The sequence below is a fragment of the Scyliorhinus torazame genome, chromosome 16, assembly GCF_047496885.1.
Source record: "Scyliorhinus torazame isolate Kashiwa2021f chromosome 16, sScyTor2.1, whole genome shotgun sequence".
NCBI lineage: Eukaryota > Metazoa > Chordata > Chondrichthyes > Carcharhiniformes > Scyliorhinidae > Scyliorhinus > Scyliorhinus torazame.
The window spans coordinates 5,646,411-5,790,589 of NC_092722.1; the positions used below are offsets into that span (position 1 = coordinate 5,646,411).

Genomic DNA, 144,179 nt, shown 5'->3' on the forward strand with positions numbered 1-144,179 from the left:
TTACATAAAGTTAAAAAGAGATTAACAAATAAAATGGATTAAAAATTGTCACAATGAGGCTTACATTAACATTGAAAACAAGTTACTGTGAAAAGCTCCTAGTCGCCACACTCTGGCACCTGTTCAGGTACACAGAGGGAGAATTAAAAATGTCCAATTCACCTAACATGCACGACTTTTGGGACTTGTGGGAGGAAACCGGAGCACCCGGAGGAAACCCACGCACACACGGGGAGAACGTGCAGACACCGCACAGACAGTGACCCAAGCCGGGAATCGAACCTGGGACCCTGACGCTGTGATGCCACAATGTGCTACTGTGCCACCATAAAAAAAACCCTGATATTTAAACTAACCCCTTATAACTCATCGCCCTAACCCTCGAAGATGTCCAGGTCTTTAAAGAATGAAATGAATTGCTGCTATCATTTTTTTAAAATATGTTTATTTGAGGTATTTACAGAATCATGGTTTCACCCCCACAACCCAAAGATGCGCATTTTAGGTGGATTGGCCACACTAAATTGCCCCTTAATTGGAAAAGAATAATTGGGTGCTCCAAATTTATTTTTTAAAAATAAAATACAAACAGAATCAGAACAACAACAAAACTCAATAAACAACCAACACCCACTCCTCTGACGCCGCCCCCTCCACACATCCCACCTTCCCCATTTTACCCCCCTCCCCCCCACCTCCCCCCTTGCTGACCTCTCAATCCTCCAGAAATAAATCAATACATGGCTTCCACCTCCAGCGCTTAAACCATCCGCCGACTCCCCCAAGGCGAACTTGACCTTCTCCAGTCTCAGGAATACTGCCAGGTCGCTCACCCACACTCCCACTTTCAGCAGCTCCAAGTCCCGCCACCCCAGCAAAATCCATCTCTGGGCTATCAGGGAGGCAAAGGCCAAAACATCGGCCTCTCTCGCCACCTCAATCTTGGACATCTCCAGAACATGTGGATGTGATTCGCAAGCTCCCAACCCAGGCACCGCCCACAACTACCCTCAAAGAACCTACTCATCCTCGCCACCGTCATATGTGCCCTATGCACCACCTTAAACTGGGTAAGGCTTAATCTCGCACACAGCGAGGACACGGTCACCCTCCGCAAGGCCTCTGCCCATGTCTTGGCCCCACTTCCCGTCCCAGTTCTTCCTCCCATTTACGCTTAATGTCCCCAACAGGGCTCCCTCCCAATCCATCAGCTCCTTATAGATATCTGACAGCTTCCCCTCCCCTATTTCATCCCTCGATCGCACCTTGTCCTGCAACCCCAGGGGCGGCAGCCCAGGCAAGGATGGCAACTCCCTCCTTACAAAGTACCAAACCTGCAGGTACCTAAGCTATTCCCCCCTGGGGAACTCATACACTTCCGCCAGGTCCACCAACTTCGCAAATTTGCCCCTACAAACAGATCGACAAAGCGCTCAATCCCCGCTTGCTGCCACCCCTGAAAACACGCATCCAGCCCCCCCCTGGCGCAAACCTATGGTTGTCACAGATCGGTGCCCACACCGAGGCACCCTCCAGCCCCAAATGCTGCCTCCACTGCCTCCACACCGTGAGTGCTAGGGGCTGGTTTAGCACAGTGGGCTAACAACTGGCTTGTAATGTGGAACAAGGCCAGCAGTGCAAGTTCAATTCCCGTATCTGCCTCCCCAAACAGCCGCCGGAATGTGGCAACTAGGGGCTTTTCGCAGTAACTTCATTGAAGCCGACTTGTGACAATAAGCGATTATTTATTTTATTTATTTACCTGGCTGGCAGGAACGGTAGAGGTGGCGACTGCAAAGTGCTTAAACACATACCCCTGCACAATGTTGCCTCTATCCATCCCCACACCGACCCCTCCCCATGACCCATTTCCTAACCATAGTGATATTCGCTACCCAATAGTAATTCATATTTGGCAGCGCCAACACCCCCGCGCAGCAACCCCCCCCCCCCCCACCCTGCTCCAAGAAAACCCTCCCGTGGGGTCTTTCCTGTCCACACAAATCCAGAGATCGGTGCACCGACCTTCTTAAAAAACGACTTGGAAATGAACATTGGGAGATTCTGAAACACAAACAGAAACCTTGGCAGCACTGTTATTTTCACTGTCTGCACCCGCCCCGCCAGCGACAATGGCTGCATATCCCACCTCTAAAAATCCGCCTTCATCCCCACCACCAGCTGAGCCAGGTTCTGCTTGTGTAACTGCGCCCAACCCCGGGCTACCTGGATACCCTAGTATCTAAAACACCCCCAACCCTCTAAACGGCAACTCCCCTAGCCTCCTTTCCTGTCCTCTAATCCTAATCGGGAACACGTCGCTTTTTCCCATATTCAACTTGTATCCTGAGAACCGGCCAAACTCCCCCAGGATCCCCATGATGCCTCCAATACTATCCACCGGGTCCGGAAAATACAACAGGTCATCCGCATCCACTGAGACACCAACCCCCGCTCAATCCCTCTCCAGTGCCTCGGGACCCTAAGCGCAATTGCCAGCGGCTCTATCGCGAAGAGCAACAGGGAGAGCGGGCACTCTGCCTCATCCCACAATTCAGCCCGAAGTACCCTGAACTCGCTCGGTTTGCCCGCACACTCGTGGCCGACACCTTATACAGCAGCCGAACCCAGTCCACAAACCCCTGCCTGAACCCGAGCCGCCCCAGCACCTCTAAAAATATGCCCACTCCACCCGATCAAATGCCTTCTCTGCATCCATCGCCACCGCTGAAATCAGCCATGATTGAATGGTGGAGTGGACTCGATGGGCCGAATGGCCTTACTTCCACTCCTATGTCTTATGGTCTTATGGTCTTACCTCTACCTCCTGCCCCTCTGAAAGCATCATGATTACATAACGCAGCCTCCTCACATTCGCCGTCAACTGCCTCCCCTTCACAAAACCCGTTTGATCTTCGCCTATCACCCCCGGGACACAGTCCTCGATTCGCAAGGTAAACCTCTGCCAATAACTTGGCATCTACATGTGACCCGCACTGCTCCAGATCTTTATCCTTCTTTAATATCAGGAAGCCTGCGACAGTGTAGGGGTGTGTACCCCCTCTCTCTTGCCTCATTATACACCCTCACCAGCAGTGGTCCCAGGTTCGCCCCAAACCTTTTATAAAACTCAACCAGGAACCCGTCTGGCCTCGGGGCCTTCCCTACCTGCATCGTCTCCATACTCTCCATCACCTCCCTCAACCCAATTGGGGCCACCAATCCCAGAACCAAAGTAGAGCCACTCCTCTACTTTGGGAAACTCCAGCTCATCTGGGATCCACTTCCCCCCTGATCGGGGGCTCCAACTCGTATAACCTGTGGCAGGTGTGGGTGTGCTGAAAATCTCAAAATGATCTCAGCTTCACAGCTATGTCATCAAGGGTGCTTCCCATTCACCCTGCCCACACAGGCTGCATTCACGGCCCAAGTTAAAATCAGGCTCAATGCCTTCTCGTTCCTTGATGCTACCTGTAAAAGTTCTAAGGTAGAAGACTACCACTCTGATTCCATTTTTTAAAGAGTTTTAATGGCTACTCTCCATGGCACAACCTCACATGTAAATCTCCAGGAATGCACTATAAGTCGGCAATCAAATTGGGCAGTTGGTAATATTCAAAGGCTGTTCAATAAATTATCTTTGCAAAGCATCTCTCTGATGCAATGTATCTATCGGGTGTAACTTCTTGCTGACAATTCTGTTGAAACCGCGGTGCTGATTTCAGTTGCTTTCCAGGTGTCATTTGCTGTTCCTATTCCTGAATTATTTGCAGTGAATCAGCTTTCTTTGATTCAAACAATTTAGGCGTAGGTGCTCTCTCTAAGAAAGAAAAATACAGAAATTTGGTAAATCATTGAATGGTTATTCATAATTTTAATGAAAATATATTCTAAATTACATGAGGAGTTTAAGATCAAAAATCAACCAATTAATCTCCAGCAGTTTGTTGGAAGTAAAGGTCACCATAGTCCCAGGTGACCATAGGCTGCTTTCCCCTTTGAGGGGGAGAGCTGACCGGTGGTGATTTAACCAGAGGGTCACCACACCTCAAGCGAGGAGCAAGGTTGAGAAGGCGGGGATCCTGCACCGGGGGGTGCACTGAATAACCTCAGCTGGTACGGGGTTTGAACCCGCACTGCTGGTCTCGCTCCGCATCACAAACCAACTGTCCAGCCAACTGAACTAAACTGGTCCCTATTCAATCATACTTAGTGATTAACAACTAGTAAAACTTTCACTATCTCAGTGAGACCAGCTGGTTTACTCCGGGTCAGAGTCAATGGTGTGTCAGAGGAAGGCACCAACACACCTCTTGAGTTGCCACACATCCTGATGCAGAAATCTCATCTCTTTGCATGAAAATTGCTCCAGTTCAGTGCAATTTCCAGGCTCTTGTGTCTCATAAGTTAGACAGTTCTTTCTATTTCCTCGCTAGGTTTGCTGAACTAGCCAAGGATCGGAATTCCTCAAATGTAAAAACAGAGGGTGGGATTCTCCACTCCCGTGCCGAAGTGGCCGCGCCGTCGTGAACGCCGTCGAGGTTCACGACGGCGCGAAACGGCCCCGATCCCGACCGATTCAGGCCCCGACAATGGGCCAGGATCGGGGCCGCGTCATCTACACGCGCCAGGCCTTGTCGCCGCGTAAAGGCGGCGCCGCATTGATGACGCGGCCGGCGCCGCATAACTGGCGTCACCCGCGCATGCGCGGGTTGCCGTCCTCTCTGAGTCCGCCCCGCAAGAAGATGGCGGACGGATCTTGCGGGGCCGCGGAAGGAAGGAGGTCCTCCTTCAGAGAGGACGGCCCGACGATTGGTGGGCACCGATCGCGGGTCATGCCACATTTAAGGTACCCCCGGTGCAGGATCCCCCCCCCCCTCGCAGGCCGCCCCCCCAGCGTTCCCGCGCTGTTCCCGACGGCAGCGACCAGGTGTGGACGGCGCCGGGGGGAACCCACCGTTTTGGCCTGGCCGCTCGGCCCATCCGGGCCTGAGAATCGCGGGGGTGCCGGAGAATCGCCATTTTGGGTGTCTCCGGCGATTCTCCGGCCTGCGACCCGCGAAACTCGACCGGGCCCTTCCCGCCGCTTGGGAGAATCGCGGGAGGGCGCCGGACCGGCGTCCCCGGAAATTTTGGCGGCCCAGGCGATTCTCCCAACCAGCGCGGGAGTGGAGAATCTCGCCCAGAGTGTTGGAAAAACTCAGCAGATCTTGTGGCATCTATGGAGTGAGAAACAAAATTAACATTTTGCATCAAATATGACTTAGAGCACGACTTGTGTTTTAGTGTGAATTCTCCGGCCAGGTTTCTCTGATCCCGCGCCGGGTCGGAGAATTGCCGGGGGGGGAAGGGGGCTGGCGAATCCCGCCCCGCCTCTCCGACGCTGTGCTGCAGATTCTCTGGCGACCGGAGAATCGCTGGCAATCGCACCGGCGCAGACACCGTGCCGCCGGTCAGGGACCGTTGAAAGCGCAACCCCCCCCCCCCCTGCCGATTCTCCACACTCGACAGGCCGAGTGCCCGCCAGCGCCGTTTGCGTATGGTCCTATCTGGTGGGACCTCGAGGTTCTGGCTGCGTGGGCCGTCCTGGTGGGGGGGCAGGGGGGAGCCAACTCCGGGGGGGGGGGGCCTCCACGGTGGCCAGGCCTGCGATCGGGGGCAACCGATTGGCGGGCGGGCTCATTCCGGGGGGCTGGGGGGGCCTGTATGCCTCCACGCCGGGCCTCTGGAGGGCTCCGCCATATTGCCCAGGGGCCGTCGTGGAGACGGCCGTGGCGCGCATGTGCGGACCCGCGCCGCCCGTGGTGGGCCAGCTTTCGGCGCCGGAGCAGCGTACAGCACTCTGGCGCCATTGTAGCCCTCGAGGAAGGGGTGAATGCCTGGGCCTGGAGGCACATTGACGCCGGTGTCGCTCGCACCGATTTTGAGCAATTCTGAAACATGTCACACATCAACTTATAGTATTGATGTGGAGATGCCGGCGTTGGACTGGGGTGAGCACAGTAAGAAGTCTTACAGCACCAGGTTAAAGTCCAACAGGTTTGTTTCGAATCACTAGCTTTCGGAGCACTGCTCCTTCCTCAGGTGAATGAAGTGCTGGGTTCCACAAACACATATATAAAAAGTCAATGATGCAAGACAATACTTTGAATGTGAGTCTTTGCAGGTAATTAAGTCTTTACAGGTCCAGACGGAGCAACTGGAGAGAGGGGTAATCACAGGTTAAAGAGGTGTGAATTGTTTCAAGCCAGGACAGTTGGTGGGATTTCGCAAGCCCAGGCTAGATGGTGTGGTGGGGGGGGGGGGGGGATGAATGTAATGCGACATGAATCCCAGGTCCCGGTTGAGGCCGCACTCATGTGTGCGGAACTTGGCTATAAGTTTCTGCTCGGCGATTCTGCGTTGTCGCGCGTCCTGAAGGCCGCCTTGGAGAACGCTTACCCGGAGATCAGAGGCTGAATGCCCTTGACTGCTGAAGTGTTCCCCGACTGGAAGGGAACATTCCTGCCTGGTGATTGTTGCGCGATGTCCGTTCATTCGTTGTCGCAGGGTCTGCATGGTCTCGCCAATGTACCACGCTTCGGGACATCCTTTCCTGCAGCGTATGAGGTAGACAACGTTGGCTGAGTCGCACGAGTATGTACCGCGTACATGGCATTGCAATCTCTGCAAGACGCGCCAAATCATCGACATGGGTACTACCATCACACGTGAGAACACCACCCACCAGGTACGCGGTACATACTCGTACGACTCGGCCAACATTTCCCTAATTTCTCAGAGGTGATTCCTCAACCGATAGACCATGAGTCCCTTCACAGCATGACCACTGTGGCTTTGAGAAAGGAGGTATGTGTGTCACACAGAGCCAGACGGTCCGGGAATTAGAAAGGAAGGTTGGTTCCCTGACAGGGTGATGTGGGAAAGTTGGTCATGGTCAAGCACTTCCTCGCACACATTGCCTCCTGGTCTTGTTCACTTCTTTCTCCTAAATCCCTGGCTGCAGTGCCTTCTGTAATTCTCACCTTCCCGGGGAGCTGTGGATCTGTGGGGAGTAAGTACAAAATTGGACAATGGTAAAAGATGTTCATTTACCAAAACATAATAGGTTACCTTCACATTTAATGCACAATATGATAAATGATAAAGTCTCGCAAGTGCTGAGTAAGGAACCTTGCCCACTCAAATTCCCTTCTCCTACCCTACGCCCACAGAAAGGATTTTAAACCTACTGTTCAGGGAGGAGGTGGGCTGGATTCTCCGTCGGTGGCATCCTCCGCTTTACCAGCAGCGCACTCATGCCCGCGGATTTCCCGGCGGCTTGGGGGTGCCCACAATGGGAAACCTCATTGGCCGGCTGCCGGGACAGAGGATCCCGCTACCGGCAGTGACTCTTTGTGAGGGGAGAAGGTAAGTGGATGCGACACCACCTTACTGCACCAAAACAACTCCAACCTCTGCACAGACTACACTCACCCCATTGTTAACCCTTGCAGCTGCAAGACCCAGTGTGGGGGGAAAGCACCATTTTAGCCACGTGCGGGAAAGAGAGAGACCAAAATTCATCACTTTGGAAAGTCTGCCTTCCACAGCAACTGACTTAAGGATTTACTTGCATTTGAATTGAACAAATACTTAGTAAACCAAACACCCTTCTGTTAGAATTCAATGTACTGGGAGTGAATTAATCCTTTAGCCCCTTTTTCCGAACTCTGAATTAATCAATGTGATGATCTTTTATGGTGACTGTGGTTATGTTTAATTCAGTATAAGTGAATTTTTACAAATAAATTTAGAGTACCCAATTATTGTTTTTTTCAATTAAGGGGCAATTTAGCTTGGCCAATCCACCTACCCTGCACATCTTTGGGTTGTGGGGGCGAAACCCACGCAAACACGGGGAGAATGTGCAAACTCCACACGGACAGTGACCCAGGGCCGGGATCGAAATGGGTCCTTGGCGCCGTGAAGCAGCAGTGCTAACCACTGCACCACCGTGTTGCCGTCGATTCTAGATTTTGGTAATAAAATTTAAATTCCCACCATCTGCCATGGTGGGATTTTAACCCATGTTCCCAGAGCAGATTGCTGAACCCTTTCAAGCTTTTATTTTATTTTAGAGTGCCCAGTTAATTTTTTCCGAATAAGGGGCAATTTAGCGTGGCCAATCCACCTACCTTGCACACGCAGACACGGGGAGAATGTGCAAACTCCACACGGACAGTGACCCGGAGCCGGGATTGAACCTGGGACCTCGGCGCCGTGAGGCAGCAATGCTAACCACCGTGCCACTGTGCCGCCAATTCAGTATGAGTGAATAACTGAGATTTGACACAGACTAATGCTTGAACAGTAATATTAAAGAGCAGCAACATTACCATACAGAATTCTGGTCTCCACATAATCTCTTCCTGGTGCAGGTCAAACTGGCACATACAAAGAACAAAGAACAATACAGCTCAGGAACAGGCCCTTCGGCCCCCCAAGCCTGTGCCGACCATGGTACCTTCCTAAACTAAAACCGTCTGCACTTACAGAGTTCGTATCCTTCCATTCCCACCCGATTCATATATTTGTCTAGATGCCCCTTAAATGCCGCTATCGTACCTGCTCCCCCCACCTGCCCAGGCAGTGCGTTCCATGGGCGAAATTCTCCGGTATCGGCGCGATGTCCGCCGACCAGCGCCAAAAACAGCGCAAATCAGTCCGGCATCGCGCCGTCCCAAAGGTGCGGAATCCTCCGCCCCTTGACCGGCCGAGTCCTAACCTTGAGGGGCTAGGCCCGCGCCGGACTGATTTCCGCCCCGCCAGCTGGCGGAAGTGCCCCGCCAGCTGGCGCGGAAATGACAGTGCCGGGCGGCGCATGCGCGGGTGCGTTAGCGGCCGCTCACGGCATCCCCGCGCATGCGCTGTGGAGGGAGTCTCTTCCACCTCTGCCATGGTGGAGACCGTGGCGAAGGCGGAGGGAAAAGAGTGCCCCCACGGCACAGGCCCGCCCACGGATCGGTGGGCCCCGATCGCGGGCCAGGCCACCGTGGGGGCCCCCCTGGGGCCAGGTCGCCCGCACCCCCCCCAGGACCCCGGAGCCCGCCCGCGCCGCCTTGTCCCGCCGGTAAGGTAGGTGATTTAATCCACGCCAGCGGGACAGGCATTCTAGCAGCGGGACTTCGGCCCATCCGGGCCGGAGAATCGCGGGGGGGGGGGGGGCCGCCAACCGGCGCGGCGCGATTCCCGCCCCCGCCGAATCTCCGGTGCTGGAGAATTCGGCAACTGGCGGGGGCGGGATTCACGCCAGCCCCCGGTGATTCTCCGACCCGGTGTGGGGTCGGAGAATCTCGCCCCATATATTTACCACCCTCTGTGGAAAAAAAACTTGCCTTGCACATCAGTTCTAAACTTTTCCTCAAGCACTTTAAACCTATGGCCCTAGTACTTGACTCTCCTACCCTAGGAAAGAGCATCCGACTATCCACTCTGTCCATGCCACTCATAATTTTGTTGACCTCCATCAGGTTGGCTCTTAACCTCTGTAGTTCCAGTGAGAACAGACCGAGTTTATCTAACCTCTCCTCAGCTAATGCTCTCCATACCAGGCAACATCCTAGTAAACCGCTTCTGTACCCTCCCCAAAGCATCCACATCGTTCTGGTAGTGTGGCGACCAGAATTGTGCGCAGTATTCCAAATGAGGCCGAACTAAGGTCCTGTACAACTGCAACATGACGTCAATTTTTATATTCAACGCCCTGACCGATGAAGGCCAGCATGCCGTATGCCTTCTTGACCACCTTATCCACATGCGTTGCCACTTTCACTGGCCCCTCTGCCAGCCTAATCCTCCTGTAAGGCACCTCCATTTGGAAATAGGTCCTGAGCCTCCTCTGGCTGGATACGCCTCTCCCTCCATTGAATGTGCAATCAGTCCCCAGGAATCCTTTCTATTCTCTCTTATAGAAAAGCCTATTGTGGTTTAACCTAATCATTGTCCAGCTATCATTTGAACAGACCAATTACAAAAGCTGTCTCAAGTCATCGTGTCTCGAACCAAGGGGTAACACGGTAGCACAAGTGGATAGAACTGTGGCTTCACAGCGCCAGAGTCCCAGGTTCGATTCCTTGCTGGGTCACTGTCTGTGCGGAGTCTGCACGTTCTCTCCGTGTCTGCGTGGGTTTCCTCCGGGTGCTCCGGTTTCCTCCCACAGTCCAAAGACTTGCAGGTTAGGTGGATTGGCCATGATAAATAGATAAAGTGACGAAAAAGGTTAGGAGGGGTTATTGGGTTACGGGGATAGGGTGGAAGTGAGGGCTTAAGTGGGTCGGTGCAGACTCGATGGGCCGAATGGCCTCCGTCTGCACTTATGTTCTATGTTCTAAGTCTCTGAAGACCTTTGGCCTCCCCACAGTTTGATACCTATCAGCTTGCACAGTACGAAGTCTCACAACACCAGGTTAAAGTCCAACAGGTTTGTTTGGAATCACTCGCTTTCGGAGCTTTCAGGTGAGTCTGAGGAAGGAGCTGTGCTCCGAAAGCTAGTGATTCCAAACAAACCTGTTGGACTTTAACCTGGTGTTGTAAGACTTCTTACTGTGCCCACCCCAGTCCAAAGCCGGTATCTCCACAATATGGCTACCATCAGCTTGCAGATATTCCAGGGATAGGATCTGGCTAAATGGCAGCCTTGGTGTTTTTTGGTCTAACTCTAACTTTTTGAGTCTCTTAGACATCAATGTTCTTTTTTTTAAAATATGTTTATTCAAAATTCTTCAATACATTTTTACAAAACACTCCAGAAAGGAAAGAAAATATACAAAAGAGAAATAAAAAGGGCATTACGCCAACACACAAAGCAACTTAATCCTCTAACCATTAAACTATCTAACAAACTAAGAACAAAAATGGGGTAAACGCCCATTACATAAACCAACACACAAAACCTCCCCCCCCCACCCCCCTGGGTTGCTGCTGCCATTGATCTCCACCTAACTGTTATAACCTGCCTGCTTACCATTGGCTGGGGACTAATGACAATCCCACAATCCTGTGGCAGTATGAGCTTCCCCAATGAGGGGGGTGGAGAAATCATTTGCAGATTCCCTGTATAAATAAAGCTGGCCAGTTTGGAACAAGCAGGAAGGAGTAAGCAGCAAGCGAAATTGCTGCTGTTATATATATATATATATATATATATATATATATATATATATATATAGATATGTTATTGTAAATAAATATTATTTCTTTGTACCCTTGAAACTCGTGCTGGATTCTTCGTGGCCCTCACAAAACTGGCGACGAAGGTTAAAGTGAATAGCTGACTACACTGCTGAAGCCACCTCCCTGGATTTTTGTTGGATACAGGTTGGAAGTTGTTTTCTATTATACCATGCCTCTGTACGGACGTTTGGATGTTTTTGATGCTGCGCTGGAAAGCTGGATCCAGTATGCACAACGGATGCGTTTCTATTTCCGGGCAAACAATATCACCGAAAACAAGCGCCAGGTGGTCATATCGCTCACCGCCTGCGGCCTGCATACGTTTGGGGTGATTAGGAGCCTTACGTATCCAGCTGCGCCGGACACCAAAACGTTTGATGAACTTGTGAATTTAGTGGGGCAGCATTTTAACCCAACCCCGTCCATGATAGTCCAACATTACCGGTTTAATACCGGTGAGAGGACCCCAGGAGAATCCCTTGCCGACTTTCTATCCAGGCTACGCATGATTGCAGAGTACTGTGACTATGGTGAGACCTTGTCAGAAATGTTACGCGACCGTTTGGTTTGCGGTATTAACAATGCGGCCACCCAGAGAAAGTTGTTAGCTGAGACAACATTGACTTTTCAACAGGCCATTCAAATAGTATTGTCCCAAGAGAGCACAGAACGAGGAGTGCAGGAGCTACAGGGAATGGAAGTGCATGCCTTGGGGTGCAACCCCTTCCGTCCGAAAACATCCCCCCGCACTCCTGAGGTACCTTGGGCGAGGCGATGTCCGGATCGACGCCAGTGGCCGTCGGACATTCCTCCCCGAAGGGAGCCTTCTCCAGAACCAATGGATGAGGAGCCATATCCGTGTCAGACTTGTAGGCGCCGACCCCGTCGCGGACGCCGGTCCTGGGGGCGCCAGAGACGCCGCCGTTCTGACCGAAACTGGGGCCAGCCCAGGGGCCGTACCTTCCATGTGGATGAACCTGCAGCGACTACTCCTGAGGACGTGGAGATGGAGGACGACTGCCTGCAGCTGCATTGTGTGGCAGCTCCCCGTGTTTCCCCCCCATTAAGGTGACAGTACGGGTCAATGGTCACCCGCTTGAGATGGAGTTGGACACTGGCGCAGCGGTCTCCGTGATCGCCCAGAGGACATTCGACCGCATCAAGCAGGGTATACAGACCCTTACATTAACCGACTCACAGGCCAGGTTGGCCACCTACACGGGGGAACCATTGGACATTGCAGGAACTACGATGACCCCTGTTGTTTATGGACGCCAGGAGGGGCGTTTCCCACTTATCGTGGTGCGCGGCCATGGGCCCAGCCTGTTGGGTCGGGACTGGTTGCGCCATTTGCGGTTGCAGTGGCAGCACATCCTCCAAACAGTTTCTGAAGGGTTGACTGAGGTGCTAGGACGATACCCAGATGTATTCCAGCCCGGTTTGGGGAAAATTAAAGGGGACGTAGCCCGTATCCAAGCCGAACCAGGAGCCACGCCGCGCTATTTCCGGGCACGCCCGGTGCCTTATGCCTTGCTCGATAAGGTAGAAGGGGAGCTCACTCGTTTGGAAACTTTGGGTATTATCAGGCCCATCCGTTTCGCTGACTGGGCAGCACCAATTGTACCTGTATTGAAGCCAAATGCCACAGTTCGCTTGTGCGGTGACTATAAACCTACAGTGAATACGGCTTCCCAACTCGACCGATATCCAATGCCTCGCATAGAGGATCTCTACACGAAGCTTGCAGATGGACTCTCGTTCACAAAATTAGATATGAGTCACGCCTACCTACAGTTGGAGCTGGACCCTGCCTCCCGACCATATGTAACGATTAATACACACCAGGGCCTGTATGAATATACACGTTTGCCCTTTGGGAGTATCCTCTGCCTGTGCTATTTTTCAACACGTTATGGAGGGCATTTTGAGAGGTTTGCCGCGTGTCGCTGTCTACTTAGATGACGTTTTGATCACAGGGACGTCGGAGCAGGAACATTTGGAAAATCTGGAGGCTGTCCTTAGATGCTTTTCGGAGGCTGGAGTCCGTTTACGTCGCACAAAGTGCGTCTTTCAGGCAAAGGAAGTAGTCTACCTGGGATTTTGGATGGACCATGAAGGTTTGCACCCCGTCACAGAGAAGGTGCGCGCAATTCAACAGGCCCCCGCCCCGACTGACACTTCGCATCTTCGTTCTTTTCTCGGCCTCGTAAACTATTACGGGAAGTTCCTCCCCAATCTGGCAACTACGCTGGCCCCGTTGCACCTTCTGCTAAAGAAAAATCACACCTGGGTTTGGGGTCAGCCGCAAGAAACCTCTTTCCGGCGGGTAAAACAACAATTGTCGTCGTCTGGGTTACTAACCCACTATGATCCTGGAAAGCTTTTGCTCGTCACATGTGATGCATCCCCGTATGGTATTGGGGCCGTCCTGTCCACAAGATGGAGAACGGGGCCGAGCGGCCGATAGCTTTCGCCTCTCGCCCATTGACTGCAGCGGAAAAAAAGTATGAGCAGATCGAGAAGGAGGGCCTGGCGGTGGTCTTTGCGGTGAAACGTTTCCACCAGTACGTGTGTGGCCGCCACTTCACTATCGTGACTGATCATAAGCCTCTGCTGGGACTTTTCAGCGAGGGTAAGCCAATACCACCCATTGCTTCCGCACGGATCCAGCGCTGGGCTTTGTTGCTCGCTGCCTACGTGTATTATCTGGAGCATTAAAAAGGGACCCAGATAGCGAATGCCGATGCACTGAGCCGATTGCCTTTATCGACCGGCCCCATGTCGACCCCCACGACCGGTGAGGTGGTTGCAACCCTAAATTTTATGGACACCTTGCCTGTCACGGCATCACAGATCCGTGAGTGGACCCAGATGGAGCCAGTCCTGTCAAAGGTTCGGCACATAGTCCTGTATGGTGGGCAGCATAGACAGCTCCCAGGCGAGTTGCGGGCATTTTCCTCCAAGCTGTCAGAATTCAGCGTGGAAGACGGCATCCTCTTGTGGGGGACGCATGTGATTGTCCCGGAAAAAGGACAGGAGCTGATACTAAGAGACTTGCACAATGGGCATCCGGGTGTGACCAAAATGAAAATGTTGGCCTGGAGTTATGTTTGGTGGCCAGGCCTCGACGCCGACATTGAGAAGGTGGCCCAAAACTGCTCCATTTGTCAGGAGCATCAGAAGCTTCCGCCGGCCGCGCCCCTACATCCCTGGGAATGGCCAGGGCGGCCTTGGGCACGCTTGCATGCGGATTTCGCCGGCCCTTTTCAAGGATACATGTTCCTTTTATTAATCGACGCCCAGTCTAAATGGCTAGAGGTGCATAAGATGCTAGGCACAACGTCCTGCGCAACAATTGAGAAGATGCGTTTGTCTTTTAGTACGCATGGCCTCCCCGAGGTGGTGGTCACAGATAATGGCACTCCATTCACCAGTGAGGAGTTTGCGAGATTCATGAAGATGAACGGCATACGCCATATCCGCACTGCCCCTTACCACCCGGCTTCAAATGGGTTGGCGGAGCGCGCAGTGCAGACATTCAAACGAGGCCTAAAGGAGCAGCCTTCCGGGTCAATGGACACGAGACTGGCTCGCTTTTTGTTTTCGTATAGGACCAACCCCCAACCCCCCATGCGGTGACTGGGGTAGCTCCCGCAGAACTCCTAATGGGCCGGAGACTTCACACCCGCCATAGTATGGTTTTCCCGGACATTGGCGCAAAAGTACGCCGCACACAAGAACGGCAGGAACATGGTTTTTCTCGGCATCGGCCGATTCGGCAGTTTGCGCCCGGTGACCCAGTGGTCGTTCGGAATTTTGCTGGTGGTGCCCAATGGGTTCCTGGTGTAATCTTTCGCCAAACGGGTCCTATATCTTACCAGGTGCAAGCTCAGGGTCGTCTCCAGTGCAAACATGTAGACCACGTTCGGTCCAGAAGACTATCCCTTCCAAAGATTCCCCGCCCCCGGAGCTCATTTCTACAGCCACAGAGACCAGAAACAATGGAAAGTAGTCCTCACAATCTTCCTCTGGTGCCTCACTCAAAGCCTGTGCAGATCGTTACAGAACCGCGTGGAGACAGAGATGCTGAGATGACAGAGGCAGCCGACTCTGACTCCGAGATGGAGACACAGGACGCATCAGGAGGGAATCCTCGGGCCCACGGGCCGTGGATGTACAACCGTTACGCCGTTCATCACGGAAGCGCCGGTCTCCTTCTCGTTACACGTCGCCCGATCCAGCGCCTCGTGCAAATGGTGTCCGGCCTGCGGCAAAACGAGTCCGACGCCCTCCTTCGCCAGGGTCTTCGGTGGATTCCTTGGACTTTGTGGGGGAGGGATGTTATAACCTGCCTGCTTACTATTGGCTGGGAACTAATGACAATCCCACAATCCTGTGGGAGTATGAGCTTCCCCAATGAGGGGAGCGGAGAAATCATTAGCAGACTCCCTGTATAAATAAAGCTGGCCAGTTTGGAACCAGCAGGAAGGAGTAAGCGAGGTTGCTGCAGCTGTTGTGTATATATATGTTATTTTAAATAAATGTTATTTCTTTGTATCCTTCAAACTCGTGCTGGATTCTTCGTGGCCCTCACAAAACTAACGCTCCGCGAGAAAGTCTAGGAACGGTTGCCACCGCCTGGAGAACCCCTGTTCAGACCCTCTCAAGGCAAACTTTATCTTCTCCAACCTGAGAAACCCCGCCATGTCACTGATCCAAGCCTCCACGCTTGGGGGCTTCGCGTTCCTCCACATTAGCAAGATCCTTCTCTGGGCTACCAAAGAGACAAAGGCCAGAACTCCGGCCTCTTTCGGCTCCTGCACTCCCGGCTCGTCTGATACCCTGAATATTGCTATCCCCCAATTCGGTTTTACCCGAATATCCAAGACTCTGGACACAGCCCTTGCGAAGCCCCTCCAAAACCCCTCAAACGCCGGACACGCCCAGAACATATGAGCGTGGTTTGCTGGGCTCCCCGAACACCTCACACACCTGTCCTCTACCCTAAAAAACTTACCCATCCTCGCCACTGTCATATGCGCCCGGTGCACCACTTTAAACTGGATCAGGCTGAGCCTGGCGCAAGACGAGGAGGAATTGACCCTGCCCAGGGCGTCAGCCCACAGGCCCTCATCCAGCTTCTCACCCAGCTCCTCCTCCCACTTGCCCTTCAGCTCCTCCACCGAGGCTTCCTCCACCTCCTGCAGCTCCTGGTAAATCGACGAGACCTTACCCTCTCCGACCCACACACCCAAAATCACCCTGTCCTGTATCCTCCGGGCAGGCAGCAGCAGGAATTCCCCTACCTGCCTCCTCACAAACGCCCTAACCTGCATATACCTGAAGGCATTTCCCGGGGGTAACTCAAACTTCTCCTCCAGCGCGCTCAGACTGGCAAAAGTCCCGTCAATGAATAGGTTCCCCCATCCTTTTAATTCCCGCCCGATGCCAACTTAGGAATCCGCCATCCATCCTGCCCGGTGCAAACCTATGGTTGTTCCGTATCGGGGACCAAACCGAGGCCCCCACCTCCCCCCCGTGCCGTCTCCTCTGCCCCCAGATCCTCAGTGTCGCCGCCACCACCGGGCTCGTGGTGTACCGCGTCGGTGGTAGCGGCAATGGTGCTGTCACCAGTGCCCCCAGGCTAGTACCCACACATGACGCCGCCTCCAGTCTTTTCCATGCCAGCCCCTCTCCCTCCATTACCCATTTCCGAATCATTGCTACATTAGCTGCCCAGTAGTAGCTACACAGATTTGGCAGCGCCAGCCCCCCCCCTCCCCCCCCCCCGACTACGCTCCAAGAACAGTCTCTTAACCCTCGGGGTGTTACTTGCCCATACAAACCCCATAATGCTCTTGCTCACTCGCTTGAAAAAGGCCTTAGGGATGAGAATAGGCAGGCACTGGAATACGAACAAGAACCTAGGGAGGACCGTCATCTTAACGGACTGCACCCTACCCGCCAGGGAGAGTGGCAACACGTCCCATCTCCTAAAGTCCTCCTCCATCTGGTCTACCAACCGCGCCAAGTTGGGCTTGTGCAGGACCCCCCAACTCCTGGCCACCTGGATACCCAAATACCGGAAAGACATCACTGTTCTTACAGAGCAAGTTATCTGCCTTGCTAGATTTCTGCTGATGTCTACCCTTTGTCCATTTGGCATTTACACTTTTCAGATCAATAACATAGTTGGTCAATGTAGGCCCAAACTATAATTTCCCACCCTGTCACTTGTCAACCATCCTTACCCAGGGCATAATCACAGCACGATAAATGCAACAATAAAACTTTTTTCAAAACAAAGTCACAGTACTTAATTTAGTGCTAGCTTAATTTAGTATAAGCCAATTAGCAAGAGAACCTAAAGTAGGGAGTTGCCCAGGATTCTTGCACTTCACCGACTCTCAAATAAAAGCAGATGTTCTAAACTCTAATTTGAGAATGCTGTCAGAATCCTGTCCTGGTCAGATCGGACTCATTTTTCTGACAGCCTCCACCAACATCGGTGATGCTGTTGGGTTTGTCCACCCTCCTCCACATGACCATGCTAATCTTGTAAGGAGCCTTTGACAATTAAAACCCCCCATCAGCTGTTCAATTCTCCTCTCCACTTCCTGAAAGATGGCTGACAGGTCCTTCGCTCCAAAAGTCCTTAACCCCAAAGACCTGCAATCTTTTATTGTTTACCTTGATGCATTTTCTGTGGAAAAAGCATATGTTCAAAAATGTTTAGTGCATTGTGAAAAGGGTTTCTTTGAAAGTATTTTAAATTACTCTTTGATTCATTGCATAGTTACAGGTCACTCACCTTAGTGCCATGAATTTTAAATGGGTTAGGCATCTACTTTCAGCTTTCTCTCATGCCGTGTGACTCTGAGAGTGCCACACGTTGCCAGGCAGGATGCCCAGGAGATCCCAGGCACAACACTGACACCCTCGCATCATTACCACTTTGACGTTCCAGCAATTAGCACATTGAAGATCAATGCAAAGTGAGCCGTCAGGTAAATTCTCCCTCAGTGTACACAAACAGGTGGCGGATTGTGGTGACTAGGGGCTTTTCCCAGTAACTTCATTGCAGTGTTAATGTAAGCCTACTTGTGACAATAAAGATTATTTTAAAAAGTACAATTAAGGCCACTTGCCACAAGATTCACCACTACAGTAATTTCCGGCCCGGTATGTTATTGGAAAAGAATTAAAACACTTTGTATGTTTTTCTAACTGGCTCTTTCTTGTTCGATTTTAACCATCAAAAGGAAGGACTGGTCAGGAATTTGTGGACGGGGCAGTGTCTGATGTTTCTATCCATTTGAGTTCAGGGACAGACGTCAGGCACCCAGATCCCATTTCCCAGCCAGCACCTAACCTCAATCAACTGCTTGCTAATCAGCATGGGAAACCATTGAGGTGCCAGTCCCATACTTACCTTTAGATTCTGGGATTACTTCTGATTTACTTTCCTCTAAATTCAAAGAACTAAGATTTCCAGAACTTAATTTCCTGATAGTTTGAATGTGATCTTCACTTGTTGGCTGAGTTCCTTTCTTACTGTCCAGGGCCTATAGAGAGAAATAAGTTGTAACAGTTACCACATAGACGGTGTTAACATAATAGAGGCCCATGGAATAGAAGGCTCTGTGTCATTTTGGATGAAAAACGAATGGCGTGCCTACCCTTGTGGAGACCTGGCCAGTACAAATGCTGGCCCATGTGGGTTTGGGTTCTTGGACATGTCCAGCCATTGGAATTTCATGGGCCCTTCTCAATATTTCCCTGTGGTACCTCGCCGCCATTTGGGGAGGGCACACAAAGCAAGGGATTACTCAATAAATGGGAGGTCGAGGAAGTGAAAGACTTTAGAGTGCATGTCTGCAGGTCCTTGAAGTGACAGGACAGGTGGACAAGGTGGTCAAGAAAGCATATGGAATTCTTGCCCTTTTTGAGAAAGGTACGGAGTACAAAAACAGGGCTGTAATAATGGGACTGTATAAAACTCTGGTTAGGCCGCAGCTGGGGTTATGTGTAAGGTTCACATTGCAGGAAAGACATAATTGCCCTAGAGAGTGTGCAGGGGAGATTTACAAGAATGTTGCTATGGCTTGAAAATTGCAGCTATGAGTAGAGATTGAATAGACGAGGGACATTTTCCTCAGAACGAGGGAGGCTAACGGGTGGCCTAATTGAGGCGTACAAAATTATGAGGAGTCTAGACAGAGTACACAGGAAAGACTTGTGTTCCCTAGTTGAGGGGTCAATAACCAGGGGGAATAGTTTTAAGGTGATTGGCAGAATGATTAGAAGGGACATGAGGGAAAACCTTTTTGTCCAGAGGGTGGTGAGCGTCTGGAATTCACTGCCCAAGTTGGTGGTTAAGGCTAAATCGCTCAACTCATTTAAAAGATACCCGGATCAGGGCAGCACAGTGGTTAGCACTGCTGCCTCATGGCGCCGATGGCTCAGGTTCGATCCCGGCTCTGGGTCACTGTCTGTGTGGAGTTTGCACATTCTCCCCGTGTTTACGTGGGTTTCGCCCCCTCAACCCAAAGATGTGCAGGGTAGGTGGATTGGCCCCACGCTAAATTGCCCCTTAATTGGAAAAAATGAATTGGGTGCTCTAAATTTATAACTAAAAAGATACCCCGATCTGCCTCTGAAGTGCTGTAACCTCTAAAGCTGTGGGGCAGGTGTTGGGAAGTGGGATTAAAATGAGTGGCTGTACATCCTCCCATCTTCGATCCTTTTAAGGTTTCTGGAGGGTGATTAGGGAAGATTTTCCCTTGGGCAAGGACTTGTGGACAAACTCATAATCATCAGCTAGGGGTGCATAGTTGCTGGCTCTTGAAACTTCCATTTCCTCTATGTGGGATTTTTTTCATAGTAATGGGAAGTGAGTTTTTGAACTGCTCAAGGATCACCTCTCTGAGGCCTGGTGTAGGTGGATTCTACCTGAGGTACTGGTACCCATCAGTCGAAGGCAGATTGCTAAACCCTTTCAAGCTTTTATTTTATTTTAGAGTGCCCAGTTAATTTTTTCCGAATAATGGGCAATTTAGCGTGGGGCCAATCCACCTACGGGCAGACACGAGGAGAATGTGCAAACTCCACACGGACAGTGACCCGGGGTTGGGATCGAACCTGGGACCTCGGCGCCGTGAGGCAGCAGTGCTAACCACTGTGCTGCCATGCTGCCCTTTTAAACTTGATGTAATTCTGTTTGGGCTATTATTGGAGAGTTTGGAATTTTTGGTGGGGCGTCTTCGGTACCAACTCAATGCCCCCAAAGATAGTGCTTTGGATTATCCCAAAGTTTGACAAATTTAATTTCATTTGCAACACACTTTAAATCTGTGCCCTCTCGTACTTCAGCCTTTTACAAACAGGAACAGTTTCTCCTTATCTACACTCTCCAGCCCCCTCATAATTTTGAACATTTCTATCAAATGTCCTTTTAGCCTTCTTCTCTCCAAGGAGAAGTCCCAACCTCTCCAATCTAAGAGGTTAGCTTTATTGTACTTAAATTGCATCAATGGCTCCGAAGTGGAGATGGTCGATAGCTTTAAGTTCCTGGGGGTCACCATCACCAACAGTCTGTCCTGGTCCACTCACATTGATGCAACAGTCAGGAAAGCCCAACAACGTCTCTACTTCCTACAGAAGCTAAAGAAATTTGGCATGTCTGCATCAGCTCTCACAAACTTCTACAGGGGCGAAATTCTCCGGTATCGGCGCGGTGTCTGCCGACCGGCACCAAAAACGGCGCAAATCAGACCGGCATCGCGTTGCCCCAAAGGTGCGGAATCCTCCGCATCTGGGGGGGCCGAGCCCTAACCTTGAGGGGCTAGGCCTGCGGCAGACTGATTTCCGCCCCGCCAGCTGGCGGAAAAGGCCTTTGGTGCCCCGCCAGCTGGCGCGGAAATGACATTGCCGGGCGGCGCATGCGCGGGAGCGTTAGCGGCCGCTCACGGCATCCCTGCGCATGCGCTGTGGAGGGAGTCTCTTCCGCCTCCGCCATGGTGGAGACCGTGGCGAAGGCAGAAGGAAAAGAGTGCCCCCACGGCACAGGCCCGCCCGCGGATCAGTGGGCCCGGATCGCGGGCCAGGCCACCGTGGGGGCACCTCCAGGGGCCAGATCGCCCCGCGCCACCCCCAGGACCCCGGAGCCCACACACGCCGCCTTGTTCCGCCGGTAAGAGAGGTGGTTTAATCCACGCCGGTGGGACAGGCATTCTAGCAGCGGGACTTCGGCCAATCCGGGCCGGAGAATCGCGCGGGGGGGGGGGGGCGCCAACCGGCGCGATGCGATTCTCGCCCCTGCCGAATCTCCGGTGCCAGAGAATTCGGCAACCGGCGGGGGGGGGGGGGGGGGGGGGGGGGGGGGGGGGGGGGGGCGGGATTCACGCCAGCCCCCGGCGATTCTCCAACCCGGCGGGGGGGGTCGGAGAATCTTGCCCCTGATGTGCGATAGGGAGCATCCTATCCGGCTGCATCACAGCTCAGTATGGCAACTGCTCGGCCCAAGATCGCAAGAAACTGCAGTGTGGTGAACTCAGCCCAACGCATCACACAAGCTTGCCACCCCCACATTGATTCTGTCTCCACCTCCCGCTGCCTCAGGAAGGCAGACAGCATTATCAGAGACCCCTCCCACCCAGGCATTGCCTTCTTCCAGACCCTTCCATCAGGCAGAAGGTACAGAAGTCTGAAGACCCGCACATCCCGACATAGGAACAGCTTCTTCCCCACAGCTACAAGACTCCTCAACGACTCCCCTTGGACTGGTCTGTTCCCTGTAAGAACACTATTCACGACGCCCTATGCTGCTCTTGCTCATGTATTTGCTTTGTTTGGCCCCTTGTTCTGCACTATAACCAATCACTGTTTGTCGATGTACCATTTGTCAATGTTCTCTGTTGATTATTCTTTTGCCTACTATGTACGTACTGTGTACGCTCCCTTGGCCGCGGAAAAATACTTTTCACTGTACTTCGGTACATGTGACAATAAATAAATAAAATCAAAATCAATTGATATGAATAAATAATAAAAGACGCTCCAACTTCCTCTCATACATAAACACACACAAAATTCACACTTGCACATAAATAGATTTCAGAGTGAAGAAGGATAAATTGATCAAATTAAAGCACAAACATGTAGAAGGGGTGCACAATCTGAGGGGTTCGGCGGGCCTCAGGTAGATTTGCTGGTTCCTTGGTGGTCCCGATGCTTCCAGTTGAAATGAAATGAAAATCGCTTATTATCACAAGTAGGCTTCAATGAAGTTACTGTGAAAAGCCCCTAGTCGCCACATTCCGGCGCCTGTTCAGGGAGGCTGTTACAGTTTAAAGATATACATCTTCTGAAGACAGTAAAACAGGGTAGATTTTCTCCAAGAAGTCTCTGTCTGCAGCGGGGTCCAAAGCTTGCAAGATGGGCTGGAGGGAGAGGGAGGAAGGAGGGGCCCCACTCGGGTCTTCCCTCACTAGTGTCTCAAGTGATTGTCCTCTTATTGCAGAGAAAATAGAAGCTTAAACACAGGACTCATATCCCCCCCTCCACCCTCCTTTCATGGGCATGACCCCCTTGAGGCCCCGAACCTTGGCCATGTTACCCTGGTAGATGGGCAACCTGGCACTTCCACCCTGACAGTGCTCCTGCAAGCTTGGCAGTGCCACTCTGGCACCTTGGCAGTGTCAGGGTTGTGGTGCTAAGCTGTCAGCCTGGCAGTGCCAAAGTGCCCGTGGGGGAGGGTCAGGGGGAATCCCAGAGGAGGCCCCTCCCAGCATCTACCGATCGTGTTGCTCTCTGATTGTGACAGGATGCAGCCGGTAGATCGCGCCCAAATTGTGAGCCTGTCACATGACAGTCACCCAGTGATTCATTCTCATGTATTCCCCCTTGCAATTTTAATCAGTCAATGTCTTGGAATCCCTTTCACAGCTAGGGTCTTATTGTTCAAATTATTGGGTTTAAGGCACTTATATTCTAGCTTGACGAGTTCATGTCTTGAGAGCCCCTCTTAGCTAGAATCATATTGTCCAGATGATTAGCTTTACTGGTTCATCACCAGTTGAATAACTCAGGTGACTGCCTTGATGTCTTGCAAATGGGAACAGGATATATGGTTCACTCGTATTCCCCAGGCCATTGTCCTTGATGGATCTTTGCAGACATCGACTCCATGCCAACGGATCAGAAGTGGAAGGTACAGTGATGGAAATTGGGGGTTGCTATCTTTGCTTGTGAGCTCAAATTATCTTTGAGTCTTGTTTTCTTTAAAGTCTCTTTTCAATTCAGGTTTCCAGCTGGTGGATTAAAAACCATTATAAAGCAGGTATTCATGATAGTTATATTATATATATTCACTAAAGCTTAGCATACCTTTTCTTGTTTTTCTGTTTCATCCTGGGTTTTTTCTGATAACGTGAACAAAAAAAGTACATAAATGAGTTAAGGTAATCTGGACCAATCAGATATATATACTTAAATCTGTAACATGAGTCTATTCTGTTTGCATACAGGGCAAAACATCCAGGGCTAAAAATTGGTCCACACTGTTACCCATGTGTTGGGGCTCAAGTCTGATGTCAAGTTTGCAGCCTGCTTGTCTGGAGTCGAGAGGAAGCAGCACACATATTTGGTGCTCTCACCTCATTTACCTGCATGTGGCACAATACTGAGTATCTGCCACACAGTTGGCTGCCTCTGTGATTGTCAGAGTGCTGAGCAGCATGTGCTGTGGTGCAGCCAGCCTCCTGTTCTTAAAGGCAGTCTGTCCTTCTTAAAGGGAAGTTGCAAGGAATTACAGGAGGACGCAGTTGAATCCTGTTGTTGCAATTGTACACAAGGAAAATAGAACACAATGCAAAAAGAGGGCTCCAGGGCCATGAATGCAATGCTTAAGGTTAAATGGTGGGCATGAATAGGGGGAGACTGAGACAGAGTCTGAACGATCACCAACGGGATTAGGGTAAGCGACAGGGAGGTCTGGACCTGAGCACTTGGCAGCAACTCCACAAATCTAAAAATCTCACACTGCTAGTTATGATCAGTAAATGCATGAGCGGCCCAGTGGTTAGCACTGCTGCCTCACAGCTCCAAGTTCAGGCCTCGGGTCACTGTCTGTGCGGAGTCTGCATGTTCTCCCCGTGTCTGTGTGGGTTTCTTCCGGGTGCTCCGGTTTCCTCCCACAGTCCAAGGATGTGCAGGTTGGGTGGACTGGCCATGCTAAATTGCCCTTTAGTGGCTAAAAGGTTAGGTTGGGTTATGGTGTTAGGGTGGGGCTTAAGTAAGACGCTCTTTCCAAGTGCCAACTAGATGGGACGAATTGCCTCCTTCTGCACTGTAAATTCTGTTTACATGCCACCCTTTCCAACTTCTCTACCAACCTCTTCATCCTGCTCAATGCTCCAAAACCCCATCGCTCACCCTCTGGCACGTGATACCCAGATACTGCACTTCACCCTCACACAACTACCAATGCTGCCAGCCTCATGCCCGCCTCTCACTGCCTCCACATGCCTCCAGCTATTTAGCTGTGGTTGCCAAATGTAGTACAATCATCTCTTTGGGCACGGTGGTGCAGTGGTTAGCACTGCTGCCTCACGGCGCCGATGACCCAGGTTCGATCCCTGCCCCAGGTCACTGTCCGTGTGGAGTTTGCACATTCTCCCAGTGTCTGTGTGGGTTTCACCTCCACAACCCAAAGATGCGCAGGGTAGGTGAATTGGCCACGCTAAATTGCCCCTTAATTGGAAAAAGAATTGGGTGCACTAAATATATTTTTAAAAATATATATTCTTCTCTCTCTCTTGCAGGTCAAGCACACAAAACAGAAAGTACAGCAGAGCCAGAGAGGGTCAAAGACACGAGCATTTCTTACAGGAGTAGATGGTTCTCTGCATTGTAGGGCGGGCTATTGCAGAGATCGTGGGATTCAATGTTGCTGAGAACACACAGTATGCTCTCGTCCTATGCTCCTTCTCAACTCCCAACTCACCCTCTTCCTCCTCTCTGGTATAATGAAGCTGCTGATGGTGTCACCATGGACCTCTTGTTTCCCCTCATCCAACATTGTCTTTCTGATTTGCTGAATAAGATCTGCTGCCTGCCCAGCACAGGAGGAAGAGAGAGAGAGAGAAAGAGGACAACTGCTCAGCACTGATGAAGAGGCCCTGTCACTTCACCCACTGCCACCAGGGCAGGTACTGGCACTGCATGTGTTTCTGAGGATAGTGAAGAGTTGGAATCTGCATGTGGTCAGCTTTCCAGAGGGGAAGACGACAGATATGTTCTGCTGCAAATTCTTCAAATAAGGATCTCGATGGGGCAGCATACAAAGTGGGCCTGTTCACCTGCTGGCCTTCCAGACAGCTGCCTGTTACTGAAGCAGGGAGGAGGTGTTGTGTTCTGCTTCTTCATGTAGCATCAGCTGCTTCCTTGATGTGCACTCTGACAAAGGAAGGTTCAGACTTGGAGATAGCTTTAACACATTTATTGAACAGTTAACAATTCTCCTACTTGAGTTCGACTCTCCTGCTAATCTTGCTATAGTAACTCAGTCTAACTAACCAGTCTGCTCTAAGTCACGTGGTGGGTGTGATGCTTCTGATCTGCCCCGTGCTTCTCACTGAGTGTCGCCTGTGGAAAGAGAGAGAGCATGTGTGCCCTGTCCTTTTATATGGGTTGCCCCCTTGTGGTAGTGTCACCTCTGGGTTTCTTGACTGCCCATTGGTCGTGTCCTATTCTATGTGTTCATTAGCTGTATGTCTGCATGTCATGATGTCTCTGGTGCTCCCTCTCGTGTTCACTTAGTCTGAGTGTATTTACATTAACCCCTTGTGTATTTACAGTGATGCATATCACCACAGGAGTCAGGCTCCATTCTGGCACTAAGTATATTGCAGAGACCACGCTCACTGCAGTCTCTGCTGCATCTGTCTTCCCTCAGACCCAGAACTAATGCCCCCACCCAGATGGTCTGTCACACGTGAGTTGCTAATGCCAAACAGAATGGCCCATCCGTCCCACTGACCACATGTCCATTCTCCTGCAGGGTCCTCATCCAACGGTGCCGGCCCATCCAGGAGGGGGGTTGTCCCCCGCGCCCCCCCCCCCCCATTTGAACACCTCAGAGGGGAGCTCTGCTTCATATTCACAGCAAAACTGTTATCCCCACCCTCCCCCCGCCACACACCTGGGTGGGTGACAGTAGTGGACAGGCTTCTGGGGCACATTGTGGTGAGTACTACGCACCTGCCGATGCACATCAGGTGGAGGCAGGAATGCCCGGGCGAGACAGCAGTGGGAGGTCTGCCTGATCCCAGGACCCACCTGGGTCCCAGCCTGATGCTGATGCCTGATCCCTGGACCCAGCTGGGAGATGCTGAGCCTCTGGACCAGGGTTACCCGGAGCTGATGGAGACGCTAGGCTGCGGCTGTGAGATTCAGAGGGGCATATCAGTGACGCTCCAGCATATCCATAGCCGATTGGAGGAGTCCCAGAGGCTATGGGTGCAGGAGATAATGCGGCTAATGTGTGACACCAAGGCCAACACTGCTGGGGTGGGGACCGCAGTGGAGAGCCTGGTGCACGGCATCAGCAGCATGAGTGAAGGTGTGCCGCAGTCGGTGATGGCCATGGCTGAGCATCTCGACAGAATGTCCCAGTCTCAGGTGGGCATTGCCAAGGCGCTCCAGAGCACGTCCCGGTCGCTGGTCCAGGTGTCCCATTCTCAGGTGGGCATAGCCCAGGCGCTGTGGAGCATGTCCCAGTTTCAGGTGAGCATTGTCGGGGCGCTCCAGAGCATGCCCCAGTCACTGAGGAGCGTCGCCGAGGGCATCGACACTGCTGCAGACATTGGGGAGCCGCCAGGGCCGACAAAGGGGCGGAGGGGCATCCCAGGCTCGATCCAGCTGCCCCTCTGGCCAAGGTGAACGCCAGGGCCCAATGGGCACTGGCCGGTGGAGGGGGCACTGTGTCAACCTGGAGCCACCCTATGGAATGGCGATGGTGGCCACCAGCTACCTCCTGAGACCGAGGATATGCTGTTGGCACGAGGGCAGGGGGCCCGCCGGTCCCAGGGCCCCGTGGGCCCCAGGGCCCTGCAGAGGACACCTGCCAGGGGCATCGAAGACCATGAGACGCGGTAGTGGGCAGGCCGCTTCCACCTCTCATAGCATAGATCATATCATAGAATTTACAGTGCTGAAGGAGGCCATTTGGCCCATCGAGTCTGCACCGGCTCTTGGAAAGAGCACCGTACCCAAGGTCAACACCTCCACCCTATCCCCATAACCCAGTAACCCCACCCAACACTAAGGGAAATTTTGGACACTAAGGGGCAATTTAGCATGACCAATCCACCTAACCTGCACATCTTTGGACTGTGGGAGGAAACCGGAGCACCCGGAGGAAACCCACGCAGGCACGGGGAGAACGTGCAGACTCCGCACAGACAGTGACCCAAGCCGGAATCGAACCTGGGACCCTGGAGATGTGAAGCAATTGTGCTAACCACTGTGCTACCGTGCCGCCCACTCTCATGTGCATCCTGGGGACACACCTAGGTGTCGCAGAGTGCAAGGAAGGCTAAGCAGGTCGTGGTTCACTGAGAGGGCACGGGGGAGGGGGGTTGGGGTAAGGGGTGGAGGATGCAATGAAGATAGGGGTAGTGGTAGGGGTTGGGAGGAGTGGGGAAGATGGAGGGGGGCAACATCGGGGGATTGGGGCAGTTTGGGACATACATTTATTAGAAAAAGTTGCACTCAAGAAATATTACGCCTCTGGCACTTTGTTCCGCAATGCGGGCCGAACAGCAATCCCCTGCCCCAGCTCCCCGGGCATACAGATCCTTTGGGTTTCCATTGGGTGCTCTAGTTTCCTCGCACAGTCCAAATATGTGCACGTTAAGTGGATTAACCATGCTAAATTGCCCCTTAGTGCTCAAGGTTGCGCAGGTTATGGGGATAGGGGGAATGGGCTTAGGTAGTGTGCTCTTTCAGAGGGTCGCCGCAGGCATGATGGGCTGAATGGCCTCCTTCTGCACTGTAGGAATTCTATGATTCTTGATTTGTTATGTTCTCGGTGTAACATAAGCGGCTTCCTTGTGGTGCACTTGACAAAGGAAGGTTCAGACGTGGAGATAACTTCAACACGTTTATTAAACTATTTACAATTCTATTACTCGCGTTCGACACTACTGCTAATCCTACTATAGCCACCCAGACTGACTAACCAGTTGCTGCAATCCACGTGGTGGGTGTAATATTGAATCAACCCTGTGTCTTAACTCACTGACTGTCTCCACTGGAAAGAGGCAGATCATGTGTGTGGTGTCCTTTATATATGGGTTGGTGTAATGCCCTCCTGTGGTCGTGTCACCTCCGTGTGTATCGTGAATGTCCATTGGTCGTGTCCTATCTACCTGATATATTGGTTGAGTGTGTGTGTGTGATGTCTTTGGTGCTTCCTCTAGTGTCTAGCTAGCCGACATGTATTTACATTGATGCACATCACCACATCCCCCTTTTTTATATGTTCATATTTTCTGTACACTTTAAGAAAATTGAACAAAGAACAGGTAGATAAGGTAAGGTATATACAAGTCATGGGAACAGTGATTAAACAATAAGTCCAAATCATTTGTGTGACTCAAAAACCATCAATCACCATGGTCAAATGTCTCTCTTGATTATGAACGCCATCAACGTCTCTGTGCCACAGGAACCAAGAAGTGGTCAAATCACTTCGCTGTCTGATTTGGAGTCCCTTTCTTTCTTCGATGTTTATGATGGTGCTGTTGGATGGCATCTTGTAGCTGATACGGTGTTGACGTTGAAGAGGTACCATCAACAGTTTCATTAGAGGCCATGGTTGTGCGATATGTTGAAGTTGGATAAGACTGTACATACTGGTTCTGGCCACGTGCTGTGCAGGAAGGGTGATCCTGCTGAGAACCGTTGAAGCTTGTCGAATTGGAAACAGAATTGCTGCTCGCATAAATACTTGGTGATGGTGTGAAACTGGAACCTTGCATCTGATAGGAATATGTCGTCTGGCCAGGCTGGGGTGCAGCAAATCCTGGGCTGTAACTAAGGCATCCAGTCTGTAGTGCAGATTGCGTTTCCTGTAGTCCTCTTTCGGTCTTGATTCCATTAGTGGGCAATCCGTAGTGCTGGCCTGTTTGAGAATGTGCTGCATAGACTGCTGGCTGCTGCATGCCTGAATAGTAGGTTGGTCCAGCATGAGCTGTCATTGGCTGCACTGCTGGTGTGGAAAAAATGTGTGGATATAGCTGTGGTGAATATTGGTGTATTCCTCTTGGACTGTAGCCGCTGCTTGTTATTACTGACCCAGTGTGATTGTCACATGATCCATCTCCTGTCGTGGCATCTGCTGTCACCCAGAGGGTGCCATCACTGAGGTTGTGGCACTCCCTGTCTGGAGTAAAGTCCGGCTTTTGGTTGCTCCCCATCTGGAGTCCGGTCTGTTTTAACTGAGTCAGTGTTGGTTTGTTGATGCTCCCCGTCCGGAGCCTTAGCAGATTCACTGGAGTCAGCAGAGATTTCTTGAAGCTGCACGTCTGGAGTCGGAACATGCAGGAATGCATTGACTTGTGGAGAGGTTCGAGCGAATGAGGGTGGAAGTATCGTGGTGGCACCGGAGTCACCAGTGGTCTCACAGTGATCGTCGAGTGCCTCTGTACACACTAGCTGAGGTCTGTCACTTTGCACATCTTGCTTGGGAAGTGGGATGCTGTCGTCACTCGTCTCACATACCATGGGTAAAGCCTCAGTAGATGCTTGTTGTTCACTTGGGTTGGGTAAATTGTCAGAGTCTTCATCTGATGGTGCAAACAATGTGGGTGGACTATCATTGTCTTGCTTCATTCTTGTCTTGTCCTTCATTTGGGCTTGGACTGTCATCGTCGCTTTGTTCTTCACTGTAGCATGATAGACCGTCATGGTCGTGCTGCTATGCACTGGAGCATGGTAGACTGTCATAGTCTTCTTGCTGTTTACTTGAGCATGGCAGACTTGCATCGTCTGCCGCTAGTTGGTCAGAGGAGGTTGCTAGACCCTCATGGTCTTGTTCCTGCAAGGACTGCGCGTCGGAGTCTTGCGTTGCTTCCATCGTGGAGGCTGTCCACAAGCTCGCTGTGGAGGCTTGTGACACTGGAGTCACTTCTTGTTCATGCAAGGACTGCGGTGTGGAGTCTTACGTGTCTTCTTTCGTAGAGTCGGGAACCCTGAGGGGTGCGTGGACCTCGCTCTGTGTGGCAGCAGGCCGCTCTCTGTGGGCTTGTACCGCTCTCTGTCTCTTGGTTTCAGGCTGCAGCATCATCCTGCACTCACGAGTCGGGATGTCATATCTGCTGGGCTGAAGATCCTCAAATCCGAAGAATTCACCTTTGGGGTCGTCAATGTGCAACACGTCTAGTTGCGGTTCGGATTTGGTACTGGGGTAGCCTCCCAAGGTGAAAGGTTCAGCTGAGTCATTGTCTTCTAGGACCATATCATCACTGTTTGTGTCGGAGCTGGCACTGGGCTCGCGAGGTCCAGAGAAAATGTAAAGGTCGGTATCGAAGTATTCAAGGTCGGAATCATCAGTTTGGGTGTAGGTAACTGCTTGTTGCAGGGTTCTTCGGAGGTTAATTTCATTTCCTGGTTCAATTTGAGGCATTGTGCTGTCATTCCAGGTGAAGGAAGGTAGTTTTACAGGTTTAAAAGATTTTTTCTTTGATTTGGGACGTTTCCCCTTTAAATGGGCGTTGTCCGGGGCCTCCGACATCATGACTCATGTGACGTACTGCGTAGGAAGCGATTGCGCATGCGCAGATCGCGGTTCCTTTACTTAGGGCCTTTTTCGCAATCGCGCATGCGCAAACGGACTTTCCCGTTCTGTGCGCTTCTTGCGCAACTGCGCAAGTGCAGTCCCTTTAGAAAGATGGCTGCCGATCAAAACTGTTCTCTGCTCCGGGATCTCGGTCTCGTGGTGAGTACTGGCGCTTCTTTTACCTTTTCTTGCTGGTTGGAGTGTGCTTTCCTCACAGTATATGCCGAATTTGTCCAGGACTGCCTGGAAGTCGCTCCTGTTTTGCCCTTTGGAGAACTTGAATTTTAAAAAGATTTCTTCTGCTCTGGCACCGGCGATGGTGAGGAGAAGCTCTGTCTTTTCAGCATCAGCCAGGTCTTCTAGTTCGGCTGCTATTGGAAGATTTCAAACATCTGCCGGAATACCCGTCAGCCCTCGCGGAGATCGCCGTGGCACTGGAGCTGCTGCGGAACCCGGATCTCGAACATCTTGCCTGGGTATTGTTGCTGGTTGTCACTGTACGTTGAGTTATGGCTATGTGGATTGAAACAGTTCAGTCCTGGTATCATGATTTGTTATGTTGTTGGTGTAACATAAGCGGCTTCCTTGTGGTGCACTTGACAAAGGAAGGTTCAGACGTGGAGATAACTTCAACACGTTTATTAAACTATTTACACTTCTATTACTCGGGTTCGACACTACTGCTAATCCTACTATAGCTACCCAGACTGACTAACCAGTTGCTGCAATCCAGGTGGTGGGAGTGATATTGAATCAGCCCTGTGTCTTAACTCACTGACTGTCTCCACTGGAAAGAGGCAGATCATGTGTGTGGTGTCCTTTACATATGGGTTGGTGTAATGCCCTCCTGTGGTCGTGTCACCTCCGTGTGTATCGGGAATGTCCATTGGTCGTGTCCTATCTACCTGATCTATTGGTTGAGTGTGTGTGTGTGATGTCTTTGGTGCTCCCTCTAGTGTCTAGCTAGCTTACATGTATTTACATTGATGCACATCACCACAATTCTATTTGTAGTGGCTTATATTGTAGTTGATCAGGAATTGTATAGTTTAACAAATAAATATTAACCAGCCTCATTTTGCACACAAGTCTAGAGATTCTTCAGGTAACCCAGGACCAAGCATGGGTAATTGTAAATCGAGATTCTGAGCAGTTAAATCAAGTGACTTTTTGTACAGATAACTCAACTGATTTACTCACCTGCATTGTCTGACCTGCCAGTCCTTCCACATCTCACCCAATTCTCATTCCAGAATATAATTACTGCAACGCAGAGTATTGCAAATACTACAAGTGGCAAAACAATAAACTCTGGGTAGATGCACTTTTTATTTTTTAAATTTGATCCTCCCACCATCGAAACCATACCTAATGCACGACAACTAGGGAAAAAGTGCAGAACAATTAATTAAGACAAATATTCATTGTTAATTTTCTAATTCTTATACTAATTAAATGATTGCCTATTGAAATATCACCGTAAACATAGTGGAGTATGACTTCAATCAAAGTTTTCAAACTTAGGGTCATGGACCCATGGGCCAAGACCGTCCAAAGGTCCTGCGACACATGACCGACCTAACAGCTAGGTGGCATGGGCCATCGCCCAGGGTACCACGGTCCAATGTGAGTGAGTGAGTGGCGGCCAGATACATGGGGCGGGATTCTCCGATCCGGGGGCTAAGTGTTGACGCCGTCAAAAACGGCGTCATCTGGCCCCTAGGATCAGCGATCCTGTGCCGCACAGGGGGCCAGCACGGCATTGGAGAGCCTCACGCTGCTCCAGCTGTCGAATTGGGCATCAGCACGGGCGGCGCGAGTTCGCGCACGCACGGCATAGCCGGCACAGGTCACGCAGGCGCATGGGTTGCCGTCTCTGCACCGGCCCCGATGCACCATGGCAGAGACCTACAGGGGCCCGGCACGGAGGAACATAGACCCCCACCGGAATAAGCCCGCCCGCCGATCGGTAGGATCCGGAGTCAGATCACCCCTCCCCCCACCAGGCCGCACCCCCCCCCCCCCCTCCGCAGCCAGAACGCTGAGGTCACGCTGGGTAGGACCACACGAGAACAAAGCCGGTGGAACTCTGCTGAACATTGCTGGGTACTCGGCCCATCGCGCGGGGAGAATCGCGGGGTGGGAGGGACGCGTTCAGCGGCCCCCGACTGGCCAATTGCCGGCGATTCTCCGGTCGCTGGAGAATCGGCGGACCACCATCAGAGCGGTGTTGCGTGATTTGCGTCCCCCCCCGCCAATTCTCTGACCTGGCACAGGGTGGGAGAATCCCGCCCATGGTCTGCTCCCCCCATGCTCCAGTGGTGTCCTGCAAAGATCTGTATTGGTATCGCAAATATTCATCTAATTTCTTAGCGATTTATATGATGGATTAAAAAGTCACGTATCCAAATTTGCCGATGACACAAAGAGAGGTGTTATTGTCGGCAGTGTAGAAACATACAGGGATATTAGAGGGTCAAAGGCTTATAATGGTGGAGTTCCCTATGCGACAGAGAATGCAGTGTCGGACAAAAAACGGGATCAACTCAATTCCCCTTTTTATCTGCAGAAAGCACTTAACTGCCTTTGAACTGGTCCAAGAGCTGTCAATCATAGCTAGATGTTTATAAACACTGCGGTGAGTTTCACAGCTGGCTACTTCAAATTCACTCAAGCATGAAGGGAAATGAGATTAAACATTCCAGACAGTGTGTGTGTAAGCTGTCAATCACAGCCAAGTAAAATCAATTTCACATTGATATGAATGAAAGCCTTTCAAATCAAAGATCTGAAGAGATTAAACCAAGTTGATGTGGGTTTCCCTGTCTATGAATTTACAGGTGGTACATTACCTACCTGAGTATTGCACAGGTGATATGTTTTATTGACTCTGTCTGGACTGCTCTCTAGCATCCAGGCAGGGGTCTCTGTAATGGGGGGGGGGTCCCAGGCAGGAGTCTGTAATGTTGGGGGGGGGGGTTCCCAGACAGGAGTCTCTGTAATGGGAGTTTTCCAGACAGGGGTCTCTGTAATGGGGGGCTCCCAGGCAGGGGTCTCTGTAATGGGGAGGGGGCTCCCAGGCAGGGTCTCTGTAATGGGGGGGGGGAGGGGGGGCTCCCAGGCAGGGGTCTCTGTAATGGGGGGGGCTCCCAGGCAGGAGTCTTTGTAATGGAGGGGGCTCCAAGACAGGGGTCTCTGTAATGGAGGGGGGGGGGGTGCTCCCAGGCAGGACTCTCTGTAATGGGGTGGGGGAGGGTTCCCAGGCAGGAGTCTCTGTAATGGGGGGGGGGGGGGCGGCAGGGGGGGGGGCGCCAGTCAGGGGGCTTTGTAATGGGGGGTTTCCAGACAGGGGTCTCTGTAATGGGGGTGGGGGGGAGGGCTCCCAGGCAGGGGTCTCTGTAATGGGAGGTTTCCTGACAGGGGTCTCTGTAATGGGGTGGGGCTCCCAGGCAGGGGTCTCTGTAATGGGGGGGAAGCTCCCAGGCAGGAGTCTCTGTAATGAGGGGGAGGGGTGCTCCCAGGCAGGGGTCTCTGTATTGGGGGGTTTCCAGACAGGGGTCTCTGTAATGGGGGGGGGGGCTCCCAGGCAGGGGTCTCTGTAATGAGGGGGGGCTCCCAGGCAGGGGTCTCTGTAATGGGGGGGGGGTGCTCCCAGGCAGGAGTCTTTGTAATGGAGGAGGCTCCAAGACAGGGGTCTCTGTAATGGGGGGGGGGGGGTGCTCCCAGGCAGGAGTATCTGTAATGGGGGGTTTCCAGACAGGGGTCTGTAATGGGGTGGGGGAGGGTTCCCAGACAGGAGTCTCTGTAATGGGGGGGGGGGGCTGCCAGCCAGGGGGCTCTGTAATGGGGGGGGGTGGGGGGGCTCCCAGGCAGGGGTCTCTGTAATGGGGGGTTTCCAGACAGGGGTCTCTGTAATGGGGGGGGGGGCTCCCAGGCAGGGGTCTCTGTAATGGGGGGGGGGGCTCCCAGGCAGGGGTCTCTGTTATGGGGGGGGCTCCCAGGCAGGGGTCTCTGTAATGGGGGGGGCTCCCAGACAGGAGTTTCGGTAATAGGGGGGGGCTCCCAGGCAGGGGTCTCTGTAATGGGGGGGAGGGGGGCTCCCAGGCAGGGGTCTCTGTAATGGGGGGAGGGGGGCTCCCAGACAGGGGTCATTGTAACGGGGGGGGGGGGGGGGGGCTCCCAGGCAGGGGTCTCTGTGATGAGGGGGGGGCTCCCAGGCAGGGGTCTCTGTAATGGGGGGGGGTGCTCCCAGGCAGGAGTCTTTGTAATGGAGGGGGCTCCAGGACAGGGGTCTCTGTAATGGGGGGGGGGGGGGGGGCTCCCAGGCAGGAGTCTCTGTAATGGGGGGTTTCCAGACAGGGGTCTGTAATGGGGTGGGGGAGGGTTCCCAGGCAGGAGTCTCTGTAATGGGGGGGGGGGGGGGGCTGCCAGGCAGGGGGCTCTGTAATGGGGGGGGGCTCCCAGGCAGGGGTCTCTGTAATGGGGGGTTTCCAGACAGGGGTCTCTGTAATGGGGGGGGGGGCTCCCAGGCAGGGGTCTCTGTAATGGGGGGGGCTCCCAGGCAGGGGTCTGTTATGGCGGGGGGCTCCCAGGCAGGGGTCTCTGTAATGGGGGGGGGGGGGCTCCCAGACAGGAGTTTCGGTAATGGGGGGGGCTCCCAGGCAGGGGTCTCTGTAATGGGGGGGAGGGGGGCTCCCAGGCAGGGCTCTCTGTAATGGGGGGAGAGGGGCTCCCAGGCAGGGGTCTCTGTAATGGGGGGGGGGGGGGGAGCTCCCAGACAGGGGTCTCTGAAATGGGGGTGGGGGGTTTCCAGGCAGGGGTCTCTGAAATGGGGGTTCCCAGGCAGGGGTCTCTCTTATGGGGGGGCCATACTCGATTATAGTATGTCTCTGGTGGGTCTCTCATATGGGGGTTTCTGGTGGGGTCTCTGTAATGGGTTGCCTGGTTGGGGGGGGGGTTAAGTCACCCTCATACTGTGGCGGACATCGTTATCGGGCCACTCGATTAATCTCTGGCACGAGAACATGGGGCTGCATTCTCCGATTTTGAGGCTATGTCCGGAGATCCGTGGCGTTTTAAGTGGGAAAAACCGGCGGCGCCCCAGCAGCTATCCACCGACCGGTGAGGGGCGAGCAGCCGAGCCACGTAAAATGCCCGGCCTCCACAAAATGAACAGCCGGAGAATTGCCGGGTGCGTGGCCACACATGCACATGGTGACGACCTGCAGCGGCTGCACCATACAACATGCGCTGTGCATGGACCCGACCTGCAAGATAGTGCCCCCCTAGATACCTCCTCGCCATCCCGTGGCCACCCCCACCAGTCCCCCAGCCCTCGCTGAAGCTTCCCCGGCCAGCGGTCGGGAACTCGGCCCATCGGGAGCCGAGCATCGGGGGGGGGCCTGTTTTGGAGGGGCGGAGCATGGGCAATCTGCGTAAAACAGGTTGTAAAAATGGATTCTCCGCCCGATCGCCGATTATGAAATCGCCGTCGGGAAACGGAGAATCCCGGCCACAGTCTCCCAAACGGAGAATCCCGGCCACAGTCTCCCAAATGGAGAATCCCGCCCACAGTCTCCCAAACGGAGAATCCCGGCCACAGTCTCCCAAACGGAGAATCCCGCCCACAGTCTCCCAAACGGAGATTCCCGCCCACAGTCTCCCAAACGGAGAATCCCGCCCACAGTCTCCCAAACGGAGAATCCCGCCCACAGTCTCCCAAACGGAAAATCCCGCCCACAGTCTCCCAAACGGAGATTCCCGCCCACAGTCTCCCAAACGGAGAATCCCGGCCACAGTCTCCCAAACGGAGAATCCCGGCCACAGTCTCCCAAACGGAGAATCCCGCCCACAGTCTCCCAAACGGAGAATCCCGGCCACAGTCTCCCAAACGGAGAATCCCGCCCACAGTCTCCCAAACGGAGATTCCCGCCCACAGTCTCCCAAACGGAGAATCCCGCCCACAGTCTCCCAAACGGAGAATCCCGGCCACAGTCTCCCAAACGGAGAATCCCGCCCACAGTCTCCCAAACGGAGAATCCCGCCCACAGTCTCCCAAACGGAGAATTCCGCCCACAGTCTCCCAAACGGAGAATCCCGCCCACAGTCTCCCAAATGGAGATTCCCGCCCACAGTCTCCCAAACGGAGAATCCCGCCCACAGTCTCCCAAACGGAGAATCCCGGCCACAGTCTCCCAAACGGAGAATTTCAGCCACCGTGTGCTGTTTTGGTCTCCTTATTTAAGAAAGATTTAAGTGCGTTGCAGTTGGTTCAAAGGAGGTTTACTAGATTGATAGCTGGAATGAGCAGGTTGTCTTCTGAGGTAAGGCTGGGCTTGTTTCCATTAATGTTTTGAAGAACGAGGGGTGATTTGATTGATGTGTATAAGATTCTGAACAATGTTGATAAAGTGGTCATGGAAAGGAAGTTTCCTCTTGTGGGTGAGTTCAGGACACAGTTTAAAATGAGGGGACACGATTATAGGACAGAACATAGAACATACAGTGCAGAAGGAGGCCACTCGGCCCATCGAGTCTGCACCGACCCACTTAAGCCCTCACTTCCACCCTATCCCCATAACCCAATAACCCCTCCTAACCTTTTTCGGTCACTAAGGGCAATTTAGCGCGGCCAATCCATGATAAGGGGTCCTCTCAGCAGGCTGTGTGATTTGGAACTCCCTGCCTCAGACAGCGGTGGAGGTGGGGGGGTCACTGAATATTTTTCAGGTGGAAGTAGATAGATTCTTGCTGGGCAAGGAGACCAGAGGTTATCAGGGGTAGATGGGAACGTGGAACCCAACACAAACACAGATCAGCCACGATCTTATTGAATGGCGGAGCAGGCCCAAGGGGCTGAATGGCCTCCTTCTGCCCCTATCTCGTATGTTGAAAGTTTTAGAGATGGTTAATGCTGTTGGTTCCAATGTCAAAGGCCTTCAGTTACATGGATAGCTTGGAGACGCTGAGCTGCTCTTACAGAAGAGAAGGTGGGAAGGAAATTTTATAAAAGGGGTCAGGATAAAGTAAAGGGAGAGAAATTGTTCCCATTGGCAGACAATTCAATTGGTCAAGAACCAGTGAAGGTCAATTTAAGGTGAATGGCAAAAGGACCAATGACAACATGAGGAAAACCTTTTTTTTTTACATAGTATGTGGCTAGGGTCTGGAAGACATTGCCTGATAGTGTGGTGCAGGCAGATTTAATCCTGCTTTCCAATAGGGAATTGGGTGAACGCATGAAGGGAACAAACTTTGCTGGGTCAGCAGGACAGGGTGGGGAAGTGGGACCATAGGCGCTGTCATCATTCTATCATCCCAAAATGCTCGCGGGACTAAATGGCCTACACTTATTCCAGTGTTTTGAAGTAAATATCGTATCACGTAACAGCATTATGAAAACACTCTTTACATGCAGCACATTTATATATAATGACTATTATATAATGTTAAATGGGTGGGGTAGGTGACTGTCATTACTAATCCATTTGAAAATAGATTCTTCAGTCAGAAATGTTTTAAGCGAGTGTCCTATTGCGTACCATAAGGATTGATAAAAAATAATGGTTTGTTTTTAGATTAAACTTATTTAAATTATTACACTGAACATCAAAGTATATCATTCTTTAGTGAAATTTCCAGATTCAAAAATGGCTCAATTGTTTATGAGCTTCATTTGTCTCTGAAATATTTTGATAGATTGGAAATGATATCGCTATGAGGACGGGTTCAATATTACAAAAGTGCGGGAGGGGAGAGAATAGGGTCATCATGTCTGTGCTGGCCATCAAACACCTATCTGTTCTAATCCCATTTCCCAGCGCTTTGTCCAGTCTTGTACGATATGGGCGGGATTCTCCGTTTCTGAGACTAAGTGTTGACACCAATGCAAAATTCTTGGACTTTCACGACAGCAAAACTGGCGCCGAAGCCGGATCGATTCAACAACTGTGGAGGTGCTCGCACCAACATCGCAACGGATTCCAATGGAAAACGGTGCGGGATTCGCCGGGTCCGTGATTGACACTCGGGAGGCTGACAAGCTGCAGCCGCACATACACATTACACTCCCCACACACACTCACCCCAGCCGCACACACACATTACACTCCCCACACACACTCATCCCAGCCGCACACACACACTACACTCTCCACACACACTCAACCCAGCCGCACACACACATTACACTCTCCACACACACTCATCCCAGCCGCACACACACACTACACTCCCCACACACACTCATCCCAGCCGCACACACACACTACACTCTCCACACACACTCAACCCAGCCGCACACACACATTACACTCTCCACACACACTCATCCCAGCCGCACACACACATTACACTCCCCACACACACTCATCCCAGCCGCACACACACACTACACTCTCCACACACACTCATCCCAGCCGCACACACACATTACACTCTCCACACACACTCATCCCAGCCGCACACACACATTACACTCCCCACACACACTCATCCCAGCCGCACACACACATTACACTCCCCACACACACTCATCCCAGCCGCACACACACACTACACTCTCCACACACACTCATCCCAGCCTCACACACACACTACACTCTCCACACACACTCACCCCAGCCGCACACACACATTACACTCTCCACACACACTCATCCCAGCCGCACACACACATTACACTCCCCACACACACTCATCCCAGCCGCACACACACACTACACTCTCCACACACACTCATCCCAGCCGCACACACACATTACACTCTCCACACACACTCATCCCAGCCGCACACACACATTACACTCCCCACACACACTCATCCCAGCCGCACACACACATTACACTCCCCACACACACTCATCCCAGCCGCACACACACACTACACTCTCCACACACACTCATCCCAGCCGCACACACACACTACACTCCCCACACACACTCATCCCAGCCGCACACACACACTACACTCCCCACACACACTCATCCCAGCCGCACACACACACTACACTCTCCACACACACTCATCCCAGCCGCACACACACATTACACTCTCCACACACACTCATCCCAGCCGCGCACACACACTACACTCTCCACACACACTCATCCCAGCCGCACACACACATTACACTCTCCACACACACTCATCCCAGCCGCACACACACATTACACTCTCCACACACACTCATCCCAGCCGCACACACATTACACTCTCCACACACACTCATCCCAGCCGCACACACACATTACACTCCCCACACACACTCATCCCAGCCGCACACACACATTGCACTCCCCACACACACTCATCCCAGCCGCACACACACATTACACTCCCCACACACACTCATCCCAGCCGCACACACACATTACACCCCCCACACACACTCATCCCAGCCACACACACACATTACGCTCCCCACACACACTCATCCCAGCCACACACACACATTACACTCCCCACACACACTCATCCCAGCCGCACACACACAATACACTCCCCACACACACTCATCCCAGCCGCACACACACATTACACTCCCCACACACACTCATCCCAGCCGCACACACAGATTACACTCCCCACACACACTCATCCCAGCCGCACACACACAATACACTCCCCACACACACTCATCCCAGCCGCACACACACATTGCACTCTCCACACATTCATCCCAGCCGCACACACACATTGCACTCCCCACTCACACTCATCCCAGCCGCACACACACACACTGAGCTGCTCTTACAGAAGAGAAGGTGGGAAGGAAATTTTATTATATAAAATTTTATTTTATAAAAAAATTTTATAAACTCCCCACACGCACTCATCCCAGCCGCACACACACTACACTCCCCACACACACTCATCCCAGCCGCACACACACATTACACTCCCCACACACACTCATCCCAGCCGCACACACACATTACACTCCCCACACACACTCATCCCAGCCGCACACACACATTGCATTCCCCACACACACTCATCCCAGCCGCACACACACATTACACTCCCCACACACACTCATCCCAGCCGCACACACACATTGCATTCCCCACACACACTCATCCCAGCCGCACACACACATTACACTCCCCACACACACTCATCCCAGCCGCACACACACATTACACTCCCCACACACACTCATCCCAGCCGCACACACACATTACACTCCCCACACACACTCATCCCAGCCGCACACACACATTACACTCCCCACACACACTCATCCCAGCCGCACACACACATTACACTCCCCACACACACTCACCCAGCCGCACACACACATTACACTCCCCACACACACTCATCCCAGCCGCACACACACATTACACTCCCCACACACACTCACCCAGCCGCACACACACATTACACTCCCCACACACACTCATCCCAGCCGCACACACACATTACACTCCCCACACACACTCATCCCAGCCGCACACACACATTGCATTCCCCACTCACACTCATCCCAGCCGCATACACACATATTACACTCCCCACACACACTCATCCCAGCCTCACACACACATTACACTCCCCACACACACTCATCCCAGCCGCACACACATTACACTCCCCACACACACTCATCCCAGCCGCACACACACATTGCACTCCCCACACACACTCATCCCAGCCTCACACACACATTACACTCCCCACACACACTCATCCCAGCCGCACACACACATTACACTCCCCACACACTCATCCCAGCCGCACACACACATTACACTCCCCACACACACTCATCCCAGCCGCACACACACATTGCACCCCCCACACACACTCATCCCAGCCGCACACACACATTACACTCCCCACACACACTCATCCCAGCCGCACACACACATTACACTCCCCACACACACTCATCCCAGCCGCACACACACATTACACTCCCCACACACACTCACCCAGCTGCACACACACATTACACTCCCCACACACACTCATCCCAGCCGCACACACACATTACACTCCCCACACACACTCATCCCAGCCGCACACACACACTACACTCTCCACACACACTCATCCCAGCCGCACACACACATTACACTCCCCACACACACTCATCCCAGCCTCACACACACATTACATTCCCCACACACACTCATCCCAGCCGAACACACACATTACACTCCCCACACACACTCACCCCAGCCGCACACACACATTACACTCCCCACTCACACTCATCCCAGCCACACACACACACTACACTCCCCACACACACTCACCCCAGCCGCACACACACATTACTCTCCCCACACACACTCATCCCAGCCGCACACACACATTGCACCCCCCACACACACTCCTCCCAGCCAACAAGATGGCGCTGGTGCGTGCCCGTACACCTGATGGGTTGGCTGAAGACACCTAGGGGGTGCCCTGGAGGGACACCTATACGAACCGTGGCCCTAAATTCACAGCGGGCTATCAGCGGTGTGCGCAGCTGCATGGCAGCCTTGCCGGCTGCAGCAATGTTGTTCCATGCCAGGCCACCCCGACCCCACAGCCCACCTCCTGGCCACCCCCCGCTACTCTCCCCATCCCTGGCCCCCCAGCCGGCGCCACTACTGTCAGCAAACTATGGCGATGTTGGAAACTTTTGTACCCCCTCTCTCTCCTTCAGCAGTCACAACGCCGGTTTCACGATTTTTAAAAACACAAGTGAACTGCACCATCGGCAACTCGGCCCATCGAAGGCGGAGAATCACGGAGGCCCCGGAGAATACCGGGTGGGGCCCGCTAATGACATGCAAACGGTGTTTACTGTACGTGTGTTCTGGACCGCATTGACGCTGCTGTCGAGGTGACGGAGAATTGCGATTTGGTGTCAAATCGGCGGCCACCGCGATTTTAGCGTCAGAACCTATTCTCCGCCCAATCGCGTTTCGCAATTTTGGCGGCAGCCAATGGAGAATCCAGCCAATCACAAGAGCTCATCTAAATGCTTCTTAAATGTTGTGAGGGTTCCCGCCTCCATCACCCTTTCAGGCAGTGAGTTCCAGATTCCCATCACCCTCTGGGTAAAAAGGTCTTTCCTCAAATACCCTCTGAATCCCCTGCCCCTTACCTTAAATCTAACACCCCTGGTGTTGACCGCTCTTATTAAGGGGGGGAAGTCTGTTCCTATCTACCCTCTCTTTGTCCTTCATAATTTTGTACATCTCAATCTGGTCCCCCCTCAGCTTTATCTGCTCGAAGGAAAACAACCCAGCCTAACCAGCCTCTCTTCATAGCTGAAACGCTCCAGCCCAGGGCAACACCCTGGTGAATCTCCTCTGCACCCCCTCCAGTGCAATCACATCCCTCCCTATAGTGTGGTGAGCAGACCTGCACCCAGTACTCGAGCTGTGGCCTCACCAGCGTTTTATACAGCTCCATCATCACCTCCCTGCTCTCATATTCCATACCTTGGCTAATAAAGGCACGAATCCCATGTGCCTTCTTAACCACCTTATCGACCTGTCCTGCTGCCTTCTATGGGCATGCACCCCAAGGTCCCTCTGCATACTTCCTAGCGTCCTATCGTTCATTGTATATTCCTTTGCCTTGTTAGTCCTCCCACAATGCATCACCTCACACTTTTCACAGTGAAATTGCATCTGACATTGTTCTGCCCATTTGACCGTCTATATTGTCCTGTAATCTAACGCTATCCTCCTCACTATTTACCACACCAAATCCAGGTAAATTCGCTTTTAAAACATTCATAAATCACAGTTAACTACACTGTAATGAATTAGCATAAATGTTATTCTGGATTATTTTTGGTAAACTCACTTAGTGATTGGTTTGCATTTGTTCATAGTTGTCGAATCTGAATAAGTTCCAGGAGGACACAACACACAGATATTATCTGATGTACCTGTTCCTGAAAGCAGATGTAGCAATATCACATACCTCGGAAAATAAATAACTTTAAATCTTTCAATAAATTTGCACAAGTGAGTGCAATATTACTTGGGAGTAATATTTGAAACTCATTTGTTTCTGCCGAGTTGAACTTAACTTAGATGATGAATACTCAATGTAATAACAAATAATTTATTGAGTAACTAATCAATTTGCTTGTGAGTTCTTTTCTTCAATACTTATACTGGTGTTTGAATTAGACAAGGTAGATTTAGATTAACAATGAAATATTATGCTTTAGACTCTGAGCTTGCTATACGTCTGTCCTCTAGCTACAACACACACGAAGCTGTACATGCAGCTGTATAGAACCTTAGTTAGGCCACACTTGGAGTATAGTGTTCAATTCTGGTCGCCACACTACCAGAAGGATGTGGAGGCTTTAGAGAGGGTGCAGAAGAGATTTACCAGAATGTTGCCTGGTATGGAGGGCATAAGCTATGAGGAGCGATTGAATAAACTCTGTTTGTTCTCACTGGAACGAAGGAGGTTGAGGGGCGACCTGATAGAGGTATACAAAATTATGAGGGGCATAGACAGAGTGGATAGTCAGAGGCTTTTCCCCAGGGTAGAGGGGTCAATTACTAGGGGGCATAGGTTTAAGGTGAGAGGGGCAAAGTTTAGAGTAGATGTACGAGGCAAGTTTTTTACGCAGAGGGTAGTGGGTGCCTGGAACTCACTACCGGAGGAGGTAGTGGAGGCAGGGACGATAGGGACATTTAAGGGGCATCTTGACAAATATATGAATAGGATGGGAATAGAAGGATACGGACCCAGGAAGTGTAGAAGATTGTAGTTTAGTCGGGCAGTATGGTCGGCACGGGCTTGGAGGGCCGAAGGGCCTGTTCCTGTGCTGTACATTTCTTTGTTCTTTGTTCTTTTGAAGAGAGTGGGAAAACAGATTGTCGTTGTTTACATACCCCGTGTAGTGTTGCCCTCTCGTAATCATCTGACTCTACTGACTACACATTAACCCTTCATGTATTTACATATACAGAGCTCACTACAGTGAGATGTGTGAATGGAGTTCAGCACTGTCAACATGGGGAGTGAATTTGGAGCCAGAATGTAATCTCTTTCTGGGGAGTTAATTTCCTCCTGGGATCATTAGCAGGCTATCAGTGATATTAACTTACAGGCCTCCTTTAAATGCCACAGGCTCATTTCCCACCCTAAGATCAAGCAGCCCTAGGCCACTTGTTGGTCTCCAGGTGGTGACGGGGAGTGTATTTTGAGAGGGCCATGGGAGGGATTTTGGGGGGGGGAGGGAGTCTGGATAAAAGAAGCTGCCAATTTCCTTGTATACTGAGTCCCCTGGTTTGCGGTTGCAAATTGTACTTGCAAGATGCATGTTATTTCCCCGCGCAGACCGGCCCCGCCCCCGCGCAGACCAGCCCCGCCCCCGCGCAGACCGGCCCCGCCCCCGCGCAGACCGGCCCCGCCCCCGCGCAGACCGGCCCCGCCCCCGCGCAGACCGGCCCCGCCCCCGCGCAGACCGGCCCCGCCCTCGCGCAGACCGGCCCCGCCCCCGCGCGGACCCCGCAGGAGAATGTGGCCCATAACAGGTGGGAGAGGGTCTAGACGGGCGGCGGAGTGCCTCACCCCCAATGAGGGACGGGTCCTGTAGCTTGCAGGGGTAACCAAAGACAGGCCAGTCACCGTCGCCGAGATTGGCCTGTGCTTTTGAGGTGAGGATCCACCGGCCCCCACCCAGATAACCTGTCACACGAGTGTTGTTCATGCCAGACAGAATGATCTGTGTCCCGTCCCCGTCCCCCAACCATGAGAACACCTCAGATGAGAGCTCCGAGGATGCCACCATAGAGGCGTCACAGCTGCCATCCCCACCCTCCACCAGCACAGAGACACACACCTGGATGGGCAAAGGTAGTGGGCAGGCTTCGGGGGCACAATCTGGTGAGCACCTCACAGTTGCTGATGCACATCAGGTGGAGGCAGGAACACCCAGGAGAGACAGCAGACGGAGATCTGCCGGATTCCAGGACCAGCTTCTGACACGTGTACCAGTCGGATGCTGAGCCTCTGGGCCAGGTTATCCTGGAGCTGATGCAGATACTAGGATGCAGCCATGAGATCCATAGGAGGCCGGCGGCGGAGGGGGTGGGGTTTGGTGCGGTGATAAGCACTGCTACCTCACGGCACTGAGGCCCCGGGTTCGATCCACGCTAAATTGCCCCATAGTCACCCTTGTTGAGGCAGAGCCTCCTGCTGTCCGACATCTCTTCAAACCCCCCCCCCCCCCCACCCGATACACACACCCACCCTCTGGTCGCAGGTGTGTCACCAGTGCTGCGGCCCAGCTCCAGGGTGTTTGGTTGTTTTCTGCTGCTCCTGACGTTGTGCAGCCTCCAGTGATCAGGCGATGTGTCCGGGTTACAAAGTCCTGTTGGGGTGCCAGGCAGTAACACCCGTTTGTGATGTGGCACGCCTACCCACAGGTAGACGCTTCGCAGCTGGGTCCTATCCGCATGTCGGACCCAAATTCGTTGTTTCCCACTTTTGGACTCTCCCACGATCCTTGAAATCCCACCAAAATAGCTAATCCTGTTTTCTTATATTTGCATTAATGTAGTGGATTTCAATGCCATGAACCTTCCAGTGTGTGAAATAGTGACCAACTTTCCCTGCAGCATAAAAGCAACTACACTTCAGAAATAATTCTTTGGCTGTAAAACACATTAGGATATTCAGAGGAATTGAAATCCACTACATTAATGCAAGTTGTTTCTGTCAAAATGGCCTTCTTCTATGCTTAAGATTCTATATCCACACCACAGATTTAATACAGTGACATTATTGGCTTACTGACCTTTCAAACATGCAGTCTAACATCATACCTGGCAATTTAATCCCTTCGCCTGCTGGACATTGTGTGTGACGTTTGCAATTCCAGCAGGTATCAAACCCTTTTTTACTGCAGAAATACCCGTCTCGGCAGCCACACACAGCGTTTTTATTAAACTGACATTTGTGAAATATAACGAATCCATCTATATCAGAAAAACATCAGTCTTAGTTCAATGTCTGAAAAAGTTTGCTCTCACGGAGCCGGCCCATTAGCACAAGTGGATAGGGTCCCAAGTTCGATTCCCCTGGGTCACTGTCTGTGCGGAGTCTGCACGTTCTCCCCATGTCTGCGTGGGTTTCCTCCGGGTGCTCCGGTTTCCTCCCACAGTCCAAAGATGTGCAGGTTAGGTGGATTGGCCATGCTAAATTGCCCTTAGTGACCAAAAAAGGTTAGGGGGGGTTATTGGGCTACGGGGATAGAGTGGAAGTGAGGGCTTAAGTGGGTCAGTGCAGACTCGATGGGCCGAATGGCCTCCTTCTGCACTGTATGTTCTATGTCTCACTCTATAGTTTTGGAAAATGACCACTTTAACTGGGTTGGAGGCAGCCAGTATCCAGCAAAAGTTAGTTCTTTTAGGTTAAGATTCACAAGTGATTAAATCACCAACACATGGATGGTGGAAATGGTACTTCTCTGTAGATCTGTTCAGTTCACATGTACGCTAAAGCACAAACTCAGAAAAGCTGACAAATATCTTCCAAAAAGTTGACACTCAAAAACAGGAATGGCAAGGTGGCGCAGTGGTTAGCACTGCTACCTCACACCGCCGAGGACCCGGGTACTCTAAATTTAAAAAACAAATCTAAAGTTAAAACCAGCTCTAGGACCAAGGCCATTGTTTCAGCGAAAGTTAGTAACAGCTAAATTATATTTATTTTTCTTATACTGGATCAGTATTTTGGAATTATGTTTGCTGATTGAGTATATTTTTCGAGAAAGGTGTATACCCAACACCTATGGCATACAAAATGCATGTGCTGTGTACATGTTGAGAGGTCGAGCTGTAATACCTGGCAGTCTGTGGAGAGAACTTTATTCCCCAACAACCTTACATGTGTGTCTGCAGTAAAAGGAAATGACTGCAGATGCTGGAATCTGAAACAGAAAATAAACTGAAAAGGTATTTTCTGTTTTTGTTTCTGTTCAGAGTTGTTGGAGTCTCTGTTATATATTGTTGTATTATCCGTAAACATCTAGGAATTAATGTGTAGGTGTTCCAGAAGGCCACATTTCACAACTACACTGGAGTCAAAAATGGCGTGTACAGAATCAGTTCAGTCTGGTTGCTTTTTTGAACCAGTCAGCATGGCAACATTACACATTAAGTTTACGAACTTAAAATTTGAACAACATCTGGGAGCCAATAGCCAACAAGAGTGCTCAAGATGGTGGCAGCAAGTGTCTGCCAGCAACCCTAAAGCTTTTTATATTAATTTAATGCTGATTTGGAAAATCGACTCACATTAGTGCCCAAAGAAAAACCAATCATGCAAAGACAAAAAAACGAAATGTTGACCGGCACAGCAATGATGCATAGCCACAGCTCATAAAGAATTTGAGCATCACATCACCTCTGACCCAGCGGTTAAACCAGTGATTCATCCCCGTTGTAAAGTACTGAAAGGTAAGATTGAAAGAGATGGAGGAATAGAAGGTGATTGCTAGAGTCTCCGAGCCTACAGATTGGGTAAACTTCATTGTGGTGAGAGAGATCCAGCAGAGGGCAGTAGAGCGGAGCTGCTGATTGGCTGTTGTGGGGAAAATTTGCATCAGTGCATTGCGGTCACCGTATCTTGAAGGTGGTTTGTGGAGGAGCTGTTGTCAAGTGACAGTTAAACCCGAAGCACTTCTTCAGTGTTTCCCTCCCTACCTCCTCCTCTAACCAAAAAAAAAAGACAATCACTGTAAGGATCCCAGCCGAGTAAAGATCAAGAGGGAGACTCAAGGGCAGGTAGAAGTAGAAAGAAGTTGAACCGTGACGTCACAGCCTGCAGGTAAGTGACTGGCTGGTGACTGGTAAGTCATTTTTCTTTTCCCTGAGGTGTTATCGTGCAGGGCACAGTGGTTGCTGAGTGAGTGCTTGCTGAGAAGGGGAGTAAATTTTTTTTAAACTTACTGTTGGGAGTTTCCAGCTGAATCTGGTCAGAGTGAGGACAGTGACTGCTGGTAAAAGAGCGCGAGGAGAGCGGCGGGGGACTCAGTGAAAGAGCGTGAGGAGAGCAGCGGAGACTCAGTGAAAGAGCGCGAGGAGAGCAGTAGGGACACAGGATAAAAGAGCGCGAGGAGAGCGGTGGGGACACAGCTGCCGGAGAAGCGGCCTTCAGATTTTCGGCGGGAGCAGTGGCCAGGGGTCTGTCGGGAAGGTAAGTTTATCCTCTTTAAAAACTTTAAAAACTTACCTTGAAGAGTGATATCACAGCAGTGACCTGATTGGCTGGTAAGGAAAGTGCTCCAATTAGCAGTAGCTGGGAGAAATGTAACTCTTCGTGTGTTGGTAAGTATTGTGATTGGTAAGTAAAATCTTTATTCCTTTCACTTATTCATTATTTGATATTATATTTGTGATCAGTTAAGGTAAAGTGTAAAAATGGCAGGACATCCCAGACCCGTGTTATGCTCCTCATGCTCAATGTGGGAGTTCAGGGACGCGGCCGATGCCCCTGACTCCTTCATGTGCGGGAAGTGTGTCCAGCTGCAGCTCCTGTTAGACCGCATGACGGCTCTGGAGCTGCGGATGGACTCACTTTGGAGCATCCGCAATGCTGAGGAGGTCGTAGATAGTACGTTCAGTGAGTTGGTCACACCGCAGATTAGGATTGGTGAGGGAGACAGGGAATGGGTGACCTAAAGGCAGAGAAAGAGCAGGAAGGCAGTGCAGGTGTCCCCTGCAGTCATCGCCCTCCAAAACAGGTATACCATTTTGGATACTGTTGGGGGAGTTGACTCACCAGGGGAAGGCAGTAGTAGCCAGGCTCATGGCACCGTGGCTGGCTCTGCTGCACAGAAGGGCGGGAAAAAGTACTGGCAGGGCTATAGTCATAGGGGATTCAATCGTAAGGGGAGTAGACAGGCGTTTCTGTGGTCTCGAATGGTATGTTGCCTCCCGGGTGCACGGGTCAGGGATGTCTCACATCGGCTGCAGGATATACTGAAGGGGGAGGGTGAACAGCCAGTTGTCATGGTGCATATAGGCACCAACGATCTAGGTAAAAAATGGGATGAGGTCCTACAATCAGAATTTAGGGAGTTAGGAGATAAGTTAAAAAGTAGGACCTCAAAGGTAGTAATCTCAGGATTGCTACCAGTGCCACGAGACAGTCAGAGTAGAAATTCAAGAATAGTCAGAATGAATACGTGGCTTGGGAGATGGTGCAGGAGGGAGGGGTTCAGATTTTTGAGACATTGGAACCGGTTCTGGGGGCGGTGGGACCATTACAAATCGGATGGTCTATACCTGGGCAGGACTGGAACCAATGTCCTAGGGGGTGCTTTTGCTAACACTGTTGGGGAGGTTTTAAACTGATGTGGCAGGGGGATGGGAACCAGATTAGAAAGTTAGAGGTCAGTAAAGAGGCAGCAACTAAAGCCAGTAAAGTACTAGATAATAAACTCAATGTGACTAAGGGGAAGAGTAGACAGGGAAGAGATGATGACCGCAAAGGGACAGGTGGTCTGAGGTGCATTTGTTTCAATGCGAGAAGTGTAGCAGGTAAGGCAGATGAACTTAGGGCTTGGATTAGTATCTGGGAATATGATGTTATTGGCATTACTGAGACTTGGTTGAGGGAAGGGCAAGACTGGCAACTAAATATCCCAGGGTATAGACGCTTCAGGAGGGATAGAGAGGGAGGTAAAAGGGGTGGAGGAGTTGCATTACTGGTCAGAGATGATATCACAGCTGTGATTAAAGAGGGCACGATGGAGGATTTGAGCACTGAGGCAATATGGGTAAAGCTAAGAAATAGGAAGGGTGCAGTAACATTGTTGGGACTTTACTACAGGCCTCCCAAAAGCGAGCGTGAAGTAGAGGTACAAATATGTAGACAGATTATCGAAAAATGTAGGAGCAATAGGGTGGTCGTGATGGGAGATTTTAACTTCCCCAACATTGAATGGGACTCATGTAGTGTTGGAGACGTAGATGGAGCAGAATTTGTAAGGAGCATCCAGGAGAGTTTTTTAGAGCAGTATGTAAATAGTCCAACTCGGGAAGGGGCCATACTGGACCTGGTATTGGGGAATGATCCCGGCCAGGTGGTTGAAGTTTCAGTCGGTGATTACTTTGGGAATAGCGATCACAATTCCGTAAGTTTTAGAATACTCATGGACAAAGACGAGAGTGGTCCTAAAGGAAGAGTGCTAAATTGGGGAAAGGCCAAGTATAACAAAATTCAGCAAGAGCTAGGGAATGTGGATTGGGAGCAGCTGTTTAAGGGTAAATCCACATTTGAAATGTGGGAGTCTTTTAAGGAAAGGTTGATTAGAGTGCAGGACAGACATGCCCCTGTGAAAATGAGGGATAGAAATGGCAAGATTAGGGAACCATGGATGACGGGTGGAATTGTGAGACTAGCTAAAATGAAAAAGGAAGCATACATAAGATCTAGGTGACTTAAAACTGATGAAGCTTTGGAGGAATATCGGGAAAGTAGGACAAATCTCAAACGCGCAATAAAGAGGGCTAAAAGGGGTCATGAAATATCTTTGGCTAACAGGGTTAAGGAAAATCCCAAAGCCTTTTATTCGTATATAAGGAGCAAGAGGGTAACTAGAGAAAGGATTGGCCCACTCAAAGTCAAAAGAGGGAATTTATGCGTGGAGTCAGAGGAAATGGGTGAGATTCTTAATGAGTACTTTGCATCGGTATTCACCAAGGAGAGGGACATGACGGATGTTGAGGCTAGGGATGGATGTTTAAATACTCTAGGTCAAGTCGACATAAGGAAGGGGGAAGTTTTGGGTATTCTAAAAGGCATTAAGGTGGACAAGTCCCCAGGTCTGGATGGGATCTATCGCAGGTTACTGAGGGAAACGAGGGACGAAATAGCTGGGGCATTAACAGATCTCTTTGCAGCATCCTTGAGCACAGGTGAGGTCCCGGAGGACTGGAGAATTGCTAATGTTGTCCCTTTGTTTAAGAAGGGTAGCAGGGATAATCCAGGGAATTATAGACCTGTGAGCTTGATGTCAGTGGTAGGCAAACTGTTGGAGAAGATACTGAGAGATAGGATCTATTCACATTTGGAAGAAAATAGACTTCTCAATGATAGGCAGCATGGTTTTGTGCAGGAAGGTCATGTCTTACAAACCTAATAGAATTCTTTGAGGAAGTGACAAAGTTAATTGATGAGGGAAGGGCTGTAGATGTCATATACATGGACTTCAGTAAGGCGTTTGATAAAGTTTCCCATGGCAGGTTGATGGAAAAAGTGAAGTTGTATGGGGTTCAGGGTGTACTAGCTAGATGGATAAAGAACTGGCTGGGCAACAGGAGACAGAGAGTAGTGTGGAAGGGAGTGTCTCAAAATGGAGAAAGGTGACTAGTGGTGTTCCACAGGAATCCATGCTCGGACCACTGTTGTTTGTGATATACATAAATGATCTGGACGAAGATATAGGTGGTCTGATTAGCAAGTTTGCAGATGATACTAAGATTGGTGGAGTTGCAGATAGCGAGGAGGACTGTCAGAGAATACAGGAAAATATGGATAGATTGGAGAGTTGGGCATAGAAATGGCAGATGGAGTGCAATCCAGGCAAATACGAGGTGATGCATTTTGGAAGATCTAATTCAAGAGCGGACTATACGGTCAATGGAAGAGTCCTGGGGAAAATTGATGTACAGAGAGATCTGGGAGTTCAGGTCCATTGTACCCTGAAGGTGGCAACGCAGGTCGATAGAGTGGTCAAGAAGGCATACAGCAAGCTTGCCTTCATTGGACGGGGTATTGAGTACAAGAGTCGGCAGGTCATGTTAGAGTTGTATCGGACTTTGGTTAGGCCACATTTGGAATACTGCGTGCAGTTCTGGTCGCCACATTACCAGAAGGATGTGGATGCTTTAGAGAGGGTGCAAAGGAGGTTCACCAGGATGTTGCCTGGTAGGAGGGTGCTAGCTATGAAGAAAGGTTGAGTAGATTAGGATTGTTTTCGTTGGAAAGACGGAGGTTGAGGGGGGACCTGATTGAGGTCTACAAAATTATGAGAGGTATGGACAGGGTGGATAGCAACAAGCTTTTTCCAAGAGTGGGGGTGTCAATTACAAGGGGTCACGATTTCAAGGTGAGAGGGGGAATGTTTAAGGGAGATGTGCGTGGAAAATCGCAGAGGGTGGTGAGTGTCTGGAACGCTTTGCCAGCGGAGGTGGTAGAGGCGGGCACGATAGCATCATTTAAGATGCATCTAGACAGATATATGAACGGGCGGGGAACAGAGGAAAGTAGATCCTTGGAAAATAGAAGACAGGTTTAGATAAAGGATCTGGATTGACGCAGGCTGGGAAGGCCGAAGGGCCTGTTCCTGTGCTGTAATTTTCTTTGTGAAAAAAAACCCAAATGGACAGCTAAGAATTTGCCTCAATTCCAAAGACCTTAGAGCCATTAAGAGGGATTACTATCCCATTCCAATCCCCTGGGAGACTCCCATATGTGCCTTTCTTTCTGGTTCCTGGAGACCCCCAGTACTGAACGGTGCTTGCCCGAGGTCTCGAAGGCGAAGGAGATAGATCCCACGGCTTGGTACCTCGCTCTAATATGCAGATTTGCTCAAAGGTGATCCCGCTCACAATGGGTGGGATTTACATCGCAACGTCTCGCAAGATCGCATTAGATCTCACAAGGCGTTGCGAGCCGGGTAGATCCTGGAGTGGGGTCTCCTGGCTTCTTTCAGCCACACTGTGCTGGGGAAAGCTGCCTTTTGGGCACAGTGTGGCCTGTAAAATCACGCCCATGGATTTAAGTGGGTTTAATTTAGTGAGTTTGCATAGGAAAGGGTAAAACTCTAGTTACATTCATGTTAAACAAAGGTGTTTGTATGTATGGGAGTTTTGGTTTTAGTTCAAATTGTATCTCCTGTGCTTAGAGAGGTTTACAGTATGGAAAGTAAATAAAAGCTTGGAGAAGGAAAGAGATGTTGCTCAGCAACCAGGGCACCTTTAGGGAAAATGGCCTTTTGAGTTTATTTTTTTTAACTGGAAGCCAGAGAAGTAAAAGCTTCACAGCTAAAGAGGGAATCTCTCTCTCAGCTCTGCTAGAAGAAAAGCCTTACCATGGAATAAGAGGGAAAAGAAGGCTAGTGCCCAAAACTTAAAGAACAGCTAGATAAGGAAACTAGAGAAATTAAGTTTTCAAGAAGTCTAAAGTCAAAGGGACAAAGAGGAATTGGAATTAGAACAGTGAACTGACAGAGCTGAGAAGGGGTTGGCTGGTGAGAAGTCTGAAATATAGTTGAAATAGTTCTAAGGTTTGTGTAACATTACAACAAATTGTGATCCGTTAGTGAAATAATTGTGGAGCAATCAGTGGGTGGATATCAGAGTTTGTGTAAAAGCATTCCCGTACCAGCCTCCCCGAACAGGCGCCGTAATGTGGCGACGAGGGGCTTTTCACAGTAACTTCATTTGAAGCCTACTTGTGACAATAAGCGATTTTCATTTCATTCAAGACAAAGGAATCCTGAAAGGAGAGTTGGAAAATCTGGAGATGGATTCTTGATGAAAACAGCTGATGTAAAACATTGTTAGAAAGAAGGTTTGAAAGCGTGTCTTTTTGAGAGTAGACTTTAGAAACAGCCATGTGACAATCATCTGGAGAAATTTTAGGAGATATCTATGAAAGATACATTGAATGGCATCTGCTATTCGGTTTCAGAGTGCGGTGTTATCCTTGAAATCTGTGTACATTTGAGAAGATAGGGGGAGCGAGGGAGTACTGTATTATCATCAAACTTTTCATGTTTAATAAATGGGTTTTTACTAATTGGTAGCTCCGTGACTCTGTTTCTTCACATTTTATTAAAAAAGTAAAATGTTAAAATCTTCTGAGCCAGGATTTCATTCTGGGACCTTCCCATCCAGTAGTAACACCAACTGGGATTGTAGCAGTACAATAGGGAAAACCAAGAGCATTCTCATCTCAAACTGAGACTAGGTATATCAACACAGAGAGCTTTTAACAGTCTTGTATGGTTATGAGAAGTTCCATTCGTATCTGTAAGGGAGAAAGTACAAAATGGAGAGTGCTTATCATCCACTGGAGCAGATCTAAAAGGAGAATCCGTGTAAAGCGCCAGCGAGATTACGGAGCTTACTCGTTTTTAAAAAGAGTTTTTATTGAAGTTTTTACACATTGTACACCATATAAGTAGTAAGGGTAACTGTGTCGATGACAATGTACATATCAATTTCTTTTGTGTCGGAATCGCCCTCCCCCACTGCCCCTTTCCGTTGTTGTTTCAGAGTCTTTTCCTGGGCCCTTCATTGCACAATAGTGAGTTATTCGCTATTTACACGTGGGCGGTGCCCCCCCCCCCTCTCCTTGTCCTGCTTCCCGTGGGGGGGTTCCCTTTCCTGTGTTCTTGTTCCAGGCTCTATGGTCTCTGTGTCAGATGTTTTCTGCCCCCACCCCCCCTTCCTTTCCCCGGTGGCGGTGCGCTGCGGCCCCCTCTCTCTTATACCTCCTGGCACTAGCTTTCCCGCCACTGTGGTGCACCCCCCTCCCCCGCCCAGGGTCGACCTGACCCCTTCCTACGCTCACTCTGCTGGTGTCCCTGCTGTCTCCTCCTCACCCTCTCCCGTGCTCTGCTGTCCTCGTCGCCTCGTTCCTATGAGCAGGATCCCCTGTTCATAAGCGAGGTGATGCAGTCCTGCGCAAAATTGTCCATCTCTTTCCTTCGCCTCCCGTGATTTCCTCACCGCTGCCCGTCCAGACCATTCTTACGGACTCTGCTGGGACAGTAAAATAACGATCTTTGCCCTGGCAAGTTACTCAGAGCCTGGCTGGGAATAACATCCCAAATCTGACCTTACTCTTGTACAGGGCCGCCTTTGCATGGCCTGCCCCAATGTCCTGGTACACTCTTATTTTATGTCTCTCGTGCCTTTGTCTGTCAAACCCAGCGAAGGATGCTCTCTCAGTCCTGACATTTGTGCAGCTTGGCTATTTTCACCCTCGGCTGCTCCCCGGCCCTGGGCTTTGATCAGGGAGACATGTTGATCGCTGACAGTTTGGGGAAGCTGCCCCTCCCAACCAGGTTGCCCAGCATTTTGGCCACGTATTCAGTTGGGTCCCTGCCTTCATACCCCTCCGGCAGGCCCACTACCCGAACATTCTGCCTCCTCCACCGGTTCTCCTGGACCTTGGCCTTCCCTTTCCGAGTTGTTGGTCTCCCTCTCTCAGGGGTGTCTGGGGACCCCTTGCCTCGTGTGTCCGCTGACCCGCTTGCTCACCGCTCCTGTCCATTGCTGCAATTTCTGATGTTCCTGCAGCCTCACCAGCTTTTGCTTCCTGGCATTTTGTTGTTCGGACTTTTGTTGAGGGTGAGGGGATGTTGTAGTCCGATTTTGCAGGTTAAACTTCACCAAAATTGTCTATTTTTCTGTCATATGGAGGAGAGCCACCTGATGTGTGGCTACTCAGCACAGCCCCGTCACCGGAAGTTCGGAAGTTACTCTTGAGGTTTCAGAGTTACAATTTCCCTTTGGGATACGTGCCAGGAAGAGAAATGATGCTTGCAGCTACCCTATCTCAGTTGACGCCACAGGAAAAACACAAGATAGAAGATCTAGATATAAAGATCTATCACACAGTGAATGTAATATCACTGAAACTGAGTCAAACTAGAGATGAGACAAACCAAGATAATGAGTTACAGATGCTTCCTCAGCAAGTGAACAAAGTTGGCCTGATAAGATACAGTAGACAGACACAATATGGCAGTATTGATCTATCAGAGATGGCATTGCACGAGAAAATGGTGATCTGCTTGAGGGACCCAGAATATTATCCCCAAAACAATGCAGGAGGATCTTCTTCAGAAGATACATGAAGGTCACACGGGAACGGAGAAGTAAGTACAGGCTCGGAGCTGAATTCGCTGTATAGAAAATGCAAAGACATTGAAAATATGTGTCTACATCATTGTATGTATGTCAGAAATATAGAAACAGACAACAGAAAGAGGACATGATAGTTACTAAAGTATCACCCAGACCATGGCATATTGTAGGAACCAACTTCTTTACACACAATCACGAATGGTATGTTATACTCACAGACCACTACCCTTTTATCACAAAGATGAAAGACTTGAGAGCTACAGCAATCATTTCAGCAGCTTGAGTTGTGTGTGCTGAGCAAGGGATTCTTGAAAGATTAATATGAGACAATGGCATCCAGTTCACATCCAAAGAAGTTATGGAATTTGCTAAATAGTATGGGTTCAACATCTTCACCTCCTTGCCACATTACCCTCGAGGACACGGGTTTATAGAAAGACACGTCCAGATAAAATGCTGAAAGACAAAGCTGTAGAGATGTGCATCAATGTAAATGCACGTAGGCTAGCTAGACACTAGAGGGAGCACCAAAGACATCACACACACACACTCAACCAATAGATCAGGTAGATAGGACACGACCAATGGACATTCACGATACACAAGGAGGTGACACGACCACAGGGGGGCATTACACCAACCCATATATAAAGGACACCACACACATGATCTGCCTCTTTCCAGTGGAGATAGTCAATGGGTACAGACACAGGGCTGATTCAATATTACACCCACCACGTGGATTGCAGCAACTGGTTAGTCAGTCTGGGTAGCTATAGTAGGATTAGCAGTAGTGTCGAACCCGACTAATAGAAGTGTAAATAGTTTAATACACGTGTTGAAGTTATCTCCACGTCTGAACCTTCCTTTGTCAAGTGCACCACAAGGAAGCCGCTTATGTTACACCTACAACATAACAAATCAAAAGGAAGATCCAAAGCTTGCTTTATTGTCACTCCGATCTACATCTCTCAAAGCTGACATTGAATCACCCGCAGAGCTGCCAAATGGAAGTAAAAACAAGAACACGCTGCCAAGCAAAATTCAACTTTTGAATCACCAGGAGGGATCCAGAATTGTATTCAACTACTGCCTGTAACATCATAGTCCGGCATATCCCCCACTCTACCATTACCATCATGCTGGGGAAATCAACCCTGCTTCAATGAAGTGCAGGAGTGCCTGCCAGGTGCAGCATCAGATATACCTAAGTGTGTCAATCTGGTGAAGCTACAACGCAGGACTACTTGCATGCCTAACAACGGAAGTCGGGAGGATGAACTCTGTAAGCAATCTCATAATCAATGGATCAGATCTAAGCCCTTCAGTCCTGCCAATCCAGTCATGAAAGATGGTGATCAATTAAACAAATTGTGGAGGAGGAGGCTCCACAATTATCCAGTATTATCTTTATGGGGGAGCCCAGCACATCGCTGCGAAGCATTTGCAACCATCTTCAGCCAGAAGTGCCAAGTAGATGATCCATCTTGGCTCTTCCTGAGGTCTCCAGCATCATAGATGTCAGTTTTCAGCAAATATCAATTCCCTCCACGTGCTATCAGGAAATGGCTGAAGACACTGGATACTGCAAAATCTATGGGCACAGACCACATACCGGCAATAGTTCTGAAAACGTGTGCTCCACATCTTGCTGTGTCTGGAAGAAGGAACTGAAGGCACTGTTGCTAAGATTGCAGATGATACAAAGATATGTAGAAGGACTTGGACAGGCTAGGAGAGTGGGCAAAGAAGTGGCAAAACAAGATGGAATACAATGTGGAAAAATGTGGGGTTATGCACTTTGGAAGGAGGAATTTAGGCATAGACTATTTTCTAAATGGGCAAATGCTTAGGAAATCAGAAGCACAAAGGGACTTGGGGGTCCTTGTTCATGATTCTTTTAAGGTTAATGTGCAGGTTCAGTCGGCAGTTAGGAAGGCAAATGCAATGTTGGCATTCATGTCGAGAGGGATAGAATACAAGTCCCGGGATGTACTTCTGATGCTGTATAAGGCTCTGGTCGGACCCCATTTTGAGTATTGTGAGCAGTTTTGGGCCCTATATCTAAGGAAGGATGTGCTGGCCTTGGAAAGGGTCCAGAGGAGGTTCACCAGAATGAGCACTTGAATGAAGAACTGTCGTATTAGGAACAGTTGAAGTCTCTGGATCTGTACTTGTTGGAGTTTAGAAGGATGAGGAGGTACCTTATAGAAACTTACAGGATATTGTGAGGCCGGGATAGAGTGGACGTGGAGAGGATGTTTCCACTTGTCGGAAAAAATAGAACCAGAGGACACCATCTCAGACTAAAGGGATGATCCTTTAAAACAGAGATGAGGAGGAGTTTCTTCAGCCAGAGGGTGGTGAATCTGTGGAACTCTTTGCCGCAGAAGGCTGTGGAGGCCAAATCACTGAGTGTCTTTAAGACAGAGATAGACAGGTTCTTGATTAATAAGGGGATCAGGGGTTATGGGGAGAAGGCAGGAGAATGGAGTTGAGAAAAATATCAGCCATGATTGAATGGCAGAGCAGACTTGATGGGCCGAGTGGCCTAATGGTGTCTCCAGCCAAGCTGTTATAGTACAGGTACAACACTGGCATCTACCTGGCAATGTGGAAACTTGTCCAGGTGTGTCCTGTACACAAAAAGCAGAACCAATCCAACCCAGCCAATTACCACCCCATCAGTTTAGTCTTGATCATCAGGAACGTGTCACTGGGGTAGCACGGTTAGCACTGCTGCCTCAAGGCGCCGGGGTCCCAGGTTCGATCCCAGCTCTGGGTCACTATCTGTGTGGACTTTGCACATTCTCCCCGTGTTTGCGTGGGTTTCGCCCCCACAACCCAAAGGTGCGCAGGTTAGGTGGATTGGCCATGATAAATTGCCCTTAGTGTCCAAAAAGGTTGAGTGGGGTTACTGAGTTACGGGGAAAGGGTGGAGGTGTGGGCTTAAGTAGGGTGCTCTTTCCAAGGGCCGGTGCAGACTCGATGGGCCGAATGGCCTCCTCCTGCACTGTAAATTCTATGACCGAATGTGGCAAAAATAGACTCTATGGGAATCGGGAGCAAATACACCACTGGTTGGAGATTTATCTGGCACAATGGAAGCTGGTTGTGGTTGTTGGAAGTTAATCATAGTCCCAGGACATCACTGCAGGAGTTTATTAGGGTCCTGCCCTAGGCGCAACCATCTACTGCTGCTTTATCAATCACCTTCAGATCAGAAGTGTGGATGTTCTGACATTCAGTGGCATGACCATCACTGAATCGCTCACAATAGTTTATTTAAATCTTTTTATTCAAGGCATTTAACATATATGCACAAATATCAGACAAACAACCACAACCCTCCAACACCCTCTGACACCAACACCCCGTTACATCCCGTCTTCCCCATTGTAACCCCCAAAAACCCCTCTCCCACCTGCTGACCCCTCAATTCTCCATGAAGAAATCGATGAACTGTTTCCACCTCCTTGCCCAGCGGAGCGAAATTAACCTTCTCCAACCTCAGAAATTCTGCCAGGTCCCTCGCTTTCGGGAGCTCCATGTCCCACCACCCTAGCAAAATCCGTCTCTGGGCTATCAGGGAGACATAGGCCAAAACATCAGTTCTCTCAACCCTTGGACTCCTGGGTCTTCCGGCTCGCCAAATATCGCCAACTCGGACTCGGAACCACCTCCAAAACCAGCAGCTCGGACATCACAATCGGGAACCTCTGTCAGAACCCCCTCAGCCTTGGACACGGTCAGAACATGTGGACATGGTTTGGGCCCCCCCCCGCGCACATGTATCCTTCCATCTTCGTAAAGAACTTGCTCATCTCGGCGACCGTCATGTGGACCCTCAGGTTCAACCTCGCACACGATGAGGACGCAAGGCCTCCGCCCACGTCCCGGCCCCCACCTCCCCACCCAGCCCCTCCTCCCACTTGCGCTTAATATCCTCCACCAGGACTCCCTCCCACTCCATTATTCCTCATAAATATCCAACACCATCCCCTCCCTTATCTGATCCTCCGATAACGGCTTGTCCTGCAACACCGGAGGCTGCAGCCCTGGGAAGGACGGCACCTCTCTCCACACAAAATCCCGAACCTGCAGGTACCTAAAACCTTTCCCAATGGACAGCTCATACAATTCATCCAACTCCTCCAGCCTTGTGCATTTGTCCCCTATAAACAAATCCCTGAAATACTCCATCCCAACCTGCCGCCACCCCGAAACCCAACATCTTACATCTTATTTTTTAAAGATCCAATTGTCAATGTTTTAGCAATTGTATCATTTGATAATTACCTTGTTAAGCCAATTGGATTTGTAAGATAAGGTTATGAGCATTGGATGAAGAGTCTGAACAGAGAAAACTGCAGCTTGCCACTAACCAAGGAATTTAATGATTCAGTGGCAAAGGACCATGGGACAAACATAGAGGCATTTTTCTGCTGCATTTTATAGATATGGTGACCAGATTTGGCCTATCCATTGGTAAGGACAAACGGACTATTGTTGATATGGTTATGGATAAATGGATGGGAACAGGATTGGGGACATCAGCAAAATTCCTGACAGATAATGACAGGGAATTTTGCCAATGGGTAGTTTTGAGACATGTGTGAAAATTTGGACATCACACTGCGGCTGAGAGCCCATTCAGTAATGGTCTGTGCAAGAGAGACCACGCAGTGATAGATGACCTGTTACATGAAACTTTTTCCCCTTCAATTAAGGGACAATTTAGCATGGCCAATCCACCTACCCGGCATATCTTTGGGTTGTTTGGGGGGGGGGGGGGGCACACAGACACAGGGAGAACATGTTACATAAAACACTGGCTGATCAACCAGTTTGGAAATTACAAATGGTGTTGGCATGGGTATTGCTTGCAAAGTACTCTTTGCAAATGGTTTGGGGGGGGGGGGGGGGGTTACAGTCCATATCAATTGGTGCATAACAGGAATCCAAAGTTGCCTTCGCTCCTGTCAGATGATTCCCCTGTTCTAGAAGGGACTAGAATTAGCTCTACTTTTTCTCCTCATCTGAATGCATTGCATGCACGCAGAAAGGCTTTCAAAGGGCAGCACGGTGGCGCAGTGATTAGCACTGCTGCCTCACGGCGCCGAGGTCCCAGATTCGATCCTGGCCCTGGGTCACTGTCCGTGTGGAGTTTGCACATTCTCCCCGTGTCTGCGTGGGTTTCGCCCCCACAACCCAAAGATGTGCAGGCTAAGTGGATCGGCCATGCTAAATTGCCCCTTAATTGGAAAATATGAATTGGGTACTCTAAATTAAAAAAATAGAAAGGCTTTCAAAGCTAAGGTTTGGGGGAAAATTCAGTGAGCCTTAGGGCACCCATTAGGCCATCGGAAATGCAGTTTAGACTAAGAGATCTGGACGGAAAGAATAGAACCTGGCAAAGTGATAGGCAGTGAAGAAAAAGTAGCAATTGTACAACACAGGAATCAAACCGTTAAGGTTCATTCTTTTGAGGCTAATGGGCACTGACTGTACCTTCACAGATTCTGAACAAGACATAGAGCGTGAAGAGGCACCATGCGCTACACATGCTCATATTGGGCAATTCTGAAGAACTGACTATGGCAAATTGAAAAAAATGATTGATGATAAACAAAGTAACACTGAAGCACAGGATAACGTTATTTATTCAATAGAAGAAACAAAGGTAACATACGTGCCAGAAGGGGTCAATGTGTGTGGAGGGATGCTGCCATCATAGGGAAGGCCAGTGGTGAATATAAACATGGGTTAAATGTGCTGGATAAAGGTCAGGAGATAAGACCCGTGGATCGGCAAAATTATGCAAAAATATGGAAGGCCAGAAAGCAGTGTGAGTTCTGACAGTGAACCACAAAAAGATCTCTGACTTAGACGGGACTGTGAAAACATGCAGGAAAGATCATGCTGTAGCAGCCCAGGAAGAGAGAAGGGGGTGAGTAAAGGTGGTAGCTTGACCAGAAGGAGAACTGCAGAACAAGCAAGGAATGTCACCGGGAAATAGAAGGCCTCATCTTAGAGAAATTCTAGTCACTGCCAATAAGCTGATAATAGAAGCAAAACAAAGAGCTGGAAAGTTGGAAAGAATTTGGAAAGAATATACTGAAATACCAGAGAAGGGCCAGCTAACCTGATCACACAGGTAGATGTGCATGGGAAAAGGTGCGCTCTGATCGCACACACAAGGCTAAAGAGAGACTGGTAGCTCAGGGTTTTGAGGAAAGACTTTGGAATCAAGAGACCAAAGTGGACAACATTTTAGCAACATCCTCCTGGGAATGCAAATCAATAGATAGAAAAGCTGCATTTTTGCAGGGTGAGCAATTTTAAAGGGAAGTAATTTTGAAATTAGCTGAAGAAGCTGGCGGTATAGAAGACAAACTGGAAATTAAATGAGTGTTTTTACGGATTGAATGTTGCATCAGGAGTATGGTCGTTCTCCATAAGGTAGGTCCTGTTGAAAATGGGTTGCTTCCAGTTCAAAGCAGACTGCAATGTTCCATTGGTACCCCAAGGAGAAACTAGCAGGAATGTTTATCATGCAGGTGGATGATTTTTATGGGGAAGTTCTGGAGAATCTGAACAATGGGTGATTGGTAAAACCAAGAAGGAGTTCAAGGGTCAGAAGGAGTTCAAGCTTCAGGGACCTTTAAACACATAGATTTAAACAGCAAGCAAAATAAGTTAGCAGTGATATTGAATCAACAATCTTATCTAGAAAATGTCGCATCCCAATAAATCGGGTTAGGTCTTCATAAAAAGAGCAGCTAGCATCCAAGGAAGAAACCAATCAATTGAGAAAACTGATTGGACGGTTGAATTGGTTTTTCACACAGACTAGTTCTGATGCCTATTATGATGTGTTGGAGCTGAGTACCATGATAATATAGTAGAGGCAGTTCTAAGAGCAAGCAAAACATTAAAGAAGTTAAACTAGGAGAAATGCACACTCAAGTTCCCAGCCTTGGGTAAACCAGGTACTCTGAGTTTGGTCATGTTTAATGGTGCTTCATATGCCGATCTTCCGTATGGATATTAGAATACCGCAAGATTAATCATATTTTTGGGAAAGAATGATGTATTGCCCTTTTGGCTTGGGAAGCCAAAAAAGTTAGTGAAAAGCACCTTAGCTGTAGAAACCCTGGCATGGATTGAATCCTTAGATATGGAGGTTCACTTATCCAACATACTGATTAAATATTGCCCAAGGGGCAAAGTGAGAACGGTTTGTCCATAGAATGCTGAGTCGATCACCGATCCCTGTGGGACAGTGTGCCTCGGCGTGGCGGGAGGACCTGCTGGAGTTTTTGACCCTGGAAAAGGTGAAGTTCGTGCTGAGGGGGGAGCATGACGGGTTCTACATTTGTTGAGGCTTGTTCATCATGCATTTTTGGGAATTGGTTTTCATTGACTGCCGTGTGTGTGTGTGTGTGGGGGGGGGGGGGGTTGTTTTCGTTTGTAAAACTGTTGAAAATTTGTTGAATAAAAATACTTTCAAAAGAAAAAGATTTAAAGGCAAACCTTTAAGCAGTTGTCCTCAAATCACATATAAAAATTCAATAAAAAACAAATCAAAAAATAACTAGTACAAAGGAGATATTGATGAATAGTACAACTACAATTCCATTGGCAATACTAAGCACACAAGTGTGCAATACTTGAGATATGTGGAAATGATGACAAGGTTTGATGGGAGTGAAGTACATAGCTTCACAGTCACAGAAAATAACCAAAGCACATTGATATCTTGAATACAGGTTTGGCTCACCTGAGCATATTTTCTATGGCTCAGTAGTAATATTACTGTGTTTTACCTCCTTTGCATTCCAGACACTGATAACATGTTTTTAAAGTATGCACTTGATCGGTGAAGGTGCCTTCAAGACACCTCTCACATTTTGTTTGGGTTGTTGCTCCACAGTAGCCTGTCAGTAGAGTACCTGCAATAAAAATAATTAAAGTGCCACCATTTAAAACAGATACATTTCCCATTACAAGATTTGATCTGGTCTCAGATTCCCTCCCTTCTTCCAAATCATTTTGCTACGGAATTGAAAGTAATGGCTCATCTATGCCTTTTTCCATTTAAATGTGATCAGTTGGCACTAATCCACTCCAACAGGACCACAAGGTGAACTGCTGGGATATCGAGAGAAACATGATTACACCAACTCAACCTGAATAGAAACAAACCACAACTCAACAACAGCAAAAAACGTGTATTTATAGAGCCTCTTTAACATAATAAACTGCCCAAGATGTTTTTTAGAACATTCTTCTGCTATACTTGACACCAAACCAAATAAGGTGGTATTAGGGCAGCTGCCATGTTTCTATGACTGTGGTGAAAGAGTTAGGCTTTAAGGAGTGTCCGTGTGGTTTTGTGTCTGATAGGCCAATCCAGTGGGGTTCTGCAGGGCCCAGCACTAAGTCCCTTGCTCTTCGTGGGAGATATCAATGACTTTAGACCTGAATGTGGGAAGCATAATTAATAATTTTGCGTACAATGCAAAGATTTGCTGTGTGGTTGTCAGTGAGAAAAAAAGCTGCAGGAAGGAGTCAATGTACGGGTCAGGTGGGAAATAGAATTCAATCCATGGAAGTGGGGAATGCAAGGTAAAGCATTTGTTGGGGTGGGGACCAAGGCAAGAGAATTTGTAATAAATGGTAGAATTCAGAAAAGTGTGGAGCAGTAAAGGGATTTCAAAGAGCATGTTCTCAAATCTTGAAGGAACAGGACAAGTAGATAAGATGTCCAAGAAAGCATAAGATACTTTAGTTTATTTGCTAAGCCATAGACTATAAGATCAGGGCAGCACGGTAGCATGGTGGTTAGCACAATTGCTTCACAGCTCCAGGGTCCCAGGTTCGATTCCGGCTTGGGTCACTGTCTGTGCGAAGACTGCACGTTCTCCCCGTGTGTGCGTGGGTTTCCTCCGGGTGCTCCGGTTTCCTCCCACAGTCCAAAGATGTGCAGGTTAGGTGGATTGGCCATGCTAAATTGCCCTTAGTGTCCAAAATTGCCCTTAGTGTTGGATGGGGTTACTGGGTTACGGGGATAGGGTGGAGGTGTGGGCTTAGGTAGGGTGCTCTTTCCAAGAGCCGGTGCAGATGTGATGGGTCGAATGGCCTCCTTCTGCACTGTAAATTCTATGATTCTATGATTAGGGAGGTGACACGAACTGCAAGAAACCACCAATTAGGCTACAGCTGTATTGTATTCAGTCCTGGTCAAGGCATTGTGACAAGGTACAGAGTAGATTTACAAGGATGTTGCCAGGAATGGGGAACTTTAGCTATGAGGAAAGATTGGACAGGCTGGAGTTGTTTTATTTGGAACAGAGGAGGCTGAAGGTAGATTTAATTGAGGTGTATTAAATTATGAGGGGCCAACATAGAGTGAAAAGGAAGGGCCTATTTCCATTAGCACAGCGGTCAATAAACAGCGTGCTGAGATTTAAACATAGAAATTAGGAATGGTGGTCGGCCTGTCTGCCCTTTGAGTTTGCTCCAATATTCAATATGGACATGGCTGGCCCTCTATCTCAATGCCATAATCCAATGCTGGCCCATACCCCTTGACACCTTTAGCGTCTCAATCTTAAATAGTGTCTCATTTTTCAATATAGTCAGTGATTTGGCCTCCACGGCCTTCTGTGATCGGGAATGCCACAGGTTCACCACCCTCTCTGACTGACATTACTCCTCATCACAGTCCTAAAATGGCTTACCCTGTATCCTGAGGCTGTGGCCCCGTGTCCTAGACCCTCCAGACAGAGGAAACAACATTCCTGCATCCAGTCTGCCCCTTTTTATACTTTTGAATTCGATCCCCTCACATTCTTCTGAAGTAACTGATAGAACGATTAGAGGGGAGTTGAGGAAAAATGATTTCACCTGGGGGTCATGGAGATCTGGAACTCGCTGCCTGTAAGGGTGGTAGAGGCAGAAGCTCTCATCATATTCAAAAAATACTTTGACATGTATTTGAAAAGCCCCATAATGCACAGGGCTGCCAATTTAGCATTGAAACGTGGGATTAGGCAAATGGCCCTTTTCTGACCAGTACAGATACAATGGGCCAATTGGAGTCCTTTTGTGCTGTAAATGTTCCATGTTTCTTTAAAGGAAAAAAACAGGTTAGAGGCAGAGAGGTTTAGGGAGGGAATTCCAGAACTTGGGGCCCTGCCAGCTGACGGCACGGCCACCAAGGGTGGAACAACTAATGACAATAATAATCTTTATTGTCACAAGTAGGCTTACATTAACACCGCAATGAAGTTACTGAGAAAAACCCCTAGTCGCCACATTCTGACACCTGTTCGGGTACACAGAGGGAGAATTCAGAATGTCCAATTCACCCAACAAGCACGTCTTTCGGGACTTGTGGGAGGAAACCGGAGCACCCGGAGGAAACCCACGCAGACACGGGGAGAACGTGCAGACTCTGCACAGAGAGTGGCCCAAGCCAGGAATTGAACCTGGGACCCTGGAGCTCGGAAGCACCAGTGCTAACCACTGTGCTACCATGCCGCCCGATAAAGTCAGGATGCTCATGTGGAAAGAATTAAGAGGAGCATATGGGCCCGGATTCTCCCCTACCCGGTGGGGCGGGGGTCCTGGCGGGATGGAGTGGCGGGAACCACTCTGGCGTTGGGCCGCCCCAAAGGTGCGGATTTCCCCGCACCTTTAGGGGCCAAGCACTCACCTTGAGGGGCTAGGCCCCCGCCGGAGTGGTTGGCGCGCCGCCAGCTGGCGGGAAAGACCTTTGGTGCCACGCCAGCCGGGGCCGAAAGGACTCCGCCGGACGGCAGAAGTCCGCGCATGCACAGGAGCGTCAGCGGCTGCTGGCGTCATCCCCGTGCATGCGCAGGGGGGTCACTTCCGCATTGGCCATCGCAGAGGCTATGGCGGAGGCGGAAGGAAAAGAGTGCCCCCATGGCACAGGCCCGCCCGCGGATCGGTGGGCCCCGATCGCGGGCCAGGCCACCTTGGGGGCACGCCCCGGGGCCAGATCGGCCCACGCCACCCCGACGACCCCGGAGCCCACCAGATCCGCCAGTCCCGCTGGTAAGGGAGGTGGTTTGATTCACACCGGCGGAACTGGCATGGCAGCAGCGGGACTTTGGCCCATCGCGGGCCGGAGAATCGCCGGGAGGGGCCCGCCGACCGGCGCGATTCCCGCCCCCGCCGAATTTTCGGTGTCGGAGAATTTGGCGGTCGGCGGGGAGGGGGATTCACGCCGCCCCCCGGCGATTCTCCGACCCGGCGGGGGGGGTCGGAGAATCCCGCCCATGATCCTGAAGGGTTGTGCGCCCGTCGGAGATTAGAGGAAGGGAAATGGGTGGCCACGGAGGGATTTGAAAATGAGAATTTTAAAATTGGGACACTACTTCACCGGGAGCCAATGTAGGTCAGCGAGCACAGGGGTGATGGGCGAACAGGACTCCGTGCAAGTTGTAGAGAAGAATTTTGGATGACCTTAAATTTATGGTGGGTAAACTGTGGGAGGCTGGGCAGGGATGGAATCGTCAAGTCGAAAGGTGACAAACGCAGGTGGAATCGGGCTCATGTTACTATGTACCCAGCATTTTTCTAGTTTCAACAACCCAAAATTAGTGAGACATACAGATGAATTTCATTATAATTTAATCTAGGTGACAGCACAATCAGAAAAAGATTGTATTTAACTTGAAATCATATAAAGCAGCCTGTTAATTTGCAAGATGCCTCCCCATGGTCCTGCCACCCATCAGAGTGGGTCAGCTCCAGCTTTGGACCCTGGCGTTGGGGCTTCAGCTTTGTGAGATAGTGAGACGAAGGGCTAGATTTTCCAGGCCCGTTGGAAATGGGCTGTGGACATAGGAAGGAGCCCGACTTCTTCCTGCCACCTTACCGTCAGCAGCAGGAACCTCAGGAGACAGTCGCCCGCTGAGCATACAACTAGCCACTCAATGCCCCAATTAAAGGCCACCTCCTGTTCGCACAAGCATTTTCCCTCTGTCACAGGGATGCATTGCTGCCTGGGGAGGCAGTTTACCCATCCACAGGAGGTGCAAAAAGGAATTGCAGAATGATCGTCAACAGTTGCTGTCGGAGAAAATGGGGGAGAAATTGATGATCAACCTGTTGAACTCAGTGTTGAGCCTGAAAGATTGCAAAGTGCCCAGGTAAAAGATGAGGTGCTGTTGTTTGAGCTTACAATTAATTTTATTGTAGATAGACAGTGGATGTGGGCGTAGAAATAAAACTATAAATCTAAACTGATAAATGATTAATTCTACAAGACATCAATTGAATATTTGGGTTATTGAGCCTAAATAATAGCCATCAATGTTAGATTCCACACCCCCTTGTCTCAAATAAGCAAACATTGAAACTAAACGCAGGTCCCAAAAGCATCTTAAGACCCATTGCCTCAACAGAAGTCACAAAATTCAATAAGACAATAGGAAAGATTATAACGATAGAGACGGTTCAATGAGTGGTTAACACTCATTGAGTGTCATCCATCACCTAAACAAATCAGAAACTGATCAATGCACCACTCAAATCAATCAGAATCCCGTAAGCAGGACACATCTTACACCCAGGTTATAGTTTTGAAAGAGTTCTAGAGCTCCATATTTGAGATAACAGGCAAACTGGATTTGGGGACTGAACTGAAAATTGCTTTCCAGATAGGAACAGAAGACCCCAGAAGTTGAGAGACAGAGAGGCCCACATGTTGCCTTGCTCCCTGGGTTGAACAAGGAAGCAAGAACCATGTTAAGCCAGTGAAATTGCTGCTTAACTTTAAATATTACTTTTGTTTCTTAAGTATTTCCTGAGTTACATCACCAGATTCTATCCTGTTGCCTGAATGGTGAAGTTCTCAAACAAACACATCGAGTCGGTAGATTTGGAGATTAAATACCTCCAAGAACTTACAAATTGTCTGTTATTGTAATTCTGACTCCCACTGTGACCCCTCTGACCTCAGCCTCCTGTCGCCGTTTCAATAAAGCTCAACATTAGCTTGCGGAGCAGCACCAAAGTTCATCTTTTGACTCGGCACCTTATAGTCTACAGGACTCAACGCTGAGTTCAATGGTTTCAGATATTAACCTCTGCCCCCACTTTGTAAGACAGCAACTTTTGATAATGATTTTGTATTTCTATTCATACCTTTAGACTGACCTTGTGTTCCTTTACTTGACTCATTACCATCTCCGTTGGCCTTGCACCATCATTCATTTAGTCATTGTCTTGTCTTCCAGCCAACTACAGATCTTTCCTTTTGTTCTCCCCCCCTTTCCCCGACTCTCTTTCTGTTACATTTATTTTTTTATTTTTTTATTTAGAGTACCCAATTAATTTTTTTCCAATTAAGGGGCAATTTAGCGCGGCCAATCCACCTACCCTGCACATCTTTGGGTTGTGGGGGCGAAACCCACGCAAACACGGGGAGAATGTGCAAACTCCACACGGACAGTGACCCAGAGCCGGGATCGAACCTGGGACCTCGGCACCGTGAGGCAACAGGGCTAACCCACTACTCCACCCTTTCTGTTACATTTATAACCTTTGCGTGTTCTGAAGGTCATCAACTTTAAAAGTTAACTGTGTTCCCCCCCCCCCCCCCCCCCCCCGCCCCCCCCCCACCGATGCCACTTCACCGACTGACCATTCCCAGCATTTTCTCTTCTTCCTGATTTCCAGGATCCACAATATTGGTAGAAATTCCAATCTTTCTTGGATCACTTTACCAAATATTGCATGTTAATACGTACCAAGAATGGTAACCACAAGTACATGAGACACAAGGGATCAAAATGGCCAATCAAAAATCATTGGAAGTTTCCTTCATAGAATGTTAGTGTACAGTGAGCATAGCAGATTCTGAAGGTTTCAGGTTTAGTATAGAGCTGTTTGACCACAGCTGATGTGTGGTAAATCATTGACTATTTCAGCTGGTCATTGTTTATATGGGAGCCTGGGTTTATTGAGTTAGCAAGGTATTCTACTGACAGATGAGAATGTTCTCTCCTGGGGTCTGCGTAGGTGGATTTATCAATGGGTGTCACTGGATATAAGTCAGGAACAGTAACCGTTATTTGCAGTCCAGTTGGTTTGATTTGATTTGTGATTATGTGTGTTGTGTTAATATCTAAATGCCTCAATAAAATATTTTCAAAAAAAAAAGTAACAGTAACCTTAGCTGATTTTTGCTCTATTCAGCCCAGGTCATTGAAATGAATTCCAGGAGGTTGTTCAATTGTCTCAGTTGAGATCACACCACACTTGTTCATTATATTCATCTAATGGACATAGAGTCATACTGGATCATTAAATTTGAACCTAAAATTCTTATTGTAAAAATAAGTAGAATTTATAAAGCATCTTACAACAGGGAGTAAAACAAGTCATTGTCATGATGAGGGATAAGTTAAATATGAAGGTTAATTGTACGGTAGCACAGTGGTTAGCACTGTTGCTTCACAGCGCCAGGGTCCCAGGTTCGATTCCCAGCTTAGGTCACTGTCTGTGTGGAGTCTGGATGTTCTCCCCATGTCTGCGTGGGTTTCCTCCGGGTGCTCCGGTTTCCTCCCACAAGTCCCGAAAGACGTGCTTGTTAGGTGAATTGGACATTCTGAATTCTCCCTCAGTGTACCCGAACAGGCGCCGGAATGTGAGGACTAGGGGCTTTTCACAGTAACTTCATTGTCGTGTTAATGTAAGCCTACTTGTGACAATAAAGATTATTATTATCAATATACACAAGGTTGATAAGGGTTTGCAAAGTTTCAGGTTATCAACATGGCGGTTTGTAATTTGGAGCAGATTAAATATCTGAAAAACAATTTAACATTTTTAAAACCATCAACAACATCTATAAGATTCAATGCTCAACATGTCAATAGTTAGTTGATTTTTCTCTGAATCGACACTGTGGACCAGAAGGATGGCTCTGTGATATTTCACCTCAGATTCCACCTGTCCTTTTTCTGCAGTCTGACAATTCGACTGTTGGTGAAGCAGTAAGTATGCAAAAAAATAATTTTCCAAAGTATCACGTCCACAGATTGAAACAGGTGAATTACTGCACATTCAAAATTACTTCATTGGGTGATGAATACTATGGGACGTCCTGAGCTTGTTAATGGTGTTGCATAAATCCAATTCTTTCTTTCTTTTAAATCCAGCTACTTGAAAATAAAAGCACCAGGTTTGCCAGTTTTGCAGCTTTAAGACAGAATCACATACCATGCACCAGGCAACCGCCAGTGGTTTTCCTCTGAGCTTCCGAATGCTACAAAAAATATTACAGAGGTAATGATCAAAGACTGACTCGCTCACCTGCAGGGCACATGTCACAGCAGTTTCCTTGGAATAAAAATTGGGCCTGAAGGCAACAGTTCACCTCTGGTTGGTCGGAGATCAGCATGAAGCACATCTAATTTGAAATAAGAACCAAACTGTCATGAGATTGTTTTGTCAATCTTTTCCCAGCTATTCGGATTGCTTTTGTCTCTTTGCTACTATGCAATTCCACCAATTACCTTCTGATACCTTGAAACATAACCCGCGTGTGACTTTAACAGTGATCATTTGTATGGGGAAGTCAGCAGAGCTGATTCTATTTCTGTCCTCATCCAACGCCCATGTACATGAGATGTACATTTTCTTTAGGGGGAACTAGATAATAACCAAGAACGGAAAGACTGAACCATTTTCCTCTCCCACACCCAGGAGTACTAATAATAGCACCTCTAATGTCACCCCAACTGTGATCGGCATAAGGAAGGGATCAAACTTGTAAATTCTGATTGTCATGAACTTCAAAATATGCAATATCCATTTTACTACCTAAATGTTAGCTATTTTCTCATATATTATGTGTTATGAACAGAGTCGAAAGATTGAACCCCCTAATTCTTCAATCCTTATGTCCATAATCAGATACACTTTGTTTGTTACACCGGGAGTATTATATATGCACACATGGGAAAGGAGTTTCACTTCTATAAATATTAAAATCAAACAGAATAATTAATAGTTCACGTCAATATCAGAATAGTTAGAGGGGTTCTTTCACTGAGGACTTAGAATCAGGTGTGTCCAGGTAGCTGAAGACAGGACTTTGTGGCGATTTATTGGGATTAGGAGCTGTACAAGTTGAGAATGGCAGCCTTGATAGTACATGAAGCCAGTGGTCCAGGTTTGTTTTCCATGCTGATTTAGGGTTTCCAAGGAACCGGTTTTGAGGAAGTCTTAACTAAAGGATTATGGCTTGGTAAAGAAGTTAGAATTTATATAGCTAGTTTTCTGCAGTGTTTTTTACCTTTTGCATTCTGCAGCACTGTTTCTTCTGCTATTGGGCTTACCATTCAAAAGGCTTTCAAAAATGAAGGGCTTCTGGTCAGGTGACAACTGGCTATTTTGATACACAATATGATGTAATCTATAATCTGGTCATGTTAACAAAGTAGCTTCCACGTCCCATGGTCAAACCCATCAACATACAATGGAGGTAGACAGGGGTTTTTAGCACTTCCCCTGTGCAGTCAGACACAGTTGCTCCCCTCTGTTACCTGGCCATTCCAGAGAGCATGGGCACAATCTTGAGGCTGCTCTCATCGCCCATGGGATCAGTAGCAAGGGCAGAAATTCTCGCAAGGATCGGGAAACATGATTCCTCGTTGGCGATATCGCGTTTCCTGATTTCCCCGCCCCTCGCTGGCCGCATTACGATGTTCACACCCACAAAGGGTGTGAACTTCATTTAAATAAAGTTCACTTCATTTAAATCTCATTCACGGACCCCCTGTCACATGATGCCCCCTCGCAAGATCTTCAAACCTTGCCAAAGTGACCTTGCGTCGGCGAGGTTTACAGCAGGTTGGGCCTGACGTGAGGCTGTTGAGGGGATCCCTCGGAGGGCACAGAGTTGAGCATAGCAGGCAACATACCATGCCCCAATCCCCAATAGTGCCGCCCCACCTTCCCCAACTCTCGCAACCCCTCATCGCATCCTTACTCCCTTACCCCCAACCTCCCCTCCCCCTGTGCCTTCTCATTGATCCTTCACCTGCTTAGCCTTCCGTGCTCTACTGCTGCACCGAGTTATGTTCCCAGGATGCGCATCAGAGGCGGAGGCAGCCTGCTGCCTACTGCATCCCGTGGCCTTCGATGCCCCTGGTGGGCGTCCTCTGGGGCCCGGCCCATTCGCTGGTGACACACGCCTCGCCGTGCCACCCTGTTCCGGGAGCTGACTCTGAGACGCGCTGTTGGCAGGCTCGAGAATAAGAGGGAACAGATTTGAAGTAATTTGCAAAAGAAGCGAATGTGATGAGAGAAAAAATGTTTTCATACAATAAGTGTTTCCGGTCTGGGGTGAACTGCCTGGAGGTGTGATGGAGGCAGGTTCAATCGAGACATTCAAGAGGACTTTGGACGTTTATTTGAATGAAAACAATGTGCAAGAGTGTGGGGAAAGGCTGGAGAATGGTATGTAGGGAACTTGTCAACTCCTTTTCTGATCCTTGTTCCCTTTTATTGCCAGCCCTGCTGGCCGGTTTTAAAATCATAAACCTTTGGTGTTGAATTGAACCCCCACCTCCCCCGCTGCAAGCTGCTATGTGGTTCACAAGCGAGGATTCTGAGGAGTGTGTGAAAGTGGAGAATGCTACAGTGCAGACGATAGCGTTAATTGGACATAGGAGACCCAACATGGACACTGCGGTGGGAGCAGGTGTGAGGAATGAGGTAGATGAGCGATATACCGGTTTTGTGTCCCATTTCCCTTGACAGAAGTAGCCAAACCCATAACAATTTTAAGAGACGGTGGGGCATGCAGCCACTGTCACTGGCGGGCAGAGTGCAGGCAATTAAGATGATGGTCCTCCCGAGGTTCCTATTTGTATTCCAATGTCTCCCTATACTGATCACTAAGGCCTTCTTTAAAAAAATAGACAGGAGCATCACGAGCTTCGTGTGGGCAGGGAAAGTTCCGAGGGTAAGGAGGGGGTTCTTACAACGTAGCAAAGATAGAGGGGGACTGGCGCTGCCGAATTTGGGCGACTACTATTGGGCCGCCAATGTGGCGATGATCCGTAAATGGATGATAGAGGGAGAGGGAGCGGCGTGGAAAAGACTAGAGAGAAAGTCCTGTAAAGGGACGAGTCTAGAGGCGCTGGTGACGGCGCCACTACCGTTCTCACCAAAAAGATTTACCACGAACCCAGTGGTGGCGGCAACATTAAATATCTGGGGACAATGGAGGCGACAGAGAGGTGGGCTGGGAGCCCTGGTGGGGTCCCCAATTAGGAACGACCATAGGTTTGCCCCAGGGAGGATGGATGGAGGATTCCAGAGCTGGCACCAGTTGGGAATTAGGAGGGTGGGAGATTTATTTATAGATGGGACGTTTGCGAGCTTGGGAGCATTGGAGGAAAAGTATAAGCTGCCCCGGGGAAATTTCTTTAGGTATATGCAGGTGAGGGCATTCACAAGACAACAGGTGAGGGAATTTCCATTGCTCCCGACACAGGGGATCCAGGATAGAATGCTCTCGGGGGTGTGGGTCGGGGAGGGCAAGGTGTCAGAGATATACCGAGAGATGAGAGAAGAGGGGGAGGAGCTGGTGGGCGAACTGAAAGGAAAGTGGGAAGAAGAGCTCGGGGAGGAGATAGAGGAGGGTATGTGGGCTGATGCCCTAAGCAGGGTAAATTCCTCGTCCTCGTGTGCCAGGCTTAGCCTGATTCAATTTAAGGTGCTACATAGAGCACACATAACGGGAGCAAGGTTGAGCAGGTTTTTCGGAGTGGAGGACAAGTGTGGGAGGTGCGGCGGAAGCCCTGCAAACCACACACATATGTTTTCGTTGTGCCCGGCACTGGAGGGGTATTGGAAGGGAGTGACGGGAGTGATTTCGAAGGTGGTGAAGGTCCGGGTCAAACCAGGCTGGGGGTTAGCTTTATTTGGAGTTGCGGATGAGCCGGGAGTGCAGGAGGCGAAAGAGGCCGATGTCGTGGCCTTTGCGTCCCTAGTAGCCCGGCGCAGGATCCTACTCATGTGGAAGGAGGCGAAACCCCCCGGACTGGAGGCCTGGATAAACGATATGGCGGGGTTCATAAAACTGGAGCAGATTAAGTTTGCCCTGAGAGGATCGGCTCAAGGGTTCACCAGGCGGTGGCAATCATTCCTCGACTACCTAGCGGAACGTTAGAGGGAAGACAGATGACCAGCAGCAGCAACCCAAGGGGGGGGGGGGGGGAGGAGGGGAGGGAGGGGAAAGTTTCATTTTATGTTAATTGATTAGTTTACCATGTTGGTCAGTTACTCTTTTTTAGAGTGTGGTTATCATGTTACATATACTGTTAAATTTTCTTTATGTTTGAAGTATAAAGGGAAAAAATTGTGAACGAAAAATTTCAATAAAATATATTTTTAAAAAAAACAATTTTAAGAGACAATTTTAAGATCTACTTAAACTCTTGAGCTGGAGAAGCATTTGTTTTTTCCTCCAGAGAGATTAGCGAAAGCTGAGGTATTTGTGAATGGGATGGGTGGAAGTTTCCCAGTTCCATTGTATAAAGTACAGTTTGAGTGTGATTTCGTGTCACGTCCGGTAGTTTTTGGAATGGTTAAGGAATTCCCAGTGGAAGGAATAAACTTAGTTTTGGGGAACGGTTTAGCAGGAGTGAAGGTTGTAGCTTCTGTAGCCACCTGGGTTGGCCACTTCTCGACTTAAAATGGAGAACCGCAAAGACTGAAGGGAAATTCAGCCAACACAGGCAAAGGCTAGCAAGTACAGAAATCATGTATATTGAAACCTGTAAAAAACCAGACAGCACTAAAACCAGCAGCCATCTGCATAGTAATGAGCAATCCCAAGGCACAATTGCAACACTTAAGGTGAATAAAGCCAAGCCAGACTCCTCGGCGCCAGCAGGAGACAAGGCAAAGGAAGGCCAACAGACATTTAGGGACCTCCCAGCAATCAGGGAACAACTCCAGTATTGGAGAAATCAATCCAAATGATTGGAACACAGTCCAATCATTTGGAACCAGGTCTGCCCTGAAGGGCGGGAAGCCCCTGGGGACTATAAAGTAAAGCCCCCAAGTTCAAATCGTCCTTCTTTGGCAGGGTCACTCAGCAACTTGAATCAACCCGTGAGAGTGACCTGTCCAAGCTGCCGCATCAACCAAGTAAGTCTCCAGTCAACGCTCGCTACGAGATAGGCGCTCCTAGCTACCAGTCTATACCAGCTTTTGAATCCTGCAGACTCAGGACCTGAATGGAAGGCCATTTGTTCCTCTGACCTTGTGGGCCAATTCCGTGTAATAAATGTGTTTTGATTTGAATCTTACTAATTGGTGTGTTGAGTTATTGATCATGACTTGAACTTGAACCTCATGGCGGTATCATAAAGATACCTGGTGACTCTAGAGCAAAGGTTAAACAAACAGAGCAAATTACGAATTAAGAGCCAACCAAAAGTTAGCAAAACTTCGCCCATGATTCCAAAGTTTGAAGGCAGTCCTGCAATTAGCACCTGAAATGGCAGCTGATGGGCACGCGTAGGGCACGAATGGCCTGTTCCTGTGCTGTACTTTTCTTTGTTCCTGCGGGAGCTAGGAAAACTCATTGGGCAGTAGCTTGCTCAGAGAAAGAGGTGTTGACGGCTGTTGAGCATGTTTAAGTGACCAGGGTAGTGAAACAGGTCTTGAGCATTTTCAGACTGAAGGTGACCATAAGAATGAAGATTTGGAGTCTTGACTTTGGTTCTGATTGTGTGGTACTGGTAAACAGTTATTACAAGAATGTTTGAAAGGAGGAGGAGTAAGACAAAAGTTTTGGCTTTGACCTAGGCCCTGGTTACAAAGTAATGGTAAATAGTTGTTGCAAGAGTGATGGTAGGGAGGAAGAGTTATACGACAGCCTTGACTTTGACCTTGGGTCTGATTATGATCCGAGATAGACTGCTGTTCCTGTGTAGGCTCTTCACCAATTGAACTGGAACCATTGGCAAGTAATTCTTCCAAAGCTGGTAAAGGAGTTGGCAACCCGGAAGTAGGTGAATTGGACTTGTCTAAAAATAATTTGCGATAAACCCATTGCAATTCCCTTCAGGTGAAAAAAGTTCCCAAAGCGGGCTTGCTCTGAAGGAAAGAATATCTGACTGCACGACATCAGTTAGTCATGAGGACAGTAAGGTCTGTGAAATGATACCAGGCAAGCGGTTGGTTGCCCCATATCCGTTTGAAGACTTACAGCGCCTCTTCGAGGTAGCAGAGGTTGGTAGCCAGGAAGGTGAAGTAATTGGCCATCAATCCTTTTCAAGAGTTAAGGGGAAGGTGGATGGTGAATCCTGTAGTGGTTCTGCAACCACAAAGGCCAGGAAAATCCAAACTGCTCATAGAGTCAGTGATGTCCCATACTGATTCTGAAAGCGGAGATGCAGGCGGGGGTTACAAAACCCAGATGAGGAGGTTAAAGTTGCCAACCCAGGAATCGAGCCAGTTGAGTCAATCAATTCTGAGAGGACTGACCCCTCAGTGGCCTTGTGATGACCAAGAGAGAATGTAAGACTGGTGAGGTTGAAGAGAGTCTATTGGTCAACAGCGAACCCATTACTTCACTCAGCATTGAAAATCCCACTCGGAATATAGTTGTAGGAAATCCTCAAAATTTATGTAAAAGTTCATCGGACAATCAGGAGGGAATATTAGTGTTACATGAGGGACAGAACGAGTCAGGTATAGTGAAGGTACTGAAGGCTCGTAGACAAAGTTGTAGGAAAACGGCAGGGGCACTTTGTTACTACCTGTGGTGCGGACCTCCAAATCCGTGAAGCATCAAAGCCACCTCCGTCTTGACAAAAACCACAGAGACTGGCTCAGTTAGAGACTGAGGAGCGATGCATGTTGGACATTTTGCAGAAACACCGAAAACTGTTGTGCTCCACACAATGCTAAGAAGAGTCTGGGAAGCCGACGGCTCTGTTGGAGGGCGAAAAAGGAGACATTCTGCTCATCACTCCGGGTCCCTGATAACACCCTGCAGGGCTATGAATTTGTTTCACTTTTTTACAGGAATTTCAGGAGTAAAATTCCACCGTTTTGACACCGGTGTGGGGACATAGTCTCAATAATGGAGAATCCAGCCCCTGCTTTTTCATTAACAGAAAATATACTTTACAAACCCCAAATCTTTCTCTCGGTCTTCAGTTCTTGCCTGTGCCCACACGTGAAGCAAACCTGTCTTCAATTAATTCGAGACTGATCACAACCTGTTTAAATGAACTGAGGATTTAAGACTATTTGGGTATAAACAGCTTATAAATTATTTAAGTGTGGTTATTTCCCAGGTTCGATCCCGGCTCTGGGTCACTGTGGAGTTTGCACATTCCGTGTGGAGTTTGCACATTCTCCCCATGTTTGCGTGGGTTTCGCCCCCATAAGCCAAAGATGTGCAGGGTAGGTGGATTGGCCACGCTAAATTTCCCCTTAATTGGAAAAAAATGAATTGGGTACTCTAAATTTATTTTTTAAAAGTGTGGTTATTTTAAATGTATTCTTGCTTCTGTGTAATTTGTAAATAAATCTGAGCAGTTTAGCCTGGTTTTACTCATTGTTCCAATAACCAATTATTTCTACCTTTGCAATTGACTGGAGCACGTAATCTCCACTGCCCGTGATTAATCTCTAAACCTTGGAACACAAGGCAAGAACACAATAGCGAGTTCACAGCATTTACGGAAATTATCACGTAGCCAAGAACATGACAGTAAGTGCTGAGTAAAACCTGAACTATAACATGTTTAGAAACCCTTTAATTCAGAGCTCTGATAGAGAAAGCTGCTTACTTCATGCGTGAAGCAAGAATCTTACAACATCCTGTTTGCAATCCATTCAGGATGTTCACTCCTTTGTTTGCGAAAGTAACTGCTTTCAATTGTGGGATTAAAAATACATGGGGGAAAGCGCAGGGGGCGACGTATGAGTATGGGGAGAAGGCGAGTCGGATGCTGGCACACCAGCTCCGTAAGAGGATGGCAGCGAGGGAAATAGGTGGAGTCAAGGATGGAAGGGGAGCTACGGTGTGGAGTGCGGTGAAAGTAAATGAGGCATTCAAGGCCTTCTATGAGGAGCTGTACAGATCCCAGTACCCAGCGGGGGATGAGGGGATGAGACGATTCTTGGACCAACTGAGGTTCCTGAGGGTGGAGGAGCAGGAGGTGGCTGGTTTGGGGGCACCAATTGGGTTGGAGGAGCTGAACAAAGGTCTGGGGAGTATGCAGGCAGGGAAGGCCCCGGGACCAGACGGGTTCCCAGTTGAGTTCTATAGGAAGTACGTAGACCTGTTAGCCCCGTTGCTAGTGAGGTCTTTTAATGAGGCAAGGGAGGGAGGGACCCTGGCCCCGACAATGTCGGAGGCGACGATCTCTTTGATCCTGAAGCGGGACAAGGACCCACTGCAATGTGAGTCGTACAGGCCGATCTCGCGCCTCAACGTGGATGCTAAGTTGCTGGCAAAAGTGCTGGCTACGAGGATCGAGGACTGTGTCCCGGGGGTGATTCTCGAGGACCAGACGGGATTTGTAAAGGGTAGGCAGCTAAACACCAATGTGCGGCAGCTCCTAAACGTGATAATGATGCCATGGGTGGAGGGAGTGGTGGAGATAGTGGCGGCTATGGACGCGGAGAAGGCCTTTGACCGAGTAGAGTGGGAGTACCTCTGGGAAGTGCTGCGTAGGTTTGGGTTCGGGGGAGGGTTTATTAGTTTAGTTAAGCTCCTATACAGAGCCCCGGTGGCGAGTGTGGTTACGAATCGGCGGAGGTCGGAGTATTTTCGGCTGTATCGTCGGACGAGGCAGGGGTGCCCCCTGTCCCCTCTGTTGTTTGCATTAGCAATTGAACCCTTGGCCATGTCATTAAGGGAGTCTAGGAAATGGAGGGGGGTGGTCCGAGGGGGAGATGAGCATCGAGTGTCGCTTTATGCAGACGACCTGTTGCTGTATGTGGCAGATCCAGTGGCGGGGATGGTGGAGGTCATGCAGACTCTAAGGGAGTTTGGGGATTTTTCGGGCTATAAGCTTAATGTAGGGAAGAGTGAGCTCTTTGTAGTACAATTAGGAGACCAGGAAAGGGGGATAGACGATCTACCGCTGAGGAGGGCGGAAAGGAGCTTTCGGTACCTGGGGATCCAAATAGCTAGGAGTTGGGGGGCCCTACATAAACCGAATCTGACGAGGCTGGTGGAGCAGATGGAGGAGGACTTCAAACGATGGGACATGTTGCCGTTCTCGCTAGTGGGTAGAGTGCAGTCGGTCAAAATGGTGGTCCTCCCGAGGTTTCTTTTTGTGTTCCAGTACCTTCCAATTGTAATCACCAAGGCCTTTTTTAAGAGGGTAGGCAGGAGCATGATGGGTTTTGTGTGGTCGAATAAGACCCCGAGGGTAAGGAGAGGGTTTCTGGAGTGCAGTAGGGACCGAGGAGGGTTGGCGCTGCCGAATCTGGGTGGCTACTACTGGGCAGCAAATATGGCAATGATCCGTAAGTGGGTGATGGAGGGAGAGGGGGTGGCATGGAAGAGGTTGGAGATGGCGCCCTGCAAGGAAAGAAGCCTGGGGGCGCTGGTGACGGCACCACTGCCGCTCTCGCCGACAAGGTACACCACGAGTCCAGTGGTGGCGGCAACGCTAAAGATCTGGGGGCAGTGGAGACGACACAGGGGTGCAATGGGAGCCTCGGTGTGGTCCCCGATCAGAGACAACCATCGGTTTGTCCCGGGAAGGATGGACGGGGGGTTTCAGAGCTGGCATCGAGCAGGGATTAGAAGAATGGGAGACCTGTTCATTGACGGGACGTTTGCGAGCTTAGGGGCGCTGGAGGAGAAGTTTGGGCTACCCCCGGGAAATGCTTTCAGATACATGCAGGTGAGGGCGTTTGTGAGGCGACAGGTGAGGGAATTCCCGTTGCTCCCAGCACGGGAGATTCAAGACAGGGTGATCTCGGGTGTATGGGTCGGAGAGGGCAAGGTGTCGGCGATCTACCAGGAGATGAAAGAAGAGGGGGAGGGGTTGGTAGAGGAGCTGAAGGGTAAATGGGAGGAGGAGCTGGGGGAGGAGATTGAGGAGGGGCTATGGGCTGATGCCCTAAGTAGGGTTAATTCCTCTTCTTCGTGTGCCAGGCTTAGCCTGATACAATTTAAGGTGGTTCATAGAGCGCACATGACGGGGGTGAGGCTGAGTAAGTTCTTTGGGGTGGAGGACAGATGTGGAAGGTGCTCAGGAAGTCCGGCAAACCATGTCCATATGTTTTGGTCATGCCCGGCACTGGAGGGGTTCTGGAGGGGAGTTGCGAGAACAGTATCTAAGGTGGTGAAAGTCCGGGTCAAGCCAAGCTGGGGGCTAGCAATATTTGGAGTAGTGGACGAGCCGGGAGTGCAGGAGGTGAAAGAGGCCGACATTCTGGCCTTTGCGTCCCTAGTAGCCCGGCGAAGGATCTTGCTAATGTGGAAGGAGGCGAAGCCCCCCAGCGTGGAGGCCTGGATAAATGATATGGCAGGGTTTATCAAGTTGGAGAGGATAAAGTTTGCCTTGAGAGGGTCTGCGCAGGGGTTCTACAGGCGGTGGCAACCGTTCCTAGACTCTCGCGGAGAGTTAGTTGAAGGTCGGTCAGCAGCAGCAGCAACCCGGGTGGGGGGGGGGAGGGGGGAGGGGGGTCTGTCTGGGGGGTATTTGAGCAAGAAAATACATGAAGGATCTGGAAAACTGACATGTACGGGAGGAATCCAAGGTACAAAGCTCTGTAACATATCGTTTTACCATGTTCATGTCTTGCTATGAGCGCTTTCTTTCTTTTTGTTACGGGGGGTGGGGGGGGGGAGTTTGTTTGTAAGGGTGAAAAATTGTGTTAAAAATCTTAATAAATATATATTTTTAAAAAAAATACATGGGGGCTTTTCTGTATAGGGAAGCACGGTAGCACAGTGGTTAGCACTGTTGCTTCACACTCCAGGGTCCCAGGTTCAATTCTCGGCTTGGGTCACTGTCTGTGTGGAGTCTGCACGTTCTCCCCGTGTCTGCGTGGGTTTCCTCCGGGTGCTCCGGTTTCCTCTCACAGTCCCGAAGGACGTGCTGTTAGGTAATCTGGACATTCTGAATTCTCCCTCAGTGTACTCGAACAGGCGCCGGAATGTGGCGACTAGGGGCTTTTCACAGTAACTTCATTACAGTGTTAATGTAAGCCTACTTGTGACAATAAAGATTCTTATGTATAGTTTGCTAAAAAGGGGCGATTTGTTCATATAAGTGAACCTATTGTTCGAAATAAACAAAGTTTCTGCATAACGTTGTCCTTCTTAAAATTATTCCTTCTTAATGTTACTGTGACAGTTGTATCACAAAGGGGAAATTCCTGACAGCAACTGACCCTCCCTTTCCCAACATAGCCCACGATCGGTCACTTCCCCACAACAGTTTTGCTCTTTCCAGTCCCAACAAGGTTCTCTCTCTCTCTCCCCACCCTACAACAGGGTTCTTTCCTCTCCCTTCTTAACCCCAAAACTCTCTCTTTTTAAAATAACAATATTTTTATTAAGGCATATATAATTGTAACAATTTTCAAGAGGAAAAACAGCAAAGTAAATAACACCCACCCAACCGACAACCAAATCCAGCCAACATAGAACCCTCCAGCTTACTCAGCGGAGATTGACTCTCATTCAGCCTTATATTATAACTCTTATATTTATCTGTTAGTAATTATATAAAGCGAGAATCTCATTCTGTTACATGTTACGATGACTCGATGCAGCTGAATTTTAGGATTTCAAGGTGAATTCCTAAAGCATTGTGACTGATTCCAAAATGTTCTGCCATCAAGTCTATCGACAAGTCAATGATGTTTGGAATTTGTAAACCAAAAATAATTATGCAGCAAATTTAATATGCAAGTAAGGAACAATTATGGTGGCTGCATTGCAGAAAAAATGTTTATTATTCTGAGACGAAGGAGAATTTTCTTGGTAGCATGTGAAAGGGAAGAGAGAAATTTGTGCAAGATGGTAAATATTAGAAGCAGAAAGGGCAGCGTGGTGATGCAGTGGGTTAGCACTGCAGTCTCACGGCGCCGAGGTCCCAGGTTCGATCCCGGCTCTGGGTCGCTGTCCATGTGCAGTTTGCACATTCTCCCCGTGTTTGCGTGGGTTTCGCCCCTACGACCCAAAGATGTGCAGGCGAGGTGGATTGGCCACGCCAAATTGCCCCTTAATTGGAAAAATTAATTGGGTACTCTAAAAAAAAAAATTTAATTAAAAAGAAATATTAGAAGTAGAAAACAGAAAAGACACTTGATGATTAAGGATACCTGTTTGCTAGTTCTAAGGCGCTGGTTATGAAGATGCAAATGGTGATGCCCTACATGCTAAACATCTGTAATACAAAACCTTGTAAGGAAACCCAGACCACTGCAGTCTCACAGCGCTGAGGTCCCAGGTTCGATCCCGGCTCTGGGTCACTGTCCGTGTGGAGTTTGCACGTTCTCCTCGTGTTTGCCTGGGTTTCACCCCCTGTGGTGAACGTATTGCTACTGCAATTCACCACTGTATTGTACTGTACTATGTTGATGCCCCTGTGGGCTCCGCCCTCTCGGGGTTGGTATATAAACCTGCAACCTGTAGGCGTCACTCAGTATAGAGCAGTCGCAGGCAGGCACAGATCGAGCTTATTAAAACTACTGTTCACTTCTATTAATCGTCTTGTGTGAGTTGATGGTCGCATCACCCCCACAACACAAAGATGTGCAGGGTAGGTGGATTGGCCAAGCTAAAATTGCCCCTTAATTGGAAAAAATGAATTGGGTACTCTAAATTTAAAAAAAAAGGAAACTCAGACAGCTGGACATAGCTGTAATGATGCATCACTAGGTGCATTATTGCTGCAATCAACTAACTCAACAGAAATAAAAAGAATGAATCTGAGATATTCCGACCCCGGAGAGCTCAAGTACTTACTTGATAAACTGGGCTGTAGGAAACTGCCCACACCCACCATCTCCGAATCCAACTTTTCAACTTAGTTCAAAAATACTAAGAATAAAAAAATGACTTTTGAACTCATTATAATTTTCATTTGTAAAGAAAATGGATCAAATCTGAATTGATCAAGTAAAGAAAAAACAAAATACTTGAAAGAACATTTTTACCAATTATAAATTACTGGTACATGCAATTTGTCATTATAAGTTTAAACTTGGTAGTTTGACATATCCCAGCACTCACCCATAAAAAGTAAATCTTCGGCATAATTCAAAGGAAATCACCAGAACGATTTCTTTAGTTTCTGTAACAAAGAAGTAGCATTTCATGTCACCGTATCTGTTTCTCTTAAGCCAATTTAACCCTTTCTTTGGTCATGTAATCAAGCACTCACACTCTTCTACAACAGAGGATCCATATTTTAACTCTTTTGTGACAAAACAACAAATGCAGTGAACAGAGACCAGCACCAACATGGACTGCAGCGGTTCAAGAAGGCGACTCAACCATCTCAATGATAATTTAATGATGGGTGATAAATGGCCTTACAGATGCCTAGATCCCTTAAATTAATAAGGAGAACAAAAAATAGTGGAAAAGATCAACATCAATCAAAAGAATGAGATTTTAACACAAATGCCCAAAAATTTTAGTCAAAGAGATAGGTTTTAAGCCAGGTGTAGTTCACCTGTATGAATAGAATCATAGAATTTACAGTGCAGAAGGAGACCATTCAGCCCATTGCGTCTGCACTGGCCTTTGGAAAGAGCACCCGACTTAAGCCCATACCTTCACCCTATTCCCGTGACCCCACCTGACTTCTAAACACAATACCTCTAAATAGAAATGGCAACCCTATTTCTGACTCGGGGAGAAATACTGGGTGGCACAGTGCCGCAATGCTGCCTCATAGCTCCAGGGACCTGGGTTCAATCCCAGCCTCGGGTCACTGTCTGTGAGGAGTTTTCACATTTCTCCCCGTGTCCGCGTGGGATTCCCGGATCCGGGTGCTCCGGTTTCCTCTCACATTCCAAAGATAATATAATAATAATAATCGCTTATTGTCACAAGTAGTCTTCAATGAAGTTACTGCGAAAAGCCCCTAGTCGCCACATTCCGGCGCCTATTCGGGGAGGCTGGTACGGGATGTGCAGGTTAGGTGGATTGGCCTAGCTAAATTGCCCCTTTGTGTCCAAAAGGTTAGGTGGGGTTACTGGGTTTATGGGGTGTGGTGGTATGTATTAAGGGTAATACGGTACACCATGAATGCCGAGGAGCCATTGGAGGACCCCCTGGGGGTTGTAGCTGGTCGTCCTGCTCGAGGCTTTATTGAGCAGACTTGTTCATACTCATTCCCCAGCAGCTCAGTCACAGAATGCAGCTGCGGGGATTAACCCAGGTTCTTATACCCCGCCTATCTGGGTGGAGCCCAGTAGGCGGCGGATCCAATCGGGATCCAGCATCTGTCCTCCAATGGCTCCTCGGCATTCATGGTGTACCGTATTACCCTTAATACAGACCACCACATGGGGATAGGGTGGAGGCGTGGGCTTTCACAGTAACTTCATTGCAATGTTAATGTCAGCCAACTTGTGACACTAATAAAGATTGTTATTAAGTAAGATGCTCTTTCCAAGGGCTGGTGCAGACTCAATGGGCCGAATGGCCTCCTTCTGCACTGTAAATTCTATGATTACTAAAGCTGTCACTAATTTGTGAGTTGTGAAGAGATACTTAGTTGTTGTTATTTTTACATTCAGGCTCGGAGGCCAGTCTGCACAAGCGGAGAGGTGCGCATGCGCGGATCCCACTCGAAAGGCAAGATGGCGGCCGGCCGGGAGTGACCCCTGACCCTGGGGCCTCCGCCATCTTGTCTCTGCTTTCCGCCTGAGGAAATGGCGGCGGCGGCGGGAGGCCGGGCCCAGGGCGCAGGGGCCGGGAGAGGGGACCAGGGGCCGGGGGCCGGGAGAGGAGACCGGGGCCGGGATCCTGCACTCACCGGAAAACCTGCTCTTTGTCCCGGGGATGGAGGCAGCGGAGTGCACACTCCCACCGCCTCAGCGCACAGGCCGCGGGGCCGCCCGGGCCTCAGGCCCACAGCAGCGGGATTGTGATGCGGGCGGGCGGGTAACGGAGGCCGGGGCTGTGTGTCAGACCCAGGGCCTAGGCCCGGCTTCCTGAGGGCCCACCCCACAACGGACTCTTTATTAATTTAATCCTTCAATCGTTTTTTTAATTATCCAGCGGCCTCTTGTGAAACTTTCCCCCCAGTTTGCAACAACCGCAGAGTTTTAACTCAGTCCCTGTCCATGTGTAATAAAAACCGGATTTCCCCGGGGGGGGAGGGAGTGTAAGATGGGGAGGGTAAAGGGAGTGGTTTGGAGAATGGGGAGGGTAAAGGGAGTGGTTTGGAGAATGGGGAGGGTAAAGGGAGTGGGCTAGAGAATGGGGAGGGTAAAGGGAGTGGGTTAGAGAATGGGGAGGGTAAAGGGAGTGGGCTAGAGAATGGGGAGGGTAAAGGGAGTGGGTTAGAGAATGGGGAGGGTAAAGGGAGTGGGCTAGAGAATGGGGAGGGTAAAGGGAGTGGGCTAGAGAATGGGGAGGGTAAAGGGAGTGGGTTAGAGAATGGGGAGGGTAAAGGGAGTGGGCTAGAGAATGGGGAGGGTAAAGGGAGTGGGCTAGAGAATGGGGAGGGTAAAGGGAGTGGGTTAGAGAATGGGGAGGGTAAAGGGAGTGGGCTAGAGAATGGGGAGGGTAAAGGGAGTGGGCTAGAGAATGGGGAGGGTAAAGGGAGTGGTTTGGAGAATGGGGAGGGTAAAGGGAGAGGGTTAGAGAATGGGGAGGGTAAAGGGAGTGGTTTGGAGAATGGGGAGGGTAAAGGCAGTGGTTTGGAGAGTGGGGAGGGTAAAGGGAGTGGGTTAGAGAATGGGGAGGGTAAAGGGAGTGGGTTAGAGAATGGGGAGGGTAAAGGGAGTGGTTTGGGGAGGGTAAAGGGAGTGGGTTAGAGAATGGGGAGGGTAAAGGGAGTGGGCTAGAGAATGGGGAGGGTAAAGGGAAGGGTTAGAGAATGGGGAGGGTAAAGGGAGTGGGCTAGAGAATGGGGAGGGTAAAGGGAGTGGGCTAGAGAATGGGGAGGGTAAAGGGAGTGGTTTGGGGAGGGTAAAGAGTGGTTTGGAGAATGGGGAGGGTAAAGGGAGTGGGTTAGAGAAGGGGGAGGGTAAAGGGAGTGGGCTAGAGAATGGGGAGGGTAAAGGGAGTGGTTTGGAGAATGGGGAGGGTAAAGGCAGTGGTTTGGAGAGTGGGGAGGGTAAAGGGAGTGGGTTAGAGAATGGGGAGGGTAAAGGGAGTGGGTTAGAGAATGGGGAGGGTAAAGGGAGTGGTTTGGGGAGGGTAAAGGGAGTGGGTTAGAGAATGGGGAGGGTAAAGGGAGTGGGCTAGAGAATGGGGAGGGTAAAGGGAGTGGGTTAGAGAATGGGGAGGGTAAAGGGAGTGGGCTAGAGAATGGGGAGGGTAAAGGGAGTGGGCTAGAGAATGGGGAGGGTAAAGGGAGTGGGGAGGGTAAAGGGAGTGGTTTGGAGAATGGGGAGGGTAAAGGGAGTGGGTTAGAGAAGGGGGAGGGTAAAGGGAGTGGGCTAGAGAATGGGGAGGGTAAAGGGAGTGGGCTAGAGAATGGGGAGGGTAAAGGGAGTGGGCTAGAGAATGGGGAGGGTAAAGGGAGTGGTTTGGGGAGTGGGGAGGGTAAAGGGAGTGGTTTGGAGAATGGGGACGGTAAAGGGAGTGGGTTAGAGAAGGGGGAGGGTAAAGGGAGTGGGCTAGAGAATGGGGAGGGTAAAGGGAGTGGGTTAGAGAATGGGGAGGGTAAAGGGAGTGGGCTAGAGAATGGGGAGGGTAAAGGGAGTGGGCTAGAGAATGGGGAGGGTAAAGGGAGTGGTTTGGTGAATGGGGAGGGTAAAGGGAGTGGGTTAGAGAATGGGGAGGGTAAAGGGAGTGGTTTGGAGAATGGGGAGGGTAAAGGCAGTGGTTTGGAGAGTGGGGAGGGTAAAGGGAGTGGGTTAGAGAATGGGGAGGGTAAAGGGAGTGGGTTAGAGAATGGGGAGGGTAAAGGGAGTGGTTTGGGGAGGGTAAAGGAATGGGTTAGAGAATGGGGAGGGTAAAGGGAGTGGGCTAGAGAATGGGGAGGGTAAAGGGAGTGAGCTAGAGAATGGGGAGGGTAAAGGGACTGGTTTGGGGAGGGTAAAGGGAGTGGGTTAGAGAATGGGGAGGGTAAAGGGAGTGGGCTAGAGAATGGGGAGGGTAAAGGGAGTGGGTTAGAGAATGGGGAGGGTAAAGGGAGTGGTTTGGGGAGGGTAAAGGGAGTGGGTTAGAGAATGGGGAGGGTAAAGGGAGTGGGCTAGAGAATGGGGAGGGTAAAGGGAGTGGGTTAGAGAATGGGGAGGGTAAAGGGAGTGGGCTAGAGAATGGGGAGGGTAAAGGGAGTGGGCTAGAGAATGGGGAGGGTAAAGGGAGTGGTTTGGGGAGTGGGGAGGGTAAAGGGAGTGGTTTGGAGAATGGGGAGGGTAAAGGGAGTGGGTTAGAGAAGGGGGAGGGTAAAGGGAGTGGGCTAGAGAATGGGGAGGGTAAAGGGAGTGGGTTAGAGAATGGGGAGGGTAAAGGGAGTGGGCTAGAGAATGGGGAGGGTAAAGGGAGTGGGCTAGAGAATGGGGAGGGTAAAGGGAGTGGTTTGGAGAATGGGGAGGGTAAAGGGAGTGGGTTAGAGAATGGGGAGGGTAAAGGGAGTGGTTTGGAGAATGGGGAAGGTAAAGGGAGTGGTTTGGAGAGTGGGGAGGGTAAAGGGAGTGGTTTGGGGTGTGGGGAGGATAAAGGGAGTGGGTTAGAGAATGGGGAGGGTAAAGTGAGTGGGCTAGAGAATGGGGAGAGTAAAGGGAGTGGGTTAGAGAATGGGGAGGGTAAAGGGAGTGGGCTAGAGAATGGGGAGGGTAAAGGGAATGGGCTAGAGAATGGGGAGGGTAAAGGGAGTGGTTTGGGGAGTGGGGAGGGTAAAGGGAGTGGTTTGGAGAATGGGGAGGGTAAAGGGAGTGGGTTAGAGAAGGGGGAGGGTAAAGGGAGTGGGCTAGAGAATGGGGAGGGTAAAGGGAGTGGGTTAGAGAATGGGGAGGGTAAAGGGAGTGGGCTAGAGAATGGGGAGGGTAAAGGGAGTGGGCTAGAGAATTGGGAGGGTAAAGGGAGTGGTTTGGAGAATGGGGAGGGTAAAGGGAGTGGGTTAGAGAATGGGGAGGGTAAAGGGAGTGGTTTGGAGAATGGGGAGGGTAAAGGGAGTGGTTTGGAGAATGGGGAGGGTAAAGGGAGTGGGTTAGAGAATGGGGAGGGAAAGGGAGTGGTTTGGAGAATGGGGAGGGTAAAGGGAGTGGTTTGGAGAATGGGGAGGGTAAAGGGAGTGGTTTGGAGGATGGGCAGGGTAAAGGGAGCGGTTTGGAGAGTGGGAAGGGTAAAGGGAGCGGTTTGGAGAATGGGGAGGGTAAAGGGAGTGGGCTAGAGAATTGGGAGGGTAAAGGGAGTGGGCTAGAGAATTGGGAGGGTAAAGGGAGTGGGCTAGAGAATTGGGAGGGTAAAGGGAGTGGTTTGGAGAATGGGGAGGGTAAAGGGAGTGGGTTAGAGAATGGGGAGGGTAAAGGGAGTGGGCTAGAGAATGGGGAGGGTAAAGGGAGTGGGCTAGAGAATTGGGAGGGTAAAGGGAGTGGTTTGGAGAATGGGGAGGGTAAAGGGAGTGGGTTAGAGAATGGGGAGGGTAAAGGGAGTGGTTTGGAGAATGGGGAGGGTAAAGGGAGTGGTTTGGAGAATGGGGAGGGTAAAGGGAGTGGGTTAGAGAATGGGGAGGGAAAGGGAGTGGTTTGGAGAATGGGGAGGGTAAAGGGAGTGGTTTGGAGAATGGGGAGGGTAAAGGGAGTGGTTTGGAGGATGGGCAGGGTAAAGGGAGCGGTTTGGAGAGTGGGAAGGGTAAAGGGAGCGGTTTGGAGAATGGGGAGGGTAAAGGGAGTGGGTTAGAGAATGGGGAGGGTAAAGGGAGTGGGTTGGAGAATGGGGAGGGTAAAGGGAGTGTGCTAGAGAATGGGGAGGGTAAAAGGAGTGGGTTGGAGAATGGGGGGGTATAGGGAGTGGGTTAGAGAATGGGGAGCGTAAAGGGAGTGGGTTGGAGAATGGGGGGGGTATAGGGAGTGGATTAGAGAATGGGGAGGGTAAAAGGAGTGGGTTGGAGAATGGGGGGGGGGTATAGGGAGTGGGTTGGAGAATGGGGAGGGTAAAGGGAGTGGGTTGGAGAATGGGGGGGGGTATAGGGAGTGGGCTGGAGAATGGGGAGGGTAAAGGGAGTGGGTTAGAGAATGGGGGGTATGGGGAGTGGGCTGGAGAATGGGGGGTATAGGGAGTGGGCTGGAGAATGGGGAGGGTAAAGGGAGTGGGCTAGAGAATGGGGAGGGTAAAGGGAGTGGGTTAGAGAATGGGGAGGGTAAAGGGAGTGGGCTAGAGAATGGGGAGGGTAAAGGGAGTGGGCTAGAGAATGGGGAGGGTAAAGGGAGTGGTTTGGGGAGGGTAAAGAGTGGTTTGGAGAATGGGGAGGGTAAAGGGAGTGGGTTAGAGAAGGGGGAGGGTAAAGGGAGTGGGCTAGAGAATGGGGAGGGTAAAGGGAGTGGTTTGGAGAATGGGGAGGGTAAAGGCAGTGGTTTGGAGAGTGGGGAGGGTAAAGGGAGTGGGTTAGAGAATGGGGAGGGTAAAGGGAGTGGGTTAGAGAATGGGGAGGGTAAAGGGAGTGGTTTGGGGAGGGTAAAGGGAGTGGGTTAGAGAATGGGGAGGGTAAAGGGAGTGGGCTAGAGAATGGGGAGGGTAAAGGGAGTGGGTTAGAGAATGGGGAGGGTAAAGGGAGTGGGCTAGAGAATGGGGAGGGTAAAGGGAGTGAGCTAGAGAATGGGGAGGGTAAAGGGACTGGTTTGGGGAGGGTAAAGGGAGTGGGTTAGAGAATGGGGAGGGTAAAGGGAGTGGGCTAGAGAATGGGGAGGGTAAAGGGAGTGGGTTAGAGAATGGGGAGGGTAAAGGGAGCGGTTTGGAGAATGGGGAGGGTAAAGGGAGTGGGCTAGAGAATTGGGAGGGTAAAGGGAGTGGGCTAGAGAATTGGGAGGGTAAAGGGAGTGGGCTAGAGAATTGGGAGGGTAAAGGGAGTGGTTTGGAGAATGGGGAGGGTAAAGGGAGTGGGTTAGAGAATGGGGAGGGTAAAGGGAGTGGGCTAGAGAATGGGGAGGGTAAAGGGAGTGGGCTAGAGAATTGGGAGGGTAAAGGGAGTGGTTTGGAGAATGGGGAGGGTAAAGGGAGTGGGTTAGAGAATGGGGAGGGTAAAGGGAGTGGTTTGGAGAATGGGGAGGGTAAAGGGAGTGGTTTGGAGAATGGGGAGGGTAAAGGGAGTGGGTTAGAGAATGGGGAGGGAAAGGGAGTGGTTTGGAGAATGGGGAGGGTAAAGGGAGTGGTTTGGAGAATGGGGAGGGTAAAGGGAGTGGTTTGGAGGATGGGCAGGGTAAAGGGAGCGGTTTGGAGAGTGGGAAGGGTAAAGGGAGCGGTTTGGAGAATGGGGAGGGTAAAGGGAGTGGGTTAGAGAATGGGGAGGGTAAAGGGAGTGGGTTGGAGAATGGGGAGGGTAAAGGGAGTGTGCTAGAGAATGGGGAGGGTAAAAGGAGTGGGTTGGAGAATGGGGGGGTATAGGGAGTGGGTTAGAGAATGGGGAGCGTAAAGGGAGTGGGTTGGAGAATGGGGGGGGGTATAGGGAGTGGATTAGAGAATGGGGAGGGTAAAAGGAGTGGGTTGGAGAATGGGGGGGGGGTATAGGGAGTGGGTTGGAGAATGGGGAGGGTAAAGGGAGTGGGTTGGAGAATGGGGGGGGGTATAGGGAGTGGGCTGGAGAATGGGGAGGGTAAAGGGAGTGGGTTAGAGAATGGGGGGTATGGGGAGTGGGCTGGAGAATGGGGGGTATAGGGAGTGGGCTGGAGAATGGGGAGGGTAAAGGGAGTGGGCTAGAGAATGGGGAGGGTAAAGGGAGTGGGTTAGAGAATGGGGAGGGTAAAGGGAGTGGGCTAGAGAATGGGGAGGGTAAAGGGAGTGGGCTAGAGAATGGGGAGGGTAAAGGGAGTGGTTTGGGGAGGGTAAAGAGTGGTTTGGAGAATGGGGAGGGTAAAGGGAGTGGGTTAGAGAAGGGGGAGGGTAAAGGGAGTGGGCTAGAGAATGGGGAGGGTAAAGGGAGTGGTTTGGAGAATGGGGAGGGTAAAGGCAGTGGTTTGGAGAGTGGGGAGGGTAAAGGGAGTGGGTTAGAGAATGGGGAGGGTAAAGGGAGTGGGTTAGAGAATGGGGAGGGTAAAGGGAGTGGTTTGGGGAGGGTAAAGGGAGTGGGTTAGAGAATGGGGAGGGTAAAGGGAGTGGGCTAGAGAATGGGGAGGGTAAAGGGAGTGGGTTAGAGAATGGGGAGGGTAAAGGGAGTGGGCTAGAGAATGGGGAGGGTAAAGGGAGTGAGCTAGAGAATGGGGAGGGTAAAGGGACTGGTTTGGGGAGGGTAAAGGGAGTGGGTTAGAGAATGGGGAGGGTAAAGGGAGTGGGCTAGAGAATGGGGAGGGTAAAGGGAGTGGGTTAGAGAATGGGGAGGGTAAAGGGAGTGGTTTGGGGAGGGTAAAGGGAGTGGGTTAGAGAATGGGGAGGGTAAAGGGAGTGGGCTAGAGAATGGGGAGGGTAAAGGGAGTGGGTTAGAGAATGGGGAGGGTAAAGGGAGTGGGCTAGAGAATGGGGAGGGTAAAGGGAGTGGGCTAGAGAATGGGGAGGGTAAAGGGAGTGGTTTGGGGAGTGGGGAGGGTAAAGGGAGTGGTTTGGAGAATGGGGAGGGTAAAGGGAGTGGGTTAGAGAAGGGGGAGGGTAAAGGGAGTGGGCTAGAGAATGGGGAGGGTAAAGGGAGTGGGTTAGAGAATGGGGAGGGTAAAGGGAGTGGGCTAGAGAATGGGGAGGGTAAAGGGAGTGGGCTAGAGAATGGGGAGGGTAAAGGGAGTGGTTTGGAGAATGGGGAGGGTAAAGGGAGTGGGTTAGAGAATGGGGAGGGTAAAGGGAGTGGTTTGGAGAATGGGGAAGGTAAAGGGAGTGGTTTGGAGAGTGGGGAGGGTAAAGGGAGTGGTTTGGGGTGTGGGGAGGATAAAGGGAGTGGGTTAGAGAATGGGGAGGGTAAAGTGAGTGGGCTAGAGAATGGGGAGAGTAAAGGGAGTGGGTTAGAGAATGGGGAGGGTAAAGGGAGTGGGCTAGAGAATGGGGAGGGTAAAGGGAATGGGCTAGAGAATGGGGAGGGTAAAGGGAGTGGTTTGGGGAGTGGGGAGGGTAAAGGGAGTGGTTTGGAGAATGGGGAGGGTAAAGGGAGTGGGTTAGAGAAGGGGGAGGGTAAAGGGAGTGGGCTAGAGAATGGGGAGGGTAAAGGGAGTGGGTTAGAGAATGGGGAGGGTAAAGGGAGTGGGCTAGAGAATGGGGAGGGTAAAGGGAGTGGGCTAGAGAATTGGGAGGGTAAAGGGAGTGGTTTGGAGAATGGGGAGGGTAAAGGGAGTGGTTTGGAGAATGGGGAGGGTAAAGGGAGTGGGTTAGAGAATGGGGAGGGAAAGGGAGTGGTTTGGAGAATGGGGAGGGTAAAGGGAGTGGTTTGGAGAATGGGGAGGGTAAAGGGAGTGGTTTGGAGGATGGGCAGGGTAAAGGGAGCGGTTTGGAGAGTGGGAAGGGTAAAGGGAGCGGTTTGGAGAATGGGGAGGGTAAAGGGAGTGGGCTAGAGAATTGGGAGGGTAAAGGGAGTGGGCTAGAGAATTGGGAGGGTAAAGGGAGTGGGCTAGAGAATTGGGAGGGTAAAGGGAGTGGTTTGGAGAATGGGGAGGGTAAAGGGAGTGGGTTAGAGAATGGGGAGGGTAAAGGGAGTGGGCTAGAGAATGGGGAGGGTAAAGGGAGTGGGCTAGAGAATTGGGAGGGTAAAGGGAGTGGTTTGGAGAATGGGGAGGGTAAAGGGAGTGGGTTAGAGAATGGGGAGGGTAAAGGGAGTGGTTTGGAGAATGAGGAGGGTAAAGGGAGTGGTTTGGAGAATGGGGAGGGTAAAGGGAGTGGGTTAGAGAATGGGGAGGGAAAGGGAGTGGTTTGGAGAATGGGGAGGGTAAAGGGAGTGGTTTGGAGAATGGGGAGGGTAAAGGGAGTGGTTTGGAGGATGGGCAGGGTAAAGGGAGCGGTTTGGAGAGTGGGAAGGGTAAAGGGAGCGGTTTGGAGAATGGGGAGGGTAAAGGGAGTGGGTTAGAGAATGGGGAGGGTAAAGGGAGTGGGCTAGAGAATGGGGAGGGTAAAGGGAGTCGGTTAGAGAATGGGGAGGGTAAAGGGAGTGGTTTGGAGAATGGGGAGGGTAAAGGGAGTGGGTGAGAGAATGGGGAGGGTAAAGGGAGTGGTTTGGAGAATGGGGAGGGTAAAGGGAGTGGTTTGGAGAATGGGGAGGGTAAAGGGAGTGGGCTAGACAATGGGGAGGGTAAAGGGAGTGGGTTAGAGAATGGGGAGGGTAAAGGGAGTGGTTTGGAGAATGGGGAGGGTAAAGGGAGTGGTTTGGCGAGTGGGGAGGGTAAAGGGAGTGGTTTGGAGAATGGGGTGGGTAAAGGGAGTGGGTTAGAGAATGGGGAGGGTAAAGGGAGTGGGCTAGAGAATGGGGAGGGTAAAGGGAGTGGGCTAGAGAATGGGGAGGGTAAAGGGAGTGGGCTAGAGAATGGGGAGGGTAAAGGGAGTGGGTTAGAGAATGGGGAGGGTAAAGGGAGTGGGTTGGAGAATGGGGAGGGTAAAGGGAGTGTGCTAGAGAATGGGGAGGGTAAAAGGAGTGGGTTGGAGAATAGGGGGGTATAGGGAGTGGGTTAGAGAATGGGGAGCGTAAAGGGAGTGGGTTGGAGAATGGGGGGGGTATAGGGAGTGGATTAGAGAATGGGGAGGGTAAAAGGAGTGGGTTGGAGAATGGGGGGGGGGTATAGGGAGTGGGTTGGAGAATGGGGAGGGTAAAGGGAGTGGGTTGGAGAATGGGGGGGGTATAGGGAGTGGGCTGGAGAATGGGGAGGGTAAAGGGAGTGGGTTAGAGAATGGGGGGTATGGGGAGTGGGCTGGAGAATGGGGGGTATAGGGAGTGGGCTGGAGAATGGGGAGGGTAAAGGGAGTGGGCTAGAGAATGGGGAGGGTAAAGGGAGTGGGTTAGAGAATGGGGAGGGTAAAGGGAGTGGGCTAGAGAATGGGGAGGGTAAAGGGAGTGGGCTAGAGAATGGGGAGGGTAAAGGGAGTAGTTTGGGGAGGGTAAAGAGTGGTTTGGAGAATGGGGAGGGTAAAGGGAGTGGGTTAGAGAAGGGGGAGGGTAAAGGGAGTGGGCTAGAGAATGGGGAGGGTAAAGGGAGTGGTTTGGAGAATGGGGAGGGTAAAGGCAGTGGTTTGGAGAGTGGGGAGGGTAAAGGGAGTGGGTTAGAGAATGGGGAGGGTAAAGGGAGTGGGTTAGAGAATGGGGAGGGTAAAGGGAGTGGTTTGGGGAGGGTAAAGGGAGTGGGTTAGAGAATGGGGAGGGTAAAGGGAGTGGGCTAGAGAATGGGGAGGGTAAAGGGAGTGGGTTAGAGAATGGGGAGGGTAAAGGGAGTGGGCTAGAGAATGGGGAGGGTAAAGGGAGTGGGCTAGAGAATGGGGAGGGTAAAGGGAGTGGGGAGGGTAAAGGGAGTGGTTTGGAGAATGGGGAGGGTAAAGGGAGTGGGTTAGAGAAGGGGGAGGGTAAAGGGAGTGGGCTAGAGAATGGGGAGGGTAAAGAGTGGGCTAGAGAATGGGGAGGGTAAAGGGAGTGGGCTAGAGAATGGGGAGGGTAAAGGGAGTGGTTTGGGGAGTGGGGAGGGTAAAGGGAGTGGTTTGGAGAATGGGGAGGGTAAAGGGAGTGGGTTAGAGAAGGGGGAGGGTAAAGGGAGTGGGCTAGAGAATGGGGAGGGTAAAGGGAGTGGGTTAGAGAATGGGGAGGGTAAAGGGAGTGGGCTAGAGAATGGGGAGGGTAAAGGGAGTGGGCTAGAGAATGGGGAGGGTAAAGGGAGTGGTTTGGTGAATGGGGAGGGTAAAGGGAGTGGGTTAGAGAATGGGGAGGGTAAAGGGAGTGGTTTGGAGAATGGGGAGGGTAAAGGCAGTGGTTTGGAGAGTGGGGAGGGTAAAGGGAGTGGGTTAGAGAATGGGGAGGGTAAAGGGAGTGGGTTAGAGAATGGGGAGGGTAAAGGGAGTGGTTTGGGGAGGGTAAAGGAATGGGTTAGAGAATGGGGAGGGTAAAGGGAGTGGGCTAGAGAATGGGGAGGGTAAAGGGAGTGAGCTAGAGAATGGGGAGGGTAAAGGGACTGGTTTGGGGAGGGTAAAGGGAGTGGGTTAGAGAATGGGGAGGGTAAAGGGAGTGGGCTAGAGAATGGGGAGGGTAAAGGGAGTGGGTTAGAGAATGGGGAGGGTAAAGGGAGTGGTTTGGGGAGGGTAAAGGGAGTGGGTTAGAGAATGGGGAGGGTAAAGGGAGTGGGCTAGAGAATGGGGAGGGTAAAGGGAGTGGGTTAGAGAATGGGGAGGGTAAAGGGAGTGGGCTAGAGAATGGGGAGGGTAAAGGGAGTGGGCTAGAGAATGGGGAGGGTAAAGGGAGTGGTTTGGGGAGTGGGGAGGGAAAAGGGAGTGGTTTGGAGAATGGGGAGGGTAAAGGGAGTGGGTTAGAGAAGGGGGAGGGTAAAGGGAGTGGGCTAGAGAATGGGGAGGGTAAAGGGAGTGGGTTAGAGAATGGGGAGGGTAAAGGGAGTGGGCTAGAGAATGGGGAGGGTAAAGGGAGTGGGCTAGAGAATGGGGAGGGTAAAGGGAGTGGTTTGGAGAATGGGGAGGGTAAAGGGAGTGGGTTAGAGAATGGGGAGGGTAAAGGGAGTGGTTTGGAGAATGGGGAAGGTAAAGGGAGTGGTTTGGAGAGTGGGGAGGGTAAAGGGAGTGGTTTGGGGTGTGGGGAGGATAAAGGGAGTGGGTTAGAGAATGGGGAGGGTAAAGTGAGTGGGCTAGAGAATGGGGAGAGTAAAGGGAGTGGGTTAGAGAATGGGGAGGGTAAAGGGAGTGGGCTAGAGAATGGGGAGGGTAAAGGGAATGGGCTAGAGAATGGGGAGGGTAAAGGGAGTGGTTTGGGGAGTGGGGAGGGTAAAGGGAGTGGTTTGGAGAATGGGGAGGGTAAAGGGAGTGGGTTAGAGAAGGGGGAGGGTAAAGGGAGTGGGCTAGAGAATGGGGAGGGTAAAGGGAATGGGCTAGAGAATGGGGAGGGTAAAGGGAGTGGTTTGGGGAGTGGGGAGGGTAAAGGGAGTGGTTTGGAGAATGGGGAGGGTAAAGGGAGTGGGTTAGAGAAGGGGGAGGGTAAAGGGAGTGGGCTAGAGAATGGGGAGGGTAAAGGGAGTGGGTTAGAGAATGGGGAGGGTAAAGGGAGTGGGCTAGAGAATGGGGAGGGTAAAGGGAGTGGGCTAGAGAATGGGGAGGGTAAAGGGAGTGGTTTGGTGAATGGGGAGGGTAAAGGGAGTGGGTTAGAGAATGGGGAGGGTAAAGGGAGTGGTTTGGAGAATGGGGAGGGTAAAGGCAGTGGTTTGGAGAGTGGGGAGGGTAAAGGGAGTGGGTTAGAGAATGGGGAGGGTTAAGGGAGTGGGTTAGAGAATGGGGAGGGTAAAGGGAGTGGTTTGGGGAGGGTAAAGGAATGCGTTAGAGAATGGGGAGGGTAAAGGGAGTGGGCTAGAGAATGGGGAGGGTAAAGGGAGTGAGCTAGAGAATGGGGAGGGTAAAGGGACTGGTTTGGGGAGGGTAAAGGGAGTGGGTTAGAGAATGGGGAGGGTAAAGGGAGTGGGCTAGAGAATGGGGAGGGTAAAGGGAGTGGGTTAGAGAATGGGGAGGGTAAAGGGAGTGGTTTGGGGAGGGTAAAGGGAGTGGGTTAGAGAATGGGGAGGGTAAAGGGAGTGGGCTAGAGAATGGGGAGGGTAAAGGGAGTGGGTTAGAGAATGGGGAGGGTAAAGGGAGTGGGCTAGAGAATGGGGAGGGTAAAGGGAGTGGGCTAGAGAATGGGGAGGGTAAAGGGAGTGGTTTGGGGAGTGGGGAGGGTAAAGGGAGTGGTTTGGAGAATGGGGAGGGTAAAGGGAGTGGGTTAGAGAAGGGGGAGGGTAAAGGGAGTGGGCTAGAGAATGGGGAGGGTAAAGGGAGTGGGTTAGAGAATGGGGAGGGTAAAGGGAGTGGGCTAGAGAATGGGGAGGGTAAAGGGAGTGGGCTAGAGAATGGGGAGGGTAAAGGGAGTGGTTTGGAGAATGGGGAGGGTAAAGGGAGTGGGTTAGAGAATGGGGAGGGTAAAGGGAGTGGTTTGGAGAATGGGGAAGGTAAAGGGAGTGGTTTGGAGAGTGGGGAGGGTAAAGGGAGTGGTTTGGGGTGTGGGGAGGATAAAGGGAGTGGGTTAGAGAATGGGGAGGGTAAAGTGAGTGGGCTAGAGAATGGGGAGAGTAAAGGGAGTGGGTTAGAGAATGGGGAGGGTAAAGGGAGTGGGCTAGAGAATGGGGAGGGTAAAGGGAATGGGCTAGAGAATGGGGAGGGTAAAGGGAGTGGTTTGGGGAGTGGGGAGGGTAAAGGGAGTGGTTTGGAGAATGGGGAGGGTAAAGGGAGTGGGTTAGAGAAGGGGGAGGGTAAAGGGAGTGGGCTAGAGAATGGGGAGGGTAAAGGGAATGGGCTAGAGAATGGGGAGGGTAAAGGGAGTGGTTTGGGGAGTGGGGAGGGTAAAGGGAGTGGTTTGGAGAATGGGGAGGGTAAAGGGAGTGGGTTAGAGAAGGGGGAGGGTAAAGGGAGTGGGCTAGAGAATGGGGAGGGTAAAGGGAGTGGGTTAGAGAATGGGGAGGGTAAAGGGAGTGGGCTAGAGAATGGGGAGGGTAAAGGGAGTGGGCTAGAGAATTGGGAGGGTAAAGGGAGTGGTTTGGAGAATGGGGAGGGTAAAGGGAGTGGGTTAGAGAATGGGGAGGGTAAAGGGAGTGGTTTGGAGAATGGGGAGGGTAAAGGGAGTGGTTTGGAGAATGGGGAGGGTAAAGGGAGTGGGTTAGAGAATGGGGAGGGAAAGGGAGTGGTTTGGAGAATGGGGAGGGTAAAGGGAGTGGTTTGGAGAATGGGGAGGGTAAAGGGAGTGGTTTGGAGGATGGGCAGGGTAAAGGGAGCGGTTTGGAGAGTGGGAAGGGTAAAGGGAGCGGTTTGGAGAATGGGGAGGGTAAAGGGAGTGGGCTAGAGAATTGGGAGGGTAAAGGGAGTGGGCTAGAGAATTGGGAGGGTAAAGGGAGTGGGCTAGAGAATTGGGAGGGTAAAGGGAGTGGTTTGGAGAATGGGGAGGGTAAAGGGAGTGGGTTAGAGAATGGGGAGGGTAAAGGGAGTGGGCTAGAGAATGGGGAGGGTAAAGGGAGTGGGCTAGAGAATTGGGAGGGTAAAGGGAGTGGTTTGGAGAATGGGGAGGGTAAAGGGAGTGGGTTAGAGAATGGGGAGGGTAAAGGGAGTGGTTTGGAGAATGGGGAGGGTAAAGGGAGTGGTTTGGAGAATGGGGAGGGTAAAGGGAGTGGGTTAGAGAATGGGGAGGGAAAGGGAGTGGTTTGGAGAATGGGGAGGGTAAAGGGAGTGGTTTGGAGAATGGGGAGGGTAAAGGGAGTGGTTTGGAGGATGGGCAGGGTAAAGGGAGCGGTTTGGAGAGTGGGAAGGGTAAAGGGAGCGGTTTGGAGAATGGGGAGGGTAAAGGGAGTGGGTTAGAGAATGGGGAGGGTAAAGGGAGTGGGCTAGAGAATGGGGAGGGTAAAGGGAGTCGGTTAGAGAATGGGGAGGGTAAAGGGAGTGGTTTGGAGAATGGGGAGGGTAAAGGGAGTGGGTGAGAGAATGGGGAGGGTAAAGGGAGTGGTTTGGAGAATGGGGAGGGTAAAGGGAGTGGTTTGGAGAATGGGGAGGGTAAAGGGAGTGGGCTAGAGAATGGGGAGGGTAAAGGGAGTGGGTTAGAGAATGGGGAGGGTAAAGGGAGTGGTTTGGAGAATGGGGAGGGTAAAGGGAGTGGTTTGGCGAGTGGGGAGGGTAAAGGGAGTGGTTTGGAGAATGGGGTGGGTAAAGGGAGTGGGTTAGAGAATGGGGAGGGTAAAGGGAGTGGGCTAGAGAATGGGGAGGGTAAAGGGAGTGGGCTAGAGAATGGGGAGGGTAAAGGGAGTGGGCTAGAGAATGGGGAGGGTAAAGGGAGTGGGTTAGAGAATGGGGAGGGTAAAGGGAGTGGGTTGGAGAATGGGGAGGGTAAAGGGAGTGTGCTAGAGAATGGGGAGGGTAAAAGGAGTGGGTTGGAGAATGGGGGGGTATAGGGAGTGGGTTAGAGAATGGGGAGCGTAAAGGGAGTGGGTTGGAGAATGGGGGGGGTATAGGGAGTGGATTAGAGAATGGGGAGGGTAAAAGGAGTGGGTTGGAGAATGGGGGGGGGGGTATAGGGAGTGGGTTGGAGAATGGGGAGGGTAAAGGGAGTGGGTTGGAGAATGGGGGGGTATAGGGAGTGGGCTGGAGAATGGGGAGGGTAAAGGGAGTGGGTTAGAGAATGGGGGGTATGGGGAGTGGGCTGGAGAATGGGGGGTATAGGGAGTGGGCTGGAGAATGGGGAGGGTAAAGGGAGTGGGTTAGAGAATGGGGGGTATAGGGAGTGGGCTGGAGAATGGGGAGGGTAAAGGGAGTGGGTTAGAGAATGGGGAGCGATGTTAACATTGGAAGACAATTAACGGGCACTGAGGCCAGTGGGAATGGGGTTAATATGCGGAGAAGCCATCCTGTTGGGATGCTCCCCAACACATTCCTGTCGCAGGACGAACCTCAGGGCAGCCTGGGACATGGGTTGGCTAAACTTTTAAAATTCCTTCTTACGATGTGGATGTTGCTGATAAGGTTGGAACTGATGGGCCACCCCTAATTACCTTCGAACTGGGTGGCTTGCTTGGCCATTTCATTCAATCACTTTGCTCTTGGTCTGAAGTCCAGACTGGGTAAGGATGACATATTTCCTTCATAAAGGATATTAGTAACGCAGATCAGTGATAGTTGCATAGTCACCATTACTGAAACTAGTTTTAGAGTCAGCACATAAAGAGGCCCATCATGTCAGCACTTCTCTATTCTAATCCCATTTTCCAACATTTGGTCCACGACCTTGTATGTTGTAGTGTTTCAAGTGCTCGTCTAAATGCTTCTTAAAATGTTGAGGATTTCCACCTCTACCGCCTTTAAGACAATGAGTTCTAAATTCCCACCACCCTCTGGTTGAAAATGTTTTTCCACAAATCCCCTCTAAATCTCCTGCTCCTTACTAAAGCTATGTCCCCTGGTTATTGACCCCTCTACGAAGGGGAAACATTTCCTCACAAGTTTGTACACCTCAACTCGGTCCCCCCTCAGCTTTCTCTGCTCTGAGATAAACAACCCCAGCCTAACCAGCCTCTCTTCATAGCTGCAAAGCTCCAGCCCAGGCAACATCTTGGTAACAGTAACTTCATTTGAAGCCTACTTGTGACAATAAGCGATTTTCATTTCATTATATTCTATGCCGTGGCTAATAAAGGCAAGTATTCCATATGCCTTTTTAATCACCTATTTGTTAGTTAGAATTTACAGTGCAGAAGGAGGCTATTCGGCCCATCGAGTCTGCACCGGCCCTTGGAAAGAGCATCCTACCCAAGCCCACACCTCCACCCTATTCCCGCAACCTAGTAACCCCACTTAACCTATCTATCTGATCTCTCTTCAGGGATCTTTGACATGCACCCCAAGGCCCCTCTGTACTTCCTAGTGTCCTGTTGCCCATATCCTGCAAAAATGAATTTTTAAAAACACCTACCAACCAGGCTTCAGGAACACTGCACATGCTGTGTCCATTGACATTTGCACGGTTTCTCTTGCAGACATCATTGGTATGTGCCCATCAGCCTGTGCATTTCCATTCAAGTGCAACTTGCAAATGACCACTGCAACGGTTGCACCATTGGGGTATCTTTGCAGTCTATCAGTGTATTGTATACTCGAGTCACAAATCTTCATTCAGTAGCTGCGCAGTGTTAAATGAATGATGTCAGCTGACATTCTATGGAAAATGGAAGCACAAATCTTATAGTTTTTGCACCAAGGTAAAGTCTGGGATTACATGCCAAGGGATGAACTAAAGCTCGGAGCAAAGGAAAAAGGCTCTTGTTTAAGTTCCTCCCATCATTGCACATTGATGGCCTGGAAACATTGTAGAACCCATTGAGCAATGTTTGCCATCAAACGTATATTGTAAATATCACCTATAAGTGCAGTAAGCCAAGTCCACATAGTGTCTGGGAAAAAATGTATTTGTTTTCCACTGTGTGATATCAGATTTTAACGGTTATGTAATTTTTAATAAATTTGTAGAATGAAGTATATTCTTTACAAAGGTCCCCAGGACGAGGCTATCTCATTTCATTGATGCCTGCCATGTCCTTGCATTAGGGGTAATCTTTGGTAGTGTGAGGACTGTGTTCACACACTCCCTTGATTTTACAAATCAAAATGAAAATTTCAACAATGTACATCTTCTCGCATCACCAACCAACATGCCTTTTGCTGCATTAGAAGTGCATGCACTGCATCAACATTTTGCACTCTTCGTCCTGAGCACGCAATGCAACAACATACAAACATAAGAATGAGGAGCCACTCGGCCCCTCGAGCCTGCTCCGTCATTCAACAAGATAATGGCTGATCTGACTAACTTCAACCCCAAATTCCTGCCGACCCCTGATAACCTTTCACACACCCCCAGTGACCAAAGGATAACAAATTACACAATAACCCACAAAGTCAGACAATCATCACACGTCATTGAGCACATTGCTGCTGCTGTGACAATATTGTACCGCAGGCCCAGCGTAAAACAGTAGTCATCGCAAGAATGGCAACAAATAAGAGCGGATGATTCAGGGACGAAATCCCTAACATTCCCTTCGCGGATACAGGACCCGCCTGCACCAAACCAGCAACATCGCAGACCCACATCATACCCATAGCTTCAAAACAACACGTAAGAAGGAAGAAAGCAATATTCTGAGGAGCCCAGGACTAAAGGAGAAATCGACTAACTCTCACAGCGCAAATTAAACTATTTTTCCAGGCCCCAGCCAGAAGAAATAGACAGAATGTAACTATGGGATGATTAATCCTACCAACCCAAAACCCTCCACCCCTCACTCCATCTCTGCTCCCCCGCCCCTCACTCCGTCTTTGGATTTGGATAAAAATACGTGGCACAAATCATGAATTCAACATTCAGTTTAACATGATATAAACTTATTAAATCTGGATTACCAACAGTGCAGGACATCACACCTGAATTATTCACTTCCTTGCAAGCAAATAAATTGACAACATCAACAGACAACAACATAATTATCAGGGAGTGAAGTCCAGGATAACAACTCAGATACGAGGCAGTTATCCAGATAAAGGCGCATGAAGAAAGCAGAATTCAAGGATAAAGCAGGATGAAAGAGGGAAGCACTCTTCAGGATCTTCCAAGATCCTTGGAGACAGGATTAAATGTGTACCCTCAATCAACCAGGGACAGTACTCTTCCTGTTACAAGAACCTCCTCATGCACCTCCATAAAAATGCCTCGCAACTCTTGAAATTGATCTTTGATGACCTGCACAGCGGAGCCAAGACATTCGGAAGGATCAACATCATCGGCAGCAGCCATCAGAGTGAGAAACCTCCCAAAGGCAACTACACCACTAATGAGAAGGCCCCACCTCAACTCCTTCCGGCTGCCATGAATTAACAAGGAATTAGAAATATTGACCAGCAAATCTCAGGACCTAGTAAAAACTATATATGCCAGGAAAAGATATAAAGGAACTGTGCAAATGGATTTTAAAAATTGGTTAATAGATGAGCAGAGCGGGAGCTCGTGATAATGCTCACATCACGTGACCCTGCGCCAATATATTTAAAGCTGCCTTTTTAAATAAATTTAGAGTACTCAATTATTTTTTTTCCAATTAAGTGGCAACTTAGCGTGGTCAATCCACCACGCAGACACGGGGAGAATGTGCAAACTCCATTAAAGCTACGTTCTAATTCTCCACTTTGTCAATACACCTAACAAAACATTTAGCTTCCATATTCAATAACACACATCAGTAGGAGGCCACTTGACCATCATGTTTGTGTAAATTAGCCCGACTATCTTTACCCATGGCCCTCTCGTTGCCTCTCTGGGGAGATGGTGACACAGCGGTGATGTCACTAGAACCAATAAAACAAAAGCCCAGGCATGTGCTCTGGGTGGGGGCATGGGTTCAATTCCCACCACAGCAGCTGGTGCCATTTAAATTCATTCAGGTGACATGGCGGTACAGTGTTTAGCACTACTGCATCACAGCTCCAGGGACCTGGGTTCGATTCCGGCCTTGGGTGACAGTCTGTGTGTAGCCTGCACTTTCTCCCCGTGTGTGCGTGGGTTTCCTCCGGGTGCTCCGGTTTCTTCCCACGGTTCAAAGATGTGTAGGTTAGGTGGATTGGCCACGATCAATTGCCCTTAGGGTCTGGGGATGTGCAGGTTAGGTGGAGTTACAGGGATTGGGCAGGGGAGTGGTTCGAGGTAGGATACTCTTTCGGAGGGTTGGTGCAGACTCAAAGGGCTAAATGGCCTCTTTCTGCACTGTTGGGATTCTGTAGATGCAAACTATTCTAATTCTCTCTTCAACCTAATGATCGAGTTTCCTTCCATCCTTTCAGACAATGAATTCCAGTTAAAAAAACAACAAAAAATTGTATTTATAGAGCACCTTTAAATTAATGCAAGAATGTAGGGAAAAGCGAGGTATTCCCGGTGAATGAGCTGGCACCGTGGGCTAATTTAGGGGGGATGCCATTTACGGTAGTGAGGGATAGGTTTAGGTACGAAAGAGAAAATGCTGGAAAATCTCAGCAAGTCTGGCAGCATCTGTAGGGAGAGAAAAGAGCTAACGTTTTGAGTCCGATGACTCTTTGTTAAAGCCTAGGGTTAGGTTTAGGTACTTGGGGATTCAGATAGTGAGGGAATGGTCAGGGCTCCATAAGTGGAACTTAACCAAGCTGGTGGAAAACACTAGGGAAGACCTTAAGAGGTGGGATACACTGCACTTAACATTGATTTTTTTTTCTCCAAAAAATATACTTTATTCATAAAATCTATAATAAACATTACAGAACATTTTGAATTGTCTTGACTGTACATTCCCATCAGAGTTACATATTCCCTTGACTTTCTTCCATTCAATTGGGATGACATTACACACATATCGCTCTTTACGTTACAATTCTTTCTTAAATGTTTACATTGTCATGTTTCTGTAAAGATTTAATCACCTGCTAATGCTCGGATTCCAAACATTGTCTGGCGTCTTTGAATCTGTCTATATATATGTTTCTGGAACATACCTCTTCATTCACCTGAGGAAGGAGCAGCGCTCTGAAAGCTAGTGACATCGAAACAAACCTGTTGGACTTTCACCTGGTGTTGTAAAACTTCTCACTATGTTTCTTTTATACATTGGAGTGTTAATGACCCAGACCGAGGGGGGTTTACACTGTTACCCGCCCCTTGGTGTACATTTGCTGGAAAGACCTTACACAGTGGTCTTTCCCCATTGCGCCTTGGTGGCAGCTGCCCCAAGCTTGAGTACGTCCCTCAGTATGTAGTCCTGGACCTTGGAATGTGCCAGTCTGCAACACTCGGTCGAGGACAATTCTTTGCACCGGAAGATCAGCAAGTTTCGGGCAGACCAAAGAGCGTCTTTCACCGAGTTGATGACCTTCCAGCAGCAGTTGATGTTTGTCTCGGTGTGTCCCCTGGAAACAGTCCGTAGAGCACAGAGTCCTGTGTCACAGCTGCTCGGGATGAACCTTGACAAATACCACTGCATCTCTCTCCAGACCTTCTTTGCAAAGGCACATTCCACAAGGAGGTGGGTGACTGTCTCATTTCCCCCACAGCCACTCCGAGGGCAGCGTGCAACGGCGCTGAGCCTTCGGGTGTACATGAAGAATCTGACAGGGAGGTCCCTTCTCACCACCAGCCAAGCTAGGTCTTGGTGCTTGTTTGAAAGTTCTGGTGATGAGGCGTTCTGCCAGATGACTCTGACAGTCTGCTCAGGGAACCATCCAACGTCCTCCACGGTCTCCTTTTCTCCGAGGGCCTCGAGGACATTACGTGCTGACCACTACTTCATTGCCTTGTGGTCACTTAACATTGATTTTTTTTTCAAAAAATATACTTTATTCATAAAATCTATCATAAACATTACAGAACATTTTGAATTGTCTTGACTGTACATTTCCGTCAGAGCTACACATTTCCTTGACTTTCTTCTATTCAATTTTGATAACTTAACACACATATCGCTCTTGACATTACAATTCCTTTTTAAACATTTACATTGTCATGTTTCTTTTATACATTGGAGCGTTAATGACCCAGACCAATATTCTGCCGAAGTTCCTGTTTACCCCACACGCTGCCACCCGGCACTATTCACTACACTTTACCATTCAATACCCTTTTAGTAAAAATCATTTTGTCCTTCCATTCAGAATAGTTTTCAGACTATCTGTACTGATTCTTTACAGATGTTAACACAACATGATTCTTTACACCTTAGCAGACACTGCTCCCTGACAGAGAAGCTGCTGTGCTTATTTGCATATCGCCCTTAAAAGGAGATGGACCGTCCTCCTATCAGAAACGTCTTATTCATGACCCTCCCTCAGCTGCTTCCTTCAGCCAAAGGCCATTTCCCTGGGCCCCTCACTGCCTGTTGCTGCCTCTTAATGGCCAAAGTTTCTGGGAAGAAATCCCAACAAAGTCGACATTGTGTAGGAAGGGAATGTTTGGCTTTTCATTCTTTGAAAATGCCGCTCACAATCTGATCTTTTTGAAAAATAAAAGTTTTAAAAGCCGGGAGGGAGGTTCTGGCTGGTCCCAGTCTTCACTTTGTCAGATAAAATATTTCACCACACTCCCAGCGGTTCCTCCACTCCATACTCCTGTCCTTTCCTTTCAAAAACAATAATCTCACTCCTATTGCTGAGTTTATTGTGTTCCAGCTTCAACAGCACTGCTTCCCCCAGGGAGCCTGCCTGGCGCTGCGCCTCCACCAGAGGGCGGTGGTGCCCTGCAGATGCCCAGAGTCTAACCAAGCTGCATCAGAAAGGGGCAATACCCCAGAGGTTCCCGTGTGAAAATAACTTCTCAATTTCCCAATCCTTCCTTCAGTGACGCTACTAAAAATACATGCAAACATATGAAATCAAACATTTCATTTTCACAAGGGGGAGGCGTGTCACGGTCGAGACTTGAAAGATTTATTTAAAAAATAGACATTTATCAGTTAGACCGTTCTTTGTGCTGTTAAAAATGGGGGATTGCTGAGTTAACAGCCCGAGTCCGGCTGGTCACCAGGTGCTTTGCAACAATTTCAAAGTCACAATGGCCGGAGGTCAGGGTGGCTGCTCCAGCAAACACTGAACAAAGGAAGCCCTTCTACATCTCCCAGAACGTGCCAATGGTCAAAGCATTAACCGTGCCAATGCCGTGGGTTCGACTAAGAGATCGGCAGCTAGTTAAACGAACACCAGTGTCTCCAAAAACAAACAGAATCCCGACTGCCATTAAACGTCAAGATTCCAGCATCCTGTGTCCAATATTGAGGGTGTGTCCATGACCCCCACACATCGCACTGTGATGTCGGGCACGATGCCCCCGAAGAATGACTAAGGGCTGGATTCTTCTGCTCCGCCGCCGCAAGATTCCCACGGACGAGACTGGGACCATGGAAAAGTCCATTGACCTCAGGCGGGATTCTCCGATCGACGGGCAGGCTTGGCCGGAGATTTCCGGCCTAAGTGTCACTTTGGGAGTATTCGGTGGGGTGTTCCGCACCGACTGTAACGGCGAGATTGTGATCTGTTTTCACCCACACCGAGTGTAAAAACCGAGCCCCACATGAATCTCGCTTTGCCGGACTCCCTCGCCGTCTGATTCATCCGACTCACACCTCAGCTGCTCGCTGCTGACAAGGGGGAGCCGCTTTTAAACATTCCCTCACCACTCACTCCCAGTCAAGACATGAGGATGCCAGCACACAGACCTGCTCCTCGCTTTGGGCATACTGACCTGGCCAGGCTTCTCAATGTACTGGATGAGAGACGGGACAGCACGTTCCCTGAGGGGGTCAGCGGACAAGCAGCAGGGTCTGGACTGCAGTGACTGTGGGCAGCATGACCAGGAGGACCACTGTCCAATGTAGGAAGAAGATGAATGACCTCCTACGAGCTGCAAGAGTAAGTTACCATCTCTCTCCTGGCATCATTTCCACTTGCCACCCTTCAAATTCCCAACCCCGGCACCCCCAATTCTGGCTGACACTTCACACTCTCCCAACATCTGATCTCCAAGCTTCTTCCTCAGACCCCCTGCACCTGCACAACCCCCATAATGTCTACGTGTGTTGCCCACACATACCACCTACTATCGACCCTCCTGACCCATCAAGCGTGCGCTCACAATGCCCTCTTTTTGTCCCCGCAGGAGAAGATAACCCATAATAAGCAGGAAAGGGTGAAGACAGGGGTTGGAATCCCAGAGATCCTAGTTCTCAGTCCTGTGAGGTATGGGCCTTGGAGATGGTTGGTGCTGCCAAGGAGAGAGTAGTGAGGGTGGCCTGTGCCAGAAGAGTGGGGATCTGCTGTCCCTTCCCCCAGGTGACCTGTCTCAAGTGAGTTGATGATGTCCCAGACAATTATCCTTCCCTCTCACTGACCACACGTCCATCGTCTCGCAGGATCACCACCTGATGAGGCCGGGCCATCTGGAGTCCTTTCCACGCCACCTCCCCCCCCCACCATCCAAGAGACCACCCTGGAGGAGGGCTCTGCGGGGACCACCGCAATGTGTCACAGCCATCACGACCACCTCCCACCAGCACAGAGACACACCTTGGTGGGTGACGTTAGTGCATAGGCTTCCGGGACAGTCTTCCATCAAGGAATCTAAGGCAGCCTCCAGTTCTTCTGAATCTCCCTCTTCCTGACACCAGCGCATCTCAAGGGCAGCGGGCAGAGCAGGTTGGCACGGCAACGCTCGTGACAGCGCTAAGTCACGGGCAGCACAGTGGGGGCAGCATGGTGGCACAGTGGTTAGCACTGTTGCTTTACAGCGCCAGGGACCCGGGTTCAATTCCAGCCTCAGGTCATTGTGTGGAGTTGGCACTTTGTCCCGTGTCTGCGTGGAATGTCCCGTGTCTGCGTGGGTTTCCTCCGGGTGCTCCGGTTTCCTCCCACAGTCCAAAGATGTGTTTAGGTGGATTGACCATGATAAATTGCGCCTTAATGTCCAAAGGTTAGGTGGGGTTACTGGGTTCTGGGGATAGGATGGAGGTGTGGGTTTAAGTAGAGTGCTGTTTCCATGCGCCAGTGCTGACTCGATGGGCTGAATGGCCTCCTTCTGCACTGTAAATTCTATGATTCTATGAAGTTGGCCGGGAGCGCAGGGGCTCCAGAGGTCATCTACCAAGGGCACGGAAAGCAGCAGGCTGCCTCCACCTCGGATGTGCATCCTGGGGACACACCTAGACGTAGCAGTAAACCACAGGGGGGTGAGGAAGAGTGAGGAGCAGAGTGGGAACTGGGAGATCACTATCTGTAGCTATGAGGAATGGGAATCTTCACCATTAAGACATCTCATACCTGATACATGTGAAGCCTCTGTCACTTTAATCTTCACAGTGGGTCTGTCCCCACCCCCTGCCCCCTGCTATTCCCCCCTCCCCGGGCACAGTGGTCCAAGATAATAAGAATAATAATAGCTTATTGTCACAAGTAGGCTTCAATGAAGTTACTGTGAAAAGCCCCTAGTCGCCACATTCCGGCGCCTGTTCGGGGAGGCCGGTATGGGAATTGAACCCGTGCTGCTGGCATTGCTCTGCAATACAAGCCAGCTGTTTAGCTCACTGTGCTAAACCAGCCCCTGCAATATCAAACACCCCCGATACAGAGCCCGTTCAGAGGATGGGTGTTGGGAAGCTGAGGAGCACCAGAGCTTTCCTCAAAGCGAGAGAACATCACCCTCCTGCCTTGTACAGTGACCGCTGACAGTGCTAACACAGGCCCATCGCCCTGGAGTGGTTACACAGGCCCTCGGACGTGAGAAACAGGGTGGTCGGGGAGGGGATGGTGTGATGGGGGAGGGGTTGGTGATGTGGGTGGGGTGAAGGGTGATGTGGGAGGGGTGGAGGGGGAGGGGAGGACAGTGATGGGGAGGGGGTGGTGTGATCTGGGAGGAGGGTGATGGGGGAGGGAGTGGTGTGATGGGCAGGGGGAGGGTGATGGGGGAGTGGGTGGAGGGTGATGGGGAGGGATGAAGGGTGATGGGGAGTGGGTGGAGGATGATGGGGGAGGGGGAGCGGTGGAGGGTGATTGGGGAGGGGGCGGGGAATGATGGGGGAGGGGGGTGGTGTGATGTGAGAGGGGGTGGAGGGTGATGGGAGAGGGGGTGGAGGGTGATGGGAGAGGGGGTGGTGTGATGGGAGAGGGGGTGGTGTGATGTGGGAGGGGGTGGAGGGTGAGGTGGGAGGGGTGGAGCGTGATGGGGTGGATCGTGATCGGGAGGGGTGGAGGGTGATGGGGTGGGGTGGTGTGATGGGGGAGGGGCGGAGGGTGATGGGGGAGGGGTGTAGGGTGATGGGGTGGTGTGATGTGGGAGGGGGTGGAGGGTGATGGGAGAGGGGGTGGTGTGATGGGAGAGGGGGTGGTGTGATGTGGGAGGGGGTGGAGGGTGAGGTGGGAGGGGTGGAGCGTGATGGGGTGGATCGTGATCGGGAGGGGTGGAGGGTGATGGGGAGAGGAATGATGGGATGGGGGGGTGGTGTGATGTGAGAGGGGGTGGAGGGTGATGTGGGAGGGGTGGAGGGGAGGACGGTGATGGGGAGGTGTGATGTGAGAGGGGGTGGAGGGTGATGTGGGAGGGGTGGAGGGGAGGACGGTGATGGGGAGGTGTGATGTGAGAGGGGGTGGAGGGTGATGTGGGAGTGAGTGGAGGGTGATGGGGAGGGGTGGAGGGGAGGACGGTGATGGGGAGGTGTGACGGGGAGGGGTCGAGGGTGATGTGGGAAGGGTGGAGGGAGGGGGGGTGTTGGACTGGACAGACTCTCGCCTCACCTGAATCTTGAGACAATGAGGGCCTCCCTGATGTTCCTCGCATGTCGGACCCTTACTGCCACCTATCCCCGATCCTCAGGCTCCTCCTTCCTGGTCCTCCTCCTGCTCAGATGAGGCCAAATGTCCCTCTGCCCCTCCTCCTCATCCAGCATATCGCCCCTCTGCTGTGCCAGATTGTGGAGGGCACAAACACGGGAGACCGTCTGGGGGGTTTGGTGTAGAGCCCGCCAGAGTGGTCCAGGCAGCGGAACTGCATTTCGAGCAGCCCGATGACAGCTCGGGTGGCAGCGTGGGCCTCATTATAACGGGTCTCTGCCTCGGTCTCCGCATTGGTATCATCAGCCATGACCACAGCGGGTTTCCCGTCCCTCACAAGCCATCCCATCATCCTGGGGTGATCCTCAAAGACACCAGGGACCTCGGAGTGCCCCAGGTTGTAGCTGCTATGCACATTCCCAGGATAGCGGGCACACACGTGCATGATCCTGAGCTGGTGCTCCCACACCTTCCTTTTAATGTATCACTCTCTGATGCCCCGGGGCACATATGTGCCAACAATTGCCCCCTGGACGTGGAGCCCTCTGGCGATGGCGGAGAATCCTGTAGCCCGGGCATGTTGGTGCGCCTGGTCCAAGTTGAAGGTGATAGTCGGATGAAATGTAAAATGAAATGAAAATTGCTTGTCACAAGTAGGCTTCAAATGAAGTTACTGTGAAAAGCCCCTAGTCGCCACATTCTGGCGTCTGTTCGGGAAACTTGGCTGTGCACACACACCTCCGCCCAGATCAGGATCCCCTAGACCCCAGAGCTCTGTCAGTAACATTAGGGGGCCCTTGCTCAGCTGCCCTCCACTCACCCACGCACTTACCCGTTAATGTGAGAGGGCCCTCAGTGCTGAAGCCCAGCTCTTTAGTGTTTGATTGTTGGCAGCTGCCTCTATGGTGCTGCCGCTCCTCGAGTTCAGGCCGACTATTCAGGCATCAAAGGTTGCAGGACATCCAGTTCACTAATCATCCTCTCAGACAGGGCACCTGTTCATTCAAGGACGCACTTGAGAGTTCAGGAGCGTGAAATGCTGTCACAATTAACAAGGCTCTCCTTTGAAATGGCCTTCAGCTGTGAAAGGGAGTGAAATTGACTCTCAGGAGAGAAGCCACAGCAGATCTCTGTCCTCGCAGTTTTATAAGAGGGGTTGTTGAGTGTAAGCGATAGGATGATGGATTGGAAAGAGTAAGATTGTGTGTGTGATGGTGGGAGGAGCTGATTGTAATGTGGCTGGATGATCTCAGAGACAAAGCCCCCCCCCCCCCCCCCCCCCCCACCACCTCAGCCCAGGGATTATACCCGACCTGGCCCCCTCCCTCCCCGAGCACTGGGGCAGAAGCTCCGGTGTCCTCGAGCTGCAAGCCGGTAAATGGAGAGTGTTACTCACCTCCCCACTTCCCCATAGTAGCCAGTGCACCAGGTTCTTGTCTTTGTAGAGGAGGACAAAACTGCGCCTACATGATTCACAGTGGCTAGCACTGTTGCTTCACAGCACCAGGGTGCCAGGTTCGATTCCCGCTTGGGTCACTGTCTATGTGGAGTCTGCATGTTCTCCCCGTGTCTGTGTGGGTTTCCTCCGGTTTCCTCCCACAAGTCCCGAAAGATGCGGTTAGGTGAATTGGACTATCTGCATTCTCCCTCTGTGTACCCGAACAGGCGCCGGAATGTGGCGACTAGGGGATTTTCACAGTAACTTTGTTGCAGTGTTAATGTAAGCCTACTTGTGACAATAATAAAGATTATATTATATATTATGTTTCTCGCTGGGGAGTTGGGTGACTCCGAGGCCGCTGAATTCGACTTCAATCTTGCCAATGAGATTGAAATGAATGCAGATTAGGCTTAATGACCTTTTCGGTGAGATCCGGATCTCGCCATTGGGACTGGGCCGGGTGAATTACAAAATGGTTCACCCCTGGTCAAATCTGGATTCGGGCCTCTCCTGCTATTCTCCTGGAGCAATGGGGTGGGAAAATCACCCCCACTGTCTGCTGGAATTGAATTCCAGTCGCTACTCTCTGACATCCAATGTCGGCTGTCGACCATCAAACCGGTGGTAGCAGAAAGAACTCGGACCCGCCTCAAACCTGCCAACTGCTGCAACATCGGAGCTCGCGCCTTCCGAGTGACTCACTCCAACAGCCGTCGCCTGTCGTGCAAATCTCACTCTGAGAAAACGAAGCAATCTGCAAACAGCCAACCTCCCCTCGGAGGGAACATTCCAAACCTAGAAAATGGGAGCAGGGGGAGGCCATTCGGCCCTTCGAGCCTGCTCCACCATTCATTATGATCATGGCTGATCATCAAGTTCAATACCCTGATCCCACCTTCCCTCCCATATTCCTTTAGCCCCAAGAGCTTTATCCAATTCCTTCCGTAAATTCCAGTTGCCTTCTGATTCTGGCAAAACCCCAACTTTGTTTTAATTGAGTTTGCTCCCTGAACCCTCTCCCTTATCCCCCATTTATTGTGTGACTGTAAAAGCGATGGATGTTGTGAAACCCTCTCTCTTGTGTGTGTCGATGTGTAAAAATAACCCAACCTTTTTATTTCACCTTACCTCGAGTTGGTTGTGCAAGTCATTAATAGATATTGGAATATTTCTAAATTGAAGGGCTGGGGAAAGTCAGGACTTAAAAACACCGTTGTGTTTCTGGATGGGTAGAGTGGGAAAATCAGGGCAGTTTAAATTGACCCCCTCCTGTCCGTGATAGAATAATGGAATTCTAGCAGATTTAATTGGTGAGGGAAGGGCTGTAGATGTCATATACATGGACTTCAGTAAGGTGTTTGATAAAGTTTCCCATGGCAGGTTGGTGGAAAAAGTGAAGTCGTATGGGGTTCAGGGTGTACTAGCTAGATGGATAAAGAACTGGCTGGGCAACAGGAGACAGAGAGTAGTGGTGGAAGGGAGTGTCTCAAAATGCAGAAAGGTGACTAGTGGTGTTCCACAGGGATCCGTGCTCGGACCACTGTTGTTTGTGATATACATAAATGATTTGGATGAAGGTATAGGTGGTCTGATTAGCAAGTTTGCAGATGATACTAAGTTTGGTGGAGTTGCAGATAGCGAGGAGGACTGTCAGAGAATACAGCAAAATATAGATAGATTGAGAGTTGGGCAGAGAAATGGCAGGTGGAGTTCAATCCAGGCAAATGCAAGGTGATGCATTTTGGAAGATCTAATTCAAGAGCGGACTATACGGTCAATGGAAGAGTCTTGGGGAAAATTGATGTACAGAGAGATCTGGGAGTTCAGGTCCATTGTACCCTGAAGGTGGCAACGCAGGTCGATAGAGTGGTCAAGAAGGCTTACAGCATGCTTGCCTTCATCGGATGGGGTATTTTGTATAAGAGTTGGCAGGTCATGTTGCAGTTGTATCGGACTTTGGTTAGGCCACATTTGGAATACTGCGTGCAGTTCTGGTCGCCACATTACCAGAAGGATGTGGATGCTTTAGAGAGGGTGCAGGGGAGGTTCACCAGGATGTTGCCTGGTATGGAGGGTGCTAGCTATGAAGAAAGGTTGAGTAGATTAGGATTGTTTTAGAACATAGAACATTACAGCGCAGTACAGGCTCTTCGGCCCTCAATGTTGCGCCGACCTGTGAAACCACTCTAAAGTCCATCTACACTATTCCCTGATAGACATTGGATATGTCTATCCAATGACCATTTGAATGCCCTTAGTGTTGGCGAGTCCACTACTGTTGCAGGCAGGGCATTCCACACCCTTACTATTCTCTGAGTAAAGAACCTACCTCTGACATCTGTCCTATATCTATCTCCCCTCAATTTAAAGCTATGTCCCCTTGTGCTAGACATCACCACCCGAGGAAAAAAGCTCTCATTGTCCACCCTATTCAAACTTCTGATCATCTTGTGTGCCTCAATTAAGTCACCTCTTAACCTTCTTCTCTCTAACGAAAACAGCCTCAAGTCCCTCAGCCTTTCCTCATAAGATCTTCCCTCCATACCAGGCAACATTCTGGTAAATCTCCTCTGCACCCTTTCCAATGCTTCCACATCCTTCCTATAATGCGGCGACCAGAATTGCATGCAATACTCCAAATGCGGCCGCACCAGAGTTTTGTACAGCTGCAACATGACCTCATGGCTCCGAAACTCAATCCCTCTACCAATAAAAGCTAACACACCATACACCTTCTTAATAACCCTCTCAACCTGGGTGGCAACTTTCAGGGATCTATGTACATGGACACCGAGATCTCTCTGCTCATCCACACTGCCAAGAATCTTACCATTAGCCCAGTACTCGGTCTTCCTGTTATTTCTTCCAAAATGAATCACCTCACACTTTTCTGCATTAAACTCCATTTGCCACCTCTCAGCCCAGCGCTGCAGCTTATCTATGTCCCTCTGTAACTTGTAACATCGTTCCGCACTGTCCACAACTCCACCGACTTTAGTGTCATCTGCAAATTTACTCACCCATCCTTCTACGCCCTCCTGGTCATTTATAAAAATGACAAACAGCAGTGGCCCCAAAACAGATCCTTGTGGTACACCACTAGTAACTGGACTCCAGTCTGAACATTTCCCATCAACCACCACCTTTTGTCTACTTCCAGCTAGCCAATTTCTGATCCAAACTGCTAAATCACCCTGAATCCCATGCCTCTGTATTTTCTCCAGTAGCCTACCATGGGGAACCTTATCAAACGCTTTACTGAAATCCATATACACCACATCAACTGCTTTACCCTCATCCACCTGTTTGGTCACCTTCTCAAAGAACTCAATAAGGTTTGTGAGGCACAACCTACCCTTCACAAAACCGTGTTGACTATCTCTAATCAAATTATTCCTTTCCAGATGATTATACATCCTATCTCTTATAAACCTTTCCAAGATTTTGCCCACAACAGAAGTAAGGCTCACTGGTCTATAGTTACCGAGGTTGTCTCTACTCCCCTTCTTGAACAAGGGGACATTTGCTATCCTCTAGTCTTCTGGCACTATACCTGGAGACAAAGAAGACTTAAAGATCAAAGCCATAGGCTCAGCAATCTCCTCCCTAGCTTCCCAGAGAATCCTAAAATAAATCCCATCTGGCCCAGTGGACTTATCTATTTTCACACTTTCCAGAATTGCTAACACCTCCTCCTTATGAACCTCAAGCCCTTCTAGTCCAGTAGCCTGAAGCTCAGTATTCTCCTCGACAACATTGTCTTTTTCCTGTGCGAATACTGATGAAAAATATTCATTTAGCACCTCTCCTATCTCCTCCTCCTTCAGCCAAGCTCTCGTACTCCGCAGAGAGCACTCAATGGAGCCCATCCCCAGCCATACATTATAATCAGCTCCTCCCACCATCACACACACACGCATACTCTTTCCCACCCATCACCCTATTGCTTACACTCAGCAACCCCACTTCCTAAACCCACTCCCTCTCACTCTATTCAACCACCCCCACCCCCAGTCCCTGCCCAATTCCTCCCTGGGCCATTGTCCAAAGTCCAACATTGAGCAACAATTTGGTCGTACCAAGTCGCCACATTGGTTACGGGGCCTCTGATTGGGTGGTTACGGGGCCTCTGATTGGGTGCAATTATGCAGCTTTCTTGTCAGTGATCACCACAGAGATCACAGCAGGAAAACAGCCCAGCAGAGAAATGCTCCCTGCTGACCAGTGACCCCCACTGACCACACTGTGACCCCCACTGACCACTGTGACCCCAGCTGACCACACTGACGCTGACCACTGTGACCCCCGCTGACCACACTGTGACCCCCGCTGACCACACTGACGCTGACCACTGTGACCCCCGCTGACCACACTGACGTTGACCACACTGTGACACCCGCTGACCACACTGTGACCCCTGCTGACCACACTGTGACCCCTGCTGACCACTGTGACCCCCTGCATACTCTGCTCCCTGCGGACCACTGTGAGCCCCGCTGACCATGCTCTGCTCCCCGCTGACCACACTGTGACCCCCGTCCATACTCTGCTCCAGTCTAATCACACTTCTAGCAGAATCCGATCACAGATTATGTCCCAGAATCAGGTGGGATTTCTTTCTCAGAATCTTTTCCCGAATATCTGTAAGGAAACACCTCACTTCTCTGAAAAGAGTTCTTAAACTAATCATCCAATATAGTTTATAAATCAAACCAAAATGTTTTGGATGCTGGAAATCTGAAATAAAAACAGGAAATGCTGGATAAACCCAGCAGGTCTGGCAGCCACTCTAAATGGCCCCTTAATTGTAAAAAAGAATTGGGTACTCTAAATTCATTAAAACAATTAATTCTTTATCCAGACAAGTTGGACTTGACTTACCACTAGGGTTCTCCACATCTATGATTAATCTAGGACAAAGGTTCGGCACAACATCGTGGGCCGAGGGGCCTGTTCTGTGCTGTATTTTTCTATGTTCTATATGAATTTTCACGATAATTCATTCTTGCATTTCAAACCTCCCATTAAAGTGCATTAAGGTTATGAAAACAAAATCAATGTGCATACAGTCCGACAATAAACTTGGGAGAAACACTACACCAGGTAACAATTCACTCTTTCTCTGATCTCGTGGCCCAGATAGCAGTACGTTGACAGTAGCTGAGCTGAGTCTTTTACTGAATCTGAAATGTGGGTCAGTTTTGGTCATTCTTGGCATACAGAACGTAAATCCCATACAGCTCACACTTTGAATGTTTTGAATGATTATAACTTCCAGCATTATAAAATGTGTAAAAGCAACTTGCTGCCTCTGTAATTGCAAAATGCGACTGTCCGTGGTTCCAATGTGCAGCTTGTATCTTTTACAATGTGATCGATATTGATATTGTCAACGAGTCTCTGTTGAGATCAAGCCATTTGTTGAAGTTTCACTCTGCTCCTTGTTCATTCCTTTTGACAATCCTCGTCTCCCTGTACTGACTGTATTCAAATCTATTTGGATCTGATACGTCAAATGCTAAAACAACTGGACCAAACGGCACCTCCAGGCGCCCCAGCCTCCGCTTTCCTTACAGTTCCTGCGCTGACTGTTCCACTCCCCGGCGGACTTCCGTTAACCCCCTTTTTCACGGCCATTTTTCTCCCAAACTTGGACATTTCTCCTCCCTGTGCCTTTTTAGTCTTTTCAGCCTCCGTTGCCCCCGGGACCAGGCATTAACACTCTGAAATTCTTATTTTCAAGCGGGAGCCCTCCAGTGTGCGGGTGCCTACCGCTCGCCGTCACCGGAAGTCCTCAGTGGAGTATTTTCAGGTGAACCTCCTCCTCCTGAATCAGACATTTCACCTAAAAAAAGAAAAATTGAGAAACGTCACTTTACATTATACTGTTAATCTTTATGAAAGATGATACACACAAAATGAAGGGTGCAATTTCCCCACCGCAGTGTGCCTGCCGCCAATCCCATCGCACCAGTAACATCATGGGAGAGGCACAAAACGGGCTTTGCACGGGGGGCAAAACCGCACGTGAGGCACCCGACCTGCAGTGCCCGGCGTGATCTGGATCACTAATGATATTTAAATTAGCGTACATATGCACATCCAGGATGAGGCCACATTCCCCTGGCTCACCTGGAGTCACCAGCGAGTCCTCACCCAGGTGCTAATTAGGACCGATCGGCCAGGCCTGAGGGCCACTCCAGCTTGGGCCTGAGAGTGAAGGGGGGGGGTATGAAGGGTAGATGGGGGAGGGGTGCTGAAAGTGGTGGCCCTAAAGGTAGGGGGCATGAGGGCGGTGCCAATGTCTGTGGGAGATCACGTTGTCCACGGGTGAGGGGTGTGGAGGACCCTCAAGTTCATTTAGAAATCGGGGCACCTTTTCAAAATGGCGCCCCAATCTTTGCGGACCGGGTGTGGTAAGCAAGTTCCCCACTGCAGAAAAAATGTGGGCTTGACCATTGAGAAACTCCTCAAGCCCCCAAAAATGGTTAAGTGTGGGTGAATACAGCTCTGGAATCACCCGCTAAACTTGCCCAAAATGACACTTGTGTGAACTGCACCCGAAGCAGTTCACACAAGTGTCAATTGACCAATACACACAGAACAGGAAAATAATGAAGGACTGAATTTGCACGTGGCTGGGCAGACATGAAGCAATGGGAAACTCCTTTAATACAATGGAGTCAATGGTCATGTGACAATCCATGCATGCACCTGGAATTATGGCGGTTTGGTTATTCTTGATGTTTAACACTTGCAATTATTGATTAATGAGTATGTGTTTCAGAGTCAACAGAATCTGAAAATAAACCTTGTTAATCTCTAATTATCTGCTGGGCCCAGTGTTCTGGTGAGTCCGCAGAGAGGGCCACAAACTAAATAGTGAGGGTGATGAAGTGAGGGAAGATCTGATAAATTAAAGGGAGCGGGTAAGTGAGCACTGTCATAATAAGGCTAATGCTATAACCTGCCTGCTTACCATTGGCTGGGGACTAATGGCAATCCCACAATCCTTTGGAAGTACGAGTTCCCCAATGAGGGGGGCAGAGAAATCATTAGCAGATTCCTTGCATAAATAAAGCTGGCCAGTTTGGAACCGGCTAGTGGATGGTGAGCAGCAAGGGAGTTGCTGCTACTGTTGTATATATATATATGTTATTGCAATTAAATGCTATTTCTTTCTATCCTTCAACTCGTGCTGGATTCTTCGTGGCCCTCACAAAACTGGCGACGAGGGTTAAAGTGGATAGCTGTCTACACTGCTGTAGCCACCTCCCTGGACTTTTGTTCGATACAGGTTGGAAGTTGTTTGTCTGTTACACCATTCCTCTGTATGGACGTTTGGATGTTTTTGACGCTGTGCTGGAAAGCTGGAACCAGTACGCACAACGGATGCGTTACTATTTCCGGGCAAACAACATCACCGAAAGCGAGCGCCAGGTGGTCATATTGCTCACTGCCTGTGGTTTGGGGTGATTAGGAGCCTTACGTACCCAGCTGCGCCGGACACAAAAAAGTTTGATGAACTTGTGAACTTAGCGGAGAGCATTTAGGGAAAGATCCCAGGAAGGGTTAACAGCAGCTGCAAAGAGCAGGATTATAAAATGCAGATTCCTTCTTCCAAACAGGCTTAGGAAACAAACAGGATTTTTGTATGAAGCTAAAAACAATGGCTCACACCTTCATTGAAATTAACCATCTTAGTGAGCATCTGGAAAAGCATGGATGAGGGTTTCAGTTGAGTTAGGTGATAAATGTAAACCTTTCAAGTTATAACCAAGTGGATTTTTAGCATTACGTTAAAAGCAATGATTCACACCTTCATTGAAGTAAAATCAGCAGATAGAAAAGAATGACTGGGGGGCAAATATATAGATGTGAAGCTCTCCTGACATCAAGTAAATTAAAAGAAAATTGGAGACTATCAGTCTACGAGAAACATAATTTAAAGTCAAAATCAAAGTCAAAATTATGAGCTGGGGACACAATTGGAAAATAAAACTATAGAAATCACAGGGATCAAAATTCACACCCCTATTGAAATTAAAGCATTTTGAACATCACAAAGGAAACAATGTAATCAGAGATCTATGAGCTGAGGTCATGTCAAAATGAATACCTAGTCGTGTTAGAAACATTTAGATTAAAGGTACCTTTTACAATCCAAGTGAAATAAAAGTTACTTTACAATAAATCATAAAAACTTAATAACTGTTAGAAAAATATATAAACCCTGAGAAAGGGGCAGAGAGGGAGAGAAGGAACAAGAGAAGCAAGCAGAGTCAGCCTACAGTCAGCTCAGTCATGGGACAGAGCAAAGCAGCCGAGCTAAAACAGCTAATACATCTAAGGAAGACCAGAATTTAAAGAGGAAGCAGTAGCAGCACATCCTCCAAACAGGTTCTGGAGAGTTGACGGAGGTGCTAGGATGGTACCCAGATGTATCCCAGCCCGGTTTGGGGTAAATAAAAGGGGCCGTAGCCCATATCCAAGGCAAACCAGGAGCCACGCCGCGCTATTTCCGGGCGCGCCCGGTGCCTTACGCGTTGCTCGAGAAGGTAGAAGGGGAGCTCACTCGTTTGGAGACTTTGGGTATTATCAGGCCTGTTCGTTTCGCTGACTGGGCAGCACCAATTCTACCTGTAATGAAGCCAGATGCCACAGTCCTCTTGTGCGGTGACTATAAACTTACAGTGAATACGGCTTCCCGGCTCGACCGATATCCAATTCCTCACATAGAGGATCTCTACGCGAAGCTTGCAGGCGGACCCTCGTTCACAAAATTAGATATGAGTCACGCCTACCCACAGTTGGAGCTGGACCCTGCCTCCCGACCATATGTAACAATTAATACACACCGGGGCCTGTATGAATATACACGGTTGCCCTTTGTGGTATCCTCTGCCTGCTCTATTTTTCAATGCATCATGGAGGGTATTTTGAGAGGTTTACCACGTGTCACTGTCTACTTAGATGACGTTTTGATTACAGGGACGTCGGAGCAGGAACATTTGAAAATTTGGAGGCTGTCTGTCGACACTTTTTGGAGGCTGGAGTCCATTTACGTTGCACAAAGTGCGTCTTTCAGGCGAAGGAAGTAGTCTACCTGGGTTATCGGATGGACCATGAAGGTTTGCACCCCATTGTAGAGAAGGTGCGCGCAATTCAATATGCCCCCGCCCCAACTGACGCTTCGCTTCTTTGTTCTTTTCTCGGCCTCGTAAACTATTACGGGAAGTTCCTCCCCAATCTGGCAACAACGCTGGCCCCGTTGCACCTTCTGCTAAAGAATCACATCTGGGTTTGGGGTCAGCCGCAAGAAACCACTTTCCGGCGGGTAAAACAACAGTTGTCGTCGTCTGGGTTGCTAACTATGATACTGGAAAGCCTTTGCTCATCACATGTGATGCATCCCCGTATGGTTATGGGGCCGTCCTGTCCACAAGATGGAGAACGGGGCCGAGCGGCCGATAGCTTTCGCCTCCCGCACATTGACTGCAGCAGAAAAGAAGTACGCACAGATCGAGATGGAGGGCCTGGCGGTGGTCTTTGCGGTGAATCGCTTCCACCAGTACGTGTATGGACGCCACTTCACTATCGTGACTGATCATAAGCCTCTGCTGGGACTTTTCCGAGAGGATAAACCAATACCGCCCATTGCTTCCGCACGGATCCAGCGCTGGGCTTTGTTGCTCGCTGCATACGAGTATTCTCTGGAGCACAAACCAGGAACCCAGATAGTGAATGCCAATGCACTGAGCCGATTGCCTTTATCGACCCGCCCCATGTCGACCCCCACAGCCGGTGAGGGGGTTGCAACCCTAGATTTTATGGATACCTTGCCTGTCACGGCATCACAGATCCGTGAGTGGACCCAGACGGAGCCAGTCTGTCAAAGGTTCGGCACATAGTCCTGTATGGTGGGCAGCATAGACAGCTCCCAGGCGAGTTGCGGGCATTTTCCTCCAAGCTGTCAGAATTTAGCGTGGAAGACGGTATCCTCTTGTGGGGGACGCATGTGATTGTCCCGGAAAAAGGACAGGATCTGATACGAAGAGACTTGCACAATGGGCATCCAGGCGTGACCAAAATGAAAATGTTGGCCCGGAGGTTTGTCTGGTGGCCAGGCCTCGACACCGACATTGCGAAGGTGGCCCAAAACTGCTCCATTTGCCAGGAGCATCAGGAGCTTCCGCCAGCCGCGCCCCTACATCACTGGGAATGGCCAGGGCGGCCTTGGGTGCTCTTGCATGCGGATTTTGCCGGCCCTTTTCAAGGATCCATGTTCCTCCTATTAATCGATGCCCAGTCTAAATGGTTAGAGGTGCATAAGATGGTACGCACAACGTCCTGCGCAACAATCGAGAAGATGCGTCTGTCTTTCAGTACGCATGGCCTCCCCGAGGTGCTGGTCACGGATAACGGCACTCCGTTCACAAGTGAGGAGTTTGCGAGGTTCATGTAGATGAACGGCATACACCATATCCGCACTGCCCCTTACCACCCGGCTTCAAATGGGTTGGCGGAGAGCGCAGTGCAGACATTCAAACAAAGCCTAAAGAAGCAGTCTTCTGGGTCGATGGACACGAGACTGGCTCGTTTTTTGTTTTCATATAGGACCATCCCACATGCGGTGACTGGGGTAGCTCCTGCGGAACTCCTAATGGGCCGGAGACTTCGCACCCGCATTAGCATGGTTTTCCCGCACATTGGCGCAAAAGTACGCCACACACAAGAACGGCAGGAACATGTTTTTTCTCGGCATCGGCCGATTCGGCAGTTTGCGCCCGGTGACCCAGTGTTCGTTTGGAATTTTGCTGGTGGTGCCCAGTGGGTCCCTGGCGTAATCTTTCACCAAATGGGCCCTATCTCTTACCAGGTGCAAGCCCAGGGTTGTCTCCAGCGGACACATGTAGACTACCTTCGGTCTAGAAGACCATCCCTTCCAAAGATTCCCTGCCCCCAGAGCTCATTTCTACAGCCACAGAGACCAGGCACAGTGGAAAGTATTCCTCACAATCTTCCTCTGGTGCGCACTCAAAGCCTGCGCAGGTCGTTGCAGAACCGCTTGGAGATAGGGATGCCGAGATAACAGAGGCAGCGGACTCCGACTCTGAAATGGAGACACAGGACGCCTCAGAGGGGGAATCCTCAGGCCCACGGGCCGTGGATGTACAACCGTTACGCCGTTCATCACGGAAGCGCCGTTCGCATTCTTGTTACACGCCGCCCGATCCAGCGCCTCGTACAAATGGTGTCCGGCCTGCGGCAAAACGTGTCCGACGCCCTGCTTCGCCAGGGTCTTTGGTGGATTCCTTGGACTTTGGCGGGGAGGGGGGGGGAGGGATGCTATAACCTGCCTGCTTACCATTGGCTGGGGACTAATGGCAATCCCACAATCCTTTGGGAGTATGAGCTTCCCCAATGAGGGGGCGGAGAAATCATTAGCAGATTCCCTGCATAAATAAAGCAGGCCAGTTTGGAACGGGCTAGAGGAGAGTGAGCAGCAAGGGAGTTGCTGCTACTGTTGTAGATATATGTTACTGTAAATAAATGTTATTGCTTTCTATCCTTCAACTCGTGCTGGATTCTTCGTGGCCCTCACAAAAGGTAATGACAATCAGGGTGTGGCAGGAAAGGGCAGAGTGCTCAGACAAGACTGTGCCAGCAGATAAGGCCAGAGGTTGCAAAAATAATAAAAAAGATAGAAATAAGGGCTCTGCATCCTAATGTGCACGGCATTTGTTAACAAAAGAGATGAATCGTCAGCTGAAGTAGAAATAATTAATTATTATCTGATAGTCATTACAGAGAAGTGACTGCAAGATTCCCAAGACTGGGAATCCTGGGATATACAAGCATACTTGACATTCTGGGGAGATAGGAAGCGAGGAAAGAAAGGTGAAGCAGCCCCTGTGCATTAAGGGTGACATTTGTACAATAGTGAAAGATGACTTTGGTTCTAAAGATCAAGATGTAGAACCAGTTATGGGTAGTGATAGGAAACAGCAATAAAATAATAATATTTTTATTGTCACAAGCAGGCTTACATTAACACTGCAATCAAGTTACTGTGAAAAGCCCCTAGTCGCCACATTCCATCGCCTGTTCGGGTAAGCTGGTACGGGAATTGAACCCGGCTGCTGGCCTTGTTCTGCATTACAAACCAGCTGTGTAGCCCACTGAGCTAAACCAGCCCCGACTGAGCTAAGCCAGCCCCTATGCAATGGTTAGAAGTCATTTGTGGGAGTAGTTAAATTGTGCCCCTAACAGTAACTACACTGTAGAATGTGGTATGCAGGAAGAAAGAGTAAGGGCTTCTGAAAAATACACAGCGATAATCATGGATGATTCCAATCTACATATAGATTGGATGAATCAGATATGCAAAGGCTGTCTGGAGGATGAGTTCACAGAATGTTTTCGGGACAGTTTCTTAGAAAAGCACGTTCTAGCACCAGACAACAGGCTGTTCTAGATCTAGTATTGCGCAATGAAACAGATGACTCATGGTAAAAGAGCCCCTAAGCGATCAGAACATGGGACGAGATTCTCCGACCCCCCGCCGGGTTGGAGAATCGCCGGGGTCTGGCGTAAATCCTGCCCCCGCCGGTTGCCGAATTCTCCAGCACCGGAGATTCGGCGGGGGCGGGAATCGCGCCGCGATGGTTGGCGGGCCGCCCCCCCCCCCCCCAGCGATTCTCCTGCTCGGATGGGCCGAAGACCCGCTGCTAGAATGCCTGTCCCGCCAGCGTGCTCCGGAGTCCTGGGGGGGGGGGGGGGGGGGCGCGGGGCGATCTGGCCCCGGGGGGGTGCCCCCACGGTGGCCTGGCCCACGATCGGGGCCCACCGATCCGCGGGCGGTCCTGTGCCGTGGGGGCACTCTTTTTCTTCCGCCTTCGCCACGGTCTCCACCATGGCGGAGGCGGAAGAGACTCCCTCCACAGCGCATGCGCGGGATGCCGTGAGCGGCCGCTGACGCTCCCGCGCATGCGCCGCCCGACACTGTCATTTCCACGCCAGCTGACGGGGCACCAAAGGCCTTTCCCGCCAGCTGGCGGGGCGGAAATCAGTCCACCGTGGGCCTAGCCCCTCAAGGTTAGGGCTCGGCCGGTCAAGAAGCAGAAGATTCCGCACCTTTGGGGCGGCGCGATGCCCGACTGATTTGCGCCGTTTTTGACGCCGGTCGGCGGACATCGCGCCGATTATGGAGAATTTTGCCCATGATTTGAGCTTCATATTCAGTTTGAGGGAGAGAAGAGTGGTCTAAGACTAGGTTATTAAACTTAAATAAAGGACATTGTAAGGATATGAAGCTAGAACTGGCCAATTCCCCAACTGGGAAATTAGATTAAGGAATAGGTCAGTAGAGATGCAGTGGCAGACATTTAAGGAGATGTTTTATAACACTGAGCAAAGATACATTCCAGTAAGGAGGAAATATTCTAGGGAAATGATGCATTATCTGTGCCTAATAAAGAAAGTTAAAGGAAGTTTAAAATGGAAAGAAATGCATAAAGATTAGCGGCAGATCAGAAGATTGGGCAGAATGTAAAAACTGCAAAGACATTGAGGCAGAACTTAGCATATGAGAGAAAGCTGGCTAGAAATAAGCAAACAGATGGTGAGAGTGGTTACAGGCATTTAAAAGAAAAGAGTAACGACAATGATTGTTGGTCCCCTCGAGAGTGAGGCTGGGGAATTTAATAATGGGAAATAAGGAAATGGTGGCTGCATTGAGCAGATATTTTGCACCTATCTTCATTGCAAAGAACTCAAATAACATCCCAAAAATAATTGTAAACCAAGTGGTGAAAGGGAGGGAGGAGCTTAAAGCTTCTCATTACCAGGTAAAGTGTACTGAGAAAATTATTCGAACTAAAGATTGACAAGGCCCTGGGCTGGATTCTTTGTTTTGTGATGTTGGAATCACGATTCGCGATTGGGCGGAAAATTGCACGTAATGCAAAAATCGAGTTTGGCGCCCAGCGCTTATTCTGGCACCATCCTCTGGCCCCTCCCTGGTGGCGAAATCGAAGTTTACGCCACATGCCAGTGGGTCCATGCAAAACTGTATTTTGCATGGGTTTCAATATCATTAGCAGGTTGGGCACAGTATGCTCCGCCCTTCCGTGATGCTCCGCCCTTCCGTGATGCTCCGCCCTTACGTGATGCTCCGCCCTTATGTGATGCTCCGCCCCTGTACTGGCCGAAGTCACGCAGGTGCGAATTAGTGCAGGTATTTACAAACGGGGCCTGGGAACCATGGCTGTTGAAAGAACGAGAGTGAGAAGGGAAGGAAACTTTTAAAAACTCTCCAAAATTGTCGGGCTTGCTTGGGGATGGTTGCCTGAGTTGGGGGGATTAGCGGGAAGCAACCTGGTGACATGCCTGTGGATTCAGGGTGTCCTTCTGGGGATCACGGTGACCTGGCTCAGACCATCATTGCTGCAGTCTGTGTTTTAAACGCACTCCTTTGGAGCTACTTACAGGCCCCTGAATACTCACACTGCTGACCGGTCACTGTGTCTTATAAATGTTCAGAGAGCCTCTGGTCATCAGGGAGCCCACCCAGGCCACCCCTCTGGAAACCCTCAGACCCCAGTTTAATCATCAACAGGATGGACGTGGCCAAGTTTAATCAGTGGCCCACCAGGTCCTGCCATTCCTCAGTTCACTCATCAGAAGCGCAGCCCCCTTGCAGGAGAATAGCAGAGCTCACTCCAAACAAAGGACACATGCACCATGGACTTTGGCACCCACCCTGCCACATTGCCCCTCTCAGGACAGAGGCCTCACCAGTGACACTATCAGCTAGCCCACTCCGCAGGACCACCAGTTGTTTCCAAGCCCAGCCTGCCCACCGCACTCCTGCTGCCATCCATCCTGCCCCTGGTCAGTGTGTCACACCCGGGACCTAGCTAAGCACCCAGCAGACCCCTATTTCCCTCACTCATCCCTCCCTATCTGTTGGGCCTGCCCACTCACAAACCTCTAAGCCAGGAGGCGATTGGTGGCACAAGGTCACCATCTCAACCGCACTGCCAAGGCCACCCTGCTGGCAGGATAACACACAACCCACACAGTGAGGAAACCCACTGCGGGAGGCAGGGCATATCGCTGATGTGGGTTCTGGCACCCTGCGGTACCCCTGTTGACAGGGATGGGTGGCGAGGATGGAGGCTCCACACATCACAGGCCTGGTGCCACTCACTGATGGGGCTAGGAGTGCAGTGCGGACAGCATCGGATGGATTTCTCCCCCTCTCATCACTGCATTAACGCTGGAGAAAATGTGTACCGAGGAAGTGGAATTTGGGCTCCCCCACTGTGTGATCACTGCCTTGACCAGTGGAACAGCCCGTCAACAATCACTAGATTGCATGTGAAAAAAAGGATATTTGGACAAGGCAAAGGGATGTTGCTGGTGTTGGTGAAACTGTAACCCAACAAAATTCCCCATCTGTTGGAAAGAAGAGCAGAAAACAGGACAAAAATGGGAATAACCGGAGGTAAATATCGATACAATACAAATGTTGCAGAGAGATATACCATACCTGTTTGGTTGTTTGTTGTGGTTTTCAATCGAGAACAATTTCCCATTTCTGGATTCAGGTTTCCATGTGGGTCGAGAGGGACATCCTGCTTCCAGCAAGCAAAAAATAAGTTATTAAACTGTCAAGTGTGTGAAAGTAATGATTAATTTGTCTGAGTTTATTAGATATTCGGCAGGATTCGCTGGTCCACCAGCCGTGTGTTTCTCTGCCGCGCGCCCTTCGCTGGCAGCAGGAGTCTAGCTTCCTGCCGACTGTCAATGGGATTTCCCACTGTAACCACCGTACATCACCACGAACCCCGTGGGGGGGGGCATTGTGAATGTGATAATGTATAAATTGTCTGGTTTCTGCTCTGTATTAATTGTCATTCTTAATTAAGGAGACACATCACATAACCCTGGGAATTCTGAAGTTTCCTGCTGGGAGAATGCTCTCTCTGACAATTCATCCTCTTTTTCCCATACACTCAGAGCTGGTAATCCCTCTGCTCGCATCTTTCCCTAAACCTGAGGTGTTCATAACAAATGTTCATCTGGTCTCCATCAGCCCAGTCCCCTTATCTCGAAAGCAGAAACTATTTCAAATTGTTCTCCTCCAGAACAAGTGATCCTCTCAAACCACCTTCCACGGGATCCTTCACCGTCCTCGCAGACCCACATGTTGTTCCAGAGCTCGGCTCCATTTCCACCCCCCTCACCATCACTTTTCTCTCTTTGACGAGTGGGGGCGTTGCTGGTGAGGACAGCCATGCTCACTTGCCTTTGAACTGAATGGCCTGCTATCAGCCATTTCACAGGACCATTGTCAACCACATTGCTGTGGGCTGGAGTCACAGGTAGCCCTCTTAGTGAACAAGATGGAATTTCCTGACAAATCGAAGATAGTTTCATTGTCACCATTACTAAGACTAGTTTTATATTCCAGATATTACTGATTAATGGAATTTAAATTCCACCATTTGATGGGATTTGAGCCTGTGCCCCGAGAACATTAGCCTGATCCTCTTTTTTTATTGTTTAAATCCTACCCCTTGTTGGTGTTACCCTAAAGCACCAAGTCAGTTAGTACATGTATGCTGAAGGCGCCGATTTCTATCTTTTTAAAAACAAATTTAGAGTACCCAATTCTTTTTGTTTTCTAATTAAGGGGCAATTTAGCGTGGCCAATCCACCTACCCTGCACATTTTTGGGTTGTGGGGGTGAGACCCACGCAGACACGGGGAGAATGTGCAAATTCCACACGGACAGTGACCCAGAGCCGGGATCAAACCTGGGACCTCAGCACCATGAGGCAGCAGTGCTAACCACTGCGCCACAGTGCTGCCCTGCCAATTTCTATTTCATTACCTTTTCTATCGACTGCACTTGGTTGACAGTCATCATTTATCAGACACTAGATCTGAATTAATCAAAACTTTCTCAGCTTTATATCAGCAAAATGAGGTCTTGTGGCACAGCGGATAGCGTTCCTGCCTCTTGAGCTGGAAACTCCGAGTTCAATTCCTTTCCCAGTATTTGACAGCCAGAGAAGGTGCATTCATAACGCGGCTAAACAAACTGAGAGTCAACCTGCAAATCCTTCCACACACTCCAATGGCTGGCGGTAAGGGTGGGAATCATTCCTGGTCAGCCACGCTTGGTGTGGAGTGGCACTCCTCAAGCTATAAGCCCCTGGCGATAGGCTTTCCCGGGAATTAGTAGCTATGGAAGCAGACAAAAGTCTTCCTTATTGCATCACTGGGTGTGGGAAAAGAATTGGAATGGAGTGTCAGCAAAACCTGATCTTCAATTCCCACCAGCATTTACACACCTCAATCTTTGATTCCATCTCCCTTCTCATCTTCCATTTCCTCTCAGTCCAGGGTGTGAAACCGATGCAGATTGTATTGACCCTGAACTCCGATGCATCCCCCATCCAATCTGTCACCAGTTTTTATTTCCTTCTCCTCTCCTGTGCTGTCTCTCGCTCTTTCTACTTCTCCTTGCTGTCCAGATTCTAATCCACACGTTTACAATTTCGCAGTTTGATTTCTCCAACATTCTCTTCACCATCTCCTGCTTGTCCCACTCATAAACGACAAACCATCCAGCATGTCCTGAATTGTGTTTCTATCAGTAACAAGGGACAGGATTTTCCAGATGTTCACGGGATCTTCCTGCCCCACCGATGGTGCACCCCTGCCGAGGGTTCCCCGGTGGCGTGGGGGGGGATTCAGTAGGAAATCACATTGACACCGGTAGCACCAGAATGGCCGAGAAACACGGGGAGGCCAGAGAATCTGACCCATTGCCTGTCCGTGCTGAACTCCAACCTGGTTCCCTGTGTCTCGGCGAATCAACATCTGGGGACAGTTTTATAGGAAACATTATTGAAATGATGCTAACTTTAGAATTATATTGGAAAGTGTTAGTGGGATATTTAGATTTTAGGTTTGCAGACAATATGATTTTAGACATATGACTACGTATATTAAAATATCTATATTTACCTTTGTAGCATTTCGTTGATTATCTGTCAATAAAAGAAAATCGAGTGAAACAGAAGCAATAAGAGCTGTTCACTGGATTTATTCTATTCTTCTTCTATTTAGCAAGTTTTTCTTTTTAAAAAAAAATATTTTATTCAGGCATTTGTATAAACAAACAATAAACAAATCAAATAAGAGCAGAAGTGAAATTGTACAACATAATAAATAACCAACACCCACTCCCCCCCCCCCCCCCTGCCTTCTCCATTTTAACCCCCTCTTCCCCTCTGCTGACACCGCAATCCAAGTCAATGAACGGTCTCCACCTCCGAGCGATCCCATCAACCGACCCCCTCAAGACGAACTTGACCTTCTCCAGCCTCAGGAACTCTGCCAGGTCACTCACCCACACTCCCGCTTTCGGGAGCTCCGAGTCCCTCCACTCCAGCAAAATCCGTCTCCGGGCTATCAGGGAGACAAAGGCCAAGACATCGGCCTCTCTCGCCCTCTGGACTCCTGGGTCTTTCGACACCCCAAATATTCCTAGCCATGGACTCGGGGCCACTTTCTCGCGATCCCCTGCCAGAACCCCCTCAGCTTTGGGCATGCCCAAAACATGTGGACATGGTTCGTGGGCCTCCCCACGCACCACCCACACCCGTCCTCCACTCCCTCAAAGAACCTACTCATCTTCGCCACCGTCATATGTGCCCTACTGAGGACTAATTTAAACTGAGTAAGACTGAGCCGCGCACATGTCAAGGACGCATTCACCCTCCGGAGAGAATCCTCGCACGTCCCAGACTCCACCCCCCCAGCGCATTAACCTTCTTAAAGAATGACCTTGGGACAAATATCGGAAGGTTCTGAAATATGAACAGGAACCTTGGCACACAGACATCTTCACTGTCTGCAACCTACAACGGTGGCAGCACATCCCATCTGCCTGACCGGCCAAGCCAAATTTAACTTATGTAGCTGTGCCCAACCCCAGGTCACCTGGATGTTCAAGTATCTGAAACCCCCCAACCTCCTCTCTTGCCCCCTGATCTCAATTGAGAACACCTCGCTCTTTGCCACGTTCACCATGTACCCTGGAGAACCGACCGAGGTCCTCCAAAATCCCAATAATGCTGCCAATGACCCCAAATGGGTCCGAAATATATAACAACAGGTCGTAACCCCGTGCTCGACACCCCGCCTCCCCCCACAATTCCTTTCCAATCTCTTGACGCTCTGAGCACCATAGCCAATGACTCGAGAACCAAGGCAAAAGCAACGGGACGAGTGGGCACCCTTGCCTTGTCCCACAATGCAACTCAAAATATCCCAAACTCACCCGGTTCGTCTGCACACTTACGACCGGTGCCTGGTACAGCAACCGGACCCAGTCCACAAACCCCTGCCCAAACACCAACCAGCCCAGCACCTCCCACAGATAGTCCCACTCCACCCGAAAGCCTTTTTCCCGCGTCCATCGCCACTGCCACCTCCACTTCCTGCCCCTCCGGGGACATCATAATCACGTTAAGCAACCTCCTCACATTTGCCAACAACTGTCTCACTTTCACAAACCCCATTTGGTCCTCACCTATCACCCCCAGGACGCAGTCCTCAATTCGCGAAGCCAACACCTTCGCCAACAACTTAGCATCCACATTTAACAACGATATCAGACGGTATGATCCACACTGCTCCGGATCTTTATCTATTTTCAGTATCAGGGAGATGGAAGCCTGCGACAGTGTAGCAGGGAGTTCCCCACTCTCCTTAGCCTCATTGTACGCCCTCACCAGCAACGGCCCCAGGTACCCCCCAAACATTGCATAAAACTCCACCGGTAACCCATCCGGACCCGGAGCTTTCCCTGCCTGCATCGCCCCGAAACTCTCCATCACCTCCCTCAGCCCAATAGGGGCTCCCAATCCTTGCACCAACTCCTCGTCCACCCTGGGAAACTCCAAGCCAGCCAGGAACTACCACATTCTCTCCCACCCCCCTCCGGCCGGGAGCTCCGATTCATATAATCTCCTGTAAAATTCCCCAAACACCCCATTCACCCCCACCGGCTCCGGAACCACCCTTCCCGTCCCGTCCTTCACTCTACCAATCTCCCTCGCCGCCTCCTGTCTCTAAGCTGGTGGGCCAACATCCTACTTGCCTTCTCCCCATACTCGTGTGTTGCTCCCTGGTCCTCCGCAACTGCCCCACCGCCTTCCCTGTGGACAACACTCTAATCTCCATCTGGAGCCTCTGCCTCTCCCTGAACAACCCTGTTTCCGGGGCCTCCGAGCATCTCCTGTCCACCCTCAAAATCTCTTCCACCAGCTTTGCCATCTCTGTATGTTCCGCCCTCTCCCCATGCGCCTGAATCGAGATAAGCTCCCCCCGAAACACCGTCTTGAGTGTCTCCCACAGCGTGGCAGCCGTGACCTCCCCAGTGTCATTCAGCTCCACATACCCCTGAATAGCGGCACTCGCCCACTTTCTCATCTGCCAATGCAAGTTTATTTATTTATTTTAAAGTATATTTTGTTTAAGTTTTTTGGCCAAACATAACAATATGTAGTGTTTCTTTAACACAACAATAAAGCAATATAAATAACTGTTGCCAGTTTTAAACAAATAAATAAGTAATATATAAACAAAAACAAAAAACAAAACTAAATGGCAACTGCCTTGTCCAAAATAAATACTCTCCAAAAATACAATCCAACAATCCAATGTACAATTACATATACCAAATACCTATACATATACAATAACATCCCTGAGAGTCCGTCCGATTCCTCCCCCCCACCCACCCCCCCCTCCCCCCTGGGTTGCTGCTGTTATCTACTTCTTTTCCATTCCCTCTATCTTTCTGTGAGGTAGTCGACGAACGGTTGCCACCGCCTGGTGAACCCCTTAACACGAACTTAATCCGTTCTAACTTTATGAACCCTGCCATATCGTTTATCCAGGTCTTCACACCCGGGGGCTTGGCTTCCTTCCACATTAACAATATCCTGCGCCGGGCTACAAGGGACGCAAAGGCCAACACGTCAGCCTCTCTCGCCTCCTGCACTCCCGGCTCTTCTGCAACCCCAAATATAGCCAACCCCCAGCTTGGTTCGACCCGGACCCCCACCACCTTCGAAAGCACCTTTGCCACCCCCACCCAGAACCCCTGTAGTGCCGGACATGACCAGAACATGTGGGTGTGATTCGCTGGGCCTCTCGAGCATCTCGCACACCTATCCTCTACCCCAAAAAATTTACTAAGCCATGCTCCAGTCATATGCGCCCTGTGTAACACCTTAAATTGTATCAGGCTCAGCCTGGCACACGAGGACGATGAGTTTACCCTACGTAGGGCATCAGCCCACAGCCCCTCCTCAATCTCCTCCCCCAGTTCTTCTTCCCATTTCCCTTTCAGCTCATCTACCATGATCTCCCCCTCGTCCCTCATCTCCCTGTATATGTCCGCCACCTTACCGTCCCCCACCCATGTCTCTGCGATCACTCGATCCTGCACTTCCTGCGTCGGGAGCTGCGGGAATTCCCTCACCTGTTGCCTCGCAAAAGCCCTCAATTGCATATACCGAAATGCATTCCCTTGGGGCAACCCATATTTCTCCGTCAGCGCTCCTAGACTCGCAAACGTCCCATCTACAAATAGATCTCTTAATTGTACTACCCCAGCTCTTTGCCATGCTCCAAATCCCCCATCTATTCTCCCCGGAACGAACCTATGATTATTTCTTATCGGGGACCGCACCGAAGCTCCCGTCCCTCCCCTATGCCGTCTCCACTGCCCCCAAATTTTCAATGTAGCCACCACCACCGGGCTTGTGGTGTATTTCTTTGGTGAGAACGGCAACGGCGCCGTCACCATGGCTTGCAGGCTAGTCCCCCTGCAGGACGCCCTCTCCAATCTCTTCCACGCCGCTCCTTCCCCTTCTCCCATCCACTTACACACCATTGAAACATTGGCGGCCCAGTAGTACTCACTTAGGCTCAGTAGTGCCAGCCCCCCCCTGTCCCTACTACGCTGCAAGAATCCCTGCCTCACTCTCGGGGTCTTCCCAGCCCACACAAAACTCATAATGCTCTTCTCAATTCTTTTGAAAAAAGCCTTCGTGATCACCACCGGGAGGCACTGGAACACAAAAAGGAATCTCGGGAGGACCACCATTTTAACCGCCTGCACCCTACCTGCCAATGACAGGGACACCATGTCCCATCTCTTGAAATCCTCCTCCATCTGTTCCACCAGCCGTGTTAAATTAAGCCTATGTAATGTACCCCAATTCTTGGCTATCTGGATCCCCAGGTACCGGAAGTCCCTTATTACCTTCCTCAACGGTAAATCCTCTATCTCTCTGCTCTGCTTCCCCGGATGCACCACAAATAACTCACTTTTCCCCATGTTCAGTTTATACCCTGAAAAATCCCCAAACTCCCCAAGTATCCGCATTATTTCTGGCATCCCCTCCGCCGGGTCCGCCACATATAGCAACAAATCATCCCCATACAGAGATACCCGGTGTTCTTCTCCCCCCCTAAGTACTCCCCTCCACTTCCTGGAACCCCTCAGTTCCATGGCCAGGGGTTCAATCGCCAATGCAAACAATAACGGGGACAGAGGACATCCCTGCCTCGTCCCTCTATGGAGCCGAAAATAGTCAGACCCCCGTCCATTCGTGACGACGCTCGCCATCGGGGCCCTATACAGCAACTGTACCCACCTGATATACCCGTCCCCAAAGCCAAATCTCCTCAACACCTCCCACAAATAATACCACTCCACTCTATCAAATGCTTTCTCGGCATCCATCGCCACCACTATCTCCGCTTCCCCCTCTGGTGGGGGCATCATCATTACCCCTAGCAGCCTCCGTATATTTGTATTTAGCTGTCTCCCCTTCACAAACCCAGTTTGGTCCTCATGGACCACTCCCGGGACACAATCCTCTATCCTCATTGCCATTACCTTGGCCAGAATCTTAGCATCCACATTCAGGAGGGAAATGGGCCTGTATGACCCGCATTGCAGTGGGTCTTTTTCCTTCTTTAGGAGGAGCGATATCGTTGCCTCTGACATAGTCGGGGGCAGCTGCCCCCTTTCCCTCGCCTCATTAAAGGTTCTCATCAGTAGCGGGGCCAGCAAGTCCAAATATTTCTTATAGAATTCAACTGGGAATCCTTCTGGTCCCAGGGCCTTACCCGCCTGCATGCTTCCAATCCCTTTCACTACTTCCTCCGTCTCAATCTGTGCTCCCAGCCCCACTCTCTCCTGTTCCTCCACCTTAGGAAATTCCAGCTGATCCAGAAAGCACATCATTCTCTCCTTCCCATCCGGGGGCTGAGCTTCATATAATCTTTCATAAAATGCCTTGAACACTCCATTCACTCTCTCCGCTCCCCGCTCCATCTCTCCCTCCTCATCTCTCAGCCCCCCTATCTCCCTCGCTGCTCCAATGCAAGTTTCTCTTAACATGAAAACAGTAGGTGTTCTTGTCAGTTAATGTCATACTGGCCTCAATTTCAGCACCATCACTCTTTCGCAGTATGTGTGGCAATGGTTAAAATTAAGCCGAGGTGACTTCGCGCCCTGAGGCTGCATCGTACCCCCTGCACCAACTTACCACTGCCACAAGTCAGCCAAGACCCTCACTGAGGGGCCAACCAGAACATTAAATTCAAAGTCTCAGGGTGTGATCCTCCGAACACACTGCACCCGAAAAGCAGCTCGCCGCAATGCAGCGTGGCTGCTGAAAGCTGGGAGACCCCGCTCCCTGGATCTACCTCGCTCGCCACATCTCGCGAGGTTCAACGTGAATCCTGCGCACAATGGGCGGGATCATGTTTTGGCAAACCTGCATATTAGAGCGAGACAGCGAGCCTCACTTTAATGTGCAGATTCCCGAGGTACCAGAGGCTTTGGGATTCAACCCCTTTGCCTTAAGAGACGTCGGACGAGCGCCGTTCAGCACTGGTCCTGAAAAACGGGTACCAGACGGAACGGTATTCGTGGAGGTCTCCCGGGGGATTGTAGGCCCCCAGCTGCATGTCCTTTGGGAAAAGTGGTGTCCTGGCACTGTTGGTGCCCCTGGGTACCCTGAAGTGCCAGCCTGGCACCTTGGCAATGCTACCTGGGTGCCAGCCTGGCACTTCCAAGGTGCCGTGCTGGCATTTTCTGCGTGCGTGATCGGGCCGGGGACCCACCCACAGTGCGTTCGAGATGGGGGGTAGGGGTGGGGAGGATTGTTTTGAGGGTCCAGGGATCAGGACACCATTTAAAAATGGTGTTGCAATCTCTCGCTACAATGGAAAATTGCGGCGAGCAGAGCTCCCCACTGTACAAAACGGGGTTATGTGCGGCCTGAGTCACGCGTTTCCCGTTCAGGCACCTCATACAACGTGACTCGCGATGAAAAGCCATGTGTTTCTCGGCACTGAGTGTGGGTAAACACGCGATAAACACACTCGCTCGGAGACTTTGTTCCCCTTTGGGAGAATCGCGCCCTCAGTCTGAAGATGCCAATAGATTGCGATGTGACAAATGAGAGTCAAGGGGATGCCCACACTAACTACAGCAAAGTATCAAAGAAATATCTCATTCGGACTCCATGTGGGTCAGGAGGGTCACAGTCCATCCCACCAGGCTTTGCAAGGAATCCACTGACCTCTCCCAGGCCTGGCTTCCCCAATCGCTGTGCCAACTTCAACCCCCATCAGCACTTACCCCAATTCCCAGAATTCCCTCCAGACCCCATCTCCATCAGTTACTGATCCCATGATTCCCTGTTGTGACCTCCTACTGCGAAATTTCCACATAGGTTTGACAGCAGTGTGTACGGTCAGGGAAAAAGGAAGGTTATTTCTAATATAACGGAAAGAACATGGAAGATCATATTGGAAAAGGAAGGTGCGCACAGTAAACCAGATGAATTACTCACCGGAGAGTCTCTTCCTTTTCTTCCAAATATAAACTAAAACCACTGTAGAAACTATGGCCAACAACATCACCACGACAACTGCCACAGGTATAGCGACCAGATTAGCATTTTCTTCACAGACAGCATCGGTATTCGAAGTTCCAGGATTGAGCTGATTTTTTTTGTGTTCCACACAACTGGGGAAAATGTAAGAAAAATATCAACTAGCCCAGTGACAATACCACGACAATACAATGCCACCCCCGAAGGACGGCTTTGGGGCGGCCCGACGCCGGAGTGGTTCACGCCACTCCATCCCGCCGTGACCCCCGCCCCGCCAGGTAGGGGAGAATCCCGCCCAAGGTCATTGTTCACTTTTAATTTCAGATTTTTATTGAATTCAAATATCACCATCTGCCGTGGTGGGATTCGAACCTGGATCCCAAAGAATGATTGTGGGTCTCTGGATTACTCACAATATCCCTACACCACTACCTCCCGCAATACTCTCCGTCTCTCTTCCTCCTTTAAGATGCTCCTGAAACTCTACCTCTCTGACCAATCTTTTGTTCATGTGATACAATATCTCCTCATGTGGCTCCATGTTGTATTGTATTTTATTGTGCTCCTTGTAGCTGTGGGAAGTTTCATTATGCTAACGGTTATTAGCCGACTGGAGGCCACCAGGTCAGCAAATCAGAGTCCCTGCGGCCTCACCTGAATATGAACACCCTCAATGAGGGGTCAGAGCTACAACCTTAAGCCAAGGGCCTCATAGGATATAAATACCCCAGCCCACGGGAAACCCTTCGGGGAGGAGGAGTTGTATTTTAGGAACCGAAATAAACTTGAGTTTTTTCTGACAGTCATCACTTCTCGTGGTCGCTCACCTGGAACTTTACACCAACCTTTACACCAGCTTTATAAGTTTTGTTTCTTTGAATGAGGCATGGCTAAAAGTATTTTAAATTCCACTTGGGCTGATAAGTGGCAAGTAACATTTGCACTGGAAACTTCCATTCATTGCCAACTTAATAAAACCTGTGGGTTACCATTAACTGAACTGCACCATATTGATGTGGTGGCTAAGAAAGCAGGTCAAGGGTGGGAATTTTGAAGTGAGTAACTTCCCTCCTGACTCCCCAAAGCCTGTCAAGCATCGACAAGTCGGGAGTGTCATGGAAAACCTGCCACGTGACTGGATGAGCGCAGCTCCAAGAACATTTGAGATTGACACCATCCAGGACAAAGCAGCTTCCTTATGTGGCACTTGATCCACCCCCACAAACACACACTCCCTCCACCACCCTCCCTCCACCCCCACAAACACACTCCCTCCACCCCCACAAACACACACTCCCTCCATCACCCTCCCTCCACCCCCACAAACACACACTCCCTCCATCACCCTCCCTCCACCCCCACAAACACACACTCCCTCCATCACCCTCCCTCCATCCCCACAAACACACTCCCTCCATCCCTACAAACACACACTCCCTCCACCACACTCACTCCATCACCACAAACACACTCCCTCAATCGCCATCCCTCCACCCCCACAAACACACTCCCTCCACCCCCACAAACACACACTCCCTCCATCGCCCTCCCTCCACCCCCACAAACACACTCTCCCTCCATCGCCCTCCCTCCACCCCCACAAACACTCTCCCTCCATCGCCCTCCCTCCACCCCCACAAACACACTCGCTCCACCCCCACAAATACACTCTCCCTCCATCGCTCTCCCTCCACCCCCACAAACACTCTCCCTCCATCGCCCTCCCTCCACCCCCACAAACACACACTCCCTCCATCGCCCTCCCTCCACCCCCACAAACACACACTCCCTCCATCGCCCTCCCTCCGCCCCCACAAACACACTCTCCCTCCATCGCCCTCCCTCCACCCCCACACACTCCCTCCACCACCACAAACACACACTCCCTCCATCACCCTCCCTCCACCCCCACTAACACACTCCCTCCACCACCACAAACACACACTCCCTCCATCACCCTCCCTCCACCCCCACACTCTCCCTCCATCACCCACCCCCACAAACACACTCCCTCCATCACCCCCCCTCCACCCCCACACTCCCTCCATCACCCTCCCTCCACCCCCAGAAACACACTCCCTCCATCACCCTCCCTCCACCCCCACAAACACACTCCCTCCATCACCCTCCCTCCACCCCCACAAACACACTTCCCCCATCACCCTCCCTCCACCCCCACAAACACATTCCCTCCATCACCCTCCCTCCACCCCCACAAACACACTCCCTCCATCACCCTCCCTCCACCCCCACACACTCCCTCCATCACCCTCCCTCCACCCCCACAAACACACTCCCTCCATCACCCTTCCTCCACCCCCACAAACACACTCCCCCATCACCCTCCTTCTACCCCCACAAACACACTCCCTCCATCACCCTCCCTGCACCCCCACAAACACAACTCCCTCCATCACCCTCCCTCCAGACACTCCCTCCCTCCATCACCCTCCCTCCACCCCCACAAACACACCCTCCCTCCACCCCACAAACACACACCCTCCATCACCCTCCCTCCACCCCCACAAACACACACTCCCTCCACCACACTCGCTCCATCACTACAAACACACTCCCTCCATCACCCTCCCTCCACCTCCACAAACACACACTCCCTCCATCACCCTCCCTCCACCCCCACAAACACACTCCCTCCATCACCCTCCCTCCATCACCCTCCCTCCACCCCCACAAACACACACTCCCTCGATCACCCTCCCTCCACCCCCACAAACACACACTCCCCCCATCACCCTCCCTCCACCACACTCACTCCATCACCACAAACACACTCCCTCCACTACACCCACTCCATCACCACAAACACACACGCCCTCCATCACCCTAGTCCACCCACACACACTCCACCACACTCACTCCATCACAACACACACTCCCTCCACCATTCACTCCATCACCACAAACACACACTCCCTTCATCACACTCCCTCCATCACACTCCCTCCATCACGCTCCCTCCACCCACACAAACAAACACTCCTCCATCACTCTCCCTCCACCCCCACCCTCCCTCCACCACACATCAGCACAAACACACACTCCCTCCATCACCCTCCCTCCACCCCCACAAACACACACTCTCTCCATCGCCCTACCTCCATCACCACAAACACACACTCCCTTCACCACACTCACTCCATCACCACAAACACACACTCCCTCCATCACCCCCACAAACACACACTCTCTCCATCACCCTCCCTCCACCCCCACAAACACACTCTTCCTCCCTCCATCACCCCCACAAACACACTCCCTCCATCACCCCCACAAACACACTCTCTCCATCACCCTCCCTCCACCCCCACAAACTCCCTCCATCACCACCATAAACAACTCACCAAGATTTCTTCCAATACCTTCCAAAACTGCAACCTCTACCGAACTATCTTTTGTGAATTTTTAATATTTTATTTTCCTAAAGTTTAAAATACATCAGAAATGTCTGCTCGTGATAATATTCCTCAGCTGGTGTATTCGTGCTCCTCCGTTGTAATATTTCCCATTCACCAGTTAGGTAAATAACAACTGCAACATTTTTTTTGAACATATAATAATAATCTTTATTATTGTCACAAGTAGGGGTAGCACGGTAGCATAGTGGTTAGCACAGTTGCTTCACAGCTCCAGGGTCCCAGGTTCGATTCCCCCCTGGGTCACTGTCTGTGTGGAATCTGCACGTTCTCCTCGTATCTGCGTGGGTTTCCTCCGGGTGCTCCGGTTTCCTCCCACAGTCCAAAGATGTGCAGGTTAGGTGAATTGGCCATGATAAATTGCTCTTAGTGTCCAAACAAAAAAAGGTTAGGTGGGGTTACTGGGTTATGGCGATAGGGTGGAGGTGTGAGCTTAAGTAGGGTGCTCTTTCCAAGGGCTGGTGCAGACTCAATGGGCTGAATGGCCTCCTTCCGCACTGTTAATTCTATGATTCTATGAACACTGCAATGAAGTTACTGTGAAAATCCCCTAGTTGCCACACTCCGGTGCCTGTTCGGGTACACTGAGGGAGAATGTAGAATGTCCAATTCACCTAACAAGCACGTCTTTCGGCCATGTATAGCTACAGCCTAATGGCTGTGAGTCAGTGTCCTGGATCGAACTGATATAGAAACCGGCGCTTGCCAGAGTGATCTTCAGCCTGGTCCAGATTGATTACCCAGGGCATGTGACTCTTGGCAGGTCACCCCGTAAAGGGGACAAACACCACATCCATGTTGAACGTTGCCTGGAAGCAGCAATGAAGGTGCCAAGTGTCGAGAAGTGGGATTAGTATAGTTTGAGTTGTTTTTGTCGGTGCAGGCTTGATGGGCTGAAGGGCCTCTTCTGTACTATATGATTGTAAGGTCACTGAATGTACTCTGATTGTGGGACTTCAATGCCCATCACCAAGAGTCGCTCAGTCGCAACACTATTGACCGAGCTGGCAAGGTCTGAAGGGGATTTCTACCGAGGGGCCTTCGTAGGGTGACAAGAAAACCATCAAGAGTGAAATGCCTACTTAACCACACCCTCACCAGTCATGATTAATGGGAAAGACTTAGAACAGATTTAACAGTTCAGAATTGGGCATCCTTGAGGTGCTGTTGGTTACCAGCAGCAGAATTGTACTCAACCAAGATCTGTAACCTCATGGTTTGGCACAATAATAATAATCTTTATTAGTGTTACAAGTAGGCTTACATTAACACTGCAATGAAGAGGACCGAGGTGATGGCGGTGGAGCTGGAAAAGGCACATGGAGGCCTTGAGGAAAGAGACGGCAGTCGTGTTGAGGTCATTGGTGGAGGAGGCAATCAGGCCGATGAGGGTGGAGGTGACAAAGGCATCGGCCGAGGTGAGAGAGCAGGGCGAGAAGATGAAGGAGGCCGTGTCACGACACAGCGACCAGGTCACCTCGATGGGGGACGAGCTGCGGAGGGTGGTGGAGGTTAACAGAGGACTCCGAGCAAAGCTGGAAGACTTGGAAAACCGCTCAAGGCGGCACAATTTGAGAATTGTGGGCTTGCCCGAAGGGACAGAGGGCCCAAGGCCAACGCAATACTTCGCTAAGAAGTTGGCGGAGCTGATGGGGGAGGGTGAGAGCCCCACCCTGTACGAGCTAGACCCAGCTCATCGGTCATTAAGGCCGAAGCCCAAAGTGAACGAGCCGCCAAGGGCAGTAATTATTTGCTTCCATAAGGAGAAGGTATTAAGCTGGGTGAAGCAGGAGCGTGAGGTGCTGTGGGATGGTACTGCGGTTCGGATCTACCAGGACTTGACGGTGGAGTTGGCAAAAAGACGAGCGGCGTTTGGGCGAGTGAAGGCGGCTTTGTACAAGAAGGGGGTGTGATTTGATGTGGTGTACCCGGCGAAGTTGAGAGTAACATATAAAGCCAAAGACTTTTATTT

At 50.3% G+C, this 144,179-nt stretch overlaps 2 protein-coding genes across 8 annotated transcripts in view; both read right to left on the bottom strand.

Moving 5' to 3' along the window:
- Positions 1-2,113: 2,113 nt before the first annotated feature.
- Positions 2,114-87,323, bottom strand: LOC140392549 (tumor necrosis factor receptor superfamily member 5-like). Of its 2 annotated transcripts, XM_072477853.1 has the most exons (11): positions 86,974-87,323; positions 85,369-85,537; positions 85,218-85,278; positions 72,284-72,380; positions 64,759-64,884; positions 46,865-47,017; positions 43,875-43,965; positions 32,258-32,439; positions 23,602-23,636; positions 18,647-18,779; positions 2,114-3,820 (listed from the first exon to the last, which is right to left on the bottom strand). In XM_072477853.1, the coding sequence occupies exons 3-11, from the start codon at positions 85,239-85,241 to the stop codon at positions 3,753-3,755; spliced, it is 909 nt and encodes a 302-aa protein (XP_072333954.1). In that variant the 5' UTR covers positions 85,242-85,278; positions 85,369-85,537; positions 86,974-87,323; the 3' UTR covers positions 2,114-3,752. The 2 variants fall into 2 exon arrangements, with proteins under 2 accessions (XP_072333954.1, XP_072333955.1); XM_072477854.1 differs by lacking the exon at positions 85,369-85,537 and having other exon boundaries at positions 86,974-87,322.
- A 31,272-nt stretch (positions 87,324-118,595) lies between these two features.
- LOC140392551 (tumor necrosis factor receptor superfamily member 5-like) overlaps positions 118,596-144,179 on the bottom strand; it is a 161,833-nt gene continuing 136,249 nt past the window's right edge. For 3 of the 6 annotated variants that reach the window (XM_072477856.1, XM_072477860.1, XM_072477855.1), the window contains 4 exons: positions 138,732-138,907; positions 131,809-131,831; positions 129,320-129,407; positions 118,596-119,608 (listed from right to left, as the gene is read on the bottom strand). In XM_072477856.1, the coding sequence (XP_072333957.1) occupies positions 119,532-119,608; positions 129,320-129,407; positions 131,809-131,831; positions 138,732-138,907 (364 nt within the window). In that variant the 3' untranslated portion in view covers positions 118,596-119,531. The remainder of the gene's footprint in view (positions 119,609-129,319; positions 129,408-131,808; positions 131,832-138,731; positions 138,908-144,179) is intronic. The other 3 variants (XM_072477859.1, XM_072477857.1, XM_072477858.1) reach the window with 3 other exon arrangements.

Coding starts and splice junctions, on each gene's coding strand:
- LOC140392549 (XM_072477853.1), bottom strand. CDS start 85,241: ATGCCGAAGATTTACTTTTTATGG. Junction 64,885..72,283: donor CTGTGACATGTGCCCTGCAG/GTGAGCGAGTCA, acceptor TTTTTATTGCAG/GTACTCTACTGACAGGCTAC. Junction 18,780..23,601: donor AAACAGAAAAACAAGAAAAG/GTATGCTAAGCT, acceptor TTCTCTCTATAG/GCCCTGGACAGTAAGAAAGG.